The sequence below is a fragment of the Rhea pennata genome, chromosome 2 (assembly GCF_028389875.1).
Source record: "Rhea pennata isolate bPtePen1 chromosome 2, bPtePen1.pri, whole genome shotgun sequence".
Taxonomy (NCBI): Eukaryota; Metazoa; Chordata; class Aves; order Rheiformes; family Rheidae; genus Rhea; species Rhea pennata.
In genome coordinates, this window is record NC_084664.1 from 69,325,032 (window position 1) to 69,469,210 (window position 144,179).

The following is a 144,179-nucleotide window of genomic DNA, read 5'->3' on the forward strand; positions in this document are numbered from 1 at the left end:
TGTGGAAGGAGTTTGTTCCATGGAAGAAGTGATGAGATGCAACAGTTAGAAAACTGAGCAGCAAGAAAGAAGAGATGATGAAAATGATAACAGCAGGGGCTAGCAGAATAACAGAAAAAAAGGATTAGTAAGTGGAAAGCAGACTGGGAGCGAGAAGGCTATAGTTTCACAGAAACTTTGTGTTTCTCTGAAAGATGATCAGTATTAAGAGACTGGTCATCAGAATGGATCTAGAAAACAGCCTGATGTGAAGTCCATCCCAGGGTAATGATGATAGCGGTATACACAGGTGTGAAAAACATTTCAAAGAGGGTGAGGAAGAATCTTTCAACATTCATCCTGTCATTTAATTGTGATAGCATTACCGGACTCCTGCTAGGGTGGATCAAAGAGGATTGTGCCAGATGGGGGAAGATGTTCAAAGATCTTTTCTGGAATTCTTCTGTTTCCTAGACTTAGAAGGTAAATGTTTAAGAAGATGAGTATCATCAGGATTGGTGCTGTATGCAAAATGCGGGGATGTTTGTTCCTGCTATCTGAGGAGGTAGTCTTCTTGGACTGGGGTTAACCTGACTGATAAGAGAATGGACAGAAAAGGGGGAGTAAATACTATGAGAATAATATTGAAGTGAAAATAGGAATGTTTAATCTGGATAGCAAGATGCAACTGGAAACTGTCTTAATAATTCACAAGAGTCTGCACAACAAAGTGGAGGAAGTCAAACAAAAGGTTGGATGTGCAGTAAGATTACAAGAAAATCAAAACCAAACTGGAATAGCTGTTATGGCTAGAAAAGAGATATTGGAGGAGCTTAACTGTTCAAGAAACCTGGCCTGGTATATTCTGCCACGTATTGGCCTCTAAAGAAGTAAGAGGAGAGAGAGTGGATGAGCTGGAATCTGAATGAAAATTTCTTTGGGGAAGGCAGTGAAATACCTTTTGCTGTGAACATACAGGAAACCTCACACTGACCTCCACTGCCTTACAGTAATGAAAACCTCTTTTGTTCTGTAGTCAATAAGGAATTTCAAAGATTTTTTTACTTTCTCCAGTGTAGCCTGAAGTAAAAGTGTTGCTAAGAATCATGACATCCAAATGCACAGCAAACCTCTTCAATAATTTAGCACCAAACAAGCAAAAGATAATATTTAGGTTTAATTTTTGACAGAATATTGTTGAGTAAGATTCCACTCTCTTTCCTGCTTTCCTCCACCACCATCCTCTCTCATTCTTGCTCTTCATCTCATTAACATACTCCAGGACCAAGGCACTAACGATAGCTCACTGCCAGTTGCTGTCACCTGCTGTTGCCAGAAGCAACTTCTGACCTGTTCTTTCTACCCTGAGTATGGAGGAGGTGGTATTTATAAAGGTATTTAAGGAGAATTTTAGGAACAAGGTAAGACTGATCCGCATATTTTTGTGGAAAATTCACAGGAGCCAACTGGTAATTACCAGTATAATGTGTTAATATACTCCTAAACCTGAGACCTACAGGTCAGCTTTCTGAAGCTTGTTGACATGACAAATACACCTGGCACAAAGTGAAGGGAAAAACAGGTACTTTTGGAAGTCTCACATGCGATATTTTACAAAATACTTAGCTGTCTCTTTTGGTTTTAATTTACGTGTTCTCCAAAGTGATTATTGCAAAAAGTATCAATGTTGAAAAAGCAAAATAAGACACAGAAATATCAAAGGAAAGAACAATGCATGCTTTGAATATAGAAATGTGAGTTAATAAACATGCTGCTTTTTTTTGCCCCACATCCACACAATAAAAGCTGTCTACATTACTATACTTGATTGCCTGGTTATTCTGTAAAGGCAACTCCATGAATAAATCAGACTGAAAATGTGAAACAGCTCAGAGTAGTGATGTGCCCTTAGCAGGGCATAACAACAACTTTATTGAATCAATATACCTGTGAACAATTCCTCATTCAATTGTGCCAGCAGATGGCACTCTTTATATTAAGTAAATTGCATGAGAAAGTTGTATTTGTGTATTTATTTGTTTATTAAATACTGGGAGGTACCATGTTGTGCTTGTAATGCTTCTCCCTAAAAAGATAAATCAATGTACACAAAGTTTGAACAACTGTATTTATGGTGGTGGACATAAACTGATATTTCTAATCCACCTTTTTCTCAATATATGGGAAAAATGAGGAAAAGAAATACAGCATGGCTGGACAGTGAGTGCTTCTGAGCCTTGGGAAGTGAAGGTGAAAGGAGCAGGTGTCTAGGAATGTTCTACAACTCTTCCATTTTTCTAGTGGTTAGGCATTTTCAAGCTGAACGTTAGATGCTTAAAGGTATTTAGTCAATGGGCAGAAATTGAACCACATGAAGTTCCGTCTGAATGTGAGGGGGAATTTGTTCACTGTGAGAGTGATGGAGCACTGGAACGAGTTGCCCAGAGAGGTTGTGGAGTCTCCTTCTCTGGAGATCTTCAAGGCCCGCCTGGATGCAACCCTGTCTACCATGCTCTAGGTGACCCTGCTGAGCAGGAAGGTTGGCCTAGATGATCTCCGGAAGTCCCTTCCAACCTTACTGATTCTATGATTCTATGAAATAATTCTCATTGGCTTTTGAAGGCTGGCAGCAAATGCCCCCTCCAGTTCCAGTGAAGAGAACTGCAGAAAGGTGTACATCTGGAGGAAATGGTATTTGTGGAATAAGGGAACAGGGAACATTGGGGAGAAGTGAGAGGTAATGCAAATCATGGCAGCCTGATCATACAGGAGGTGTTCAGGACTAACAAAAGGAGCTGCCTGCCGGCAGAAAGCTGCATTTCTTTCACCTCCTGGGAAAAGGAAACCTTTTCATGAAGGTGCTGTGCAGAGGAGGTGATAGAGTGCATCCCCATGTCCAAGTCACAGGAAGCACTGGTGGAGCCAGAATACTGCCAGAAGCTCAGCATCCCTTGACCAGTGCAGAGCAAAGCAGCTCTGATACCACTGGTGCCTCCACGTTCCTGGCAGTACTTGTAGCCCCACTAACAGCCAGATGACACTAACAAACTTTTCACTGGTAATCTCCCATCCCAAAAGTAAAGTATATTCACTCTGTGAGCCAGAGCTTAAAATCCTGTTTTGCAAATGAAGGGGAAGAAGAGAAACAGATTCCCATAACCAGTAAAAACTTCTGTAGCTAGTAATATGCTAAGTTACTGATGGACATGAGAGACAGCCCCTGGGGGAAAACAGAAAGCTTTCAATTTTTCCATCTACAGTAGAGATCTCTGCTGAAGTGGAGCCTCTTTCTCTGAGAAAGCAAGAATAGCTTCTGCTGAGCTGGAAAGATACACTCGATTACTTGCTGTGCTCTTAGATAATCAAGGACACAGTGGAAATACCACATAGCATGTGACCAGCTTTGATTTATCCCAGGAAACCTCTCTCAGCCTTCGAATGCACTGTAAACAGCTGCTTCACAAACTTCAGACAGAGAAAAACCTCTCCATTTTTTTTCTCTCTCTGGTTAAAAAATAAAAAAGATTTACTGGATGTTGCACACCTGCATTATTTCTGATTCTTGCATGAAATTAGAACATGAAACAAGGCTGACTTCAAATAAAATTGTTTCTTGAGTGCAGTCTTATGCAAAGTTTTAATTACTAACTCAAACCTGTTTAAAATACTTGCCCCATTAATCAAATTATGTGATATGTTATTTAGATTTCTGGCTATTTCACTACTCTTGCATGGAATTTTACACCTCTCTGCTTTCCAGAAACTCTTGAAAGTGTTTTTCTTTACAATTATTTTATTGTGTTTTTTCCTCACCATGTAAATATTTATAGCTACTACATCAATCCAGTGATTTTCATATTCTCAATTGTCCTCAGCTTTCCAACTTTGACAACTCTCAATAACAATAACAAACTTTCAGTGAAGGTAATTTCTGGCTACCTCTGTAACATCTTTTCTCAATAAAAATATAAAAACTTTAAAATAAAAGATTTCTGTAGTTAATGCCCTCTTCTAAATATATTCACCCTTTATTCTCCATGTTAATTTTTCTATTGGCAATTCTGGACTATTTTGTTCTGTTCTGTTGTATATTCACTCCTATGAGTCTCTGTAACCTGGAAAGCTAAAATCTACAAGTGCAATGTTTGGATATTCACTCTACTTGTCCCTTCACCTGACTTTATCCTTTTTTTTCCCTCCTACTTATTTTCTTTCCTGCTTAACATCTTTGAATCTCCTGGATGCCCTTTGTTATGCAACTCTTGTTCAGGTGTTTAGAATTTCTTAACTTGCTTATTAGAAACTTTCTATCAACACTAGCCTTATTCCCTTAAATGTGCTGAAAATGCTGTCACATCAAAATAAGCTATTTCACTTACACTTCTGTCTCTGCACAGTCAGCTCCAAACCCTTGTATTGACACATTTCCTCTTTACCAGATACAATTGGCCTCTGGCTTGTGGCTTATTTCTCTCCCTTCATTTCTTTTGGCTGACCTCCCTGTCACTTTATCGAGAATGAAGCCTTGCAACTAACTTCAACTTCTGTTTTTCATCTGTTGCTCATTCCTGGACTCCTTCCGGCTTCTCCATCTTCTACGGCTGTGTTCACAGCCTGCAGTCTAGGTTAGATTCTGCAAAGCCGTATGCTATAGCAGTTTGAATGGAAGGCACTATAACCCATCCACCCTGGGTTGCTTTCCTTGCTCACTCTTGTGAAAATGTAATTTTTCTAGAAATTGAATGTAAAAATATACTTTAGTATTCACATTAAAACTGCAAAAGTGAGATCTCTTATTTTGTTAAGACACAACAATGTGTACAATTAATTTGCACAAAGAAAAAGGTATAATGAGAATTTCTGTGTGTCCCTACCTTCTATGAGTAGGTAACAGTATAAATGTTCATCCCTGAAGTGTTTTTGCTGTCATCATGAAAGCTCTTTGGGTTTAGCCACCACTCAGATATACAGAAAAAAGGAAACAGAAGATATCATGAATATATTAAAAATGTTCTTACTCTCCCCATAAAAGTGATGTCAGCATTACACCATCCAGACTCTTACATTTATTGTAGGTGAATGTAGTGTTTTTGAAGGCCTAAAAAGCTGAGTATTTGCATTAGTTCTCAGATAAATACCAGCTACTAAAGCAAGATAGGCCTGGCCCACGAATTGCACATTCTGACTTCCTGGCTATCTTCTGTCCAGATTTAATCTTGAAGTTAGTTCTCACTGTGTGGTTTTTAGCATGCTGCTCCTTCTCTCTCATATAGCATCTGTCCCATTTCTGGGCACAACTGCTATTTCTTCTTATTAAACCCTACCAGTATTTTGTTTTGTTAAATGTTTTTCTTATTAGATCTGGATGCAAGTCATACAGGTCTTTCTGCTGAATTGGGGGAATAGCAGCTGGAAAGGGAACAAAAATTTTCTTAGTATTTTGTAGTGGAGACAAAATCCTCAAATATATACACACTTTTTTTCTCATGGCATTTTCGTATTGCAGAGACATAACTGCAAATCTTTTACAATGTATTCGAACAAGTTCAGGATAGCTTATGCAAATACCAGTAGCATTAAAGCAGTACAGTATGGACTCCAGCACCATGGTGAAAGCCATAATATTCATCCAGCTTCTAATCTGGTGTGTGGATATGTGTGTATAAAGTGTTGGTGACGCTTAATGTCTGGGTCAACCCAAACATCTATTTAGCCTCTACTGGGCAGTGGAAACAACTGAAGCTCATATTATGCAGCAGGAAAATATATAGTGATGTTTCCCTTGAAAAACTATCAGCTTCTAACTGGTTTAGGGTTGGTTAAATTTATGACCCAGGTGTCACGTCAGCACATCCAGTATCTGCTGTAGATCTTGTGTTTAATCCATCTTCCATTAACTTTTCAAATCATTTATTAATTTGTGTATACTTTGGCCTTTAAATTAGCCCATGGCAATGAGCTCCAGGATATAGTTAGGCGTTGTACTAAAAAAAAAGATTTTATTCGCTTCGGACTTATTACATGATCTTTTTCTTGAGTTCCTTTAGTTCTTTTGTCAGGAATAAAATTGAATCATAGTTCCCCAGTTATCTTGTCTATGACAGTCATGATTTTGAAGATCTTCATTACACACTTCTTCAGCTGCTTCCTTTGGAAGTCAAAAATCCTACTCTAGTAGGATTATTTTTTATAATTATTTTTCTTCCTGTCCCTTTTCCTCCCTCCCCCCCACCATGTTAGGGATAAGGTAGAGATAAGCAGAGCCAAATGAGTCTTCAGGCTTTGAACTCACAAAATATTAATGGAGGTATAATGATATTTCTTTGTTTTACTGTCTATTTTTTCTGAATACCTCCTAATAGTGCATTTGCTTTTTTGCATGCCTCAGAACCCTGAACTGATGTTCCAAGAGCAACAGAGATCTCTTTACAAGTGAAAATAGAAAATGTAGTGTCCAAAATTGTGTTGAGTATTTTTCTTTTAAATATTCCTTTTATTTGTTGGCACTGTGTTTCTGATGACACTTTGTCATGCTGTTAGCCAGTGTCATGTAGATTCTTTTGCAATGCATTATAGATAGTTTAGTTTTGATTATCTTAAGTAACTTTTTACCTCAACAAACTTTGCTGCCTCTGTACTTTCCTTCTTTTCAATATTATTTATGAATATAGTGAAAGACATATAGATGCTAATGTAGATTCTCATGGCAAATCCTGGTAATCTTCCTTCTGCCCATCAGCATGAAAACAGAACCATTCATTCACACTTATTTTCTATCTTTCTATATCCCCTTAAGTATCTTAACATAAAAGACATAGTATCTTGTGTTCTCTAGCAGCCATTGGCAAGGGACTCAGGGTAAAACCCCTAGAATTCACTTCTAAGTATGACATTTTTTCTATATAAAATCCTTCCAACAGCTATTCTAAATTCTAATTTCTATAAACTTGTGATTTTTTTTCCAAATACATCTGAGCTTTACTGTTTCCAGAACAGATCTCATCTCTTTCAGTTCTGGCAATGACTTGTTGGAAGAGGAAACATTGATCATTCATGGATAGCTGGTAGATTAATGGTCAGTAGGTTCCTTAAGTATTTATATGAATGTAACAGAATGCTAGGAATTACCATGCTTGACATCAAATTTCATTATAATTCATACAAGTTGTAAACTCCTGATGTTTCTTTTGAAAGATGGGCAGTGAATGGCTGTTGCCACTTGAGATGTCAGGTTTCTCTTCCTAGATCTACCTAAATTAATATCATATAAAGTCCTAGTTATAGGAAAAAATGATAAATCATGTTGTCACCTGTACTATATCATCTCATATGAAAGATGAAATAACACATTACCAGAGAGAAACACAGCTTATCTGGGAGAGTTACTGGAGGGGATTAAGATGTTACCACCAGTTCAGCTCTGGTAAGATGGTGTAAAGATCAATGCTATCTCTTATATGTTGGGAGACATCCCATATCTTCCAGAATAATATTAATTTCTTACTAGCCTAATGCTGTGATTCCAGCCAGAAGATCATGCACATTGTTAGTGAATAGTCAAGGATTGTACAGTTGGTGGTTGGTTCATAGGCTTTTCTTGCGTTCTTCTGGGCTGCCCTAGATGCAGTTGAACTTTCAACAGGTTTCTACTAGCTGTTGCTTAGGATTCAATAGAGCAAAATAGGCAATACAGCCACAGTTGTTCTCTTCCTCACCTCAAAATGGGATAATAGGAAATTACTGGGATAGGGAAAATCAGGCAAAGAACATAGTGGCTCAAAACACTTCTCCCTTTGAACTGGGTTATTGCTGCTCCATCACAGTTGTGCTCCAGGGCCACTGCACAGACTATCTTCTGCCCATGTATTACAAACTGCTATTTACGAACCTTTCGGTTCCTTTTCCGGGTTGGCTATAAAGGCGGCCCGTCCACCTGAGTCAAGTCCGGTGAAGCGTCATTTGGTGACAAGAGCAACGTCTGTGCTCGGATGGAATTTGGAACCGGGGCGTGGTGCAGCCGATGGTATTTGGGCTGCCCGATATTAAGCCCCACAGACGTGCCTCATCCCAACAGGGTCCCTCCAGCAACACAGTCAAGCAGGCATAGACGGGGTATCAGCGGTTCCAGAAAATGAGCAGACTCGCTGTCCATGTGAAGAATTTTGCTCTGCCTTTGAAGCTAAAGGGCTAAGCGGCATGCCTGAACTACTGAGCTAGGTCAGGTGGTAGGCTGCACTACCACTTGGTCCCTGCTGTCTCACGCGAGGCCAGGGGACCTCACAGGGCCCCAAGCCCTGCTACAACGCCCGGGAGAGCACAGACACTGGCTCAGGAGGGGAACCACTGGATAGGTCTCCCCCAGCCATCACTCGCTCGACTAGCCGACGGGGCAGGCAAGCAAAGCCAATCCTGCTCCAAGTAGGGGCATGCCGTGCCATGTCCGGTAAGGTCTGGATGACCCGTTCCCCAAGCGGGTCAGAGCCAGGTCGGTGACGGTCGTCGGGACCGCCACCATGCCCAAATTTTGAAGAATCGCCACTGGGCCAATGGCTTGGAGGGGGGACCGTGAAACCCGATAAGGCCAATTAGGCCCCCCCTTTACTGCCGAGGATCAACCGATTCTGCGGCAGGGCAGAGGCAACTACGAGTCACCACCATCACAAACCTGGGATGGCTGTGCACTCGGTTCCCCCAGTAGGGGTATCCGGCGGGACCACAGGGAGATGGCACAGCTGATTCAAGCCCAGTTAGTAACTAAGAGAGTCATAGTTACTCCCGCCATTTATATCACTCTTGCACACTAAGGTGTTAATGCTTCTTTATATAGAGACAAATTCAAACTAGGCAATACATCATTTACTTACCCATAGATCCATACAAGAAAAATTCAGAGAGCTATGTGGAGCTTTATTTATATGTGGCAATCTATATCATACATACTCACAGATATGCAAACTGCAGCTTTACATCAGAAATTCATAGGAAAGCCTCAGGCTGATGTTAATTCTGTCATTTAAATAAAGAATTTCCCATTGTTACAGGGGCCTTGGAGTGCTTCTGTGCTCTTTCTATTTACATAGTGATTTTCTCAGTTGAACCAAATGTATAGCGATACAGGCTAGTGATACTCTTACCAGTTATGTACTGAATTATTCATCATTACAGGAGATTTTAGCCAACACTGATTAATCATTTCAATTCTAAAAACCATTTCTGTTATAAAGCTTCCACTAATTCTGTTCTTTTGCCATTATATATGATTACTATCTATTATCTGGGTTGGTTTTCAGTCTGGTATTTAAAAAGTAGCAGAACTGTCTAACGGCTATTCAGTGAAGCAGACTTTGGAAAGATATACTGTCAAGGGCAGAGTATTGAACAAGGCAGCAAGAAAGAACAGAAAAAGCCAGACAATATAATGATTCAGTTACAGCAATTATACTTGTAGTAAGCATCACTTTCCTGGAGAAATGGATGGATGGCCACTTTCAGAATAAAAATAGTTCCTATTCCATATCCCCCACAATCTTATCTCAGTGTCTTTTATGTTAAGGCATCTGATCTCTTTTTTTTTTTCCCCTTATTCTTTAAAGAATATTTTGTGAAAGCACTATCAAGGCTCTTTTATTTGTGCTTGTTGGTTATAAGTCCAAAATTATGACAAAGATGTCTATACGATCCTGTGACCCAGGTCAGGGAGTGACTTCTGACTTCCAGGCCATTTGGAACGGGATGCTGTTCAAGACATCATTGTCCAGGCAGGCACTGTCTAAAGAGAGGCTGCTCATGTCCTAATGGCATGTCAGTCAGGGAGGAGCCTGGCTCAGTATTTTGAATTTTAAGTTATCTTCCTTTTGTTGAGAGGAGTACAGTGATAAAGCATCTGTGGTTCTTGACTGTTTGAAATGGCTCTGTGAGTTAGTGTGACCATTTTGTATTCTGAGACAACCAGCAGTGGATCCAGAAGTTGGGGATGGAGAGGGTGACATTGGAGGCCCTCTCCCGTTACCACCACCAATTGGAGCTTGAAAATCCACTTCTACCAATAGGTGGGCAGCCAGTTCGTGTAAGGAAGCCTATCATGTCATGATCACATAGAGGTTTCTAAAGCCTTTGTGATGATTGTATAGCTACATGTGACCTACATGGACAACATCTCACAGGTTGTGAGGACCATCAGTGGGTGTGGATTGTGCAAGTGCAGGGGAAGGAAGATGACTGGTGAGATTTGCATTAGTTTGGTGCTTTCACACTTCACTATGGATCTTGTGTTTGTAACTGCTGCAAGGGCAACCACTCCATCATTCTGAGACTTTTGCAGGACAAGATTCATAGGTGCAATAACTAGCTATGCTGCCTATTTGCATGACTCTGATTTTCCGCCAGGATCAGGCTCTTTTCCTGAAGAAATACACTGCATTTGAGTCAATTGATATAATGACTGACACTGCACTTCCAAACTTTAGCTCTGCTGTAAGGAACAGATCCCATAGCGAACTATCCTCTGAGCTCTACAGAGTTTCTTCTCTGCAGGAGCTGGCCGTCTCACTCCTGCCTGGAATCTGGGAAGAGATGAGCGCTTATGACATGAAGGTGATCTGGCTTCTGTGGTGCAACATGGAATTTGACAAGACAGACATAGACGCATCCCAAGATTTGGGAAATCCCTTGACCAGACCATTTAGCCACATTTCTAATTATTGCTTCCATCTACTTTCATAAAGACGTAGATCCAGCTGTATCTAGTTGTGATTCTAATTTCAGTCTCTAAGCTCATTCTTCAGGAGCATTTACCTCCTTAGATGACTAGAGGATTAAAATTTTATTAAAAAGCTAGGTCAGAATTTTACTAGGATTCTGAGATACTTTGTTTCTTTGTTAGAGGTCTGATTTCTGAAGTGGCTGTTAAAACTCAGTTCTTATACATCTATCAAAAATACTCCTCTACATTTTTTTTTCCTGATATACCTCCTGTTTATTTATCCCTATATACATGTAAAATTGTGTTAAGTCAAAGCTGCAGTCAAAAGATGTGAGCGTACTCAGTGTGAGGCAATATGCGATGACCAAACCTGACTAGACCAAACTCTTCATTGCCACTTGGAGTTAGAAATTCATTTAATGCAATGTTATCAAAAGTGAAGAAAATGGAACTTTATCAAATGTTTTTCTTCTAAAACTACAAAAACCTAATCAATGGCATTAAAAATTATTTCTGGCTGCAAATGTTCTCCAGAACACTATATAATAAATAGTTAAGAAAAAATAATGTAATGTAGCACAGGAAGCTTGAAAATTAAGAACCCCATCCCCCCCCAACAAACTTTATCTGATTTTTGGAAGCTTCGTTTTAAAGCACTCAGTTTGAAGCATCTTAAGTTAGACCAACTTTCTGAAAAAGTGGGTACTGAATGGCAGATCAAAAACTAATATACAAAACTAAATCTGAACATAAATTTAAGGAGGACCAGTCAGATTGAATGTGGTCCTAAGTACTAGATTTGTGGTACTTTTTTGTTTCATTATTATAGATATCCGTTGATGCAGGCAAGCAAAAAAATTTGAATTAAAGGGGGTGCTGTGTTTTATGTGTTTATAGAGCACAAGATCTTTAGTTTATGTAAGAAGTACTTTTTATTTCAGAATAAATATTCTCTTTTCACAGAGGATTCATTTTATAGAGTAGATCTAGAACACATCACACATTCCTTTCTGATTTTGGCCAATAAAGTTATCATGTAATTATCATCAACGAGTATTTAATAATTAATTCCTACCTCTAGGGCTGTCTGTGGGCAAAGTATGATATCTCATCTGAAAGAAGTGGCTGAATTTGTCAGTGAGGTGTGGGGACAGATAATCAGTGTTATCATGATTAATACAGTTTTCATAATTTTCACTGCATTGAGAAACCATTTCCTTCTTGTAACATGGCCAAAGGGCCTGCAGCTCAGGAGGTGATGATACTTTTTTCATAGTCTTTGAAACTCTGAGTAAAAATCTAGCTTTACATGGCTTCTTTAAAACACCTGTAGCCTAGCTATTGGCAGCTTAGGCAAAATTGACCTGGCACTCTATCAAATGAGACCAACTGTTTCTGCATTTGCAATCTGAGGGGTCAGCTTGGGACTGCCCATTTCCTTTTCTTTAACTTTGCATACAGACGTATCTGGTTTTTGAACCCAAAGAATATTATAGTCCTTAAAGGAACTCTTTCAATGAATTTAGTATTCTACACATTGCAGTGCGACATAAAAACCTTGCACCTGGAGCAGAATCCAGAATCCATCATTAGGCATTGAAGCTCCATATGCAATAAGAGAGAAGAAATAAGATTTTGTGGCTAACACTCCAACAGGGTAAATAGAGGGGTCTCATACACCCTGTGGAAAAACACAGTGAATTAGACACTTATTACTGCCTTATGTGGGACAGCTTCCAGATTTGGGGAATGTAGAAAAATGATTTATTTGGGGAGAGGTGGCAAGGTTTTTTTTCTGCCAGCCTCATGGTAGAAGATGGATTCACCAGAACTGATTGTCTCTACCAAGACAGCAAGTAAGTTAGAATCAGAGATATGGGCAAGCTTCTCCTGCAGTGCACAATGCAGCTTGCATTGGCAAGGCTCAAGGTCAAAGCAATCTCACAATCCTGGTACACTGAAACTCTCTTGGATGTTCCCAGGCCACGGCACAGTGCACAGCAACTGCACAGCAGATGAGAGTAATACAATTTTCAAAGTCTTTCTCACTTTCCACATGAACATCTCCAGCAGTGAGTGAGTCTAACCTAGGCTTCTCTCACAGTGGTGTAGTTTGACTTTGGGGCACTTTGCCTTCAGGAGGCTGAGCACAGATGGAAGGTATGGTGTGAAGCTAGATGTTGTCAAGGTCTGGCTGTGTTCACCCACTGCCATCACAGGCACTTCAGAAGAGAATTTTGTTCTATCTGTACTACTTTCTGGTAATCTGTTACAATGGGTTTTTAGGTAATGCATGCTCAAGGGAAATACACTACACATGGGAACGTGACCTCTACTGACTGATATGGCAAAGTGGTCTTTATTTTATTTTATGAATATTGGCTCCTTGTAACTCAAGATTGACCTTTACTTCATTTTATGACTGGAGAATATTTATAAATATAAGCTTATATATATTTTATAATAGACCTATATCCAGTCCTATGTTTGATCATTAAATGGTGTGATGCTATAGGTGTTTGTATGGCCCTTTTCATCTTTTTCCCTCCTTTGAGCTAGACCTGTAGATGGGTGAGCAGGCTGCTCAAAGGGATGCCAGAAGAATGCAAGGTGTATCAGGGACTCCATTCTGAAGGAAAGATGAATATAGGTGGAGAGCAGAAGAGCAAGAAGTGTCACACACATATCCAGGGAAATTTACTGTCAAGATTAAGAGGGACTTTCTAGTGTGTATGTCTGATTTTTTAACTTCACCCTCCGCAAATAAACCTCCTGGTCCTGTGGGAACATTGCAGATGCAGGAGAGGGACAAGGCTTCTGAGGAAAAGGGGAGGCTAGAGAAATAGTGGTGATGCTGTGGAAGAAATGATGAGCATGTTCATATCTCATGAAAACGGGAGATGGACATAGGGAGAAACTGGGCTTTTGCCTTTTGTGAGAATGGACTTTCCCTGCGAGTGCCTGGGCCTGCTTTGGTGGGACAGTTCAATGTATGCTCATGTCAGCCCACAACATGTATACCAGGCTGTGCTGGTGCAGGACCTGTGTGCAAGTGGCATCAAATACCTGCCCACTGTCTTAGGTTTCTGGGTGCTGTAACAGTGAAAATGGATGGCCAATGTGCAGTCATTCTCCTTATGCAGAGAGAGCAAGGTGCAACAGACTTCATTGACCCTCCCTTCCAGGGTCTAATCTGCCTCAGATGTCCTCCCTGTGAGGGTTCAGCCATCTTAATGAACCTTTTGCTTTGACCCTGTGGGAGCTTTGGGCATAGTTACAGAGCAGCTATGGTCCTTGATTGTTTGAAACGGCTCTGTGATTCAGGGTAGTAGATAGTGTTTGGTATGCTCTATGGTGTGAACTGGAATCCTGACTCTTTGTAGGCAATACAAAATATTGTACCCTTGAGGATACAATAGTATCCTGAAGGAAGGAAATTATCATCTGTCCCCTTTAGCAGACCCTAAGATGCAGACAATGTGTGTGCCATAAAATCAGTAGTGGCTCTGGTCATAGTGTTCTTCGCTCTCTTGACATAGTCACCTTTCCTTGGCTATGGTTATAAGATTGATATAAGGGGCAGGTGAATCCTGTCAGCTGTGTTCCCACAGCTGGAAAATTCATTTTGAGTCACACCCACATGACATTGGAGGATACAGTCAATAGCTGTGCAGAAGCAAAGACCTCTGCTGCTTCTCAACTGCTTCTAGTAGACCTACCTGGTATACTATTGGTATGATAGACTGTATGGTCTTGTCCAAGTTAAGTGCCAGGATTCTAAGAGAAGTGGCAACTTTCAGATGAGTGTGGGAGTAGGAATTATTACTTTGGTGATGAAGGGAAGGTATTAACACTCTTAAATTGTAAAACTCAAGCTCCACTGCTGGTCATCCAATGTCCATAGGGCAGAGCGGTCCCTTCAGTGGGTTTTAGCCGTCCTTGCTCAAAACCTCTTCCTGACTTGGAATATGGTCATGGCTCAAGCCACCATCAGAGGGTCAAAGTGTTGATAAAAGTCCTGATAAACATCTATACTGTTTCCTGTCAGTTTAGGACAATTTACAGACCAGTGCACACCATGTGTCCTAGCACACTCCATCATGAAGACAAGAATCAGCTTATCCGTCATGACACTATGCTCCTTATTTCCATGTGTGGCGGAAGTGAGCTTTATGGGAAAGTAAGATTTGTAAGTCTAGTCCTTGCGTGATCGCTCTTCTGCCAACAGTGATTATTTCCACTTTTGGATGTGGAAGTGATTACTTTCCACTACATTTACGGGAAAATATTTTAAAGCTCTGTTGTTTAGATATTTTATAGATTGAAAATAATATGAAACTCTTTAATCATTAATATTCATTTCCAGTCAGGGTCTGTGTCTCCCTTTGTATCTGAAGAGTAACCGTCACATGGCAAATTCCAGTAATAGCTATAAACTTAATTAAAGCCATAACAATAACAATGACAAAGGAGGGAAATTGAGGAATAGCATAAATCACAAATAACTTGCTAATTTTCACAGATATGTGTGGTTTGGATTTATATTTTGATTCCTTCCTATCTGTTTCTCTGTTTAATCAAAATAATTATTTCATATGAGCTACATTTAGACTTAGTTTCCCTTTAAGAATATTTAATAATGCACATTAATGACCTAATAGGCAATGAAGGTTCCTCTGGAGCCACGAAGGTGCACTTTCCCAGATGTTTTAATTTATGGTCATTTATTACAGCAGTGGAGTCTTTAGACATTAAATTACAGATTTTTTTGTTTGTTTTTCATTATATTTGATTAAAGAAAGGCCCATTGCTCTTTGCAGAAAAAAAAAAAAAAAAAGAATCTTAAAGCTTCACCAGACTTCAGGTAAAGAAGGTCAGGACTTGTAAATAATGTGTGGAGCTTTTCTTAACCTTGTTTGAAACTACTTCTGCAGAAAATGTCTGTGGGAAAATATATATACTACAAAACCCATATCCATTTCTTCAAACTCTTTTTGCAGCTTAGGGAGCTATTCTTCCAAGAAATATGTCCTTTATCAGCCCATTTACTGGGCTACTCCTCAGGCCTACATGGGCACATTACATACATGCATACTCTGACTATAGCTGTCCATAAAATTATTCTCAAAAGTAAAATGAAATACTTGTGAATTGACCTCATTCTTTTAAGAAAAACAGAGACAGAGTGTGAACCCCCCTATATATATAAAAACAGTCGAAAATTAACAATAACTAAAGAAATTCTCAAAGGTATTAATTAAGTTTTAATCTGTACCATATTTTATAAATGTATATGATATAAGGGATAGAGAGAACCATTAGATGATATAGTTTTATTTCCTGAGCTCAATGACTATGTTTGACAAAAGCATATCTCCCAGGCAGACTTCCAGTCTGTGCTTTGAATATAGTAAGTAGTGGAGAATTCACCACTTCCCTTGGCAGTTAGTGTTACTGTAAAAATGTATACCTTATTACTAATATGAATTTGCCTGTTTTTAGATTCCAGCCATTGACTGTCCTTATGCTTTCCATGTTAGATGAGAAAGAATTCTAGTATATAGTATTCTTTTCTCTGTAAGTGTACCTATCCAATCATAATCAAATCACCTTGATCTTTTTTCCTTTTTTTTTTTTTTTTTTAATTTTCTGATTTGCTAAACAGTTTAAGTTCCGTTCATCTCTTACCTAATGGCAATTTCTATAGCAATGGACCATTGCTATGGTTCCTTTCCATATCTTCTTCAGTTTTTCAACATCCTTTTAAAAGGAGGCACACTGAAAATTTACAGTGATTCGACATCACTTTGGTGAAGCTCTTTGCAGAAGTAGATCAGCCTCCAGACTCCCTTATTATCCACCCCGCTCCATTTACATGTATTTTACCATTGTATTTTGGTTGTAGTTCATGTCCAGTTGCTTCTCAGCTATGATTGCAAGATACTTCTCAGTCAGTTCTCTACAGTGCCTCTTTCTAGTGATTTGACCTCCATGCATTATTCCTAGAGGTACATATAACTTCATGTTGTGCAATTTTAAAGGACAATTGGTGCTCTAAATAGGTCTATTTTAACAAACAATCTAGATTATTTTGTATGACTAGTCTGACCCCCCTGTTACTTATCTCTCTTCTAATCTTTTTATCACACACAAATTTGATGGATTTAATGATCCATGTGTTTACTGAAATAATTTGATGGAATGGGGCCTGAGTGCTGGCTAGTGAAGAACCTCCCCCTAAACCCCTCATGCAGAAGCAGTTCCTCATTAAAATTTCTCTCTGGAGAGATATCACTTATGTTGTCATTTTTGTACTATTTTTTATTTGCTGTGTGTGTAGCATTAGGACAATGCTTATTATTTTACATCTATGCTGTTATCACACTTTATTTTAAAAAGCTTTCTCTCTTTTTACAAGATGATACTTGTTGCCTGTGTGGAAGGGAAAGGGAGGCAGTGGGACGTTAAAGCTTGCAAGAATATCATGAAAGTAGAGCATATCATCATCTGTTTTACAAAATGACTTCCCTTAAAGCAAAAGATTGCCTACTTTGCTGAATATCCTGAAGTAAATATTTTCTTTTAATCAATTCGTTGAACACTTGAGGTACAGAGGTCTTCTTTCTGAGGTATATTTAGGGCTAAACTTACTCTAGTTTCTAAAAGCTCAAATTTCTGTTAACAGTGAAGGTTTTTCAAGAGCAAGATCAAAAAGAGAAATACTTAGACTGTTAAGGATATGTTGTTACTTGTGTTAAATATTAAATTAGTTTCTCAAAGACAAAAATCCCTGTACCCCTCCCACCAAATGAAAAATGGTAGAAACAATCCTGATTGAAACTTAGAAATTGGTCTGGAAAAAACAATGTGTGTATTGAAGAGGAAAATCTTGGCTTAGTAAGTATGTGGACTCTATAATTTAGGATTTACATTTTTAGGGTGCAATGTTCTTTACTTTTCCAACAAGGTAGATTAGTAATAAACCCAGTGAGGTCAGTAGATTACCTCTAGGTATGTGTATTTATAGTGGAGAGTGGAATTTTGGTTCAGTCTTGGCTGGATTAAAGTAAATATTATTCTCTTGGCAGATTTGCCAGCATGATAAAATCACAAAATTAATAAATAATAAAACTTAGGCGATATTCTGTTTAAGATAAAAATGGGAAGAAGGAGTGAAACAGTGTGTGAAAGCAACTGGCTCATTCATCTTGGGTTGATCTATAAACCATGGCATTTACTGATCTCTGCCACACCGTGCATTCCAAAGACAAAAGTAGATAGTCGAATACATTCTAACTCATTTTTTTTTTCTTCTCAGATTTGCTTTTCCTGTTCAGAGAATCAGGAAGGTAGAAACATTTTGTCTGCATTATGATATGGATGTCTTTCATAGGACAAGAAAAGGAAATTTTCCTGATCATCCATTTTCTGATTTCTGAGCCATTTCCCATCCTACTAAATTGCTTAATACTCCCAGTAGCTGGACCTGTGACCTGGAATCTTTATGCAAGATTAATGGGAAAGTAAATGGGAATTAGTATCTGGGCGGGTTGCTGCACAGCTCTTGCTTTTATCTGGCACTCCACCTGTTTTTTTTTTTTACAATTATACTTTCATTAGTTTCTGAAGCCAGCGATCCTAAAAGACCTTCCCATTTCTTCTCTGCATCTTCCCTCCTCCTCTCTTCAATTCTCTCTGTCTGCTATCCCAAAATTATCAAACTCACTCTGCTTGTAACTGACATGCTGACAGGAAATTATTACACGTCATTACACTTCTTAAGACACAATTTACCCAGCCTTCGCAAATTATTCTTCAGCAAGTGTGAGGGGGTAATGGAAACTGTCTATTCCACTTACAGTTGTCACTCATGCTTTCTTCTGTACAATGAACAATTTATGTTTTCTCTCTCTCCAAAAAGGGCTGTGCTTGAAATGTGTAAAAGCAACTAATCATGGAAGAGAAAATAAAACTCCTGCTCAAGTTCACTTGTTCCATGTTGTTATGAAGTGGATCCATTTTCCACTGCAGCCTGCACCCGGGCAGAGTGCAGGCTGATGTTTTTTTAGTGAGAGCAGACCTCCTCGTGACTTCTGGCCTGCCAATTGCACTTGACACTCTTGTAAAAGAAAAGCCATCTTGTGTGACTGTAGTACCCCAAACTGATAATTCACAGTCATAATCAGCCTGTTCCTTGCCTGACACTTTTATTCTTCTTCAGAACTAGCTTCTGTGAATGTATAGCTGCAGTATCCTCTTTTCCCCCTGTTGCTGCATCTTGTTTTGTTTGACTTTGGAATCCACTTCTCTAGCTTTTCATTCTGTCTTATATACATTCAAACTATGAAATTTGAAATGAGTGGGTTTGTTTATTTACAAGACTAAGAAACTTTTTTTTTAAAAAAAAAAAAAGTGAAGAGCTCTCACTCTCAACTTGATCATATTGATTAGCTTTCAGGCATTCTCCTGTCAGATTCATTCTGCCTCAGTGGGAGAAGGATGATGAATTGTCTGCCTCCGAGAGGTGGGGAGAAAGAAATGCTAAGCCTGGGTCTGGGAATTGGTTAAGTACTTCTGCGTAGCCTCAACCTCTCAATTGCTCTCAGCGACTTGGTCTCCTTGATTTATAAACTGGAGTGGTGATTAATGGTCTTTTAAGTGGACAAGGCAGGCCAAATCTTCACAAATTGGACCACTCAAACATGACTACTGCTTGTAGGAGAAGAATAACAGCCTTTACAAAGTGGTAATTGAGACTGCTTTGGAGGATCTGGTAGTCTGCTTTAGAAAAAATAAATCAGCCACATGGGCCTATTTTTGAAATCAGTCTGTCTCCTCGCATCCTCTCAAGTCTGCACATGGAGATGGATATGGATGTGCTAGCAGGCGCACTTTGGGCCAGAAAAAGGTGGCAGCCTCTGTGCTCAGAAAGGAAAGAGCAGTACACGAGTCTCCTGCTGCAGTTTCTTGGCGGAAAAGCTAAGCGAGACCTCACCTTTGTCCACGTGTTAAGCTTCAGACAAATGGGGCCTGCCCTACAGGTTAGGCACTTAATTCCTCTCCCTTTCAGACTTATCTCACAGCCATCTCGCTGCAACGTCCACCCGCTCTGCCCACGACTAACTGCCTGTCAGCGTGCGTTTCATTTGATCGCTTGTGGTCGGGTTCACCGCACTTCAAGGCTGAATCAGGCTCCCTACTTCCTCGATTGTGTTGAGCTCAAAATGCTTTCATGAAGGCTCAGAAACTGGAAGCCTCAGCAACTCCTGGATGCATAATGGTGAATAATTTAAGTGTACAGAAACACTGTCCATAAGTGTACACAGCATGTTGTGTGATCCACTCATTTTCTCCAAAATTTGACTCCTCACATGAGTACTCAGTTTGCCCATCCTTAAGGACAGCCCTGCAGGCAAGCGATTTCCCTTAAATGGATTAGTGAATTTTAAAGTGACTACAGTGATTTTCTGCAGTCTAAGACAAAAATTTTTTCTTATTGTGCTTTTAAGACTGAGGGTAGAAGTCATGGGGCTCAATAACTATGTAATGAATATAATTGGGCTCCACAATACTGACAACCAGTAAATAAAGGGGGATGGATAGAGCCGTTTAGTGACATGCAGTAAAAGGATCGATAGTGTAAACCTAACTCCTGGTAAGAGCTACTGTCTTTCCCTGGGGGGGATTTCCAAAGAAGTTTCAATCTGGTGTCCCCTCCAGGGAAAACTCCAGTGAAAATCACAAACCTATTTTCTGAAACTCAGTTATAACAAACAGAGCTGTTTGCCGAAAGATTGGTAATATCTTTTCCTGTAGCCTTCCCAAAGCAGAAGACTTGCAACTAAAGTAATGAATTATCCTTAGACTCATAGATGTTATCTATGGATAACATCATTAGTCTGTTTCCATGAGTTCTGCGGCTGTGGGCTTTTATAAAACCTAATCCCAGATTGCGGTTTCTCACAAGAGGACTGGAGAGAAGGTTAAAAAACAACAACACTACAAAGTTCTCTCTAGAGGAACTATCCTGTCTATCTTGCCATTACTAAAATGTTGCTTTTAATAGAAGAGGTGTAGGAATCAAAGGACTCACAGCTCTGCACCCTATTACCTCTTTGAAGGTGACTTCCCTGCTTTGCTTCATTTTGTTTTATTCCTGTATACACTGTATATAACAGCACAAGATTCACAGAAGTATTCTGAAAACGGGTTTTAGCTGTCTGGAAACCTTTACGTGTAAGAGGAAAGGACTATATCCATCCATCCATCCATCCATCTACATATGTATGTACATGTATCTATAACTACAGATATAGATACAGATACACACATATAGATACAGATATACACATATAAACCTATTCTCAGATGCTCATGATATCTCCTCTGAAGTACTTGTACCCACCTTTAAGGCTAGTGGCATAGGTCACTTTTTCCTCTTCTTCTTATTTTAAGACAACAAAAGAAGAGTGGGATGCAAAAGATAATTCAGTGCAGAGATCCTGTGCACTGGAAATCCTTGTGTCTCACTCATCCTTTCTGTGATGCCTGTTTTACGATGAATGGAAGTTGTAGTTTCTGATGGAGAGAACAAAATTATTAGAAATGCATGTACTGCTGTTTCGAATCAGTCAATTTCACATCAAGATGATCTGTTTTAGGCATCAACATCTTTTTAAATGTTGATACAGACAAACTATTGAAGATTCCTGCTAATATTTTATACACCATGACATGCCCAGCTCTGTGGACCAACTAGATAGCTTTACTTAATGTTGTGGATTGCACTTATTTATGTATTCAGACTTTTTTCACTCTTGAAGTGATCCTACTCTCACATAATTAGCCAGTTTCAAATGGTATTTGTTAATAATCAATATACAATCCTATTAATTGCTAGAAAAGCTTTTGGGAAAATCCTAATACAGATATCCTGTTCCAGTGCATTGAGCTAGATCTTAAAATAAAACCAGAACATTCATTCATGTGTGCTTGTGTATATATAGGTGTGGAGTTTGAAGGCAGTTGTTAATGAACCTTTGAATACAGCTAGTCACTCCATTTGGGGGTCATATCCACTGGAAGAAAAGAATCTTAAATAATAAATTGCAGGACTTGATCTGAGCTTATCTGTGGCTTAATCTGTCTGAATTTTTACAGGTTCTAAACAATATTTTTCTTCACTAAACGAGTTGCAGCCAGCTGAAGGTAACTTTGTTTTGAAATTCTTTATGATAACATAATCATTGAACTCAAGAAAGATGGCTGCTTGAGTGTGAATGACCTGTCTAGTTTCAGAATGGATGAGTGGGACATCACTCCAAACAATAGTATGTGGGGGTCAAAATAAAACAAACAAACAAACAGATAAGCAAACAGAAAAAAACAGAAAAAAACAACTCAAAAGAAAACAAAAAACCAAAGAGTTTCCTAGAGCTGATAAAATAATCGATTTTATTTAGATACATCTAGGTTATAGTTACAAGATGAAAATAAGAGAAAGATTGACATAAAGGGCTGTTAAAATACTATTGTCAGTCAAGAAACAAGACGTATTTTGTTTAAATCTGCCCAGATTTGGTTGCAATCAGCTCAACAAATTGATAAAAAGGTCAGATAGCAAACAATGTAGATCAGGCATTATGAAGAGAAGAAGACTAATAAAGGAAGCCCGATACTGCTGTGAAACAACCACAAGCAATGGCTCTATACTGAAATGGTGCAAATAGAATATGACACCTATCTTTTACCATTGACAAAAAGTGTCAAATAAATTGTGGACAACCTCCCTCTGTCTACCTTAAAAGAAGTTATGTGTTAATCAAATCAATCTGTTAGGTTAAATACAGGGAAAATATGCAACAGCCTCTTATACAAAGGAATGAGTATTATTCTGTGTGTTCACTGGTGATCTGAGCTAAGACCAAATGATCTAATGTTAGCCATTTAGTTTGGAAATTTATGTCTTCCTATGACCCATTGGAAGGCTTCTGGGAGATGATCTCAGTCGTTAATTGTCATGGTATTTTCTGCTGACTTCTACTGTCAAAGTTGGTATAGGCTTGATTTCCTGCCATAGCATTCTTCTTGTCCTCATAAATTTTATCTGAGAGTGGTTTAAATTCAGTCAAATGTCTGTAATGAAGCATCCCTTCTATTTTTTTTTACATTCTAGTCCATCCCTAACCTCTTTTCTACTGTAAATATTCCACCTTTCACCTGGGAGTTCAAACGAATGCAAGTCTGTAAATGTCGACATGTTCATTCAGATTCTTGAGTTTAAAGCCAAAATCTAACTTCCTTTGTTGCAGTCTAACTCTAAAAATGGTATAAGCAGAATGCAGCACAGCGCTGATATTTTTCATATGACCAATTCCCACTATTAACCATTTGCAAGCTGACCTGACTCCTTTCTCTTTCTTTCTCAGTATTTTCAGACTTTATAAATACAGAGCCACGTACTATGTCTTGAAAAGCAAGTCAGCACATACAAGAACAATAACGGTATTTTATGGCACAAAATCCAACTGTTTAGTGCAACTGGCTTCTAGTTTTTTATGACCATTTATTAAGATTCCACATCTGCCACAGACAGAATATGCTCAGAAAAATTGTTATACTGTCGTAGCAAAAGTTTATTTTGCTATGGGTTGTTTCATCTCCAACCAGTTGCAGTATTGATTTCTCTCAGTGGATTAATTATCAATGGAAGTTTCAGTCTTCCTTGCAATGGGCGGAAGGAAAAACGATGTTTTTATTTCAAGGAGGTCTATTGACAATTGTGCCTGGGCTTCCCTTGGGTCCTAAAGTCAATGAAGTTAGAAGACCAATGTCATGAAAGTACTATGCATGAAATTATTTATTTTATCTACGGAGGTACGATCATGTGCATGCAATGATGGCTCTTCAGTTTGCAAAAACTGGCTTCATATGCTTTTCCTATGATATTGTAATTGTAAATGCAACAATGAAATGAGAAAAACACCAAATGATAGGACAGTATACAAAATATAGCATAACTTATCCCTAGTAGTAACAAACCTATCAAAATGTTTAATTTGAATAGAGGACACATTTTTTTAACAGAACTGTCCCAGTTAAAAGCACTACGCATAGCATAGAAGGAAAATCCGAGCTTGTGTTGTTGCCAACAACCTCTGTGAATGTGTTTATAAAACATTGGGATAACAAAAGCATAATGGATTGAATGCCTCTCCCCCCTTCTTTCTGCCAAAGAAAGATCATATAAATATATAATACCTATAAATATACATATCTATTCATAAAAATATATTTTATAGGTCAGATATTTATATATGTATTATGTTCTACATATACCTGTTCTAATATTGACAGTATTATCACAATATATAGACAGTTAAGGGTTATGCATTCCTTATTACTTTGAAAAGAATGTCTTAAATGATTTATTGAAGTTCTGTTTCAGACTTCTACTTGGTTAGCACATAAACAAGATGTGAAAAGTGTGACAAAGAATATTATTTTTGTTTTTATTGCATTGTTTTGTCTTTAAATATGGTTTTAGCTGCTCTACAGATTTCCACTGCAGGATACAAGACTGATGATGCAAATTTCCAGAAAATAATGTAAGATGATATGGTTAGGATAGACTATCCAGAATGTTGTATAGCAGATTATTTAGCCTGGATTCAATATCTGATTCTTCTAAACTGGAGACCAGTTATCTTACTGAGATTATTTTCTGGCTATGTAGGATAATTGGTTTGCATATCTGGAACACACTCCATAATTTTTGTTACTTTCAGGACATAGGCTGATTTTGTAGAAGTGCGATTGAGAAAGATATATTTACTCATTGAAGAGCTAATTTGATAAGGAATCAAGCATGAATACAAAACTCGGTGAAAACATTCACAGTAACACTGTTGAATTTACTCTGTAAATTTGAAAAGCTTACAAAATGTTTCCCTCAGCTGTTTGGTTCCTCAGCCTTCTGCAGAGGTAAACAAAGAAGGAAAACATAATTTTAATATTTTATCTCCAGTACTTTACAAGATGATTATTTCTCTAATCACCGTAGCACAAGGTACCACAAAAGCCCAAGAAGACATCTCCTAAGCCTGACAAATAAAACATCTTTTAAATAGAACAGGATATGGACTGGTGAGCAGCTAGTGACAGCAGCTTCTGTAGATTTTTAGAAAAGTGACCTTATTCAGCATCCTCCCGATCTGTTTCCAGTCAGAGATTCTGAACTGATCAGCCAATACTTAGTTGTACTATAGTTCCCATTTTTGGAGTTTGGGATTGCCCCAATTGCAATGGGATTGCAAGTCCCATTTTTGTTGAAGAGTGGTCACTAATTCTCCGCAGCTGCATAAGTAGTCATACAGTTTTACTTATGTTCAGCACAAACATAATGAGGCAATTTGTTGAGAATTGGGCTATAGTGGAAGTTTCAAGCAGATTTTTTTTTTTTAAGTAGATATATTCTTACACTTTAGAGGAATCTATTTCTTGTTCTCTAGCCAGATGCCCTAAACATTTGGAGAAGTTGTAGGAGCTGAGGAGGGAGCTTTACTCTTTAAAGCGTTTTGTATAAGAGAGCCAATAACATCATTTACTCATCAGAATTGTAATTCCAATGGAAAAATTTTGTTGTTGAAGATTTGTCCCAATAGAAAGTGTCTGCAGTTTTTATTCTTCCTCTTGGACAGATACATGATTTTTGAAAACATGCTTAGAGGATTATGAGTAAAATTTTAATTGATATAAACATTGTAATATTTGGACAGTTGAAAGTACTAATTGACCAGTTTCCATATGCCTATGTCTTTTTACAATAAATACAAGGACTAATACTATTAATTTAATAAACATAATTATTGCAAAAATGTATGCAAAAGCCACATAAGAAAATTAACATTAGTATGTTGTAGCAAACAAAAGAAAAAAAACAAAGAAACCACAGTAAAGTTAAAAAAAATGAGTGAAGCAGATGTGCTTTTTCATTCTTGACCATGGCAGTGCTGGGATTGGCTTAAGCCACTAGAGATGAAGCACATCAGGAATTCCTCAAAAACCTGTATGTGCATGTTCGTTTAGATATTGCCATTCAGCATCCTGTTCTTTCCTTTGCAATTAAAATATCTGATTTAGAAATTAATTACATGTATTTACCACAAAAGTAGCTCACAGAGGCTTCTTTGGAGTTCTAAACACGATCCACATGGCCACATGTGCTGCCTTTCTGTGCTGGCTGGAGAACAGAGTTCCAGCATTGTCACTTTTCTCTCTCTATTATAGGCATATCCTTTATCCTTGAAAGCCAGGCTATAGATGCCTTTGATATCTTTCATTTTTTTATTTATAAACTTATTTTCAGATAAGGCTAGATAATTATTTTCAAATCAGGTTCCCAGAAGTTTCCATTCACTATTCAGTTCTGAGGAAGCTGCGTCGATTTGTCTTAGACTTTTATACTATAATTACTCATTTTCATATGTAGTGGCACATATATGAGTGCAATATATAAAAATATAGTCCCTATTTTCAAAGCATGTTCATGAAAAAGATGAAAGAAAGCAGAGTACACCTTTTCCCTGTGCAGAAACATATCGTAGTGTTGTAGAGTACAACCAAAAATTGACAACTGTCAACTTAGATTTATCTAGATATAAAAGTTTACTTACAAAAAGAAACTGAAGTGTGACAGAGCAGTGGAAAGAAACTGAAAAGTGTACATGCTGAAAGGCAAACTCAATCCTATAGTTAAGCATTTGATCTAAGAATTTTTGAGAAATGCTTTTATCAAAACCCATAAAATAATGATAATTTTAATCTGAGTACCCAAGAGTAAAAAAAGAGAGAAAGAGAGATTTTTCCAGTTATGTTCATGAAGGGAAGCTATCTGTATAAGTAATCAGAACAGTATGTGGGCTACACAGTAATTACACTACAATTATGCTGTAGTTATGCAGCTGCATTATAAACGTCAGTATTTCAACACAAACTCCTACAAGAGGCAGTACAAAAAGTGTAATCTTCTCTGTTGGTTTAAAATCCTGGAGAGAGAGGTATGTGCACCCGCATGCTATATATGAATACAAAACCGTATTTCTAAAGCTGCAATAATTTAAAGACAATTCATTTAGAATTTTCTCAGTATTCTAGCAAGGATAGATGCAACAAAGGACATCTGTATTACATTTTTGAAATATTTACAGTCACTTTACAGATAACATTGAGGGGCAGATGCACTGAAATTGTGTGTACCCATCTCAGATGGGAGTCGGAGCACATGGATCTGCTGATGGAGATCTTTTCCCCCTTCCTCTTCCCCTTCCCTCACATTTGCTGAATTTAGCCCTTGAGCTGGAAGCGTTGCTGCAAAGGGCCAAATGATGCATCCTGACCCCGAGTTGGCAGGAAGAATTTCACTCTCCTAACCTGCACTCCTGTAGTTCCTGTACATAAAGACCAATTATGCAGATGAGAAGAAATTCATCCAGAATAAATTGCATGTTCCATCTGATTATGGGTAATAGATTATTCCAGACCCATACTGTCCTCAGGTGGAATTGAAGGGTGGCTTTAAAACATCAAGGAGTATATTCATAACTATTATCCTCTTAACCCTTTGATGTGAAAAGATTGCTATAAAATTTACTAAATTCATCTAAAATGGCTTTTCAATCTCCAACCACTTTGTTCTCTGCATTAATAATACTAGGACTAATCCTGCATGACTTGTGAGATTTAAGATGAGTAGCTAATAGCTTTTGAATCAAGGGTGCCTTTCAAGGGTACCTCTAAGCAGTATCTAAAACTGTATATGTGCAATTTGTCTTATCCAAATAGGTGCATATTCAGAAAGCTATATAACCTATATACAAAGTGCATTTTCATGCAAGATGTATATAGATCATGACCTTCCTAACTCATATATGCAAATATAGTCTGAAGATTAATAGTGGATTTTTTCACAAAGAATAGAAAAGAATTACAAATGAATTTTTATAGCTCCTTTTGAAAAGCTAGCTCTATTTATCCAACTAGTAACTATGGGGGTGTGATTGGTCTTGGATCCTTGGTATTTTTTGCTGATTCCAAGATTTCAACAGCATCACACTATTTTAAGGCTAACACCTTGGGACTGACATTTTTTCCCTTCTGTTCTCCACTCCTCATCCGTTGTCCTTTAGTACAAAACAAAGAGTTAGAGACATTGGTCAGTGAGTACAGCTGCAGATACAGTGAATGCGTGGGTCTTTCTGGATTCACAGACTATCGCAATCTCTTCATCATGCTGGCGCTCTACTTTACCTGATGTTCTTCCTTCAGAGTCTCTGCATCCAAATTTCATTCTTACCCAATTAATTTGCTCTTACTCTTCTCTGTTTTAACCCGCTCAGTATTATCTTCCTTTTTTTCTCTTCATGTAACCTGCAGTAACCTAGCTCTTTCTTTGACCTTCTTCCCTCCCTCTCACTCTCCCTCTTTCACTACTTCCAAAAAAGATATAATGATATATCTGCCACTTCTTTCCAGTCCATTTAGAGGATAAACTTTTCAGACAAAAGACTCAGTGCAACTCTCTCTGCATGCAATGCCTAGCACAAGAAATCCCAATTGAGAATGCATCAACAGCTCTCATGTATGCAGTCTTGAAAGGGTTTTTCAGAATCGCACAACTTGAATATTTTCATATTCTATTACAAATGAAATAATCCTATTTTCCTGAACAGAAGCAAAACAAATTTTCAGAGTCTTTTTCATCTATCCCAAGTGATCACAACCTATTCAAGATATCATATGGTCCATCTATGATCTTGGAAAGCATTATAGGACATTAGTCCTATTTGTGCTAGTGTAATTTGGGCATTTAAATGATGCCTGTCAGATATTTTTATGTAACATGGCAACTTCAGGTGTAAGTTAGATCAGTATCACTTATGGCCTATGAGATCAAAAGCCGGCCATTTAAAAAAATGGAATCGGCACCAGTCTGATGCATCCTCTTTGCTAATGCAATGAATTGTCCAGTTCCGAGCAAAACAAAATGCCTTTACTGTCTCCACCAGGATACGATGAAAAGAGAAAATAAGAACATTCCAATTTCACAGTTATAAAATCAAGTATTGCTGTGGCTGTGGACAGACCCTCCTCCACCCAAGAGAATATGTTTCCCTATGATCTAAAGGGGGAAGAAAGATTTCTCATGTATGCTGCTGCTTGAGTATTCAGAACTAATTACAAGAGCTGTAGGATTTGATGACACAGCAGCATCCTCTTGCATTTTATTCTTGCTTGAGCTCAGTTTGTGTCAGCAGCCCATGGTCCCGCTTTGAGCAGGAGGTTGGACAAGAGGACCTCTAGAGGCTCCTTCCAACCTAAATTTTTCTATGATCCTTTCTTCAGGGTCAGATCTTGAGATATACTGTTACATAGCTAACTATGTCTTACCTGCAAAATCCAGGTGCACCCCAAAGCAATGTCCCATCTCCATTTTGAAATGGGTGCTGGGGACACTCCACTTCCTTCCCCTCTTTTTTCCCTTTCTCCCTCCTGTGTCTACTTCCCCTGTAGCCCATGAGGAGAACCCTTGTGTGAACAGTTGGAAAGGGTGCATGCTCTGCACAGATCTCTGGAGTGGATGATAAGGAGACCCGTGCCTGACCTGGATGATCAGGAGACAGCAGAGAGCACCACACCTGCAGCTTGGCTGCAGCTTCTTTGTGCGTAGTGGTCCCCAGCCCATGAGAGAGGAGAGCTAAGCTCCTTCAGATCTTCAGATCTTCAGATCAGAAAATATGTAGCATCTCACAAAGAGTCCAAGAGATCTTCAGGGTATACTGAGGAGCAGAGAAGGCAGTAATAACTGTGGGACTCAGCTTGTGAGGACTGATAAGGAAGAAACCGTTTTCTGAGCCCTTTCTTATTTGAAACCAACTGTGAACAGAAAAAAAAGAATGCAACATAAAGCAAAGCAACAATCAGTAAGCTATATCCTTAGAAAATCTTGAAGAGTAGAATTTATGAGCAGTGAAAAAATAGATTATAAAACTACATTTTACTCAAAACATAGAAGATGTTCAAAACTGGGAAATTACAATATGGGAAAATATATATATAAAATACACACGCATACACAATCATAAAAGAGCACACAATATTTTAAGATCAGTAGGAGAGATAATACATACTGGTTTTATTGATTGACTTTGGCAAAATTCCCAATATCTTCAGGCTTAAAGAAAGGCACCTTTGCATGCTGTCAGTCTTAAGCAGGGGCTAATTTCCTAGTGAGACCAGCATGGCTAGGGCCCCAGTGTCAGCATTGTTTCATGCACTGCATCTTCTAAGACACTTGGTGGAACAGCTGCACATGCCCATTCATCCTCGCTGTCTGCAAAGCTCCTGCCAAGAAGAGCCTAGCAGTTTTATTATTTATGTAAGGGAAATACGGGCTCATGATACCATTAAAACTGTATTTTGTACATACTACCAGACACTTTGCTATTAAGTGAGATACTGCTGTATTCAAGTAAATAAAACTAGAATGCTTTTAACCATCTGAGGATATGACACAGAAATAGCATTTAACAGCATTTATTAAGTTAGCTTTGCTAGTAAAGTTGTATTACCCAGAAATAACTTGTTAAAACTACATGCTTTCCAATAGACTAATGGCTGTCAATTACCCTTCGCTTTAGAGAATGTCCTGATACTTTTTTTTCCACAGAAAAAGTTCTCTTTAAAGTTACCTGCATATATCTCTTTATAACTGTAAAGAGGTCCCACAGTCTCCTTACAACTTCAAAGCACCAAATACATTTTTTTTGTTAATTTATTATGTTTTCACTCCCCCAAATAGATCTTTCACTAATATAATTCTTTTTTCTTCACAACAAAATAAAAATAAAATGCTAAATAATGCTGTTGGCAAAACTAAATTTGGCTGAATTCTTCCAGGCTATTTTTTCTATCAAATAATGATTTGTTACAGAAATATTTTCTCTTCTATATCTTTGCTTTGTCATTGATTTATACTTTTCTTCATTTTCTGACTGTATGTGTTATGATAGGAGTATTTTGTATTAGGGTTTTGCAATTGTTTGTTTGTGTTGGTTTCCAAATTCCCCCAGCCTATGATTTCCTGAAAGGAAGCAACTAATGTTACATTTTAATTAATGTCAATTTCATAACACTTTAATTCTGCCTGATGGATACAAGTTAAAAATCAATCACTGTCTCTTAATTCTCAAATCAATCTAAGAATATATGAAATGAAACATCACAAAAGGCACTTACGTGGAAGATATAAAATGATGAGAAGCTGTTTGATTTATTATACAACAGATAAGATCTGCATGATACAGCTTCCTGATGGTTTATGAGCTTATGAAATCTTTCTAATGAAGGTTATTCTTGAACTCATAAAATTTCATGTTCCAGTCTGTACTCTATCATCAGCCTGTAAAGACTTGGATTGATAAACATATTAATTATAAAAAGAATTCTTCTGTTGTGCTAATGCTCTTTGAATAGAAGATATAAAAATAGAGCTATCTTTTGCCACGACATATTTACAAAGGAACAGCAAAACTGACTACTTGTTTCCTATTGTCTTTTAACTTAAAACGTGAGAGGAAGACAAGAATTCACAGATCCTTTTACACACCATTATTTCAGATCAGTGGCATCAATCTTTCCTCAAAAATATTGTCTTGGTTTGTGGATAAGTGTGGATTTTGAGTTTGCTGTCCATCTGATTCCCTAAGAAATCAGTGGGTAAAACAGTGAATGTCAATAAATTAGGTATGCCAAGTGTACAAGTCGATACTGCAATTATTTGCTTCTCTGGATAGTGAGTTCTATACACACACACACACAAACATAGATTTAAATTTCTGACCTAACTGGGGATTAATTTAGTCCATAAGCCTCTGTTGTTTTCATAATAAGTTAGGTTTGACCAAACACTGGCAATTCGTGGTAGGAGGCAAGATACATGGACACATCAGACAGCACTGCGTTAATAAAAATTACTCTGGAAGAGACCAGAACTGTTCACATGCTCACTTTCCTTTTCAGCTGAGAAATCCTAACAGCTTTCTGAGAGCCAGTGGATTCTCTAACCACTTCTCAGCTGTAATGAATGAGTTCATTGATTCAGTGGAAACTTCTGGTAATGTCAGAGGACATTTGCACTTCTACGTCTGTTCTAGCCATGATCATGCCTTACAAACATTGATTTGTGCTGTATAGTTACTTTCATCATTTTTAATATTTTCATTTTCAAGATCAAATAAGACTAATAGAACTAGGTGTGTATTTCCACATTAGGTCTCATGTAAAGAAAGCATTTCAGCATATGTTTAAATTCAACCCTATTGAAAACAAGACATATGCATATTTTTAACTTTAACATAGAAATGTTGCAATAGGGATGATTTCCTGAGTGATAGCTTTAATCTCTACTGAGTATTTAGCAGAGCTCAAAACAGGATGAACATGTGTCACTTTTATTTTGCATCGATATTTTGCATAATAAAGGATAACTGACAAAAGAAATTATTTAAAATAAAAATGGGTTAGCAGAATAATTGAAATTTCTCCTTAATGTGCAGACGAGAGAAAGTATACATGAAGGACCTTTTCAGATCTCTGTAAAAATAAGGACCACAAGAATCAGCTGATGTTTTGGTTATTATATGCTCCTTATTTCCAGGAATGCATTCATATGTGCTCATAAGCTTTATTGTCCTTCTATACAGCAATCAGAAGACTTCCACAGTGGAAAAGAAATGATTTTATCAATTAAGTATCATTTTCCTTTTCCTTATTTATGATTCTGAGGCTACTAAGCATCAACAATTTCTGCTTTACTACAGTGTCACCAGGAAGATTGATTGTTCATGTCACCTGGATATGAAGATATTTAAATGGAAAACATATGCTTCTCACTCCACCAAAATTCACTTTTGTGAAAATAAGCAACTCAATTATATTTTAAAAATTACAAATTTTAAGATGTCTAACATCTTTTTTCAGCTGAAAGCTCTTTGTTTTCCTTCAGCATTTTTACTGACATTGTAATACTTATATCTATAACTACACACACAGCAAGAACTATGCTAAAAATATGTTGATAAAAGTCAAGCATTTAAAGGATGGGAAACACTAAGATCTAGGCTGCACAGATAACACTAAATCTGTGTGTGTAAATGGTGATATAGTTAATTGATACTCAGTATAAGGTTACCTGAATGCAACGGACCCTTGGTTCAATCAATGGATAGAGTAGATGGTGCTTGGTTAAGGAGGAACTGTTCAGAAATTGCTATTCAGAATTTTTCAAAGTCTCTTCCAAAAGCAGCAGTCCCCATTCTCATGAGAAATATACTTTTTATATCTCTATCTATTTCTTATATATTTATGTATAACATTTTAGGCACTCAGTTGCCACTAGTTTCTGGAGATGCTGTAGCCATCTCAGTGCTTTATTTTCACTGACATGCAGAACAGGTTAAACTTTGGTATTGATGAGACACATATTTAAGCCTGAAACAGGGTTCTTGGACTGCTCTAGGCAATGCTTGTTTCACAAGTGAGGTGCCATCTTTTGGGTATGCTCAATGCACATTAATAATAATAATAAAAAAGCTGCCAGTCAATTAGGAGGTAATCCTTATGCACCCTCTGTTGTGGGCAGGTGCCACTTGTAATGGGCAGGACTAAAAGCTGGTGCCTGGTCCAGGAAAGGTGTGAGCCTCAATCTCCTAGACATTGTACTAAGGAATCTGTCTGTTTTTCTTCTAGCCCAGTAAATACTTGTTTTATGCAGGGATGAAACTGAAGAAGCCGTAGCTTAAGGATACTTCAAAGAGTCAGGTTCCCCAGACCCTATGACTGAGGTTTACCTACAGCAAGAGGAGGAAGGCTAAAGAAAGATCACCAAAAACTCAGGTCCAGCCTCAGCACTGGATGAGGCTTTTAGTGAAATGGTGACTACAGGAGCAGCAAGACAGAAAGTCACTGCTGTTCCCTCTGGAGTTCAGTTACAGCCTAGAGAAAGGAACTCCTTGTCTCAACCTCTTCTCATGTCACAATAATATCAGAAAGAAAAGGAGGACAGCCACTGGTATTTACATTATTCTGGTTTGACTGACACACCACGAAGTGTCCTAGACACTTATAGACAGGAAATGGTTCAAGACTTTTGGGATGAGGAACAAATTTTGGAGAAAACTATGTGTAGAATGATATTAATTCACAAACACAGATTCATTGCCAGTGGATGCTTTGTTTTCTTGCAGAATAAACTTGGTCACTGTATTCTGTTCTGTACAATAGTACTATATAGTACTATTCTATGGTACATTATTTTGTGTAAGTCATGTTAATCCTCACCCTGGAGATACAATACCACATTACTCATGTAGAGATGTTTGCCATTGACAGATTATATTCTTTATCTTCTTAGAAAAATACTTTAACCTAAACAAAGCCCTCTACCTGTTTCATCATCTTTCCCTCTCCTCCTTTTTCTTTCAATCCCTTTCTCCTCTTTCTGCCCCAAATATATATAAAGGTCATACACTTTTTTATTGCAAAATGAATGAATCTTGGTACAATGTAATCCTGACTCTAGAATCTTGACCCTGTTGTTTTATGACATCTGAGGCCTCCTTTCAGGTCTGGTTTTCCACTGACTTCTTTGATACGCTTCACTAGACCTAATAGCTCCCTATTACCAGTTACAATTTAGCATCTGAGCCAGGAGCTGGAGGAAAAAGGGAAAAAGGAGTGTAAATTATACGGAGTTGCAGTGAACAAAGGTTTTATTTCTCCTGAGCACAACCCTTTGATAGGAAAACGGGGGAGACAAATGTGTTGCTAATTTAATTAAGTAGTATGAGATGGCAAGGTCCACAGATGCCATTTAGGACTGGATTAATCAAGAGCAGGTGATGAAAATGAATAGTCACACATAATGTTAGCATTTTTTAACAATCCGACACAGTCTAATGGAATCAAGTGCTATTTAACAATATGGCTCAGTTTTGCTTGCTAATCCAAATTTATCTGCACTTTGTTCACCCTGCATATTCATGTGAATCAAGAACCCTGTTCTCTCTACTTCTCATTAATTTTTCTGGGGCATTTTTAGTTATTTAATATTTTGCACAACATGATTATTTTCCCTTGTGCCACATAGATAAAGAAGCATAGTGAGAGCTGTGAAAGCACCGGATTCTTGCTGCTGAATAAGTTTTACACAGAGAGGTTAAACACCTCTCAGAAATGGAGAAATCACACTTATAGATCTGAAACATTTCTTTTCTTTCTTACATTCCTCAGTAAAGGTACAGAAAGAATCTTGATCAGTTGCTTTCCTATCAAATCAAAGCATGAAAATATGTTTGCTAATAACTTTTGCAATCATTTACAGCTATTTAATGCAATTTTTCCAATGTGGCTTTACCTTTCCAGACAATAGCTCAAGAATAGAAGTTAGTAAAATCTTGAGTCTGCTCACCAGTGAAAGAGTTGTTAGATGAAGATCAAAATCTATTGCAGTTGGAGCAAATTTCAGTGCACATGAATCCTTGCTTTTCCAATTAACAGTTTTCAGCTAGAATAATTTTTCTGCCCATAATTTGACTGACTACAAAGGCCTTCAATGTAACCTTGCAAGTCTGAACTGTGTCCAGTTGAATTCTCACACCTGCAAACAGATTGTGGACTCTGCAAATATGCTAGCTTTGTAGAGTCATCTAGCTCATTTATCTATACTTCTAACAGCCTTTGACACAGAGGAGAGTGTGCGGGAAAGTAGTACGATATCTGCTTTTCATCCAGTTGTGCAGAGGTGTATAAAGACTGTCACCTGTGTGAGGGCTCTGAAAGCTTTATAACCTGTTATTTCTTTATGTGGTGCCATAAAAGCAAACCAAGTCCTATCCAATGTAAGCCTGACAGAGCATTCTGCAATATTCCCAGTTTTCAAAGTTCCCTTATCCTTTTAATGGATTTATTGCACTTCAGAGTGCAATTTCCCATTAGTTGTTATGAGGACTGAGGGGAGCTTTGTCAAAAAAGTACCATCACAGGGAGAGTATTTACTCCATCTAAACTACTTCATTAGGTGCTGGACTCTTTGTTGCATTTGTTGAGCCTTGCCAAGCTTGCGTTCTAAACCTTGTGAAAACCAATTACAAAGAGACAATAACTAATACATATAAGGCACATTGCAGTTAATGCCTTTCAATGTGGCTGTTCTCCAATCTCTGGAGTCTGTTTAGAACAGCAGAACTACTCCTATTTGCAGTCAAAATATCTGTGGTATTTGGTAACTCTGAGGCCACAGTTCAGCAAATCCAGCATGGGGGAAAAAAAAAAAAAAACAAAGAAACATATGCATTTCCTTTTAGTGAGTATCCTCAGGATGATCTACCTAATCTTGCATAATGTTTTTTGGCTCCTTATTTTTTTCAAGTGAACAGCTAGCTACCTAGTCAAAGTACCACTGAGAGAGAATGTGATGCAACTTGTGGAAAGACACTCCAGCTTCACCACACCTCAGAGAAAAAGAACTCTAAAGCCCAAAGCTGATGTGTTTTTAATACCAATGTGGTTTTATACCTCCCTCCCCCCCCCCAAAAAAAAAAAAAAAAAAAAAAAAAAAAGTCATCACAAAGAATTTCTGGATGTTTTGCTAGTTGTTTCTGAAAACAACATTGTGAGATTAAAAGCCCTAGGAAACATGCTGCAAAACATTCAGCAGTAGTGGATCAGGGATGTGAGAGGATTCTCCTAAAGTGGGGACTGCAGGGTGAGAAATACACTGTGGCTCTCAGATGGTTGAGGCTCACAGCTTTGAATAATCACTTAAGCTATCACTGATCCCAGTGCCTTCTTACTTCTTTTGCCCCTTGCTACAAGAGTAGCAACTTTTCAAGTTGCTCCAGCTATACCTGTCAGAGCTTGTCTGCAATATCCATGAACTATAGCACATTTATAAAGCCACTGACACAGCTGATGAAGTTACCATATCTCCCTGATCACCATTGACCCCAGCTGAGACATCACAACTCACAGAGCAAGTTCTCAGAGACTTTTCAAGACTGCTCTAACCAGCTGCAACTCCAGGATTTTACAAAAGATGCTTTGAGTTTGGGGAGGTGGAAGGGATTGTAGCAGTATTTGATGCCTCTTGCTGTATTTTTTTTCCCCAGTGCTGATGCTTTCTCAAATATATTCATTTTGGAGATATGATCTTGTATAGTTTATCCCTGTTGGAAGACAGTGTCACGTTTTTGAGGTATATGTGGGACTTTAAATTAAAAATGTCAAGGGAAATATTTAGAATACTTTCAAATTATGGAATATTTTTGTTTTGTAAATGGAAAAGTGTAAGCAATAGTCTAATTATATTTTATATTAAAACTAGTGTTACATTGTAATAAAGTAAAAAAAAGTTAAAAGCTGCAGTCTGAATTTATGTATATGTGTTGAAGACTAATGCTGTCAGTTGTTTAACGTCTTTAGTAATGATTTGAAGGAGGTGATGGATTGCACTCTTCAAGTTTGCTGGTCACACCAAATTGTAGGGACTATTTCATATAGTCAAGGATAGGACTGCTGTTCAGAGGGACCCAGAAAGGCAGTGTGACTTCTTAAGAGTTACTATTCATCTAGTGCTATCACTTGTTTTGGCGATGTTACATCTGGATTAGTATATGACTGACTAACTGTGGTAGTGCTTGTCTCTTGCTGAGCTGCCTGGGTCCGCTTGTGTTAATTGGGTGAACTGTAAATATATTTCTTGAGTAGGTATCTAGCCAAGAATTTCACTAACTTTTTCTCCTGCCTAGTGAAAACATTCTGCTGCTGCAAACATTGCAGTGGATGACTTCCCATCCAAGAAGTGAGTCAGGGGACTTTATGGACGTTCCAGTAAAAAGAAATAAAATACTTCTAACAATAGATTACAGGAATGAAGGAAATACAGAATGGAACTTATCCCTCTAGGTTCAGTACCTCGTTTTAGGAAGCCTAATGGCAATGAACTCTACAGTCAGATACTTCACCTCACCGCTGGATATTGCAAACACCAAACAGCTGAGTGCTTAATGTGTGGCAAATCTGAAATGAGTGGCAGGAACGGGTGTTATCTTCTTAGAAGATGGGGCACTGATACAGCTCGCAAGTTTTCAATATCCTTTAAAGCACATAGTCACTAGAACTATACACTGTGCTCCAGTATCATTTTCATTAACGTTGAGGTAAAAATTTCATCTTTATCCTTATTTGTTTACATATACAAATGCTATACTTGTTCTAGTGCATTAAAGGTCTGTCCATGGCAAAGATGTTGTTGGACTGTGTGCATGCCACTAAAGTGCTCTGTATCATATCAGGCTTTATTTTATTCTGTGCCTGTGTATTTCTAAATCAGTGGAGATTTGCTGTAACAGTAGCAAAACACTCCTTAATTGCCCATGCTGAAAGGACGTGCCTTCTTCCTTGCAGAGACCTTGCAGAACAAACCTTGAAGCAGTATGGATGACAGCTTCCAAGGAGTATCCTTTCTCTCCTTTTGCAGCTAATAGGCTGGCTGTTCTACATATAGGTCTAAGTATACTTAAAGTTTTTTTAAAAAAAATGAAATAAAATTTGATTTAAAGTGCAAACTAGACCACCTGCATAGACACACAAACTATTCTGTAGGTGCATAGGTAAAATCTATCTTTAGACTCCTGTATGGCTTCATGGTACATCTTTTCTTATAGTTAATTAAGAAGTGTATATAAATGTATTTGAGGCCTGTTAGGAATCAGTGGAGACACAGAAAATTCCATTGAGAACTTTTCTCTCATAGCTTTAGCAGTTGCATAATTATGCAATTGTTATGTTTCTTTGCTTAGTATGTTCACTGTGGCCTCATTAATCTGCATCCTGATTTCCACCAGTGTGATAAGACATTTTAGCTATGACATTCATACAGATAAATTGGTTATTTTACAAACTCTCAATGGGTGAAAGCTTGGGATTTTTATTTTAAAGGTTGTCACATGATCTCGCCGCATGACATCGCAAATCTCCCATCTCTGCTTTGTCGGTCTATATGCATGAATAATTTTCCCAGTGCTTGTTTGTAACAGAGCAGGAGAAAGAGAGAATTACCACCACACAATCTCTTGTTGTCTTCTATCAGCATTCCGCTGGTCTGAGCTGGCTTACAACAGTGTAAAGACATCAGTGGCATGTGTTATAATATATTGAGCATTGTACTCCTGAAGAACGCACGAAAGAAAGAACATTGTTCTACTAGGGAGCAATTCATTGGGTTTTTCCCAGAGACTCTTGGGTCAAGTTTTTATAGGCCTATTTGATTTTCAAATTCTTTTCCCCTCTTTTTCCTCTCAGTGAGCCATAGTGTCCAAACTTGTCTACATTTACTTCCCATGTTTTGTGCATGGTAGATGTCCTTTAAAAAGAGTATCTCAAATAAGTCTTTATTCTTGTTTTGTTGGCTCTTATTCTGTGTTTTCATGAACTCTGGCCCTGACCATGGCAACTGCAAGAAAAATGTTAACATTGATTGACAGGATTAAGAAAGCCTCCATGCCTATCCGCATTTCAAACACTTTGGGAACAATGGTGTTTGGTGTGATTGAATTAATGAGATATCGTGAACTGTCAAAAGAGCACACATACTTTACATAAACCTGATTATCTTTGCATGGCAGAAATAAAAAAAAAAAAAAAAAAAAGGAGGGAATAGAGGTTTGGCTTTCACTTGTACCTCCAAAGGAGCCATCAAAGTGTGTGCCCTGGCTCAGAGAGTGATGTGCCTGCTCAACTGGCCTGCCCTCCCTTTCTTTCCACATACTGCCTGGCGCTGCTTAGCATACATCAGCCATGGGCTTTAACAAGTCTATTCAGGCAACCGGACCCAAAACAACACTCTTTTCACAACTCAGCACCTCTGTGCTGATTTTTTTTTCCTAGGGACCTATTGTTTAAATTGAACTAAGCATACATTTCAACAATTAAACCTGAACTGGCTCCTATTGCCCTAGCTTAACCCCGAAGAGTGACATCAGTTGTGATATAACACATATTTTAAGAGGTGAACAACAGCTGGTGTTCACTTTTAACAGTAGAATTACTGGAGATAGAAGAAAGTTTCATAGAAAACCTCTTCTCACTTAGGCCCTTAAATGATATTTTGATCCTCTGGGAAATGTTCCAGCATGCACAATAATATAATAAATAATTCATTGAAATAGTTTGTATTTTAGCATAGGCTTCCCCCCCCCCATAGGAGCACATCATAGATTAAGAAATGTAATCCAAAAGCTGAAAGGATTGTACCTACATACGTACCTGCCTGTCTATCTGTCTACTTACCTGTCCTACTACCTCTCTAATCTTTTGCACTGTCCTTATACCACAAATGAACATTGCTTCCTCAAATGTATGCAATGCTGGCTTACTGAAAATGACGAATTTAAGGGAGGTGGCAGTTGATAACTTACGGTTCGTATCGGGGATTGCAAACGTTTTCCAAGCAGATTGTCACTTTTTTATTGAATTAAAGTCCTTAAAGTTCAGAATCTACCTGAATGTTTTTACTTCAAACATCGCTTATATGTAAATTCTCCCTCGGAAGTTATTTTATTTCTCTTGTGTTCAGAATTCAGCTGAAAAAATGCAGAAATATTTATTAGTCCAATAAACTCTAATTAGGAAGTCATATATGGCAATATATATAGCTTGACTGAAGTAAAGATAAACTGAGAAACCCTGAAAAAACTGTTTTCATGAGAATTTCCAGTCTGCTTCTGTGTACATATGGAACATGGATATTCTGAATGAAGTTTAAGTAAGAGACCAAACTTTGCAAGTTTAATTGCATCTATCTAAATCTCTAGGTCTCCCAGACTCCTCCTATTACTTTACCCCACACTCTCAAGGAAAATTGCAGCTGTTTTGTAAACATGAAAGATAATTAGTGCTTCTTTTTAAAGGATGCTTAACTCATCACCTGTGGGTTTTTGCTTTAAATCGTAGTTTAGGTCTTAATAAGTAAATGAGGTATTCTCTTTCTTTGTACAATTTCAGGGAAAATGATGCTGACTTGAAAATTATCAGACTTGAGAGACAGATAGAGAGTTTCAACCCTTGCCATTTTAAGGATTACTACGTTAAAATCCTACAGTGCTCCCTCAACCTTTGGTGATTCTATGTTGTAATAAATGATTAGTTTTTACTAAGGATTTTGAAGAATGCTGTAAACATACAGAAGTTTAAAAGCACCTGGTGGCTTGTGTTGAGGGTTATTTAGTAAATCTTTAAACAATTTATGGCAAAACTCATTTTGACAAGTGTGCATATTTTCTGAGGCCAGAGATTTCTGATAGGCTTATCATAAGAGATCAATGAGTCACATCAAAGAAAAGGGGTAGAGCACAGCATTAGGAAGTTACAAAACAAAATATTTTCCCCCAAAGCTCAACCAGTAGATGTCTCTGTTTCACAAAACCTGTTAGGAAGTCAGCGGTCACATCCTCCCAGTTAGATCTATTACACCCTCCTCGTCAGCATAAATGAATATTTGTGTAAGAACTGCAAGAGCATATGAGGCAGGTGCCATTTTGAAGCCTGTATAGAGCTGTCTGAATACTCAAGATGTTTGAAAATCAGAAGTGCAGATACAATAAGCACTATGGATAGAGACAGTTAGCGAGTCAGAGACTCATCCTGAGGCTGTGTACTACATGACAGGTTCTTGGTGTTACCATCCATTGACCCTTTTCACAAACAAGAGCACAACCAAGATTTATGGGACATGGAACACTAGGTAGGGAGGCCACCATAGGTCTCCCTAGCTTATGCTTCCTTTTTTTCCTCCATTTTTTTTTTATCTATTGTTTGTATGCTTTCCCCTCCATGTCTTATGCAATCATCTACTCTTTCGGGACGCTTTCTCCTTCAGTGCCATGACACAGGCTTGAGCCAGTGGAGCTCACCTGGGGAAAAGCAGCTTTCCTTCTTTAGTCTCAAGAACCTGTGTGGCCATAAAAAAAAGTCTATGCAAAAAGAAGCTGGAAAAAGAGGTTCAGCTTGGGAGAGAGACAAGAAGGAAGGAAGCCTAAGCATAATGATAGGACCCTGCAATCTCTGTTGTCCTTGAACTGCTGCCAATCTACTCTGTCTTGTGCACAATACCCTGTGCCGTGCATCCTGAAGAAGCTCACTGTCAAATTTACCTTCCACAAAGTGCCATGGATCTCCTTTCTCTCCTAGAGAAGAGCAAGAAATGGTAGCATCACCTGTTTCTCCTACTGAGAGCTCTGCCAATGAGTTAAAAATTTTTTTTCAAGCTATCTTTTATATTCACAGGGGCATTTACAAGTCTATGAGAACAGCAACATAAAAGAAGTGAGCAGGAAAGATGGTGATAGTAATTTCTGTTTTTGCTAGTACAGGTGTTATTGATATTTATGCAGACTTTAAAATGTCTTCTATATTCACTTAAGAGTAAACATTCATCCTACCCTTTAATTTTCTTTCAACTTTCTAAATGAATGTTACTTGTTTTTCCTCTTAGAGAACTTGCAGTAATATGATGGTTTTCATTTATTAAAACTATTAAAAGCTGAAATGTTAACTGCTTTATTCTTGGTATAAACAAAACATAGAGGCATTTTCCTCATTAAATAACCAATTTCAATTTGGATAAAACCTGAGGCTGAGGATTCACAATAGTTTTAAGCTAACCACAGTATGGTCTGCTGTTAAAGAAGGTGATTCCAGTTGTCTTTCTGCCCTGTCTCACCACACTTTGCTGCTGCCTCCTTTGTATCAGTACTAGCACACATACATGCCTAGGGTGAGTTAGGTTCCTTCCCCCACCTGCTTCACCCTGTGGCTAATGTTAGCTCAGAAGAGGCAAGGGGAACACCTGCCTGGGAGTCGATGAAGGTGGATTTCCACATTTTAATTGCATATTTTAGTTAGATAATCTTAATGCAACAGCAAAACCTCAGCCTCAGACAGCCTTTGAATGTTGCAAAGACATTAATTTAAAGAGACATAATTTAGCAGCTGTAATAGGCATCATTTCATCCATGCAGAAACACTTTTCCCTTTTCTGCTTTTTTCTATCTTTTTTAGTAAGAGAAAGAGTAATTTCCGTTTTGTGCCTTGAATAACAGAAAGAATGGTCTCTGTAGTACAGATGGTTTTATCATACATACTTTTTCCAAAACATGGGCCAAATTCAGAAGCATCATCAACTGGAAAGGAAGCTACACAGTCTTTGTATTGGCTGAATATTCTTGTTATTATTATATAATAAATTTGTGTAATCAACCACAGGAAAAGCATTGACAAGTAGCTAGGAAAGCAAGTAGCAGAAACATGCATAAAATGTGAGAGAAATGAAGAAGATGTTAATGTGCCCTTATGGCCAAAAAAGTCAATGGTCTCCAGGGGTGCATTGGGAAGAGTGTTGCCAGCAGGTGGAGGGAGGTGATCCTGCCCCTCTCCTCAGCCCTGAGGAGGCCTCATCTCGAGTACTGTGTCCAGTTCCGGGCTGCCCAGTACAAGAGAGATATGGAGCTACTGGAGAAAGTCCAGCATAGGGCTACAAAGATGATCAGAGGGCTGGAGCACCTGCCCTCTGAGGAATGAACAGCTAGGAGCAGGGCCAGTTTAGCATGGGGAAGAGAAGACTGAGGGGGGCGGGGATCTTATCAATGTGTATAAGTACCTGAAGGGAGGGTGTCAAGGGGACTGGGACAAACTCTTTTCAGTTGTCCCATGTGACAGGACAAGAGGCGATGGGCAGAAACTGAAGCACAGGAAGTTCCGCCTGAACGTGAGGAGGAATTTCTTGACTGTGAGAGTGACGGAGCACTGGAAGAGGTTGCCCAGAGAGGTTGTGGAGTCTCCTTCTCTGGAGATCTTCAAGGCCTGCCTGGATGTAACCCTGTCTACCATGCTCTAGGTGACCCTGCTGAGCAGGGAGGTTGGCCTAGATGATTTCCGGAGGTCCCTTCCAACCTTACTGATTCTATGATTCTATGAAGATAAACACCTTATTTCAAATTTGTGCTGTCTGCTTTTCTTTCATCTTCATCCCACTTTAGATCTTGCATGGCAAGTTAATTCTTTTATCTTGATTCAATATCACATACATGCAACAACTTACCAATGAGATGCATATGGCCACCGTGGGCTCCCGGTCTCCTTCTAGGGTAATTAGCCAAATCCTTTCAGACTGTACATTATTCTAAGTGCATTCAGAGCAATGACTTCCACAGCAGACCATTCAGTCTTTTTCCCTGTGTAGTGCTGGTACAATACTGCTGATATTTATGTTCCCTCTGCCCTCTTTCATGACCAGGCAACCATACTTGCACTTATCCTGACAAATATTTGTAAAACGTTCTTCCACATATGACTTTAGTTAAGGCCTGACTAGAGGAAGGAGTCAAGTTCAAGGTAAGCTTACATTTACTGTGTGATCCTGTTATCTTCACTCTTAAGTAGGAGTGTCAATATCTTGCACTAATACTTAGGTGGCTAAGTAAAGACTACTGCCAGTGAGTTTCAACAGCCACCAGTAAACATGGTAAGGAACTTAAAAACCTTACCAGCAGGTGCTGAATAATGCTTTAAAACGTATCATCTAAAATGTGGTGACTAAGATATTTTAAAGTATCACTTGTCCTCATAATCTTTGTAGATCCTTTAAGCCTCATTTTCAACAATATCCTGACCCAACTGAAGTTCAGCAACAAAAATTCCATTTACCTCAGGGCACTCACAATTTCATTAGTTTGTCCAGGAAAAAGCAGAGAGCACTTCTAACAGCAAGGTCTCCATACCACTTCTCCATTTTTCTTATTACAAAATCAGCTATATCAGAGTTAAGCACTATGGATGAATAGCATTTGTTAGATTTTGCATATTTTTGCGTAGTATTATAGATATTCCAGTTCAAAGGGCCTAAGTTCTGTATTGCGAAAGATGCTTAGTGCCTTCCTTCTTATGAAAATAAATGTGATCTAAATCATAGAAGGGAAATTTAAAAGACTGAAAATGAAATTGGAAAACATACAAGTTTTCTTTAAATAATAACCACACATCTGCATGTTGCAGGTGGTGCTTATTTATAGTTACATCATCCTAATGATGTCTCAGGTTTTCAATTTCTGAGCAAACGTTGCAGTAAGATTTTAAAAGAAAGGCATTTTGTGATAAACCTTATTGTTTTTACAAGACTCTACACTAAAAGTATTTTTCTCTAATCATGATGTATGTAAAACTACTTACTAAATATATTATACATTTGTTGATTTAGATTAGGACTTCCAGACTGTATTTCCCTCTAGCTTGAATGTAACCATCTTCATTTTAAATCTGGCAGCATTTAGAGGTTAGGACTTTTTCCTGATAGTGGTGGTTGCACTTTCCTTTTCAACTTCATTTTAAAAAGTACATTCTTTGCACTACAGATTCAGTATCCCTAAGTAACCGGAAATCATTAATAAATATAATTATCACTAGCAGCACTGGAACAGGGAAGGCTTTGAGATTAGTACAATGCCCTGGCAAAACATGTTTGACTGGATGAAAAAATTTACGGAGATTAACACCCACAGAGCTGGCCCACTGGTAGGTTGTTGCAGGTTAATGGAAATGTGTGGCAACAGGCAGTAACATTAGCAGGGTCTTTATCTTTAGGTCGCATAAATATTCGTCTTAACCCCTGCTACCATCCATGTTTCAGGCTTTTCCAGAAAGAATTAGGACAGCTAACTCCATGCTTATTGTAAGGTTTAGGCACATTCAGTTCAGGGTTTTCTCCTCCTCATTATCGGTTAAGAATTGCCTGGCTTTCTGGACGCTTATTTTTAGTCTGTATCAAAAGTTGTTATGTGATTGCTGCCTCTTGTTGCTTTATTAAAGCAAGAGAAATTAATAGCAAATACCTAGGTTGCAGAGAGTTGACCTTAGAAGATTTTATATGAAATGTGATGCTCTGTTAAATAAAGCTATGAAATGTTGAACTGAAGGTTCATGCCTTACTGTGCTGAAAAGCTAGTCTGGTCATTAAGCTAAATTTGAGAGGAGCATGAGCTTCTTGTATTCATATATAAGTTTATTGCTCTTTTCAGGTCTTTGTCAGTTTCTTTGTATGTTAAACCACAGAGACTTTATTCTTTAGTAGATGGAAAATGGATCTGGGAAGGGGTTAAGGATCTTCGTTGACTGCAATTTCTCAATCAGCCTCAGGAAGCCTCAGGTCAACTTTGCTCATAAAACTCTGCACAAATATTTCTTCTTCTATCACAGGAATTCTAATTCCATACACAGAGCAGTGCCACTCAGATTATTACACATTATTAAAAATTAATTTTAAGAAATGGTTTGGTCTCTGTAATCTCCTATAGAACTGTGAGAACTCAAGCTTTGGAAAAAATCACTCACATAATAATAAAATAAATACAAAATCTAGTCTTTTTTTCTTGCTGTTCTTACTATTTCTGTTATCCCTCAGTTCTGAAATCTTTGCTCTTTTACATCCTTGTATTGTACAAATGAAGATTTTACCTTTAGCTACAATACTATCCTTATGAAAAAGAAATCATATAGAACTTAACAGGGATAAAAAGTAGTATGGAGATTAATAGCTTTCCATAGAAATTACTCTAAAAACCATATAATTTAATAGAAACTTCAATAGAAAATGTGAAAAATCACTCCCTCCTGTGGTAAAATCTGTAAGAGGGTGGACTCAGAAGAAATATACATCTATCACAAGGAGACTGTTTTGGCTGAAGGATTTGTCTGTCCCCCCATGGAATAGGCCTGTAATCAAAATTATTTGGATCATTTTGACAGCTGGCAGGGAAGCCTCCTCATGCCCTTCTGCTCCTAGGCAGCAGGAGCCATGCCACAAAGAGACTGGTCCTTCCCTTGCACCCAGATACCAGTCTTTATTCAGGAGTCCTCAGGAAAACATTGACTCTGTTTGCAAAGTGCTATGTGCCCAGCTATGTGATGAACAGGAGGAGGGTTTTTCAAAAGTAAAATTGAAATTCTCTGCTGAAATCCACAGAAATCATGTATGTATGAAAAGGAGTTAGTGTCTGACTTAGTACATTGGCTACCAGGTAGAAAAAAGTCCCTTAGCTCTCTGAAGGGCTGTTTACTTCCTTATTAGTATGTCTTAATAAGCTTCTTAAATTGGGATATGGACACCATTTGTTATAAATGATGCCTGACAGTTCTCCTAATAAAGGTAACAGTAACTGACAACTTTATCAAATGTTAACTTTTTAGACAAAAATTTTCTCTGGTAGTGACATATCCATAGGAATAAAATGGGGGCTTATTTATGTTAAAAAATTCTGACAGCAATTTCTTTTGAAAGCTAGGTGTGTTCCCAGCAGTCTTAGCCCTTAGAGAAAGCTTTTCCTACAGTGGAATATGATAAAAACATTGAGATGACAGATTTCTCATGGAACTTCATATTAAATGCTGATGGAAGGATCATTGTGCTAATTTGAATGCTCGTCAGGGCAACTTGTGCTGCAGACCAAGAGAACCAAAAGGATTAGACAGAACAAAGCCATCAAGTGTGCAAAAGGGGAAGGAGATATTTGTTCTGGAAGAAGTCTGGGAAAGCATCAGAGATACATAACGTACCAGCAGAACCACTGGAAAGAAGTTGCAAAGATAATATTGGAAACTATGCAACAATTTCAGAACAAAAATCTAGCTGGATCACTACACGATGGTAAATTATCCATTCCAATTACAGAAAATGAGCATAACAGAAAGCTACAACAAATCCATATGATGAAGTTTTGTTTAAAGAAAAATACAGTTTACATGAGGCAAGCAATAAAAATGGAATCATCACCAAAACAAGGTGGCTTCAGAAAGGAACAAGCCACATAAATCAAATCGTACATCTGCCACATTTAAAAATGTAAAAATGGGATGATCTGTAGATCATCTGTATAACCAGTCATTTACAATAGTTGATACCTTTCAAAATGTTGATGTTTGAAGGATGCTGGAAGAAAGTCCTAATTCAAAAGCATCTCATGAAGTTTCTACGTCAACAGCTGACCACACGGTAATCAGTAGCTTGTGACAGTGAATAGATTTTCACTTGTCAAGGTGCATCCTTATCTGCTGGACTTTTCAACATGTACACAGGATGTAGTGTGAAACAAATCCTGTGAGGATTCAAAAAGTGGAAGGAAGAGGAGGATGCACCTTAGGTAATGTCAGATATGCTGACAGCTCAGCTCTGTTTTTTACTGCAGTTTCTGATGCAATAGACTGAACAGCACTGTGATAAATGAAGTGAGGAAGAGACATCATTCCTAAATGAAGCAAATCTAAAATGCATACATACATAGGATGTCTCAAGTAACAGACAGAATAATGCCACTATAAATGGTCATGTTGCTGAAGCAGCAGATGAATTCAAATCAAATATGTTCAACAATTGGGGTATTTCAAAGAGATTGCAATAATATTAGGAATGACTAACTCTACTTTGATCATATTAGATGTAGAGATAGAAATGATCTTGAAATAATGCACGTGAAAGGAATCATAAGAGACCACCCTTGCAGAGGATGACTGGCAAGAAGATGATGTTGGCAGATGACGGGGAGTCCGTTGCTTATAACTCAAATATGAAATGGATTGAGGAGGCTTCCAAATATTCCAGTGAGGTGTTACCAATATTTTACACGGATTTTACCTTGCTTAAGGGAAGATGAATGTCTCTCATATATCATGTAGCTCATTTTTGGTGTTATTTTGAATTTCTGATTGGTTGAAATTCTTGTTGCACACAGAACCTTTCCAGGCAAGTGGGAATAAAGGTCAATTCTCTCTATACACATAAGTGTAAGCTTGGAATATTATATGTAAAATAACTTGATCTGATATTCCCATGTATTTTAAACTCTCAAACTTGAAATGATAATCACTGACTCAAAGAAGACGACAAATATTCAAGAAGATATAAAAGAAAGCCATACTTTAAATCAATGATTGGAAGAGCTAGATGGAAATACATATGGTCTCAGAGCTATCATTTCTTGTAACTTTTTTCAGAGAACACTTTGTCATTCTGGATAATTAATTGTTAAGACTGAACATTTATTATTACTAGTAATAACAGCTACAGAGAAAGGAAGCATCATGGCAACCTTTTCCCCTTCCTGTCCTCTGCAGGTAGAAGGGTCAGGCAGTAGATATAGTGTAGCTTATTGTGTGGATATAGCAAACTTTCATTGCTTTCCATGATGTTTTCTGAAGTTTATATGAACTAGATATGTTATTTACATTTAAAATTGCCTAGAACTGGCTTGTGGTAAATTAATAATCAAACAGCCAAACAAGAAATCTTCGGGTTCATTTTTTCAGAGAGCATTACGTAAGCTTATTTTGTGTGGAAAAAAAAGGAAGCACAGATCTGTAGCTGCAGACAGAGATATTTAGGAAAATGAGTGCTTTTTATCAGTATTAAATATATTTATGCATTTAAAAATATATGGTTCTTGTTTCATAAGTGATTGCCTAGCCACTGTATTTGTGCACAAAAATATAGATGACACATGCTACAACAAATAGCTGAATATATATTTTACTCAGCTAGCAATGTATTTCTTGTATTTTATTCCTTGCTTTATTATTCAGGGAGAGGGCACAGTATTTTAAAAAGTGAAACTACAGAGCTAAATTTAATGCTCAAAGTCAGTTATTCTTCTCTTAGAGGATAAGAAAACTTGCTAAAATTTTATATGTAATTTTCTCTCCTCTTTTCCTCACTCTAAATTCTTTTGCACTCATCTCCTGAAAAAAATCATGATTTTGTTGACTTATTCAGGCTATCATCCTTTCTATAAAGGCCATCTAGTGAAGTTTGATTTTTTAATTAGCAGACCCTAGGCAGATCTTTAGCTCAAGAAAATTTTCCCAGTTTAATTAGCTTCCATAGTGCTCTGGAAATTTTTCCCATCGGAAGATATTCATCTTCCAAGTATTCAGTTCTGAACGTCAAACAATCACTGGGTGTCCATTGTGTTTTTTGTTCTATAGGTCACTGGACAATAATGAATGAAAAATATCTTAAACTTAAAAATCTTAAATCTTTAAGATGTTAAATCTTAAAATCTTATACATAAAATTGCAATAGAAAAACTAAGTGGGAAACAAACAAATATTTCCACTAAGTATACATATCAAAAGTACAATTGCTCTGGTAATTAAAATGCTTTCTTTTTTCAGTGAACACTTTGGAAGAAAATGTTCAAATCTGAATTACACTTCTCCACCCAAGAGGATACAGAACCATGGAAAATTAGTTATCATTAGTAAAAAAGAAAATCTCAAATGAGGATCCAAATTTTAATTAGTGAAAGGAAGCCAGCTAGTATAAAATATGGCTGTACCTGAACTTATGTCTAAAATAAAAACAGAATTTTTGAAAGATTTCTAATATAGTTCACTATTAAATTAATTATAGTATGGAGGATTTTTTATGAAGAAGCTCTAAATTTTGCTTATTTCAAAGAGACATTAAGGAGAAGTTTCCTGAAATTCTTGATTACTCACATGGAATCCCACAGCAATAGAATCCAGCTTAAGCTCTCTTCTGAACTGAGCTTCCTAAAAAAATGAATTAGTAGTTTTCATGGGAAATACCAAAAAGACCAATACAGATCTAATTCTGTCTTAGTGTAGAAAAAGTAGGAAAATTGATGCTTCTTGTGAAAGAGAAAACAAAAAAAAAAAAAAAATGTGAAAAATATTTTAAAAAATCCAAACATTTTGTTACTGACATTCCTCAAATGGCTGCCTCTCCCAGACTTCTTGGCTCCCACTTTCCTCTTTCTCTGATGAGAATGAAGAGAAGGGAGACAATTCAGGGTCTTCAGAGCCCTCTCTCCTTGAACTGAGCGCTGGAAATCATTGCTTTCTCACATCTCACAAGAATTCTGGGCCTTCCAGACACCCTCCGGACTTGAACCAGACAAGGATGGCTCCAAACAGCAGATCTCACAAGACTTGTGGCTTGCCAAAACTCCCAAAGGAAATTTGCAACAAACAAGGATGACAGTAATGTTTTTCAATGTACTTCTAATGTTGTGGCTCTTAACATGAGACCAGGAATTAGTAATACTTATTACTATTTATTATCACCGCTTAAGAATAATATTACTGGAGACAATGTGCTGCTTATCCTTGAGAAGGGTAAGAAGAGATATGAGCAACAGGAGACTTGTTAATCAGAATACAGTACTATACAGACTTTTTGAACATAATTTGAAAATAAAAATAGTGAAAGACAGGAACTTTGTGAATTGACATCTCTTTCCAGTAATCAAAGGAAAATCCTCTTGCTCCTTGGGATTTCCCATTTGATATATTCACTAACTCTTTTCCATCCCCCCATAATCCCCAAATCCTCTTCCTAAAGCTGTTCCAATGCTCCTGACTGCAGATATATGGCTGCTCTGCTCTGCAAGGTCACCTGAGAGCACTCTGCTTTTAGATTCACAGGAACGTCTGCACTTTTGCTGCTCTTTCTCTCCAGATTTCCCAGAAAGGTATGTTTCTGGGGTTCCAGGGCCTGCCGGTCTCACTGGGAAATGCTGGAATGTCTCCTTCAGGAGCTGCTATGCCTTACTGAACATCAGGTTTATGTATTACATGTCAATGCAATGCCCTGATAGGAAAAAAAATGGAGAAGAGAGAAAAATATTAGCCATTAAGGTGTCTTCCCAATGCCAGTTCTACTGTGCCCCCTTATTTTTAACCTAATTTTCTTACTCTTGACTCAGAAATCCTTGTTGCCCCAGTCACAGTCACTACTTCTTTCAGTTATCAGGCCTGAAATACACAAAAACTTGTTGGAAAAAAATTGTTTAAATTTCCTGTAGGTCTTTTCCATCGTTTTCCTCCTTTTACCAAAAAAAAAAAAAAAAAAAAAAGGAGGGGGGCATTTAAGTGGGCCATTCCTCTTGTCCTTGTACTTTACTCCACAAATAAGGCCTCTTCTCACGTACAATGTCACTGCGTATTGAGCATGGGTGGCTGCTGTTCCTGGAGAGGACACCATTCTCTGCAACTTAGGTGTTCCATTGCCACTCACCTCACCAAAAGTCAGATGATGAATTCATCCGACTTGAAGGTAGCTGTCTACATCTGAGCTTACAGCCATGGATTAGGAACAGTTACTTTTGTACCACGGTTCTTCTGTTATAATTTTCTATATGGTAATATGGAATGAGCCCTAAAGGCATCTATAGGCACTGCCTATAATTGCAAGCCGACTATGCCTAGGTTTGAGAAGGTCAGATGTTTCTCACCCAGTGAGTCTGACAGGCCTGCAAGACCTGAGAGATACATCCCTGTTTGGAATATTATTGCAAAAAGTTGCTGCTATGACCTCCCCTAGAGTACAATGCAAATTTTTGTAATTTATTTAGACAAAAAATGAATTCAAAACAGTGTGTGTGCATAGGAGATATTCTGGAATGATCAGGGAAATGAAGATTTGTCTTACAAGGAGAGAATAAAAGATAAGAGGAAACAAAATTGCTCTTCATAAATACCTTACTGGAGTGAACATTGGAGAGGGAGAAAAAGTGAAGGTTAAACCTCTCTAAGACATTCAAGCTAGGAGTAGGTCTAGCAGAAGACCCACTAGATAATGGGTCTATCAGCTATCAGAAGACTGAAGTTTCAGAACAGACTTACAGTCAGAAACAAAGGGGGCAAAAGACCAAACTGCTTTTAAGTTGGATTAAGGTATATTTAAAAATAGAATTATAAAAATGTAGTTTACCCGTAAGGGTAGGAGCCTATGGTTGTTTATGCTATTTCTGTGTTCTCAGGAGAGTTAGCCAACAACAGGTTGCAGAATAAACATGCTGTGAGATTCTAGTCTTTCATTTCTGATCCTGGAGACAGACTAAAATGCAGAAAAACTAAAATATTTCCTAAAATAGAAACGTATTTTTTTCTGTTTATTTTCTACTCTCCATGAGTATCACATCTGCAGAATCTTGGACAGTAGATTTTATCATGAGGAAGGGTTTCCTGCTGGATCTTGTCCTTACCAACAGAGAGGGACTGGTTAGAGATGTGAAGGTTGAGGGCAGCCTTGACTGCAGTGACCACAAGATGGTGGAGTTCAGGATCCTGAGGGAAAGAAGTAAGGCAACAAGCAGGACTGCAACCCTGGACTTCAGAAGAGCGGACTTTGGGCTCTTCAGAGACCTACTTGGAGGAATCTCATGGGTTAAGGCCTTAGAAGGAAGGGAGGGGTCCACGAGAGCTGGCTAGTATTCAAGCAACTGTTCCTCCAAGCAAGAGTAGTGCGTCCCTATGAGTAAGAAGTGCAGCAAGAGAGGCAGGAGACCTGCATGGGTGAGCAAGGAGCTTCTGGAACAACTCAGACAGAAGAAGAAAGTCCACAGAATGTGGAAGAGGGGACAGGCTACTTGGGAGAATTATAGGAATGCAGCCAGAGTATGTAGAGATGCTGCAAGGAAGGCTAAGGCCCTGTTGGAATTGAGTCTGGCAAGGGACATTAAGGACAACAGGAAGGGCTTCTTCAAATACATCATCAGCAAGAGGAAGACTAGAGAAAATGTGGGCCCACTACTGAAAGGGGGAGGGGGGAGCTGGTGTCAAGGAATACAGAGAAGGCAGAATTGCTGAATTGCCTGGACGTGAGGGAGAAAGTCTGGAGAAGGGAAGATTTTCCTTTGGTTGAGGAGAATAGGATTAGAGACCTTCTGGGCAAGCTTGACATCCACAAATCCATGGGCCCTGATGGGATGCACCCACAGGTACTGAGGGAGCTGAGAGATGTTGTTGCCAGGTTACTCTCCATCATGTTTGAAAAGTCATGAAGAACTGGAGAGATGCCTGAGGATGGGAAGAAAGCCAATGTCACTCCAGTCTTCAAAAAGGGCAAGAAGGAGGACCCAGGCAACTACAGGCCAGTCAGCCTCACCTCCATCCCTGGAAAGGTGATGGAACAGCTCATTCTGGATGTCATCTCCAGACATATGGAGGGAAAGAATGTGATCAGGAGTAGCCAGTATGGATTCACCAAGGAGAAATCCTGCTTAACCAATCTGATAGCCTTCTCTGATGGAATGATTGGCTGGGTATATGAGGCGAGAGCAGTGAATATTGTGTACCTTGACTTCAGCAAGGCTTTTGACACTGTCTCCCATAACATCCTCCTAGATAAGCTTGGAAAGTGCGGGCTAGATGAGTAGACTGTGAGGTGGATTGAGAACTGGCTGAATGGCAGAACTCAGAGGGTTGTCATCAATGGCGTGGAGTCGAGTTGGAGGCCTGTGGCTAGTGGAGTTCCCCAGGGCTCAGCACTGGGTCCCATCCTGTTCAACTTCTTCATCAATGACCTGGATGAGGGGACAGAGTGCTTCCTCAGCAAATTTGCTGATGATACCAAACTGGGAGGAGTGGCTGATACTCTGGAGGACTGTGCTGCCATTCAGAGAAACCTGGACAGGCTGGAGAGCTGGGTGGTGAGGAACCTCATGAGGTTCAACAAGGGCAAGTAGAGGGTCCTGCACCTAGGGAAAAATAACGCTAGGCACCAGTACAAGCTGGGGGCTGAGCTTCTGGAGAGCAGCTCTGCAGAGAAGGACCCAGGAGTGCTGGTGGATGACCAGTTGACCATGAGCCAGCAATGTGCCCCTGCGGCCAAGAAAGCCAATGGTCTCCTGGGGTACATTGGGAAGAGTGTTGCCAGCAGGTGGAGGGAGGTGATCCTGTCCCTCTCCTCAGCCCTGAGGAGGCCTCATCTCGAGTACTGTGTCCAGTTCCGGGCTGCCCAGTACAAGAGAGATATGGAACTACTGGAGAAAGTCCAGTGTAGGGCTACAAAGATGATCAGAGGGCTGGAGCACCTGCCCTCTGAGGAATGAACAGCTAGGAGCAGGGCCAGTTTAGCGTGGGGAAGAGAAGACTGGGGCGGGGGGGATCTTATCAATGTGTATAAGTACCTGAAGGGAGGGTGTCAAGGGGATGGGGCTAAACTCTTTTCAGTTGTCCCATGTGACAGGACAAGAGGCAATGGGCAGAAACTGAAGCACAGGAAGTTCTGCCTGAACGTGAGGAGGAATTTCTTTCCTGTGGGAATGACAGAGCACTGGACCAGGTTGCCCAGAGAGGTTGTGGAGTCTCCTTCTCTGGAGATCTTCAAGGCCCGCCTGGATGCAACCCTGTCTACCATGCTCTAGGTGACCCTGCTGAGCAGGGAGGTTGGCCTAGATGATCTCCAGAGGTCCCTTTCAACCTTACTGATTCTATGATTCTATCATAGATTCTAAATATCTATCTATATTATCTGATTTGTAACCATTCCTTGGGTGGATTCCCTTCACCGGATGAATGATAGGGTTACTCTTATGCTCTACTTTTATCTATTAACCCTTCCTGGGGTGTTAGGAAACAAAGTTAATCTTTTCCCACCCACTCCAATTTTGAATGTATCTATTTAGTTTTTCCACACTCCTTTTAATCTCAATCCAATCCTTTCTATATACTGTGCCTATTTCTTTTCTCTTCTTTTATTATTGATATGAGTGAAGTGTCTTCTGTTGTTTGTTCTAATTTCCTAATTCAAGTCCAATACAATTCAGCTGCAGACCTTAGACCTTAAGCCTAAAAGTCAGTTTGATTTTCATTAATTCTCATTTTCTCCTTCTCCACATCCAAATTAAATCTGGGTGCTCTTATGAGAGACTTTGCATAAAGTTAACGCCTACTTTACAATTCATTTCCAAAGTGATTCTCCCTCATACCCAGTGAAATCCTCAAATCCACTTGCTGATATCAGTGATGGTGATGATGAAGCAGCTGTATATTTCAAAGGAAAGTTTATATGCAGAAATATAGAAGAAACACAAAAAAATTGCTTCAGCTTTTGGCACTGGTGTCAGAGCAATTACTGACAAGTGAGTGGCCTTTGATATCTAGGTGGTACTTCCTCAATCCATGGTGTATGACACCTTTGACTGCCTTGAGAAATATACATTTCCTTTCAAATTAAAGAAAGAAATGGAAAAGATAACTGTCATATGGAATTGGAAGGATAGAAACAACTATAAAAATACATTCATTGAAAATGTAGTTTAAAAAATAGTACTGTAAAGTTTGGAACTACTAAGCCTTTATACTGTTATACTTAAAAAGAAGTAGATATATTTTTGTCTGTAATACTTGTCATTCAGTTTCCCATTATAGGATAGGAAATTCAGGGTAATGTCACTGAAGTGAGTGAAATTGCTCTCAATTTATTGAAAGAATTCAGAAAAGCTTGCGTCATTTTGAAAAATACGACCATGTTTGAGATCAATTTGGAGCTCCTCTATGGGATTCTTGTGGAGTTTCTTCTTATGGATGTCAGATAACACTTTTGGCTCTAATCCTGAGAGTATATAGAAACCTAAAGTAAGTCCACTTGCAACAACTTTCTATATTGCATTTACATGTTTCACTCCTTTGTGCCTAACTATCCCTGTATTTAGAAAGTAAATACTTTCTTCACATATATACATACACATACATATACATACATGCATATATATACATATAGATATACAAATATATATACAGTTCTTAGCAAAATGGATCTCCCAGGGTCGATTAAATCATCTAGCTGTACATAATAATAATAATAATAACTAATAACACAGCATTAATGAACTAACCAGTCTTCTTTCTTTTTTGTGGCAAGGATCAAGGATAAAGAATATAGCGAAATTTAATCTAATACTACTGAAATTGTATTTTGAAGTATATTGCATGGTCTCAATAATAATAATAAAGAGTGCAGGGCAAATAGTGTCGAGGATTCTTTATGCATAATTTCTCGTTTCTCACTTTTTATGTAGGGCCTATGTTACTAATGTTGATAATACAGAACAACAATTTAAAATTGTTTTCTATACAAGAAAGTAGCAATGGAGGCAGAAAAGGGATGAAATTAGAGTTGAAATAAATGTAAAAATAAAATGTTTCCTTTTGAAGATTACTTGTTTAAAGAAAAAAAACCTCATACTTTCAGTTAAAGCAGTTCTTTGTACCCAGGGAGCCTTTCTTTCACTCAAAGAATGCTTCTTAGTAACAATTTCTTGTTGGTAAAAGTTAAATGTCTTTTCTTTATGATCTGAAAAGTTTAATTCTTCTATATTAATCCTACTCTTAATCAGAGAGATTTAGCAAGACTTAAGAAGGACACATGTATGCACATAGCAGGGAACAGAGAAGAAAGGAAAAAGGAAAAAAAAATGTATGACGACTCCGATTTATGGTTAAGCTTTGGAAAGATATAATTAATTCAGAACACAAATTATTCAGGATTCAAGGAATGGTATCTTTCTTTTCCTATCAGTGCAGATTTTAGCTGTATACCCTTGGAAGGTAATCTTTTTCTTTTCCATTTTTAATGGAATTGGAACCTTCTTTCTCTTCTTCAAAGGCTCCCATACCAATTAAAAGCGAGTTGCATGTCATTCTGGCACCTCATGAAGGATGCTGTTTGTTGCGTTGGCATAGTAGGTGCTGCAAGCCAACAAAACTACAAGTCCATGCAGTTCCACATTAAGAAGCATAAGAAATATGAGTGGCAAAGAGAGAAAACAAATGGGTGTGTGTGGGCAAATGCAATGGTACAACTTTCTCTCAGGTAAGGTGGCTTTACATCAGACAGAGGTTCTATCAGACAGTCATTTGTTGATTTGAATGGTGAAAGCACTGAAAGAGCACTCTTTTCAATTTACTTTTTGGCAAATTGGTTGGTTACTTGATGTAATGCTTCATTTTATGGTTCAGTTCACTCCTGGGCTATGACCAACCTCTACTAACATTTGCCAGTCTCAGAAGCTAGGAGAAATGTGTAAAATTGTGAAAGGAGTTCTCTTACATGAAATTTGCTCAGTCAGCTATTGAAGCCACATGGACTTCCAACACGTATAACATCGTAAGTCTAAGAAAAACACTGCTGGGTGAAAAAATACATCCTTTTGTTTACTTTCAACTTACTAATCACATTTAAGGCAGTGTAATTTTTGTATTGAAAGAGAGTGAAAAATATTCAATTTTTATCTTCTGTGAGACACTCGTGATTTTATCGACATCTATTATTCCCTTATTCCACCTCTGGCACGTCCTTTCCAGGCTGACTAGTCCTTTCTTTCAGTTGCTCCTCAAGGAGAAGTCATTTGCTACCTTTGATCATCTATGATGTCTTTCTCTCTGGGTTTCCTAGTGCCTGCTTCTGAATAACTTTTGAGAGGGTGTGAGACCAGTATTTAAGGTGCAGCACACCATTTATTAAAAAGCATAATTATGTTTTGCTTCACTTATTGCTATTGCCAATTTTCATTTTGCTTTCTCATGACCATAATAGAAATTCAGCCTGTTTTTTTCTATTCCAACATGATTCATATGTTTTTTTAACCAATTCCTTTCTTTTTTTTTTTTTTTTAAAGAAGTTTTTATTGTCTCACAATCTTGTTTCTTGTTTATGTCAGAACACAAAACAAAAATGTAACATAGGAACAAAAAATGTTTAGGTCAGCAAAACACAGGAAAATTCTGTGGTATACTATGGGAGAATGATTCCTCTCAGCAAAACTTTGACAAAGTGTCCTTTTATGTTCATAATGACTAAGGCACTGCTCTTGTAAATACAAACATAATCAAAACATGAAGGTAATAAAAATTTTTTAGAGTAGCTTCAAAAGGACAACATAAATTAGGAATATATTCCATTCTTCTTACAGACAGAATTGGAAAATTAGTTTATAACAAATAAATTACAGTATTTCTCCACTTTATATTACTTCCTTGAAGAAAAATTTCTCTCATATATTGTTTTTTTATTAGATATAGATACAGTTGAAAAGTTTCCCCCTTCTCCAATTTTATTTTCCATTTAAAAATATCAATTTTCCAAAATCAACAAATTTTGTGGCAACTATAAATTACAACTTTTTTTTTTTTTTTTTTTTTTTTTTTTTTTTTTTTTTAACATTCACATCAGGCCAAAAATGAGAAGGTTTTGAATGTTTTCTTTCAGAACAACACTGGATTTAAATTCATATATTCCCTGGAATTTTCATTGTCTCATGGGCTGCATGGACATGGTCCATTCTGACATCACATTGCCTCTGAATTTTCCACACCTACTTCATGCTCTCTGTTTGTACTTAGCGTGATCATGCTTACTTTTGTGTATTTTATTTGACCTGCTGTGGGGTTTTAATGTGTAGAGTTTTTTAGCAGTATGGTTTATGGCAGGTTATGGATTTTTTTTCTTCCCAGTGACTTTTATATTGGTTCCTTTGATGATGGTCTAACATCTTGAGCACATTTCTGCTGTGAGGTGACTTGTTTGCTCCACGGCTCATATTTCTACTGACTGTTCCGAAGAGAAATTAAATTTGGATTTAATCTCTGCGCTTCTACTGAGGTATGACGACAGGATTATTTTATATTAGTTAGATGGTAACATAATTTCATTTTTTTTCCTGCAATTTAATTAACAGGGGAAATGAAGCTTCTTTTGTTTTCCTCTGCTTTATACTACATGTTTTAACATAGATTGAATTTCTTCTCCTGTACTTTGCTTTGAGGATGGGAGAGGCAATTCTGAAACATTAAATACCCTCTCATCAGTCTGTGGAAAGTTACCTGACACAGCTTTGTGATGCTGATTTGAACCAAGGACTCTCAAAGTAGTTCATGTAGGGCAGAAAGTCTTTGTCTTTATACACTCACCCTTTTTTAACGTATGCCATTTCTACAAGGAGTAGTCACATATAGCAACTCTTCTCTCAATGCTTGTAGTTAAATTTTTTTAACCAAGTACTGAAACAAACTCCTATCTCTTTATTTCTACAGAGATATTTACCTCAGTATTGGCAGTGGCACTTCAAGGGTTAATTCCCAGTGGACATACAAAAAGCAAACAGTCTGGGTGCTAGTTTGTAAAACGAATTTTCAATGTGTAGCCCACAGACTATCATTGATTGTGGTAAATAAATAAAACCACTCCTGACTTTTATTGTTGTAGGGAGTAATTATAATTCACAGGGCCAGACCCTTTGTGCCACAGAATGCTTCATTTGTGGTTTGCATGAGCAGATACATTAACTTCTGTGAGCTCTTTTCATTAGAACGCTATTACTCATTGAGGGCTGATCAATATATCATCTATACAACATCTTGAATGTGGATGTCTGGACCCATTGTGGGCTTGCTGATAATGACTTCTTTATTCAAGCCAGCTTGTAGGAACAAGGAGATAAAGAAAAGGGAAGAGAATTATAGCATATGCTCATGAAAGTATTCTAAAGGTTATAAACAGAATGCAGGAGCAAAGCTACAGGGTAGGGAAAGCTATCATAGGAAAAAAAAAAGAGTGGAAAGGAACTGAAAGTTGAAAAGGAAAAAAGGTTAGAGTTTCACTGTATTTCTTTTCTTGACATTATGCAAAGCAAGCTAAGTTTTAATAAACCTTCTTTTGAAACTAGTCCTCCCCTTTGGGATTATATTGCCCTTTAGGTTTTCATATCCTAATGCTTTGCTCATCTTGTGAGGCATTTAAGTATTCCCAATGAAAGCAGAACACTGTTTTCCTTCCCCCTCACAATCTTTTATTTATCTTTTGTTCTCCTCCTTTCTCACCTCCCTTTTTCCTCCCCATATAAGCTCTCTGGGGCTCAGAGGTTTTATTTCTTCTTAAGTTTTTATTTCTTATTATATTTATCCTTTTTTTCTGTTTCAAGCCTTCCTTATGCTCTTTATCAAATTTTGTGTAATTTCATTAGAATTTTAATATACAGTGTGACAGAATATAGCTTGATTCAGAATCACTGCCCTCTCCATTGGTACATTTTGGAAAATAGGTGTGAATGGAAAATGGTATATCCACAAAACACACTATTCATTAATATGAGCGTTATCCGTACTGCTATAGTTTGGCTTCCGTTTTGCTGACAGCAAAAGAAATGAAGAGTTGTAGTCTGTTCTGCAGACTGGAATAGAGATGCTGTGCAGTTGAAGAAAATACATAAATGGTTAGAAGCATTTACAAAGATTGAGAAAAAGAATTTATAAAAGAAGTAATAACAAAAGAGCCATCCCAAGCCACAGTATCAACGTGGGAAGATTTTTTTTTTTCTGAAAGAAAATAAAATCGGATTCCTGAGGAAGCAAGTCTTCACCTAATAAGTATTTGCACCAAAAAGAGGGGGCAGAAGGAGTATGATCACATCTTTAGTAGGCCTACTTATTGGATAAAGTACCTGTGTAATGTGTACATGAAAATGAAAAACTGTGGACTTTATTCCAATTGACTGAACAGTTGAGGAGAGTCTTGCAGAGTGACAGGAGGCCAGCCTCTGGAAGTCAGTAAGGTGTTCAGGTAATGAAGGTGTGCACTTCAGGTTTTGGGAGGTGAATGAAAACATACAAACAGGGATCTTTAGTCACATTTCTAGAAAGAACTCAGAACAGTAAGCAAGCTGTTTTGACATTGACCCAGCAGTCTCAAGGTGCTAAATAACTCCATTCTCAGAAACTGGAGTCTAGATGTTCCCTTCCCAGAAAAACAAAGATGTGCAGCACTGCAGACTGCTAGCAGAATGATCGAAATACTGTTTGGTATAGATTCATAAGGGTAGCAGGAACAGAGATGATCAGCAAATTTTTTTTTTTTTTTTTTTTTTTTTTTTTTTTTTTTTTGTACTTGGGAAATATATATGGAAGATTTCTAATAAGCTGAGGAAAATATTTTGCCTCCAGAAACTTTGCTTTTGATTTGATCTTAAAAATAACCAGATACTTCCACCTGAGACCTAAAAGCTTCCACTGGAATGGAAACATTCCCTTTTGGGTTGTGTTGGCTGCATTTGTCAAGACAGATCAAGTATTATTCTGTGGGGCAGGTACTGATAACTATATGTCTTCTTTAGCTGCCTCAGCTCTTCGTGGAAGTTGTAGTTCAGGGGATCTCACTAGTGTCCTTGTGATGACCTGTCAGGCAGCAGCAAAAAAGTCACAGGAGAGACTTAATCTGCCACCGTGCATGCAGGAGGAAGAGGATCAATTGCTCCCAAACTTCCGCTTCCCTGGGACACAAGAAAATGCAGTTCAGTACTGAGCTGTGTTTAAATGAAACATTTCAATTTGGAGATCCATTCATTTGTTTTAACAGATGAAGCAGTATTTGGTGAGGCACTGCTGCCTGAATTGCCTGGTGTGCATTCCCTAAGTATGTGGCAGTCCTAAGGAAGTTTCAGATATGCTTTTGCCCTGAACAGGACAGAAACCCTGCCTGCATGCTGGGGAGCTTCTTTAAAGGCTGAGCGTTAAGTCAGGACAGCAAACACAGAACTTCCAACCAGAGTGATTCTTTATTTACAGACTGGACTCATATTGTAGTGCATACATGTCTTTTCTATAAGAAAACTATTTAAAGATGCTGTTTTGAAGAAATTTCAGACCAGACCTCAATTCTGTATTGTTGGGAACAGTTCTCTGCCTCTGCTGCCCTCTGAACACTGTGTAGAATAAGAGCAAAATACAGATGCTCTTCATCTGTCCCAAGAAAAGTCTGTGAGCACTAAGGATTTGAAACCTGGCAAACTTCCTTGGCTGTGCGTTCGCTTCTGGGCTGCAAGATCTTTCCTACTGACTTCAGACAACAATTCTGCATATTTATAATGTGGAAGGATGTTCAGCTGAGTTTTAATAAACCAGTTTGTTCTCTTACTTTTGCCAGACCTTTCAAGCCTCTTATCTCTTCCTGGTATGCCTAGTATTGCTACTGCAGACTTTTATTGTCCTTGTATGAAGGAGCTTTTCTCTTGCATGCTGAGCTAGGCTGTTCTAGCAGTATTATGTAAAGTAGTGCTGGGCTTGAGTGGGAGAGTCCATTAGAGATGCTACACTGAGCTCAGAAATGTTTGGACTTGACGGTAATGTATAGCAGATACATAAATTTCCATGGAGCTATTGCAACCAGAATATCTCATGTTAGCCGTGGAAAGGGTAGCAGCCCTGCAGAGTAGTCAGTCCCTTTGATTTGGCCAGGTCCAACTTGTGGCCCTGCTACAGCCACAAGTGAGAAGCCCTACAGCCCAAATACCTGCCCTCTGGCACTTACCCACTGGTGAGCATTCTTGGGTAATACATTTCTCAGCACTATAAAGCTTGCTTAGCTTTGATCGGTCAAATATCACTGAATAGACCCCATAATCTGAGAGCTACAGTTAGCTTCCTTCCTTGTATATCCTGTGCTCTACCTAATACAAAATGGAAATTAAAACTTCTTCTCCCTGTCTTCTTTTGTCCCCTCTGCTCCTTTCAGTACCTCTCTGTTCTGTATTTCTTATCACAAAACTACCAAGGTGAATGTGTGTACTCCTTTCTATAGTGCTTACCTTTTGGATCAGCTGAAACTTCTCTGCCTCACTTCTCCTTTCTACCTAAAAGCTGACAAAAAGATAAAGTGTTCTCTGTCCTTTTGCTATTTCTCAGATGATTCAGTACTCTCACTTATTCTTTAAACATTATCTTTATACTCTCTTTTTCTGCTAAGTGCAATTTGGGTTCTGCTTTGCATGGAGTTTTTGGATGAAGTCTATATTAAAGGTACTATGTAAAATAAACTGCATTACAATGTGCTATAAAAAAGCATTATACTTAGATATTTCACTATGAGAAAAAGTGTAAAATAGTCATGAAACTGTATTGAAGAGCAGTTACTGATGGTTTAGTCTCAGAACTGAGATTCTCCAGAGATCTGTGCTGAGTCCAGTTTTATTCAGTATTTTAATTAATAGTTTGATTTTCACAACACAGAATAAGGTCATTAAATATGCAGCTGAGGGCTGTGAATATGTTTAAAGATAATAAAAAATTCAGAAAAATCTGGGCATTGAAAAATACACTATGACAACACTCTAGCTTTCAGACAGGAAGGTTGTATATGTATTTTGCAAGCAGGATACTTCCATATCCACCCCTAGAATATATCTTTTGCCTCACATGAAGTTCCTTAAAAAGAGATAAGACAGAAATAACTACAGTAGATATTGCCATGGAGTAGGCAGTTGGCCTAGATTCCTGCTTAAGATTCTTTCACCCTGTTCAGGTTTTTCTGGAATCTCCAACAATGCATCCATAAGACAGTAGGAGAGAGTAATTTGTACTTGTACTAAGAGTACAGATGCACAGCAATCCAGAGAAGAGGCCAAAGCTCACATTAGTGAAGCCAAGCTACATTCATATTTCACGTGCAATTCAGTTGTCAAATATTTATGCAGAATCCTGAGTGGAATCGGGCAGCTTGTGCTTAAATCCAGGCTGCCTTGAGAAATGTGTTGTTCATTTTCCAAGTTTCTATACAGCAGCTGTAAGCATATCCTTGAATTTCAGTGTTGTGACATATCTATTGTAGAGTTTTGGGATCAACATATTGTAATCAGTATTGTCTTGACTGGCTGGCTGTCTAGAGCCTATTCTGCTTTGCTGTGAATTTGAATAGAAGCAATTTACCTCCCTGTGAAATATTTGTGAATTAGATCAGGCAGAAATTTCACATGAAACATTATTCCTCTGTATAATTGGGGGTGAAAAAATCCCATATTCTTAACTTCTTTGTGAATGTCCTAAGAGTACCAAAGTCATGATTTTTAGAAGAATTATATTATTCAAAATGATAAATCAGTATGCCTATTTAACTATATGAGCGAATCTTCAGTAGCCCCATGTCCTGAGGGCTTGATGATGTAGACAGAGTGGTGCAACCTCTTCCAGTTAGTACCATATCCTGGTAAGTAGCTCTCTATATGTCAAGTTTTATTTCCCAATCAATAGTTTGATTTCCCAATCAGAGTATATGAAATGTGCATTCATGCATTTAGTACAGACCCTTATGACTACATGTGAACATATCCTAAAAGATCTTATAGAATGTGAAAGGAAGGCAAATGATATACCTATATCAGTCCTACCAAACATGTAATTTGAAATTTCTGGGATGTCATTCTTTTTCTTTGTTAAGCTTCAGTTTTTGCAGGATGTGATTTATGCAGTATGTATAGTGTATGGATATATTTCAGCATTAAACTTGGAAGCATTTTTGCTCACACGTAACTTTCCTCACTTTACACAAAAAATTCTTTGATGGCTGCTCAGGTGGATAAACTTAAACATGTGTCTAAGTGTTTGAGTTAGTAGACCCTCAGTTATTATCATTCTTTGGAAAATGAAGCAAGGCCACAAAGTGGTCATATATAAATTAAAAATGAAGCAAAAAGAAAAAATAAATAAGTTAGGAAAAATAATTAGCTCACATAGGTTACTTTTTTAAAAATACTTGTTTGTGGAACATTGTGAAACAAAGTATAATTAAGTCCTTAGTGAACATATGGTATGCAAATAGTAATGCAGGTCATTAGTATGTATTCATCAGAATATTTGGGAAGTTCATCCACACACACATAAGAGAAAAACACGAAAACTAGAGTCTTAGAATGAGAACAGTATAGCGTTAATAAATGTTCATTCTGTTGATATTTTTGGTTTTGGAGGAACCCAGAAAAATTAGAACAACCAAAAAAGACACAAATCAATTTCATTTTTTAATGAGGGTGTGGGTCTAAGATGAGGCTGAAAATAGTTATGTTAAGCTAATTAAACCCACTCTCTTTTTTGCAATTTTCTAACACTGAGCACTGAATTAGCTATAACTACTTGTAACAGTTCTAGTTTCAGTTTTCAGTACTCTCAATCATGCTGGAACTGTTCCTTTTCCTGTTTCTGCCTTTTATGAGAGATTTCTTTTGGAAATTTCATTCCAAGGCCTGACCAGCTGCTTTAAGGGAGAGATTTTGAAGTGCTCTAAAAACTGCACATGGAATTTATTTAACATTTTGGTCAAATTAGCATTAACTAAAGCAAGAGAAATGGGAAAAAAGAAAAAACATAACTTATAAGGCTAATGTAATTATACTGTATTTTTTAAATAGTGAGACATATGGTCAAAAAGTCAGACAGTCTTTGTGCTATCTGATCAAGACTTCCTAACATGAACCTCTTGTAACATTTTCATATTGTGCAAAACTAGTGAGATAGGATGAATGAAGGAGAGAACACAGAACCACAAAAGTGAATTTGGAGTTGCACAGTACAGTGCTAATTGGAGGATGAGAGCAAGGCCTCTGACTTCATGACAAACTTTATTCCTCACAACTGTGCTGTCTCTGTGACCACTCAGAGTGCATAGATTTAGGCACATAAAACATTTGTACAAGATCTCAGATCACAGGCAAGGGCTCAATTCCACCATTTTTTTGCAGCAGAAAGCTCAACAAATAGGATCCAAACCTGATAAGATCATAAGGGTCTATAAAAGCAAATTAATAGCAAATCTTATCTTGACCAAAATGTTTTACACCCATACAAAGAAGAAAGCCCACTGCACCTGTACTATTTAAGAATAATATCTATATGGTAGGCCAGCTGTCGTAATGCATTTCTCTTGACCAAAATACAGCTACAGCAACGTATACAACCTGAAGCCCTAGACTGATGCATTTCTATATGAAAAAAAAGATGTTGTTACATTTATGGATTGCAAATGTGTAAATGATTTTGCTATGTTACGTTCTATGTTCCTTCCATGACCTTCACTATGAAATATTGTACACTGAGGGAAGAGATTGATTTTTTAAGAGATGGAGCTAGAGACTATTTTTTTAAAGTGAGTCATAAGAGGTCTCTTGCTGAAAGAGTCTGTAATGTGTGATGCATTAAGCAGCTAGGTTGAAGAACAAAGATTAAAGCAGCAGAATAACTGCTGAATATTGTTACAAGATGGGTTGAACTAGTGACAGAGAGTACGAGATGGTTTCTTAATAGTTTTAGACTATAAAATATTTTTCTACATTGGTGAAAATAAAAAGTGTCTGCTTTATTGCTGCAATTCTGGCACCTACCACATTGACAAAGTTTAGCCGCTAACACTAGCAGAACACCAGAAAATAGAAGGGTATTTTAAGACATGGAAGATTAAACCTTGTTTTTGCCTCGGCTGATATGAAATCTACCGATGGTCAGTGCAGTAGAGATTGTTCTGAGAAAAATCCAATGCAAGCCAGTGGAGAATTACATCTGATCTACCAGTAGCATAAGATCCTTTTCCTTTTACTCGTGAATCTTCATCTTGGGAACAACAGTATATGGACATCCTTGTAATTTGCAAATAAGAAGAAAATACATTTATTTAACTGCTTTATAATATGTCTCTGCTACTTTGAAAGTAGCAGTTATTCACAAGACTCTTAAGTCTGACTTAGGTGAATTCCTGACACAGGACAATTTCATAGCTTTCCAGTCCCTTAATTTCTTCAGCACACTAAAGCTGTCTGGCCCAACATCTTTGATTGGATACAGTGTAGTCCATCCTTCTATACGAAAACAATTAGTATTTACTGTAAGATTAAAGATTGGTTTTAAAAACTACAGTATAATTTGGGTAACTTTAGTTTTAAGAAAACAATCATTAATCATGTAATAACATGACAAACAAAATGAAATAGTTAGAATAGTTAGAATGGGTAAGGTTTGAAGGGACCTCTAGAGATCATCTAGTCCAACCTCCCTCCTCAAGCAGGGTGACCTAGAGCATGTCAGATGGGATTGCATCCAGGCGGGCCTTGAATATCTCCAGAGAAGGAGACTCCACAACCCCTCTGGGCAACCTGTTCCAGTGCTCTGTCACTCTCACAGGAATTCCGCCTCATGTTCAGGTGGAACTTCCTGTGATTCAGTTTGTGCCTGTAGCCTCTTGTCCTGTCACATGGGACAACCGAAAAGAGTTCGTCCCCATCCCCTTGACACCCTCCCTTCAGGTACTTATACACATTGGTAAGATCCCCCCTCAGTCTTCTCTTCCCCAGGCTCAAGAGGCCCAACTCTTGCAGCTGTTCTTCATAGGGCAGATACTCTTTACTAAAACTGAGGCAACTCCACAAGTTATGATTTTATTAACTTTTTTTCATATGTTTAACTGAAAATAACTTTTCTCTTATTAATATGCATTCAATTCATGTCATCCTCTCAAGGAGATTTTTGTTAAATAGATAATACACACCATACAAATATAAAATTCAGTAAAGAATTGAATATTCTTTACCGATCATTAATTTTAGGCTGAACACTACATCACAAAATATATTAAGTGCAATAACATGAGCCTCATCTTTTTTCATCAGTCTTCCACACATTCTGAAGTTGATAATCAAGCTTGAAATGAGATTGTTCCATTTTGTAGAACTTCATGTTAAATATATATATTTTTCAGTGCAATAGATGTTTCTCAGATGTCACACTGCTGATATCCTAATTGTGGCTGACACATTTAATCTGGATTAAATAATGGAGATTTTGGATACATATCATGTGCTTAGAAAATATTTTTTTAATTGACATCCTTTGAAAGAAAACACATAAGAACACTCAAGGTGCTATTGACACAATTTTCTTTCAATTTGGGCTTCATTTGGCAGAACCAAATGAAAGCTTTTGGTTTCAGTTTCAGGTGCTGACTAGGGTTCTTTTTATCTTGTGGGTCTTCAAAACTCATTTTCCTTTATTTTAAATAAAAGATTTTCCTATTCTACCACTTTGCATGTGTTTAAAAGAGAAAAAGACGTCAAAATAAAATATGATATTCAGAATTCTGTCATTCAACAACACTAGCTGACACTTTTAAAACAAAGTAGAATGCTAAGTTAGTATTTCTTTATGGTATTTTGGAACCATTTCCTTACTATATAAATGTCATTATAAGCCCTCATATTTTTCTGTAGGTATAGTGATCTAAGGAGAGAGAGATTTGTAAGTAGAAGCTGTATCTTTTGATAGACTATTTGTTAAAATTAGGAAAAATTGGATTAGGTTTGTCTTCAAGGATAGAAGAAGAGCTGCTATGCCCAAAAGCCTGTATAGATTTTCCAGCTATATTAGGCAAATAAAAAATATTATACTATTCAATAAACCTGTACTGTTTACAGTGAACAGTGAACTTTTAAAATCAGTCTTTAATCTAGCGGTAGAAGAGTGATTGTTTTCATATAGAAAGAACAGAAGTTTTAGACACTGTGCACAATGTGATATGAGAAAACCTGTGCTTATCTATGTCACATTTGGCTCTGACATTGTCGTTTTACCATTCAGCTCTGAATTCTATTTTGCTATTATTACTAGTCATTATTTATAGTGTTCCTTTTCTAAAGAAAAGCAGAAAGGATGAGAGGCAGTATGTTTTGTTAAACCACTTGATATAACTGGAAAAAAGAAAAGAAAGAGATTTCAGATAATTTGATCCTTCTTCAGTGGCAGAGAGAAACATCCTCATATGGTGCCCTTGACTGGCTTGCAGTTAAATGGCAGACATGAAACAAAGGCAGAAAATGCCTTCTAGTTTACATATGTCCCACAATGCATCCAAAGTAGCTTACGCCTATTCACACCAACTATGATTCCAGAAAGCTTTGATGTGTTCCGTGGTGGTCTGGAGGGATTACGTCAGAGCTGAGTGGGAGACAGACAATGTTAGAGCTGAATATGGCGTGCAAATAATGGAGAGGATATGTATTTCATGCTTCTCAACCAGAGTGCAAACATGTACAAAGTTCAGATGCTACAGGCTGAAAAGCACTTAAAGAGAGCACTAATCCAACAGTTCTGCTATGTAAGTGCTATATTTGATTTCCACTAGATGACAAGCTGTAAGGAATTTGATTCCTTAGAGTAAGCTGGTTTCATATATGACCTTTATATAAAATCCTTATAGTTTTGTACAAACATTAAAGGCAGTGGATTAAAGCCGGACTCTAAAGGGTCAATATTAAAAATGTATGGGAATGTTTTCATGCATGAGGGATGTTCTGAAGAACTGCATCTAGAAAATATCCAAGAGAAGCAAAGCTTAGCAGTTTGCAAGAAATAAATTTTCTCCAGCCAAAATACAAATGTTCCTGGAGAAGCCAGCAGGAAAATTCCATGTCTGGGTAGGACCAAAGCCACTGAAGTGGGCATGGGAAAAAGGTACATTGCTCAGATATGATGCTCTTCTACCAGTTGTTTTCAGCATAAGGCACATAGAGCCTCTAGCATCTGCAGTGGACTCTGGCATGTAGCAAGCTGATGCCCTTCATGATGAGGGGATTAAGCCCTGCTTTTAGAGGTATCTCTATAGGCTGTCCTGTACACAAAACTTGCTGATTATATATTCTTTGCAATGAGAAAGAATGGTTCACAGAGATCTTGAAACGTCTCAGACTTGTTACTTGATGCACTTCTCAAGGTTCAAATAAAACTATTCCTTGAAGTTTTGCATCTACATTAGTCAAATTACTTGGACACAAGAACAGTGAACCTAGCTCTCATAAAAAAATTTCTTTTGTTTTTCTTTATTAAATAGCATACAACTCAAAAGCAATAGGCTTCCCATACTTGCTATGTTTTTGGCCTAATTGGTCAAGAAGGGTAGAGACAAGTGGCAACTCTGAGATGTTACACCACGATTTATCAGTTGGAAACTGGCCTGATTATCAACAAACTCATGTAAAATGGACAATTAATACTTGTCATTTGACATCTTCATGGGCCAAATATTAATTTCCCAGATTCAAATCCCATTATTCATTCCCTGAGAAGTCCAGTCCTCAAACTTCTCTTTGCACAGAAAAGACTGAAGAAAATCTATATGCCTGTGTATTTATTTGACAGGGTTTAAAAAGAAAAAAAAGTGTCTATTTTATTCTGTAACATTCTTCCATATTATTTACCTGTCTCCAAGGGCAGGACACATCCTTTAATAAGGCCATGAACTTTATATCACAACTAAGACTAGTAATAAACTCTAATATGGATGTTATAAAAGCCTTTTAAAGCAAGATTAATAACATCACAATAGTAAACACTCCAGTCAGCATAAATTGAAATGAAGCCTACAGTACTTTGAATGCATGGGTGCTGTGAAAAAGGATACCAAGGAAAGACCTTTTGTTCGTGAGCTTCTAGACATAAAAAATTCAGTTTTCTGCTTCTGTCTCAGCTGAAGGTCATCTGTACATAAGTGAAAGAAGGAAAAACAAGTAGCATACTTGGCTGCAAAATGCTGGGGTTATACAGCCTGTATTTAAAATATTACAAATACAATGCTTTAATTGAAGAACAATATTATTTCTGAAATTAGAGGAGTTCCACAAACAATCAGATATGTATTTATTTTTACTTATATTTCTTAATTTCCCTGTTTTCCTATTGAAAATAATTTGTAGAAAGTGACGGAAATAATATTTTTCTAATTCAGCCCTAGGACAGTACTAAAATAATCATGTAAAAATCTCAGCTGACAAATTTCTGAAGAAGCACTTTCAGTAGATGGTCATCACTGGGTCCTTGATTTGAAAAGAAGAAACAGAAAGATATCCATATTCAGGGTGAAATGTATATCTTTGTGTGGCCTAACAGTGCTTTCTGAAATTGTTGCCTCAGCCTCCAATCTTTTTCTCCAGTCACAAGGAATTTTCCAGAGTGAGTGAATGCAGAACATTTAAATCTTTTCTTTTTTTTTCTTTTCTTTTCTTTTCTTTCTTTTTTTTTTTTTTTTTTTTTAAGACACCTCTCTCCCCTTTCCAGAAAAATCCCTTCAGTTGTTCCCAGGAAAAAATTCCCGTTTCTTCCATTCATCAAAAGTATAAAGAATATTTTGATTTTTTTGACCCCATGCCCCTCATCAGATAGTGGTCATCATTTGCCTGTCTTATTTCTAAAAGTGCCTAGAAGCAGGGTGATTCTGATGAAAACTCATGAAATCTCCTAATGAAAATTTGTGGAATACAATTCAAAGTGTTTCCTTAACCTTCTAATATGAGTATTGTTCTACATCTTTGTTTTTTTAATTTTCTCCATTTATTTGACTCTAAAAGCTTTGCTGATCACTAATCTCCTTCCCCCACAGAAAACCTTGGGAGCTTCATGATGTTATCGTACGAACATGCAAAACCTGATTTAGTAGGAAGGATTTCCATTTAAGGTAGTTTAAACCTTCATATTATGAATGTTTACAAGATGATCGGAAGAAAACAAGTTACATTACAGATCATACCATAAGCCTTTCTTCTAAAAGTTAAGAAAGTTCTTAAAGTAGTTCCTTGGATGTTTCAAGAAAATTTCCCTTTTGATTTCAGATCATCTTAAAAAAATTAATATTGCTCTTAAAATCTTTTATGTGTAATCATTTTATTTTATAAAGTCTGTTGTTATTCAAAATATCTCTCTGGACATGAGAATTCAATTAATACTAAAGAATAAGCAGCAATACACCACTTATTACTCATCATTCTTGAAACTCATTACCTGTAGAAATGTGACTTGCTTATTTAAAAAAAAAAAAACCTCTTTTCTAACAGATTTTCCACTAGAAATTAATTATCTTCCTGTAGGTCATTAATGTAGGTCATTACAAGATATAAAAAAACTTCTTACCCTCTTGTATGATTCCTATGTAATGGATTCCTTTTTTTTCTTCAGTCTAGTTTTCATTTACTTATATCTGCATATTCAGCTTTTAACTAAAAGGACTAATGTAACCCCCAGAGGTATAAAGAAGAAAATACTAAATATAAGTTGAAAAGTTGTTTTATCTCTGCATGTAGCACCAGTGGTACTATCTTTGGAAACCGTCCCCATTTGTCCAGAGTCCAAAGCAGCTGTTGATAACATTGCAAATGATCACAGAGAAGCCCCAAGCACAACGAAAAAATATTTTATTCTGTCAGAAAGATTTTCTAAAGTTGTCGGGTTAACATGTATTTTAAGGGGTGTTTTAAGGGAAATATTGGTAATGGGTTCTTCAGTTAGCTCACAGTGGTGTAATATAATTTAATGAATGAAAATGGAAAATAGAACATCACAAGCTGTGTTGTTTCCATTAAGGTGGGGATTAATTTTGTGGACAACTCTTAAATTCCTGCTGCGCAGAGAATCCACTTACAAAGACAAGCTCTTGTTTTCTTTTGTTTTGGGGGTTTCTTTTCTTTCTTTCTTTTTTTTTTTTCTTTTTTTTTTTTTTTTTTTTTTTTTTTTTTATGGTTTACCTAAAATCTGTCTCTTGGTTCAAATAGTTATTGAATTCAATACAGTCCTACAGCTTGTCTTACTCAAGCTATTCCTTTCAGAATCTTTCCTTGTATATTAGCCCTCCAAAGTGATGCCTATTTTTGTTGCTTTTCTGTGGTCTCACTCCAGTTTGTCAATGAGATGTCCTGAACATGATATTCTGCTTGTATGGATTTCCCCACTCTGAGGTCTGTCAGCATCTGCAGAGGCAGATCAAGATCACTGTGAACATTTTTGCTGCCAGTTCACATTTCACCAAGGATCTTTCAATAACATTGCAGCCTGCATTTCCTTCTGCTACCAGCTATGTGTTTTGCTTTTCATTTTTTTGCAAGTGAGCTTTGCTAATTTCGATTTGTAGTCTTCTACCTATAACTTAACATCTGCAAATATCTATAGCTATTTTGTTTTTTTTTCACTGGAAGTCACAACTTTTCCCACTGTGAGAATAGAGGTAGTACTTGCAGAATGTGCTGCAGAAAGCTTTGGATCTTCCCATGCTGCCCAGGTAGCAGTCTTTGTGCTTCTGCAGTGCAAAAATACTAGTCTGTGATACCAATCCTTGTAGTGGAAACCCCAGAGAAGTCAAGTGAATGTCATGGCAAAGCCCGTTGTGGACTATCTGCTGGAGGATCAGAGATCCAGCACTGTACCACCTTGGAGAGTGTGACATTCAAAAGTATGTGTGAGGCACTGAACACTTTCTATTAAATTCAACATTTCAACAACAGTTTAAACATGCAATAACTTTCACTAACAAACATTGTCATCCCATTCAGAAGGCATGAAGCATAGGGCATACATCCCCCAAGAAAATAGTGATCCTTCCCATGACCTAGCTCAGTGCTGTGCAAATTTACTAGCTGAGGTCCTACACGCAATGCTGTCGCAGAGGACTTATTAGCTTAGTACAGGATTGCTCAAACCTGGTTAAAATTCAAATGAACCCATGCTTGGTTTTGTTATACACTAGATTTTTAATTTTTTGGAAAATATATAAAAGACCTGCTAACTATTAACTAACTACACTATATAGCCTAGGGAATGGATATCGGATAACAAATTGGCCTCAGGAGCAGCTCTGGAGACAGACCGTAACATGCCATTAAAAGGAAAATGATTTTGTTCTGTAGGCTCTGGCTCCAGTCAATGCTCCTCCTTCAGGATGGATCACTCTCCTCTCCAGCATCACTCAGTAAGGAAAGTCCACAGTTCCACTTCCCACACTCTCCTGTGGTGGGAAGACATATATTTGCTGGGCTGTAACTTCAAACATGTACCAGGACATAAAATAATCCAGAAAAAGCCCAAATTAGTGACATATTATATAAAGGCATCTCGTCTTTTCCAGAAGCTATGATGGGAAGTAGTCCAAAATGTAACCATGAGACATTGAAATTAGTTGGAGACTTCCATTCTGTATCTTTTTTGTTCTGTCATCTAAATCAGGGGTCCATTCCTAATGCCTCATAAAAGCAACTTTAGGACATTAAGTCTCAGTCTGGGGCAGATGTCTCTCATCTGCACCAAGACTGTTTCACATGCCAGGTATATTGTATACACCATTAATGAGTCCAGGAAAGTTGTGTGGCATGCAGAAACTTTAGCCCTCACTCCAAAAAAATAAAACTCCTAAAGGAAGGTCTGTAGTTAGAGCTCAGGTATAGCAGTGCAGAGAAATGAATGCACGACTCATTTTAGTTTAGATAAAGTTTCTCCACATGTACCATGAAATGCATTTTTAACATATAAAAGATGAATGTTAAAAAAAAAAAAAAGAATTTGTAGAGTGACTCTTTAATAATGTTTGGAACAAAGCGATCATTTCCCTGATATATTAAAAAATTGAAATGACAGCAGGAAAAAGGTCTGAACAGGGGATTAAAGAGAAACTCTCATTCTGCTGTTTGCTTTAACAATCTAAAATAAAAAGTTGTATTCACATACATAACCTCCAGCTCTTCAACTCCTGGAGAGCTCTTCTACCCACAATGCACTAAGTGGATGATTAAAAAGAAATGGGGGCTTAACTGAGGGGTAAGCGTGGGGTCTCTGGAGCTTTGCAAAGCACTGAACCATGCAGCTACAGCTGTCCTCCAAACAAGCCCAACATTCTTTATTTATTTGTTATGAAATATTTATGGATGTTATGAAAGGTTTAAAATAATGTGTCTTTCTCTCTCTCTCCTTTCTTATTTTTTGCCCTGGCACAGTGTTTTCTAATGCATAAATAATTCTGGCCTGTGGACAGTGGGACAGCACATTAGGTGGGATGTATCCGCTGTATCACATTCTTTCTGCCTGAGAGAAAATATCATTCCTAGTAATTTTCTACACTTATACAATCTGCGTTGACAGTAAATAATTGATGTATGAATTTAGGACTAAACTCCAACACAATATGACTTTATGTCAAGGGTTACTCCCAGCAGATTTTCAGCTAAATCATCTTGCAAAATGGGTTCTTTCAGTGGAAAAGGGAAAAAAAAGCTTTTTGAAATTATTTTAATGGAAAGATGGGACCTCTGCGTAGTGCTTCTTTTGATGAGCTCTTGCTTTGCATGGCTGGTAATAAAACCAAGCGATCTACCCATTATTAGTTTGCAAATGTTTCATTTGTGATCACAAATGGATTTTTTTAGACTGACACAAGCTGTTTTCTTCTCTTCTCTTCTCTTCTCTTCTCTTCTCTTCTCTTCTCTTCTCTTCTCTTCTCTTCTCTTCTCTTCTCTCTTCTCTTCTTTTCTCTTTTCTTTTCTTTTCTTTTCTTTTCTTTTCTTTTCTTTTCTTTTCTTTTCTTTTCTTTTCTTTTCTTTTCTTTTCTTTTCTTTTCTTTTCTCTTCTTTTCTTTTCTCTTCTTTTCTTTTCTTTTCTTTTCTTTTCTTTTCTCTTCTCTTCTTTTCTTTTCTTTTCTTTTCTTTTCTTTTCTTTTCTTTTCTTTTCTTTTCTTTTCTTTTCTTTTCTTTTTTCTTTTCTTTTCTTTTTTCTTTTTTTCTTTTATCTCTCCTCTCCTCTCCTCTCCTCTGTTCTCCTCTCTTCTGTTCTCTCTTCTCTTCTCTTCTCTTCTCTTCTCTTCTCTTCTCTTCTTCTCTCTTTTTTTTGTTGTCTTGTCTTTTTTCTTTTTTCCTTTTTCTTTTATTCTTTTATTCATTTTTTCCTTTTCCTTTTCCTTTTCCTTTTCCTTTTCCTTTTCCTTTTCCTTTTCCTTTTTCATTGCAATAGAAGAGTTAGCATGTGATAGGGTGCCCTCTGCTTTTCATCTCTGTATTTTCCATACAAGGTACAATTATGTTTTAAATTACAAGCTGGCTATATCTGCAATTTAAAGATACATAGTGGGAAGAAAGCTTCACATAAAGGATTACAAATTTACTCCTAGTCTCTCAATTAAAATCCTTTTCATCATGAGAAAGTGGTTACCATCAGACAAAAAGGAAATAAGGAAAGAAATGAAATGGCTTTTATGATAGAGATGGGATTGAAATACTCAATACCTTTATGTATCTTATTAAAGGCTAGATAGAAAGATCAAAGAAAAATCATTATAGAAATAGCCCATCGTGCAATGCTCTTATTTAGAGGAAAAGAATTAAAAGAGTGGGGGGGTTATTTGTTTGTTTTTCATTCTTTTTATTTAATGATTTAATGCACAGCACAAAAAATAAATTAATGTTATGTATTTCCCCTTATACTAAATATTTGCTTTGCTACTGATGCAGCAGTATAGAGTTTATTTTAAATTAAAACATCATCACAGTCTTTGAACAAGTATCAATATCATTATCTCTGTCAGTGATTCTGTCTCTGCTTAAAATTGTAATGTCACTTATTTACTTATGTTAAACCTCTTCTTCCAGAAAACTGCTAAATTTGTTGTGACACATAAACTGAATAGGAAAAGTGTTTTTCGTTAAAGGGACAAATCTGTCTCTTGGGACAACAGAGAATGTTTCTCAACATTCAAGTAAATATCTACTAGTGACTGTTCTATAGATGGCACTCATGCCTCTAAGCAAGAAGCACAGATCCAAGTTTGGGTGAAGAATATTAAAAAGAAATACTTTGAATAAGAAGAAATACTTTGATCCAAAGGAAATTTCCTAAAACAGAACAACTGGCTGAGAAATAAGAAATAATTTTTTCTTCTCATTTATAGATTTGGGATATAGGACTGTAAAATAGCAAAAAAAATATGTCTCCAGTAGAGAAGAAATGGTGGTAAAATATTTTTTGTGCCTTTGCTAAAGACAATTGCATGTACGGTAAGGTCTGCTGTAATTTTCTGGAATAATGAGAGGGAAGGTGTGAAGAAGGGTTGCAAGCAGTCATATTTTTAGTCAGTGAAGCTGCAGTAGAGCCAGATAATATAATGGAGTCTCTCATTATTTGTGCTGGTTAGTCAAATTGTTCTTAGATTTGCTGTCTTGTAGTGGTACTATTCTGTTTGATACAAACTTAACTGCAGTTTCTCGCATTTTCCTAGAGTTCATGTAACTTCTGCAAGAGAGAAGTTTAAACCAAAATACTAAGTGTGCATCTAATATTTTAGCAAGAACTGAAAGCTGGTTTTCAATGAAGGCAGATAGGAGAAATTTTCTCATCTGAAAACTGTCTTAATAGGATATCTGAATAGAAAAGTGTCCAGCAGGTATCTGTCATCTTTAATAATAATAATATTTTTGGCTGAGTTTTGACTGAATTGATTGTTATATAAGTAAAATAATAACAATGTGCAACATCTAGATTTGAGAGGAAGCCATGCAATTTTCCTAGTAGGCTGCTCTGCAAATCTAAAAGATCAGGAGTGCTCTTCAGGAGATTCCAACTTAAAAACAAAAGTCTTAACTACTACATCTCAGTATAAATGGGGTCATATATCACAGATCTCAAATATCTCAGCACAATTCTCATAGAAATAAACCTATCTTAGGTCTTTACCGAAGTGATGAAGCTGAGAAGGCCTCTGCAAAGACAAAACCCTTGGGTCTTGGAACACCTGGTGTTAATTCTCTGTTTCAAACTGTGTCATGAGGAGTGAAGATCCTCCCTAATAAAAGCATTACCAGAAGACTGTATATGTTGTAAGATGTATTTAGGAATCTGAACTGTTCATACCACTTCATGTGGTGTAACTTAGGTCTGAGAAAGAGAGTTGCTATCTGCAAGATAAAGGGGAAAAAATGAGTCTATTATTCCCATTGACTTCAAAAGAAACCAGGTTTCATTCACAAACTCTGAATTGGATCCATAAATATAAAAATGAAATATACTAAAGCAGGACAAAGTGAAGCAAAAAGACTAAAGGATTAACATTCACAGTTAGAAAACTCACAAAGACAGCAGAAGCCACTCACATTGTTCTGTTTCTAGCAGTAGCAGTAGTAGATGTTGCAGAAAGGAATAAGAAACCAAAGTAAGTACAGCTTACTCTTTCCTTCAAAATAACCTTTTTACATCTAAGGATCAGTGAGTCAAGGTCTTCCTGAGACAGAAGTTATAACTATGATGTATCTTCTTGTTTTTTAAGTCATACATGCAGTTAGTGTCCACAACAAGCTGTGGCAAGTGAATTCTGTGCATTATTGTACATGCTTTTTATATGCAAAGTAATTAGGCAGTCTTTGAAAAAGAATGTATGGGTTTTTTTTTTTTTTTTTTTTTGCTTTTGAGACTTCTCCTTGTTTGTTGCATTAGGAACCTCCTATTTCTTCTGTGTTATTACAAACAGTTAACAACCTTCCTCTGATCGTGTTATTGACACCTCTCAATATACGTACTCACCTTCCGTCTTCTTTTTTTCCTCCAGACTGTAGAATCTAAGTATATTTAAACCCACCCCATATGGCAGTAATTCTGGATCTCTGAGCATCCTTGTCTCCTTTATTCTGTTACATAATTTTTCTGACTGAGTGGTCAATATTATGCTCAATACTAAAGTTGTGTGTTCTTTGTTGTTTTATATAGTAGCATGAGGCTACTTGATGTTTTGTTCTTTATTCCTTTCCAAATAATTCCTTATGTTCTTTTTGCCTGCTGTTGAGAACTTAGTTGGTGTTTTCAGAAAATGACCCACAAAGACTCGAAGATTACTTTTCTGCATTGAAATAGCTAATTGAAGGCCAGCTCTATATATTTATGAGTAGAGCCTCATGTGCATTACTTTGCATTCATCAACACTGAATTTCATCTGCCATTTTAATTCTCAGTTATTTAATATCGTGAGTACTGTCTCCAGATCCTCAGCCAGCTATAGTTTTGAGTGTCCTGAATAGTATTGTGTGACCAATAACCTTTTTCATTTCATTTACAAGGATATTGAAGAGATTTCTATAAGCATAATACAGTATAGAAAGAAACTGATGCTGAAAGATAGGGTAGGTAGTCACATGTTGAAAATACTATCAGAAGGTCATGGCCAAAGCCTCCTACAAATCTAACAATTTTATCATTTGCAAGTGTGCCCCATTGTCTATTCACGTGATATTGCCCCATTTTCGGCCTTTCTCAGGTTTTGCCAGCAAAGAGAGATGAGTCTGTTGGACTGGTGAAATGACCATAATCTCTTTGAGTTTCAGATGGAAAAATGTTTCATAGGCACCTCCAAACAAATTCTGGTTAGGGTGTCTGCCCTTCTCTGGGATTGAAACTGAGCTATGGCTAGTACCAATGCTATGCGATTCATAGGTATATGCACTGAGGAGATCATAATATACACTGCAAAAATGGCTGTACCTTGCACCATTCACTAGTGCTTCTAGAACTGTATTGGGAAGCACAACTTAATAACCCTCAGAGAATGGAGCAAGGTGCAAGGAAGAAAGGAAGCATGTTGCTTTACTCTGAAAAATAAGTGAATACTTACTGGAGCAGTCTCCATTCAGAATTTGAAAAGCAAGATCCTTATATAAAATCTAGTGAAAAGATATGTACTATGGTTAAGAGACTGAAGCAGAAAGAAGGATGTCTTAGAGCATCTGAGGCAGAAGTTTTATAGAAAAACTGATAGAGATAGTATCATGAAAAATATTGTTTGTCATTCTAATATATTCCTGGTTTTGTACTTCTACTGTAAGATTTATTATCAGCTTTTTGAGGATTTTGCATAGATTGCTGACATCACATAGTCAGAAACTGAGTGTGACACCTGAAAATGTGAAAGTACTTCAGGTGCTGTGAACTGTCTGTTTCCCTTCCTTTGCTCACCCTCTGGATGTTTTGAACCTATGTGATTATTTTAGACTCAAAATTTAGCCCTATATATAGATACAAAGACCAGCCTCATAGACCTCTGCATGTTGGAAGACTTTGGTTATTCTTTTTTGTTTCTGGAGTGATAGAAATTCAGATTGCTACACAGAAAATTAGACTTTATTTACACATTTCTCCTGCTTTTATTTCCTTGTGCTCCTTAGCTTCTACAGTCCAGTGACTCCACATCATTTCTGTTAATGATACCTGCCAAGGGCTATGCAGCTGTGAACATGAAGGGTAATGGTCAATAAAACCTTCCAGAGTCATGGCAAGGGGAGGACAAAGAGATGATACAAAAGTTTTTGTACATAGGCATATTCAGTAGGGAGAAGAGGTATGCCAGGTTGTATTGAAGTAGTGGTGGTTGCAGAGTGCTTGGGTGTGGCTGCTCAGATATAATTGCAGCCTGGATACCAGTGACCAGCATATGAGGCCTCATTGTTAGTATTAGGAGTGTCAAGGCTGCTTGTCTTGGTTTACAGCAATATGGGAAGCAAGCATCATCTTTGCATTTCCTAGTCTGTATCAGTGCTCTTTTTTGCTTAGGTCTTAGTTGGCAATCTTTCAGGGTGGGATAGCTGAAGCTGGGTTTTACATCAATTTATCTATAAGCAGTACATGAAACTCCAGCTCCTGCAAGCTGATCCAAATGACTGAGACTCTCGCCTAGGCTACGAGCAGACATGAAAGGGCTGCACTTATGTCAGCTTTGCGTTAGACTTGTAATACCCAGTAATTTTAAATGTCTTTGTTTCCTAACTCTTCTCTCTCCTTTCTGCCTGCACAGACTCATTCCTCACTCTTCAGAAGGCTTTTCAGGTGCCTTTTTTCCCTCACAGTATGACTGAGGGACTCCCTGGGAGCTCCAAGAGCATTCTGGATTTGGCCTTGCATAAACCAGTGGTGCAATGTTGTGTGTGGCACTCTTTCTTCTACTTGCAAAAGTTAAAAGAATGAGTCAAGAGCTCCTTTCCCAATCCTTTTCCTTCCCAACCATTCTTGTGTAGCAATAGCCTGAAGTCTTTTCTTAAAACAAGAGAGGAAAAGAGAGCAAAAAGAGAGGAAAAAACCCTAGTCTGGAAATTCCATCCATATTAAAATGCAACCTGAAGGAAAAAATATCAAAGAACAGAATTGGGAGTTAGCAATGCTGTTGCAATGTTTGCTTCCTCATAAAAGCCTTTATACGTGCAAGCAAATTTTGTAAGCATTTAAAACACTCCTTTCTGGAAAGAAATGCACATCAAGTTTTTTCAGCAAAAATAATATGTCCTCATATAAGTTAAATTTAAGTGGGATATTCTGTGATGATGATGATATGAAGTTGTAGACAGTCACGTTCTTCTTCAGATTTTTCTAAAGTAAAATGAGCAGCTTTATTATTACTTATGAAAATGATATTATCTTCTAGAGATATCAGCTTCTGTTTTTCTTGCTCTCTTAGCTTCCTCCTAAAGCTTTTCATCAACATATTTTACACGCCTGTATTTCTTGATCAGTCCCTTTTATATATTTAAATCTAAAGGACAGAAATTCTTTAATCTGGAGTTCCAGGCTTTGTGAAACAAAATTTCTTTTTCGTCACAGAAGACAGATTCCTCAGGTTTACTCTTACTATGTCAGCAGTGTTTCTCGTCAGTATACAGCCAGACAGCTTTTCCCTATTTTTCTCAAGGCAAGCTTTCTGAATTTTTGTTCTTTCTATATAAAAACTATATTTTTGGGGATCCCATTAAAAAATTCTGTTTCCATTGCTGCATGAGTGTTAAAATTTGAATTTCTGTAGTATCCATGCTCTGCAATTGGCCATTTCTTATCTGAAATTTGTTTTTTATGATGTATCTGGTGAGGCTGATACATCATGGTTCATCTGTGAACCCCAATATATAGAGAGGAATGCAGGCTTAGGGAACATATCTGTTCGGTTTCCTCTATATTAGCCAAAGTATTTTCTTTTTCAGATATTTTCTTTCTTTTCCAGAGAAAGAAAAAGGCAAATGCTTTCAAAGCAAAAGAAGAAAGTCAGAAAAAATCAAATTTCAACTCCAGCCCTGCGTATATGGTTAAACAGAAAACCAAAAGAGAGAACCTTTAAAAATCAGTTGCATGACTTTCAAGCAAATCATGTTTTTCCTGGAAGACCAAGCCATTTTTTTCAACATTTTGTTGTACTCTGAATCGAGATGATCTTTTCTATGTGTACAGTAATGAGCACTATTGACAGAGAGAGTATTTTGTCAAAAGCTTGCCTCAAATACTTTCTAACAGAGCTATACTACATTTTTTTCATTTTAAGATAGCAACATAAAATACAGATAAGAATCACAGTTGGTCTAGCTCTCCCTACTACAATTTTAGTATTTTATCTTCTAATATGAAAACAAAATACACTCTTTTAATGTATTTTTCTTTAAAATATAAATGATATTTGTGTCCAGTCTCAAAAATGAAAGCCAGTTGTGCTTCAAGCTTCTGTAGATTTCCTCTTGGCCTGAGTTCCCCATTTTTTTCTCATCAAGCAACAACATGTCCATAAAGCATATAGCTTTTATACATAAAGGGATGTGGAAAATGGTCTGAAAGACAGTTTACATAAAAGAATTCATGGTAGCCTTCAGACAAGTGGAAATTATTAAAAAGGACTGAGGAGCTGCACTGTGAGTTTTTGTTTTCAGATAGTTTTCAATCAAGTGAAGAAGTTATAGATGAATTAAGTTTGTCCCTCCTCTTTCTACCTGAAATCTGGAGCAGAGAATCAGAGTAATTAGATGAAATATTGTTAAAAAGTGACACTCCATCATAAATCATCCTTTTACTCTCTGGTATAACTTTGGAAGGTTCTCCTGTTCTCAGTGCTAGTGCAGAAAAGAGAAAAATCTTTAAGGCTGGTCTTTGCAGAACTTCGATCTGACATTAGATATAACTTTGGGCTCAGAAAGCTGTTTTGACTAGTGTCAAAAAAGTTTGTTTTGAAGATTTTACTCCTGCATGTGTAAGATTAGGGGAGGAGGGCATGTTCAAATGCAACAAATAACACGGAAAAGAAGAATTTGATACTATAAAAATTTAAATCAGTATAACTAATATTTAGAGGAATATTTACATGTTAGGGAAAAAAATTAGCAATAACTCAAAAGGAATCTTTTTAAATCACTGTCCTTTCAAGAGGTTAGATCAATGTATCCTGACAAGAGGCTTGCATTGTGTTTTTAGTAGTACTCTTAGCATGATTAACAAATGCATTACTGGCACAAGTGAGCTTGGAACAATTGCCAGTCAGAACACTCAGAGTGAAGCCACCAGGGAACACTGGATAGCAATAAAAAGCCATGGCTGCTTATTTTTAATTCTTTGGAGGGCCAATTCAAACAGCAAATGTAATTACAATTCTGTAAATAGAACACCCGAAAGCACTCCTTCTGGCATTAGTATGCATATCTTTGATATTTGTTTAACAAATGATCAAGTAGCCCTTTTTCTGTGTTGCTTCTTAAGGATTTTGCAAATTTGAAAAGCAATGCTGAAAATACAATAGAGGTGTTTAGGCTTTCTTTTTTAAATGTATTGGAAAATAGATGATTTGGCTAGTGGTAGAGCCTGAATATGATTTTCTACTTCCAGTACAATAAGCAAAAGAGGTAAGTTGGGGTCCGTATTACATTTTAAGACCAACTTTTTCCTGATTATGTTGAAACATGATAAAGTCAAAATTATTTTAAAGGGAGATGATAGCATTTGAGCAGCAATTATCACTGCTCTTGCACTCCTTTTGCTTAGCACAAGCACAAGTCAAAAAGAAAGAAGAAAACTTTTGCTGTCCTTCAAATGTGATGTACTTTCCCATTACCTGACATACAGAGTGTCTCAGCAGGATGTTATCCTACTTTGTAGTATTTTGTGCGGGAGGTAGACTTGCTGTGGTAGGTTAATTTAGAGAAAGACTGAAAGTGGCTAAAGCACAGCAAGATGTGATCATAAGTTAATAATGTTCAATGGACTGTGACTGTGAGAGCTGCTATTGGTGTTTTGGGTCTAGATTTGGCTTTCTTTCAAAAATGGCAGACGTATTTCTGGTGCAAGTGGAAGAACATAGAAGTCTTGCAGAGGAGTGGAAGCTCTTGGAGAGATGAAGGCAGGAAAGAGAAAAAGGGGGAAAGAATCCCATAATAGGGAGAAACTGGGGTAAATTGTCCTCCATCTGCACATGATTAAGTAATAGCACAATAACATTAATAATATAATTAATTCCTTTATTAGAGATGAACTTTATGAATTTTTCAAATTTTTACTGAGGCATTTTTGCTTTTGCTCCAACTTTGAGACTTAACTGACAACTTTTTTCTACCAGCTGAATAGGTACTTGAAAAATGGGACAAGTTCTCATTAAGATGAAAAATAGATACATGTTGAAAAACTCTTTTTATCCTCCAATCTCTACAGGGAGGGAAGGGAATGTCCCTTCTTCTGAGGGAAGCTCTGTAATTTGTCTGCTTCCAGTTTTTCTTTTACTTGCTCATTTAAAGTGGCCTAGTGGGGCAGTAGAAAGGCTGGCTGCTTGTTTATCCTGTCGTAGCTGGTTTGCTTTACATCTGCTTGAGCCTTCCTAGAAGGGTGAAGAACTGCTCTTCCATGACAAGAACCAGCCTACTCAGTCAGGGGTGCTTTGGAAATGCGGTATAGGACAAGGTAAGATAATAGCATCACAGGATTTCCCCTTTTGCTACACTGGGAAGCTGGCAGTAGGATTTACTTCCTTCGCCTTTGCTCTGCGGTCATTCTGCACATGGCAGCTCTGATCAATTGTTTTTGTGTTGCAAATTAGCACACTGAACTTGATGTGAATCAAAAATAACCTTAAAAAAGGGTTATTTGTAACTTAGACTATTTCAGAGAACAGATTTACAGCATGGCCTCAGAAACAGTTGTCTGGGTAGTGCTGAATGGGCAGTGAACTAGCATGTGGGAACAACTGTTTGGGAGAAAAAGCCTTTTAATTTGACTTTACTGCCAAAGTCGATGTAGCTTGTACTCCTGCCCTGAGACAGACAGCAAGAAGGGTGCTCAAACGTGAGAACTGGCAGGGGCACCTCTGAGAGGAGCAGGAATCCTGGGTGTAGTGGAGAGCAAACCCAAAGGCTCAAAGGGGATGGATGGAAAGAGTTTTTTTTCCAGGACCCTCAAGGGCTGTGTACGACTGCTGTAACTGGAGAAGCCAGGGAAAAGACTGGAGAGAAAGATCAATTTTGTAGAAAGACAGTGAACTGACTTAATTTTTCAAACCTTTACCTCACCTGTTTGGCTTTTTCCCAGCAGACATGAATGTTCCCTGCTGGAGATATCACCTTGTTCTGGTTTTGTCCGTTAATAGCCTCAGGGCCGGCAGGCCTGTGGTATACTCATAGGAGGTGCAGTATGGGGCCAGGTCACACCACTCAATTTTGATTGGCATGAGATCTCCTCATAGGGGGCTGCAAAAGTTTGTGAAAGCTGAATGTTAATGCAACATAAAGCAAAAACTAATACTAAGCAGAAGTATGTCTTCCTCTCAGGAGGTAGGTGGTTGTAGGGACAAACTAGATCTTGATGGTGGAGAGACCGTTGAGCTCACTGCAGAATGGGAAGTAACATAGCTGTAGAAGGGCAGCACTGAATCTATCAAGTAATGTTATTTTAGCTGCAAAGCAAGCACAGCAAGACCCCTGGCTTAAGGCTGACATCAGAGACATGCCCCCTAGTGTCTACCTTCCAGGGCCAGGGATCTTGAAGTTAGGGGAAGTGATATGAAGAACATCTAACTCATCATCTAATTTTTGGATTTTATCTTTAAGCTCTACTGAAACCCACACTATATTTTCCCTGACTTACCTTGCTTATTGTTGTAGCTGAAGCTGCTATGTGATATTGTGGTGTCTTCTGACTTTGGACCCAAGTCCCCAGTGTATGTCACAGCTGGAAAAAAGGTGATGGTCAGAGACTGTCAGTCAGTATATCAATGGTGAAAGCTGTTGCTTAGCATGTGAAAGACCAGGAGTTGATTCTGCCTTGAAAGCATTTGAGTCTACTTGTTCCAGCTCTCATATAAATGATTTAAACACCCTACAGGAGATGCTCTAGAGATTTTGAGATGTTTGTTTCAATATTTCCCATCTGTTTCATTTTGCATAAAGTAATAAATCCTTATTAGGTGTTATTCTACAGAGCAGTGGTTACAGCAGATAATGTGGTTCCGCTTCCTGCTTTAATGACCGACACACGATATTTTCACTGACAAGTGGGATGTGTAACAGCTAAGCACCTGCACTCTACTCATTCACTCAAGTATTACCCTTTATGTCAGAATCCCACATCAACCAGAGATTCCTTCAGATCTCACCATAGCTCCTGCTTAAAGTAAGCACACACCAATAGATTTTTCTGAGATCTAGAACTAGGATTTGTGAGAATACAAGGTAAAGCAATGAACATTTTGGAAACAGAGACATACAGAAATGCAGACTGAATGGGTGAAAAAGAACAAGAAAGTATTAGGGATTCAAAAAGGAATCTCTTTCTCTGTCTACTGTATCTTGCCAGGGCATCTCCTCTCCTTTCTCTTTGGTCTGATTGCAGCAGCATTTTCAATGGAGACCTGAATTTCAACTAGTTTTGTTCAGTTTCCTCTAGTTCCTCGCAAAAGTCTTCCCCCATAGTCTGGCTATGTGTCTGATGCTTGAGCTCCCTCTGTATATGTTGCTTAACCTCTCAAAAATTCTTTTTCCTTACTTATACTTTTGGAAGTTTTCTCTCACCCAGGATGCTGCAAATAGGCAGCCTTACCATTTTCTGCCCAATTATGGCCTTTAAAAGTTGCTAAGGGAAAATATAGAGAGCAACAAACATATATCAATTCCCCTGTCTATTGCTACTTTTGATTTTTTTTGCTATCAGTAAGTATTTCTTCAGAAGATGAAACTACTTTTTCCCCAGGCAGGTGATCTGACTACAGATCTATTTACTACGCTTTTTCAGCCTAACCTGATTTTCTGGATAACATATCTGGTTCTCTGTATCTCTTTTTCTGTTTACCATAGTCACCACAGAAAAAAAAAGGGGGGGGGGGGGGGGGAAGGGAAAAGCATAAGTGCCCTGTCCTGTTTCTCCTTTTCTAGAAGCACCAGGAAAATTAGTTGCCCCTAGAGTTTCTGCTTCTTCTTCCAGTGGCCCAGATACATGCTCTGGAGTTCAGCACAAATTGGAAAAGTCATCTGAGAAACATCTGGTTCTAAAGTTAATATTATCAACTTCTGAGTCACATAGTTCACAGCTAGATTGCTTGGATACATTCAGAAGCTTAGTCATAATCAGATCTTTGATGTGATTCTGTGCTTTAATTTTATAAATTTAATATTTTCAGCTTATTTTCTAAAGTTTTAATTAGGACTTTTATTTTTCCTTTGTAATGTTACAGAATGGTTAAGGTTGAAAGATACCTCTGGAGATCATCTGGTCCAACCCTCTTGCTCAGGTAGCGTCACCTAGAGCACATTGCTCAGGATTGTATCCAGACGGGTTTTGAATATCTCCAAAGGTGGAGACTCCACAACCTTTCTGGGCAGCCTATTCCAATGCTCAGACCTTCCTGCGTTTCAGTTTGTGCCTGTTACTTACCATCCTATTGCTGGACACCACTGAGAAAATTTGGCCTAATACCGCCTAATGCAGCCCAGGATACAATTGGCCTCTTAGCCACAAGGGCACATTGGTGACTCATGGTCAGCTTGTTCCAGTTCCTTCTCCTGATGCATATTCCTCCTCAGGTGCAGGACTCCACTCTTTGCTTTACTGAACTTCATAAGGTTCTTCTTTGCCCATCTCTCTAGCTTGCTGAGATCCCTCTGAATGGCAGCACAGCCCTCTAGCATATCAGCCACTCCTCCCAGTTTGGGATCATCAGCAAACTTGCTAAGGGTACACTCTGTCCCTTCATTGAGGTCACTGATGAATAAGTTGAACCAGATTGGGCCCAGTAGCTGATGGACACCACTATCTATAGGCTTCCAACTAGACTTTGGGCCGCTGATGACAATCCTTTGAGCTCTGCCATCCAGCCATTTCCCAATCCACCTCACTGTGCACTCATCTAGCCCACACTTCCTGAGCACATTATGCTCCTGAGAACATTATGGACTTACTGAAGTCAAGGTAGACAACATCCACTGTTCTCCCCTCATTTACCCAGCCAGTCACTCAATCAGAGAAGGCTACCAGCCTGGTTAAGTATGATTTCCCCTTTGTGAATCCATGCTGACTACTCCTGATTACCTTCTTGTCCTTCATGTGGTTGGAAAAGGTATCCAGCATTATCTGCACCATTATTTTCCCGGGGATCCTGGTGAGGCTGACTAGCCTGTAGTTCCTTAGGTTTTCCTTCTTGCCCTTTTCTGACAACTAGAGAGACATTTGCTTTTTCCAGTCTTTCCAGGCATCTCTCCTGATTGCCATGACCCTTCAAAGAGAGAGAGGCCTTGCAATGACATCAGCCAGCTCCCTCAGCACTTGTAGGTGTTCCCCATTAGGGCCCATGGGCTTCTTGTGGGGACATAGCGGGCACACTTTAAAAGTTTAAAAGTTTTATCAATCTTGCAAGAGAGAAAATTTTCAGAATTCCAAGCAGGGACTTCTCTTGAACTCATTTCTTAAGAACAAGACAGAACTTTTTGGCTCTCAGGTTCACTTTTAACATTTTCACCCATGATGACTGAATGTGAAAAGTTATGAGTTTCATTATTTCTGTTAAAATAAGGTATGAAATAACCATATGTTGCAAAGGTTAAAAAGCCTCAGTAAATATTCAGATAAGCAGTCTGCTTAATATGAAAGATGTGTTATCTGAGAAAAAATATATAATGTTCAGATATTGATTGTGCATATAATTTATCAAAATATGAGTAGGAGGAAATATAAAAACAAGTAGGTTAAGAAACAAGTTTGCTCAGTTTCAGTATATAGCCACTATTTTCTGTTATATATAAAAGCACAGTTACGTTGTCAGATGTTTATGAACAATCCCATAGATTCACAACACAGTATTTTATGCTGACCTTTTACATTTTTTTCCTCTGAGGAGGAATGTGACAAGTATGTGATGTCAGATAACAAACCTGTTTTTACAGAACAGTAGTCTAATATGCAGATGTGACACTTGACACTTGCTCAGAATGAACTGTAAGCTTTTCTTTACAGGGGCTTTATAAAGGATTTCTTACATTCTTTCAGAAATTATTCTATCCATTTAGAACTTGAGTTGCTGGGATGACACAACTGGAATTAAAATAAATTCAAATACAGTTCTTTAGGTCCTTCAGGAAACACAGGAAGACTTTAGAGCAAGTCTGCACACCATCCTTTTGGAATTAGATCAGAAAATGAAGTCTTCTGTACTGTGTTTTTGACCATTGCAATTTGAAAATAGACAGACAATATATAGCAGAAAAATGTAGAACAGAAAAAACCTGATTTGTCAAGACTGTGTTGCTAACTTCATTGTGGACACTTTCATCATATAAGGAAGAACTTCTTTACTGTGAGAGTGGCAGAGCACTGGAACAGGTAGCCCAGAGAAGCAGTGGAGTCTCCTTCTCTGGAGATGTTCAAACCCTCCTGGATGCAATCCTGCACAATGTACTCTAGGTGATCCTTCTCGAGCAGAGGAGGTTGGACCAGATGATCTCCAGAGGCCTCTTCCGACCTCAACCATTCTGTGATTCTGTGATCCGTGAGGTTTTATTTGTATACGTGTTCTATCAAATACTTTTTCCCCTGAAAAACATTGAAAAATTTAACTGTGTGCAGACATTAAAGTTATCTAAGCATCTTTGGCTTTCTGAGTCCAGTTAAAGAGAATTTATATTTTTTTCTTATTTATTCATTTATTTATTCACTTATTTTCTTATTTACTTCCTCATTTCAAAAGTTTGGAGTTGTATATAAACACTCCCAGAAGTGTTTCATTGCTAGCTTTCACAGAGATGACATTCTATGCAAATTGCAGGAGTGCAGATGACTGAGGAATTAGCAGTGTCTGGGGTTTGTAAGGAAGCGTAGGGAGTCACATCTCTATCCCTGCTGTGTTGAATGGCTCTGTAGAGCTCATCCAAACTCCCACAGAGGAAGAGATACTGATGATTCCATCAAAGTATTGATGGTCATTCCCCACTAGTTTCACAGAAGCCATGGGTGTGCACTGAAAGGCACATGTAAATAGAAAGCTGGTAACTACCAAGGACAATCCTCTTCTCTTTCTCTCAGGAATCACTGGATATTCCCCCATTAAGACAGTTACAATCTATACTGCTATTGTAGGGGATTATAAAAACTGTGAAAGTTTATACAGCTAATTTAATAAGACATCTACAGCCTCTGTGGAAACATGGGCTGAGTTTTCTTTTTTAATGACTCCTCACATGTTTTTGTATCCTTAATATGCACCAAAATCAATGATCTAATTTGCAAAGTGCTCAATTATCATTCTGAGTGTTTTAAAAATAGTGATTTTCAATGCTTTTTTTTTACATTTCATTTTTCAATTTTCTGTGAATTTAGGTTTTTGTGCTTTTTAAAGCTTTCCTTCTGATCAGAATGTTCTTGTCATCCTATAGCTAGAAGCTGAGATGCTAAGTATCATGGGATACAATGTAAAATCAAAAGAAATGGCAAAACTGAAGCTTTCTTTGTCCTCAGGACTATGTTGATCCTGCATAGGCTCACTCTTATGAACTATGATTTTTCAGAGAAATTGGGAAGACAGAAAAATTCATATAAACAAATACTTTCTTTTTTTCTTCTACATTTCTTTTCTTGTTTCCCTAGGCAGTCTTCACAGGTATCTGACAAGAAAAAGATCTCCTTTCCTACATGGAAATAAAGCATTTAAGCGCAGTCTCTGAGAAAGATGAAAGAAAACAATTGATACTTGAAGCATCTGACTATATTGTACTTGAAAGCACAAAATTGCGGATAACACTGTGAAGCGAAGAAATGCAGGGTATGGAGTCAGTATGCCCAGTGGTGGTTACCTCTTGAACCCCATGAAGCAGGTGAAGAGGAAACTGTTCACTGTCTCTTATTCAAGACCTGGAGAGCATCAAATGAAGCAAGCAGATATCTGGTTCAGAATAGACAAGAGGAGGTATTTCTTTTGCAGTGCATAGTTAATAGCAGGACTGATTGCTATAGAACACTGCAGATGCTAAATTCACACATGGATTCAAGAAGCAGGTAGACATACTCACAGTAGAAAAACATCTATCAAGAATCAAGGTTCTTCCCATGGCTTAGGAAATCCCTGACCCCCAGATCTCAAGACCATGGGAAGCCAATGGCTCCCAGATCTCTTTTTTTTTATGCTGGTTCTATAGTCTTATGTAGGCATCCACTGGATGACCTTGCTGGGGATGACTGGGATAGATGGGTCTTTCGTATGACCTAGTATGGTCATTCTTATATTCTTAATAGTATTTTTATCAAACTTTTCATTATCTAACCTGTGCCAAAGACCCCTGACTGATTATTCTGTCTGCTCTTTCAGGGCCAGATTTTCCTGTCATACCATTTTCTTCTAACTCAGCTTTTCAAAATAGAAGGCTTACTGTGCTAGCCATCTTGAAATTGCCTCTCTCGTAGACTAGCAGGGGACTTCTGGTTTGTGCAGAGACAAAGTTGCCCCTAAATCTCATCATTTCTCACACATCCAGCATATAGCAACTCTCCTGTTCTGCTGTTGTTGCCAGATAACATGTAGGTGATATGAAAGGAGAAAATCAGAGAGACACACATAGAAATGGACTACTTGAGGGCATAAGATATCTGGCTCATTCTTCCCCTCACATAAGAACATGAAAAGAAGAGGATGTAAGGGAGAGAGGTTGGTACTTGGAAAGAATATTGTGAAATCTCTAGCTATGTTTTCCCATACCTTTGTGTGCATTGTTATTGAAAAGAAGCAAGAAAACCTCTATTCAAGATGCAAAAATACAGTTCCATTTAAGATGCTACTATTTTGGGTGACACAATGGAAGGCATAGGGAGAAAAACAGAAAAAAAATATGGGACTACATGGTATAATTATATGGAGCGTATTTTTGTCTACTAATCTGCAGGAACATGACATGCTGATCTCCTAAGGGCATAACTTCGCAGTTACTCTGCTGCTTGGTTCCAAGACCAGCTAGCAGAAATGAAAGAAAATCTGAAACATAGATCAGTCTCACAGCCACAGTACTTGGATAAGCACAAGGAAAATGAAGGGATGGAAGTGTTTTTTCTTGTATGTGCTGGTTAAATTGATTTATATCTGTCTGCCACTGAAACTCTGTTTTAAAACTAATGATTGTGGCTTCACGTAGAATAGTTGATATTCTGACCCACATCCTAAGGGCCTCCTTCAGTCCTTAGCAAATAAAAATGACCCCAGGAGCTAGCAGCTTCCACTGAGGTGCTGAATCAATGACATCTTCTTTCTCTAATTCTCTTAAAAAAAATAATAATAAAGCATTTGAGCCCTTCCCCCTCCTTTTTTTTTTTTTTTTTTTTTTTTTTTTTTTTTTTTTTTTAATAATGCTTGAGGGCAAACTGTTCTACCACTTTCCCCTTTGAATGTTGCTGATGTACCAGGTTCTTTCCAAGCTCCAATAACAGGCCACTACAATATAACTGTCTGGGCTCGGCTGCCAATCTATAATGTTCTTGGCCATGATTAATCTGATAAATAATAAATATATCAATCTAGTCTTTTAGACAAGGACAAATTCTTACCAGCGGGGAGGCACGAGGCCTCTTTTACAGCTGCCTGTAGTGCTGGAATTAATTATTTAATGCTTAATTCTTCAGGAAATGAGAAAGTTTTGATTAATGTTGTCTAGTGTCATTTCTTGCTTGTTTGATATGTGTCAGATAATTTTTCCTCGGCAGTTGCTCTGAAGAAGCCAGAGGCTACTGTCAGTAGGATCAGACAGTGAGTTTCTAGAGATTAATTGAAGTGAAAATTTAGAGAAATGCACCATAAGTGCTTGCCCAAGATAACCTTTCACAGGTTAAATTTAGCTTCCTTTGGTAATGTTAGCCTTCTATTGCCCTGGTGTGAAACATTTATTTTTAATACTGTGAGAAACCTATTTTGTTTCCTAGATTTTTCTCCCTTTTTTTTTCTTAACACCAGTTATGTCAGCATGATTAAAATATTTAGGACTTGAATCTTGTCCTTTTTACACCACTATAATTTTGCAGCTGCCATGGAGTCCACTATAATGTTTATTGGTTTAAGACAGAAGGGAATGGACAACTAGAGTTGAGCTGTAAAATTAAAATCAGCATTATCTCCAGACTGTATTTGTTCTGGCTCTGTAACAGAGGAAGCCTAAATGCTAGGTGCTTGTTTCTCATGTTATTCAAGGTAATTCAGCTAGCCTTGTCAGAGTCCCTGATTACTTGTATGAGTATGAATTAGATATCACACACATATTCACTAGATATTTTGTGCAAGGTTGGATTTTCATTCAAATATCTAGATGCTTGGGGAAAGTCTTCTAGTGCCGGTAGACAGTTACACTTTTCTTTTTAATTATGACTTTTAGTTTATCAGAAGAATAATTCTTTGTATACTTCAGAAAGCCCATTTCTCTTCCTTCCTGTAAATCTGTCAGTGTAATGTAGTTAGTCTTGAAGAAAGACTCTCATCAAGCCAGAGGGTCTTATAAGGTTGTGATGATTGCAAGCATTAAAATAAAAAGAGATACATATTGTTTTATATGTCACACTCAGCATATGGACTGGACATTCACATGGTTATTTTCTCTGTATGACAGCATCCACCAAAACTATATATTTTTTTACATTGATCTTTCCTATTCTTTAATTTGCTTCCATTACCATCTTCCTCTGCTGGTAAATAAGGGAAGAATTGTACCTAGCTGTCTGTCTTACTTCTTTTTATAATTTTGTAGAGTTTACTGCGTGTGAAATTCTTCTCTGAAGATTAAATTGCTTAAATGCTAACATATCTTATCAGATTTTCCTCTCACAAAAATATAGGTATGTGTAGACATTCTTATGGGCATGTTTTTCGAAAATGTAACAATTCTGGGCTAGTAGTATGTGACTATACATTTACCAGGCAGTCATATACCACTGCTAATACTGTGGCTTATCAAAGACTGCTAATGGTAAAAGCATTGCTATAATCTAACTTCTTGATTCATTATTCATTACAGAAACAGATTTTTGGTATGATTTAAGAGTTTTCATTAGAAATGTTGGGACAATTCCATGAATTCTTACTTACTGTTTGGATCTAAAAGTAGGGTGGAGGAATAAAACTATTACATTTAAAATAGACCTATAAATAATCTGCAAGACCTTTCCCAGATTTATAAAAGTACCGAACTGAAATGTACTGACCTATGCCCTTTCACAGCTTTTGCCCAAATGTGAAGAGCTCTTATATCTGACCTGGCAAGGAAAGTAAATGACAAAAATTTTAAGGTTTGTTTACCTGCCTAGAAAAAAAGGTTGTTGCTGGCCTTCTTCCTCCAGAAAAGGTAACAGTTGCAAGGAATTTTAGTTTAAAAGTAAAATTTTAAAAAATCTTGTCAGATTTGTTGCTTTATATTTTTATTTTTCCAACACCACCTGTTTGAAGCTGCGCAGGAGTCTGGAATCCTAGAATTCTAGGAGGGCTGATCACTAAGCACGTGACATAATTGTAAGTATATGACTAGTTTCATAAGATTCTTAAAAATCTACTTTCCAGTTCTTCAGTTTGTCACATCAGACTTGTGTGTGTGTGCATATATACACAGGAACTTGCCCATATTGAATATAAATAACTAATATGAGAATGGGTAAATTATACATATATTTTGAATTTGTGAAGAGATATTAATCTTCACTTTATGCGAATTCCTTTTGTACCTAAATACAGTCGGAGCCTTTGAAACACAGATGGTGTCAGGAAATAAATCATCACAAAAACTTCCTTGCATTTTTCTGATTAGTTCTTTGAATCTTGGGGGCATCTGATCTTTTTATTTCATTTGTTTTCAAAACCAAGTGAAACAAAAATTACTTAAACTAATGAAAAATACAAAAATGCAAAAACTTGGGCTAAATCTTGGATTATGAAAAAATAGCTTACCTAACCTAAGTTAAATACGAGGCACAAGAGAAAGGTTTTCCAATGTACAAATGCAGCTTCAAAAGTTGAATTTGTTTAGGGAATTTGTATTTTCTGCTTCTTTCTTCAGGAACCTATTTGCATTTTGAATAATTAAAACATTAAAACTGAAAAATTTATAAATGAGAGCTGCAAAGAGAATCCTGCTTGGCAGACAATAGAAAAGAAATTATTACCCTGCTAGGTTTGCTTTAATGTCATATCTGTCACTCTCCCTAAGGTAGGTTCATTACCATACCAAGTGCACCTCCTGCCAGCCCCCCCCCCCCGCCCTACACACACACATACTCTTTTTCTTCCACTCCCTGCCACTTAAGGACTTGGGATCTCCAGGGGACTTTGATCTCATTGTACACACTAACCCAAACAGAACCTCTGCTGTTCTCTGCTGTTCTCAATAATTTTTTCTTTCTTTTTTTTTCCTTAAAAAAAAAAAAAAAAAAGGAGTGTACGGTGGGGAGGGGAGTGAATTTGTGTGAAGAATGACAGAACGCTTTGTCCAGCGCAGCTTTGGCTGGTTGTAACAAGCGTCAGGACATTAGACGCAACAAAAGCTGGATTGACAGTATCATCAATCACAGGTCTGACAGTCGACTTCAGTTTGTTTGTTCCACTCTGCATAATAAGTGATTGGATCAGGTTTAATTAGATATTGGGTAATCAATCATTGCCAACAAGGCAACCCAGCTTGGGATCTAGATGTTGCAAAGAGGCGAAAAAAAGAAAATTCATCCAGGGTGCATAAATACTCAAACATATAAGCATATAGGATGAAGTTTCAGAAGAAAGGTATAAAGATGTCTGCAAGATGGCACATAATAGAATCGTTCACATCTGTGCTACTTCTTACCAGACATCTGCAGTTTGACATTTTACTTTCACTGCATAATTACTTTTCAATATAATATAATATACTGACCTGAGGGAGAAAGACAAAGCAATTAAATTATGCATAAGGTCCTTTACTCCACAATCCTTACCAAAAAGACCAAAAAAAAAAAAAAAAAAAAAAAAAAAGAAAGAAAACAAGAAAAAAAGGAAAAAAGAGAGAGAATACAAAAATAAGGATTAACATTCTTATGGCTATTTAAAGAAGAGGTCTTTCTGACCTCTGCTATGATGGTGAGTTCCACTACCTATCTTGTCAAATCAGCTACTCTGAGATTACCATAAATGATACTTTCTATCTTATTTTGCAATGTGTACCTATAGATTAAATACCACACAATGAAATGGGAGGAGTGATAGATGGATCAAATTAATCTCATTAACATTAATTAATCCCATAAATTGAAACAAGAATTTTAAGAATTCTTTTAGAAAACCCAAAGGGAAGTGTGCTTGCATTTTTTATAAATAGATAATGCTGGAATAAATTTACATGGGGTATGGTGTATCCCTCATTTGCAAGGACCTCATTATCAAAGCCCATTTTAATATGCCAGGTCTGATATACCAAAGGTAGACAGGAGTAATGCTATGTCTAACTCTAATGCTTTCTGCTGACTTAGAGTGCACAATTCTAAGAGTAGAATGTTTCTGTACAATATTTTGGGTGATAAATATAAGAATAAAGATAAACTGGCAAACTGAGAGAAGAGTCATCCATGCTCAGCAGCAGGAAATGTTGGGACTTCAAACCTCTGAAAATTCAATGGAACTAGGACATCCAAGAAAGAGTTCTACCTACTGGTATCTAGCGCTGTTTTCATTCATTCTTTCTTTTGATGAATATTTGATTATCTTGTGTGAATTGAAAGAACTGCAGCTGAATATTTTGCTATTTACCCTGAACTTTTCTAAAATTCCCATCACAGTGCTGTGAGAAGAGACATTTATTTGGGTTAAAATCTATTTGAGATAAAATCTCTGCTCCAAATTAGGATCAGGGAAGATTTTAGCCTGTATCTCCCATACCCAAAGCGAATGCTTCAGCTGAGGGTTCTGACAGCTTAGCATCCCACACACAGTTATGGCCTCAGGCCTTGAGACTCTATCTGGTAGATTCTGTCAAAGAATCTAAGAACTAAAAAAGAACTAAAAGAACTGAAAGAACTGAAAGAACTAAACCATTGACAGGATGTGACAACAAATATTTCCTTTAAATCAGAGCTGGAGGAGAAGTCTACCATGGTGACTAAGGCCTCATATAGCAAAAGAGCCAGTTTCCATCCCCTTTTCCACAGCTCTCATTTCCAAAGTTTTGGGCTTGGAGGAAGCAAGGTAAAAGGCATGGCCAGAGACTCTATCTCTCTATTAAAGCTGTGTCAATTTGGAGGCAAGTATTCAAGGCTTGTTGATCCTGAAGACAATCAAAAGCAGGCAATCTATTTGATTTGATTTGAAGATTTACGGTCTGGTCTGGAATTTGCAGATGTTGTCTGGTCAGGGTGGAAAAAATATCTGATATATTATGGAACTGGTTATGAAATGGAAGGAAAATGAAGGCTGCAATAAACTCTTTCCTCTACTCAGCCATGATGTGCTGCATTGGACGATGTTTCATATTTGACACACACTTTAATCTGACACCACTGTAGTGATAGTCTGAGCTTTTTTGTCCACCAGAGAAAGTGTTTACCTTGATTTATTGTGTTATATACTGTACATTTCATAATGTATCTGGATCAGCTGCCATGACTCCTAGACCTGGGAGTAGCCATCAAATTATCAGGACCAGCCATCATGTCATGCTAAAGAGTCCCCAGACTCCTGTTCAGCCTCCTCAGTTGTAAATCTGGGATAACCCAAGCTTTTTTCCGTACACAGTGAATGCCAAATTTATTCTCTTGCTGGTCAGACTAGTGAGACTGAACTCTTCTGTGATATTTAGAATGTAACTTTCAAATATCTGAGGCCCCATTAATCTGCTTCTGTTGACTCTCTACAAACTCTCGGAGTCTGAAGCCAGAGCCACTAGATTTGCTAGTCTGATCAGCTTTTATCACAGGGCATGATATCTCACAGAGCTGACCCATTCTGAGTCTATAGCTTCCAGAAAAATAGTCAGACAGCTTTGATTCGAAGATATGAAGAAAAAGAAAGTTAATCATTCTACTAATCCAATGGTTGTTCGCTGTCAGTGTTTACAAAAACCTATGCCTGCTTGTGTTTGTATCATCTGCCTTCATACTTCCTTACAAAAGAGGCAACAAAAATATTCAGAATATTCCCTGATCCCTTCTTGGAACTATAGATGTACAAAGGCCTGTATTTTTTTCTTAACATTAATGTTTATTGGCATATAGGATACAGAAGAGACTTCTCAGGTTGCCAAATCTGATTCCCTGCTCCAGCAAGCCATCAGGTCACAGAATTGCACTCAGGTATAGAGTTTGTCTGACCACTGGCACAACCAAAACCATGTGGAGAGACTTTGTCCAGCATCTCTGCCTACCAAACAAGGAACATGTTTTGTTTGTTCCTGGTATATTAGCTAACTCAGCACATGCTCTATGAGCATATGAAACTTTTAACTGTTGTTTGTCTAAATGCCTGACGATTTTCCTGAAGTCACTTAATTTATGACCAAAAATAGCTAAAAGGTCTTGACTTTGTTTAGTACTGATCTTTCTATTCCAGACTGATTCTCCAATCACATTTAAATGTATCTATTCATTAATTGTTCTCACCACCCTAATTTTGTCAAAAAGATCACAGCAGAACCTTTTGGTAGTTTTGAAACAAAGATTTTCTTCAAAATCTCTTTTAGCTAGTTTTATATTATACACATATTAATGGACCTTCACCAGTGTTTATGTGCAAAGTTAGATTTTAAATTCCTGGAATTGATTTGCAAAGTGTTTTATATGATTTGGAAAGCTACTAGGAGCTAAGAATAGGAGCCAGTGTGTTGGGAGCTGCAATGCAATCTACTTGGCAGTCCTGGAGTATCATGACATGAAACTGCTTGCCAAACTGTGTAGGAGCTGAAGATGCTCGGAATTTCAGCTGTCAGTCCCCACTGGACTGCCACTCAGGCTTCTGGGGAGTCAGATGAATGAGCTGGCATGAGACCTGACTGAACTGTGTTGCAACCTCATCTAATTTAAAATGTGAAATGCTTATATTGTAATGAGTCTGAGAGATCTGGCAGTCAAAGGGAAACACCATATTTTGAAGAGCTTTTCAAAAGCTTGTTTTATTAGCACCAGTCTTACTACTTGTGCAGCAAGTACTATGCCATTTGTATCCCAGGGCTCAAAAAAAGACCAGTACCTCATTTTGCTAGGCCGTAGGCGTACCTGGTAGCACACAGATTTCCTCTTTCACTCTCTTACAATAACTTTGTGGAGTTCATATATAGTACCATAGATAAATGGGTCTCTAATCCATCTGTTAACTTTTCAAATGACTTCACTTTATTTAGGATTCTGTGACAAAATAGTCTGTTACCTCCTTGTAGACTCCCTTTATTTCCTGGCACTATATAGAGAAGGGTTCTTTTTCTCTTGCTGCTGCCCCACTGCAGGTAATCACACAGCATGTGAAAGGAGCTCTGCCTACACTTTCCTCTGGTTCTTGTTCCTTTTCCCTGAAAAGGACTTCCACAGGTGCAAACTCTGAAATGGCACTTTCATCAACACTTCTCTGGCAATATCTACTTCCAAAGTTTGGGGAAAAAAAGCATTCATGCAAGATCTCCTTGAAGCTAATGCAATTGTTTTAGCGAGAAAGAGAATAGATGAAAAGGTCTTTGCACAAAGCAGTGACTGCTTGTTAAATGGAAAACAAAAATAGAGTGCAAAAAAAAGATATATTTTGGAAATATGTTTACTAATTTGGAGTTACTTGAAATTGAATTATAGCATGTTCTTAGTTTTTAAGTTGGTAGTTTCTCATAAGATGATTTTACAATAAAATCATGATGATTTCACAGGACTTGAATAACCAGTTAGGTGGTTGTCAAGTTTTTGGTTGTCAAGTTCCTGTTTTCTTTAGAAAAGATCTCTTCTGACTACTGTATTTCAGGTTTATTTTCAGGTTTATTTTACAGTGAAGTATGTGTGATCCCAGACATACTAATTATCATTTTTGATGCCCTTAACTACATTCTTTTTTCCTATTTGCATTTATATGTGTCTTACCTGTGTACAAATCCTGAAAAAATAACCTGAGTCGGCAGTGTGTACACTTCCAAAAGATTCCCACTTTAAATATCTTCCCTCTGGGATGTATGGTTTAAAGATATCTCTGACTGTACTCAGAGCTCTTTTTCTTTCATCCTGGATTAGCCTTGTTGCCCTCCTTTACCTTTCCAAGTCCTGCAAAGTTTTCTGCCTCCTTCCCCCCACCCCCCCAGCTTCTGATGCAGTAAGGAGAAAAGAGCATAATACTCAAAATGATTTAAATTTTGACCAGAGCAATTCATAACCTAAGCATATCCTCCCTGGATTTGTAAACTTTCCAAGCATTTCATTGGCCTATGCAGAAGAACACTTTTTCTACAGCATCTTGAGATTCCTAGAGAGCAGATGACAATTCTGTCAAGGTCTTTATGATGTCTCCAGCAATCTTGTCTTCTCTTGAACATTCTTGCATACAGACTTGACTTTATGTCCAGTGACCACAATATCATGAAAATAACTGCAGTAAATTTCTTAAGACAGGCATTTACTAATTGTAGTACCTGTTCATCACTACTGAGTAGTGATGTAGGTATAATAACCAGAAGTCATCTGGGTGTTTGCAAAGATGACAACTAGACAACTAGTCTCTTATAGTAGTGTTTTGGGTCAAGAAAAACACACATTTATTTAGTAAAGAGTATTCAAATTGAGAAGCTGTATTATATAATACTTTGTGAATAACAGATATATTAAGTAGAAGTTCCAGGGTTTTATACTCCTTTTTTAATCTAGAATAGTAACAAAAGGATTAAAGACTACTTCTATTACTTATCACATCGACTTGAAAAATACCATTAAAAAAGCATTCACCTTCTCTCTTCAAGTGCAGAATTGCTGAACGACACCCAAAAATATCTGGCAAAACAGAAATCACACCTTTTCAACCCCCCCCCAAAGTAACCTTTAGTAAGTCCACAGTGACAATGGTGGCTTAAGCAATTCTTATCTAATAGAAGATCGCAAACACCTTTCAAAATTCTGCATATGAGTGCTATTCTTAGCACTGAATACTCTCTTATAAACAAATATTATATTTTTACAAAATATTAAAAAACAGAGCAAAAATAACAGCATTTAAACCAAACAAACAGCTCAGTAAAAACAAACAAACTTATATGTAGCATATAGAACATACCTTCATGTTTACTGTTACCTGTGTGTATGAAATTACAGTTAGTGTTTATACATATTTTAATATTTTAATGTCTTGAGACATTTATCCTATGTTTAGTAGAGATTATTTCATGAGGTGTTTTGGTCTCCTTATTAACTCTTTTCCCTACCTAATTAATGGAAGGATTTCCTGATGCAAAACAGGAAAGCAGGGCCCTGAAGTGGACGTAAGGGAGCCACAAAGAGATGTGAAGAAGATGAAGCTAGGTGAGAATTTGTGCTCTGGCCACCAAGCCAGCAGCCGTTGCAGATGAGACAGTGTTACAAGTTTACAACAGCTGCCAACTAATGTTTGATCAGGGATAAAATATGCCGAGGTGACAACATCTTGCTCCCCTGCATTTCAGGGACTGTCATTAAAAATGTAGCAAGGCTCGTACAGGCCCAGAAGGTCCTATGTTCTCTCAAGGTACAAGGGAGAGAGACAAGTTCACAAGATGTCAAGAACAATATCCATTTGTGTTTACTATGCAAACCCGCTGAGTAACCTTTCTATGCATGTTTGTACTAAGGACCACTGAGAATTTAGGGGGAAGAAAAAAAAGCTACTTAGGATGTGGAGGGAGAGGCAGCAGGGGAGATATAAACATATTTGGGAAATGGAAAGATGCCACTTCATGGGCAACTGGCTTATCTGATAAAAAAAGAAACGCAAGATTGAGATATATACATACATACATTATACACACACACACACACACACACACACACACACACAAATATATATATATATATATATATATATATTCACACACACACACACACACAGAACCAGAAAAGCTGCGGTACTGTAACCAGTTTGCATCTGTGTCCTCTTCCCTCCTCCCCTTTTAATAATATATTGATGTAAGCAGCTTGCGCATGCCAAACAAATTTTCTGCACAAAAAGTCAACTGTCGGAACGAGGATCATCAATCTGGCAAAGCGCACTCAGGTAGAAATGCCTCTCAGGGAGCCAGCCCCAGCAGCCGTGCCACTCGGCAAAAAGGGACTGCTCCGTCTCACGGGCTCATAAATGTTTATTGAAGAGCCTTTCTGCCAATTTACAGAAAAAGCAGCTGTTCGGCAGGAACGCTAGTAGTTCATTTCCCAGTGATATTGTGGAAGGCTTTTGTGGATAATTGAACTGTGGGAAGTTTTGTTGTTGAAATGGCACAGACCACTAGCCAAATTCACTCAATCAGCGCCTCTTTACTAGTAAAGCAACCACAGCAAATCCAGAGGTGTTCAGCTTGGATTTCTTTGCTGTAGTTCTCTGTGAGGCATGTTGTGCATTGCTTTCCCACATTTCTTATGTTGCCTCATCATTTCTTCTTCTCTAATATGGAGGAAGAGAAAATATATATTTTTTTCTGCTGTAGAAATGACTTTCCCATGGAGAACAAAGATGCACATTTTTATGGGTCCTATGCAACGTTCGAGCAACCACAAAAGGCATCCCTAATTTTGGTCGCATTAGAAAACATATTTTGTAGCTTTAAATATGATTCAGAGCAGAAGTCACATGCCTCATTTATTGTGCATTCAGCCTCCTTTCTTCTGAGGCTACCAGTGAAGGCCCTATATATTTCCTGTACAGAAGATAACAGGATAAATTAACTAAATAGTCTTTATACAGCATGTATGTATATATATATATATATATATGTAATTATATAGAAATTGAGATCTATGCTTTTGTTTTAACTTTGTAAAGGTTGTAGTAGTGATTTATTGTAAAATACCCCTTCTTTTACACATTCTCAGATATCAGTGGCAACATTTTGTTTTATAAAATTGTGTGTGCTGCAAGGAACAACCTCTTAGATTAAGAATCCTTGTTAAAATAGTGTAATGAGATCTTATTTACTTTTTTAGATTAACTGCTTAAAATTAACTTAAACATTTTCATAGATTAAAACACAATGGCTTGCTTAGTAATCTAGTTAGATAAAGATTGTAAGTCTGCATGAATATTCTACTATCCAAATTTTAGGGAATGAAGCAAATGTATTTACATGTGACTTCTAAAAATGACTATTATAAATTAAAAATACTTCTGCTTTAAGATGTTAATTGTAAGAAAATATGGCTATTCAGAAAAAGGGCTAATATAACAATCATTAAGGAAAAAAAATCTAAATTTCAGCAGATTTGCACTGATTCATGCTAGGGCTGAAGACGGCCAAAGGTCCTAGATTTGCCAAAATAAAGGTCAGCCATTTTGCTATATCACAGTGAATTTCTGCTCTGAAATCAGAAAACAGATCCCTTTGGCATCTTACTTTACTGGTAAAAAGAGTGATTGGGTAAAATGGAATTTTCTAAGACTGTTTCCACAACATACGATTTTCTATTTAGATGGTTGACTACTGAAAAAAAATGATATAAATGTTTTACTTCTACTTAAATATTTGTTCCAATTTTGATATATTTATCTAGAAAGTGACTTGAGAAAAAATGTTTTATTTAAAACAAGTAAGACAATGCAATCTTTTGTGCTGGTTTAACTGAGTCACCTTGTAAACCAACAAAATTTCTACCTGTCAACAAAAAATAAATGAAATATCATAGAATCATAGAATCAGTAAGATTGGAAGGGACCTCTGGGGATCATCTAGGCCAACCTCCCTGCTCAGCAGGGTCACCTGGCGCATGGTAGACAGGGTTGCATCCAGGCAGGCCTTGAAGATCTCCAGAGAAGGAGACTCCACAACCTCTCTGGGCAACCTCTTCCAGTGCTCCGTCACTCTCACAGTCAGGAAATTCCCCCCTCACATTCAGGCGGAACTTCCTGTGCTTCAACTTTTGCCCACAAGGGCTTAATAAATTTAAAAGCCATTTTAAAATCATTTTTTTTGATAACCTAGAGGCATTATTACACTCAGAAAATAAAGAAATCATGGAAGATCTAAGGCAACAGTAGTACATTAAGGAAATGCCCTGGGTATTGTGATGTCACAAACACCTTCCATTATGATCCCATGTTTTACAGAGAAAATTACCTTGACAGTGGTATTAATAAAAACACTCGTTGAAAATTTCCAGCAAATTGTGTTAGTCCTAGGGATAATGCATGGCATGCTTCCTGAGGACTTGGTTTGCCTCTTGTTTTCCCCTCCTATTTTCCTCATACAGAAAGAGTAAAACTTTTCTATTTTACCTTATGAAAAAAAAATGACTTAGGTTAAGGCTACAGTCAACAAATTTCTCTCACAATGAAATTTTAAGGCAATGGTCCCATTCTCTTCATTATTTAGAATAAAGGAATCAGCTTTTGACACTGTCTCCCATAACATCCTCCTACCTAAGCTCAGGAAGTGTGGGTTAGACAAGTGGACAGTGAGGTGGATTGAGAACTGGCTGAAAGGAAGAGCTCAGAGGGTTGTCATCAATGGCGTGGAGTCTAGTTGGAGGCCTGTGGCTAGTGGAGTTCCCCAGGGATCCGTACTGGGTCCCATCCTGTTCAACTTCTTCATCAATGGCCTGGATGAGGGGACAGAGTGCTTCCTCAGCAAGTTTGCTGATGATATCAAGCTGGGAGGAGTCGCTGACACACCTGAGGGCTGTGCTGCCATACAGAGAGACCAGGACAGGCTGGAGAGTTGGGCAGAGAGGAACCTCATGAGATTCAACAAGGGCAAGTGCAGGGTCCTGCACCTAGGGAAAATACAAGCTGGGGGTTGACCTTCTGGAGAGCAGCTCAGCAGAAAAAGACCTGAGAGTGCTGGTGGACAACAAGTTGACCATGAGCCAGCAATATGCCCTTGTGGCCAAGAAGGCCAATGGTCTCCTGGGGTGCATTAGAAAGAGTGTTGCCAGCAGGTGGACGGAGGTGATCCTGACCCTCTCCTCAGCCCTGGGGAGGCCTCATCTTGAGTACTGTGTCCAGTTCCGGGCTGCGCAGTACAAGAGAGATGTGGAGTTACTGGAGAGAGTCCAGCCTAGGGCCACAAAGATGATCAGAGGACTGGAGCATCTGCCCTCTGAGGAACGGCTGCGAGAGCTGGGCCTGTTTAGGCTGGGGAAGAGAAGACTGAGGGGGGATCTTATCAATGTGTATAAGTACTTGAAGGGAGGGTGTCAAGGGGATGGAGACAAACTTTTTTTCAGTTGTCCTGTGTGACAGGACAAGAGGCAATGGGCAGAAACTGAAGCACAGGAAGTTCCGCCTGAACGTGAGGGGGAATTTCTTGACTGTGAGAGTGACGGAGCACTGGAAGAGGTTGCCCAGAGAGGTTGTGGAGTCTCCTTCTCTGGAGATCTTCAAGGCCTGCCTGGATGCAACCCTGTCTACCATGCTCCAGGTGACCCTGCTGAGCAGGGAGGTTGGCCTAGATGATCCCCAGAGGTCCCTTCCAATCTTACTGATTCTATGATTCTATGATTCTATGATACTGCCATTTAAAGTAACCACCAGCAGGGCAGCTTGGACTGATGTAGGACTATCTGCTTTCTTCCACTTCCCTCTGCCTGTGGAGAAGGAGACAGAGATTAATCAGGTAGTCCAGATTTAAAGTCCTTGTAGCCATTGCAGGCAACTGAATAATAGGAAATGCAAGGTAGAATGACTTAGGTGGAGTATGGGCCTGCATAAATGGCCTGATAAGCTGGGTTTACCAGTTCTCTAACATCAGTAAAATGATACCAACAGTAGGAATCAACTTTTTCATGAGGGATTAACTCTATGTAGTAAGCACAAGGCTGACCTAAACTAACTCTCTCTCTTCCCCCCCCCCCTTTTTCTTCTGTTCATTTGGGATATAAGTTTCACTTACTTTCCTCTTATTGACCGTTTTCTTTTATAACTGTTGATCTGTGGAATATAACCTTTATGAAAATACTACTTATTGATTTCAATCCAGACTAGACATTTTGAGGCAGCAAATTGCTGATGCCTATGTAATGAATACCAAGATGGGACAAACATTTATCCAGACTGATTTGGGTTTGTTACAATGGTGTCGGATTCAGTAGCTAAACCTTTGAAACTACTTTCACAATGTGACAGAAACAAATTGACTTGATTAGTAAAATTGATGGGAATGAAATGACATCATTTTACCGTTACATGGATATTTAAAACCAGCTATAGTCAGATTTTTTAAAGCTGCTGAGTACCAAAACAAAAGAAAAAACTTCCCAGCTGTCTTGCATTCCTTTACTATACCCACATCTCTCATGTAAAAAAGTATTAACCTACAATTAAAATACATATACTCTGAAAAAATGACTTCACTTATAGTGCTATGCTAATTAGAAAGACAGTGTGCTACTTTGAAGAGAAAGCCTACATTTTTTATGCTAGAGTGCCACAAGCATTCTTACAGGAATCAGAGAAAAGTCAAGTAAACTTGCAAAATATTTAGCTTTATAAATTAAAAAGGTACTGAGAATTTTTGCTAGGGCCTCACTTTAATTTTTCTTCAAAATACCAGATGCAATCTATACATTGTATGAAGGTACAGCTTAACTTCCAACAAAAGGAGATAAAATAGATAAAAAATGAAATTTAGAAAATTATCATAACAACTTTTCCAAAGAGTTAAGATTTGAAAAGAGCAACTTCAGCAGTGGAAAGTAGTATGTATAATTTCAACAAACTTTAGTTAATTTTTAAAGTTCCCTTGCATCCTTTTATCAAGTTTACAGATTAAGAAATTGTGTGTTACAAGTAGTTACGTGGAGTTTTTTGGCTGAAAATATTCTTCCAATTATTTGAATGATTTTATAGTCCAAGATTTGCAGTATGACAGTTACCTCTATGATGAATTTTAATGATGCTTACAATAGTGTGACATCATTGAAAGTAATTAACATGAGTAGTAAGTAATTATAAGACACAAGTGTATATTTCCACAAAAATACCCCAGTAACTAACAAAACTTAAATGCACTGCACATTAAGTTTGATGCATACCTGTATGTGGAGATATAAGCGTTAATTACATCATTGTGTGAATGTGAAAATAATTGTTCTTCTCTCACTTCTGACCATCTGTCCGAAGTTGTTTTTTTACTTCTTTACCTCTTATGCACTTTGTTTGAGAATTAGCATCATCCTCATAATTCAGCTATCCTGACTTTTACTAAGCTCTCTCTCTTTCTCCTCCTATCATCTGACATGCAGTTTTCTGTTGACTTCATTTTCACAATCTCCATTTGAAGTTATTTTATTCCAGAAGGAAACCATGGTAGATATAATAAGAAATAAATTAGATAAAATAAATTACATATGTTATTATACTTCTGTTGTGTGATGTGATGCGATGTTGTTTTATATTATATTATAGTATATTGTATTATATTATATTGTATTGTATTATATTATATTATTATTTAATAGTTGATCACTTCTGGACAATATCTTAGATTTACGGCAAGCACAATCTCAGATCTGATATATTTTTTTAGATTAGATGGTGGAGTTACACCATGAACATTGCTCTTGTACTGGTGAAACTGAGAACATTAGAAACCATTAAAGCATTAACAATGTCTAAGGATTGTGAAATATAACAAGTGAGGTGAAAATTAAAATCCAGCTCCGGGGCTATCAATTTTTGCAAAATTTTTCACAAGTGTTTACTAAATACTCTGCCTTCTGGAGCCTGTTGATAGTATCGGAATCTCAGCATTAATTCATAAAAATCAAAACAACATTAAAAGATTCATTCTCATGGAGGAAAAGAAAATCCAACCTTGACCATGTAATTTGAAGTTTTACAGAGACTTCAAATGAAGACAGAAAAGCAAACTGAAGACTGCTATAAGATTTTTTTTTAAATCTTCATATATTCATCACCCTCAGGATTTAGGATACCTTAAGTCATAGTCTCTCTGTGTTTGGTGCAGTGGCAACAGTGATATTACTTTGATCATAGTCACAACACTGTCCACTGTCAGTTTTCTCAGGACGCTATTCACTCTTGCTGCTTCTTGCTTCCTGTCCGTATTGTTCATATGCACAACAATTACTACTCTATTTTGCCTTATTTTAGCACCACTGTGACTTTCTCTTGCACCAATGATTTTTAACTTTCCAGCATTGTTTAGAGAGTTTTCTGTGAGTCATGTAATATGGGATCAGCATTTTACATGTCAGTATAAATGTCTGGATGTCTACACTTCAACATGCAGCACTGTTTAAAACTTAGCATTAACTTTCCTCACGTATGAACACCACATCCAGTTGGTGTCAGTGGGATGTACGTGGTTACGGCATCCACATGCACAAGGTGAAGAAGATTCTAGAAGAAGGTTTGGCCTGCAGGTTCGTAACACTGTTGTGCTGTTTTTAGAGGGTGAACGTACTCCTGATTTCCGGCCACCTTTATTGTACAAACCCATAAGCATTCAGGAAGGGTTTGGTCCTGCCATAAGCTAAGTTAGGCACCAAAAGTCATCCTACTGAGATTGACAGGAGCAGAAGTAAGCCCCAGTTGGTTTTCTGAGACCTTTTTCAACACGTCAGAGATAGCTGGACTGGCCTCAGGGCCCTGACAGAATTCAGATGATTTTCTGAATATGATGTTTTCATTTTATTTCTATTATTTGTTGCTGTTTTATTTTTGTCTCCAACTTTCAAGCGAGCTGTGTTTTTTAATTAGCCTGTACTAGAATGGTATGACAAACTTGGAGAAATTAGAGTTTTTTAAAGGGGACTTTCTTCATTATGTGGGGTGTTCAATGCTCACTTGTCTCTACTAATTAGAAGTGCTTATAAATTAATTATAAGCCTGCTTTACAAACCAGTAGAAGAAAAACTATGTGCTCTACTGGATATGATTAAGATATAAGAGCAAAGAATTTGAGAATAAGCAAAGAAAGAATTTTTATTGACTGGCCTGTCTTCTAGGCTTTTTCTTATGAAAAATCATTTTCTTTTATAAGAAGGCCTCCTGTTCTCTGTTGAAAAAGATATAAGCTTCATCTTTAAATGCAGCTATAATTATTTTTGAAAAGTATTACAATGAAAGCCTAAAATAAATATAGGAATAGGAGAAAATATAACATGCAAATGCACACATCCTTTTCTTTAAACCTAGAGAAAAAGCAAACAAAATTAGAAACACTCACTATATAGTCTCAGGAGGAAGTATATCTCTCCCTGGAAACTATTCCTTTTTACTCTAGTGAGGTAGAAGGAGTGCTCTATGTTATATAGGATTTGACAACTATCCGTTTCCATCCCAGTCCTATCTCTTTGCTCATTTACTATAGAGCCTAAACTGTAACACCAAACAGTTTGTCTTAACCCTTCATTTACCTACATGAGGAGTGAGTTTTACAGTAAACACCTGAAATCATTCTTTCTATCCCTGGTTACAGTAACAGGTGCCTGGCAGTCTTATCTCAGTTGTGAATAAAACTGTAGAAAAGGTGAGAATGGAGGACAAAAGGTTGGAATAGTCAAAAGAAAAGAGAAAGAAAAAGGTCCATTTATGTGTGTAATCTTACTGTTGCATTGAAATTTTCTGTACTGAAACAGGGAATGTGAAAACAAAAACCTGCAAATAAAAGATAGCATATTATGGTAAGACAAGAGCAGGATGGATAACTGTGTTCCATTGTCTCTTTCAGTTTAGTTTTATCTTTAAGAATAGAAGAAAGTGAACAACCAAAGAACTTGCAGCAAAAGGCAAAAATCAGTGGGTTTCTGCTTTGCTATGCCACTCTACCTCTCATTTATGAGACTGGTGGGTCACTGTGTTATTAGTGCATTATCATTGTCTCTAAACCAGCTTGAACACACAAAATTCCTTTCTGCATACCTTTCCTTTCCATATTATCTTTTTGATAGCATCTCCATCTGATTCTCAGCTTTTCTCCTAATCTAGAGACCGGCTGTACCAAGTGCCACTGGCTCAGTGACACTGCTTAAATCTGTGATGCCTGAGCCAGGCCAGATAACGACCTAGCCCAGTGAAGTGAGCCAGAGCGCAGCACAAGAGCTGTATCACTGACCTGCTCTGTGGAAAACATCTGCCTCTGACTGTCCAGCTACATTGTATGCTGAGAATGTCAACAAAAAAAAAACACATATTCCCCATCTCTATGATCCTTTTCCTCTTTTGGGACTTTGTGTATTTTTTTTCACATTTAGAACTGAATGACAGAAATAACCTTTTCCTCCCACCAAGAATGATAGCTTGACACAGAAAATTGACCTGAAATCTTCTGTCTGAAGAAAGGACTTTTTGATGAAAAAGGGATAATTTCAAAATACTTTGTGCCATTTTAATCTTTCTGTTCTGTTTCTTAGTCCATGCACTTCCAAACTTTGGCATGAATTTTTCAAACAGATTTGACATATTACTGATGAGCTGAGGTTTCTAAATTGAAAACTTGAAATGTGTTTAACTGTTTGTTGTTGTACACTGACAGGTCACATCATACACCTCCAACTCTCTGGTTCTCAAACTCATTGAAATGAAAGAAAAACAAAAAATCTATTTATGCTCGCCAATAAGATGTGAGAGAGTCATACTATGATGCACACTGCTGCCAGAATCCTTCCTCCTCCACAAATATACTGCAATCTGAAAAGGACTGGAAATCAAGGCTGTAAGAGATGATGAACATTTTCAAGAGTAACCCTCTGCTGCGGACTAAAATCACGGGCCATTGTTGGCAATATTTCACACGAAACTTGGGATCAGAGTGCTTTCTCAGGACACTGTTTGAATATGGAAAATTTCTTTTTAAATTAACATTTTTTTGGCAGGAGTTTGGTATTGGTGGAAATGTCCATCTATTCGTATAAGTGCTCTTCACTGATTCTTGCTCAGTGACCCCTGAGGATTGATGGCAATTGCTATTACTTTAACCTTTTTTATCCACACTGTCTTCAATCCCAATTCAGGAGCTCATGTCTTTGTCAAATGTATGTTTTGGGACAATCAAAGACTATGATATTTATTGATATTTTTTTAAATTAAGATCTTGAGACCTTCTGAATTCTTATCTTTTTTTTTTCTTTTTTTTTTCTGGTTTTCACACATTTTTCCAGCTGCTATGTAAAGTCTCGAAATGCTTTCATGATGTCATTTTGTATTTAGGAAGAAAATTTTTGCTCCTTGGAGAGATGATGTGGCCACACAGTGGTCATTGCTTACTTATTTTTGTCCTAAGTGGACTAAACTTTGTGCATATCACACAATAGCTGGCATTATTCATATGTTGTATACCTTTGTATTTTGACTGAATATGGTTTTGAGTTTTTCCAAACATAGAGTGCCTGACAGTTTGAGTGAAGAACACACTGTAATGAAGGTTTCAAATGTCAATTTTAACTGAGCTGCTATCAAGTGCTTGTAAAAATTTTCATTAGTTTTCATATGATTTTTTCTATATTTTCCTGAGGGGGTATTGTGTCCTATTTGTTAATAAAGTTGTTCTATTCAGCTTTGGTTTTATTTATATACCTTTTAAAAAAATTTCTTCACATTCTACTAATAATTTCTGTGTTTAGATACTGTATATTTGCTTCCAAGTCCTTTTCAAAGACTGAATGAGATTTACTGTCTAGTTTTTCTCAAAGAGTTTCCTTATCTTATATGCTGTAATCATGCTATTTTCATTTCTTTCTAGAGATGATAGTGATGTTTTGTCTTAATTCCTCCATGACTGTGTTAAATTGTTGCTGCATATTCCCTATTTCCTCTTCTTTTTCCCTTTTTTTTTTTTCGTTTCAGCAATGAACTTGAGCTGGCTTAATCTGTTTTGTAGGGAAAGAATCTTCTCTGAATTTTTTTCGCCTTCAAACACTCCTGTTGGTTTCAGGGGTGATTGGAAAAGAAAATGACGTCTTCTACTCTTAGCATTTTACAGACCTTCTGTGTACCAGCTGTTAGTGCTTACTGGTTTTGATATTACTTATTGTTACTTCTACATTTCATTGTATTTGCTTACAGGTTTGCATATAAATTAGATACTGACTGTAGTCTATTATGAACATCCTGAATTTAACATAATCTACATTTTAATTATGGAACATTAATCTACTTCCTCTTAGTTGTCTTTACTGTGATTCTTTGAACAGTTGCTTCCAACACTGCCATTGTTCTTCATCAAGCATTCAAGTAAAGGTATTGTTTTTAATCTTGATAATATTGACCTTTACCTTCTATTTTGTGCAGTTTTGTATCTGGAATTTTTCTTACTATTGCTGTCATCTAAGGCTGAATGTATAGTTTGTTTATCCTGACCAAGTGCTTTGGTTTTAATTTCTTCAGTTTCTGAGTATGCATGTACATACAGGGATGCAATGTCTGAATATGTATATCCAATAGCTAAATATATGCTTTAGACTTTCGATTGGACTTGCAGAAATACAATTGCCAAATATTATCAATTTCTTTCTTGGGAATCTTTCTTTTAAAACATATTTATCATATGTTTAGCTCAGTGGAATCACAAAGATGCAAATGCCAGATGAAAAATTAAAAGATCCCAAACATATGATAGTTTCCATCTCAAAGCTTTACTCAGAGGGAGGGTAGGGTTAGGAGACTTGTTAATTTGGAGTATTTAGCTTTTGTAATATTAATTACAGGTATCAGTTACAATTGTGCCTGATGTTCATGTAAATGCATATCTACAGGTGCATATCCACCCTCATTATGCCTCTTGGCTTGGACATCAGGCACTTTTATTCACTAAATTTAAGTATAATATTCTTTCTGGAGCCCTTTCTAATAATGAGGTTCCACAGAAACCAGCAATCTTGTAATTCTACTCATGATCTATAATTTCAGAAAACCCTAGGTGCAATTCTACATTCCAAATATCCTCATTTAAAAATGGACTACTGTAATTATATGATCATTTCATTCCAAATCTGCAGGGGACAGTAACTCAATATAAAGCACGAAAAAATTAATGAGAAGCTTAATTATAATAATATCATTAAATCCTAATAAGAGAAAAAGTCTACTTTGTTTTATTTTAGTTTGAACAGCTAATATAATTTGATTACAGTACTGTAGCAATAGTTTCTGGAATTTTAAGTGAAACTAATAATGTAGCTGCAAAGGTTGGACAATTTCAATTTTCCTATTCCTTTTTTCCTCTAAATATAATAAAAAAGTAAAAATAAAACCTCCTCACTGTGCATAGGGATGTGGAAAAGCTATAATATCATTTAACTAATATAAAGCATAGATTTCCTACCAACATTTACCACTTCATGGATGTAATGTGCATGCTTTTACAGAATTTTGGCAGCCATTGCAGGACTTTTCACAGACATAAAACTGTTCACAATTCAGAGGCTAAATGCCTTCATTCAGAGGAACCCTAGACAGGATCTTTGAGGTGAATTACTCTCTACTTTAAACAGCAATGTATAAGTGATAGTCAAATTTCACCAAGCAAGACTACAAAATGGAGGATGGCACATTTTTGTTCATGGTACATTAATATTTAGCAAATGTCATAAGTTCTCTATTGTTCTACTGTTGCAATCCAGATACTTTACAGAAGTTATTTATAAAGAACACAACATTCCTGAACACACAGCCCTGCTGGTGACAAATGTTTAAATGTGGAGTGCATTAGTGCGGCATCAGACATTGTCAATAATGCATGCTCACCACCATTTAATTATTTTGAAAACATCTGTTGAAGTAAAATATGTTCCAGAGGGGAATAAGGAAGTCAAGTGTATTAGTGACTGTGTTAACCACATTTCTCTCTGTAACACAGAAAGACCTAAAGGGAAGGCCAGAATTCAAGGACATCAGAAAAATTTTAAAAAGTCATTTTCAGTTTTAGTCTTTGTAGTTAAATAAGGAAATGATTCATCGACATCTTTTGTGTAAGGCTGGTTTCATTTCCTAAAGTTCTTAAAAGAGTGTCAAAATATTGTGTCAGAAAAGGGCATGATTTTTCCATCCTCTTATCTTTTATTTTACCCCTAAGATACCCCAGTGTATGCCATCTGTCCTCAGCAAGATCCTAGATAACTAACAATATAATATGATGTCATTGTATAGGTAAAGATTACTTTTCTCATGCCTCTCAATGAGGTAGACTTGGTAAGATTCAGTTCCTTAGTTCTTCCACTTTACTTTCACAGAGAATTTTGTTGCCCTCTAAAAAGAAACAGTTTATTTCCTTTTCAGCTTTGTTTGTTCCTATTTTGCTCCATCTACTGAAAACAATTTCTCAAAAAAATCCTTCCATGGACATTTTCAGAGTTTGACATAAATAAGTTTGTGTATGAATATTTAAAAAGTATCCAGTTACTAACATTTCATCATACCAATTTTCGTATAGATCATTTAGAGAAGAAATGTAGGATGCTTATTGAGAAGCTATCTGGCATATTGCACTCAAATAATTCTTGTCATGCACCTTTTTGAACTAACGTCGACCATCACTGTCAAGTTAAACTCAGTGTGTCATAATTAGGCAAACAAGCAGCTAATAGACTTCTAGTCAGGGCATTCCAGAATAGATATGCCGCAGGCAATACGAGGCAGCAGCCTGATATGATGGGGCCATGAATTTAGAAGAAGACTGCATGGTCCTCCAGCCGCTGCACAGAGAGAAGGGGCGTGAAATAGTGAAGAAAACAGCACAGAAGATTTCACTTAGCAAGCAAAGTTCCCTATACGTCCTTGAACCTTGTCAACAGAGATAGCTTGGACACCCTGAAAAGCAATGTAGAAAGTCCAAGTAAGGTCTGACCAGAAAGTCACCCAGCAGGCCCCCCACAGCACCCCAGCAGGCAGCAGTGAACGCTGAGCTGAAGCTGCATGTAGGAATGGAAAAGACAGACAGAATAGGACAGCAGTAAAGGGTCATTTTGGGTAAAAAACAGGTCTTGGAGAGACCCTGATAGGGCAAGTATGAAGTCTCATGGAGGAGGCAAATTCAGGCTGAATTATGCAAAAAGAAAGAAACGGAGGGCAGAAAGCTGAGCTGCAGAGGTGCTCCTGAGATGGCAGGAAGAGGCAGGGCCCTGTGTTTAGGTAGTGGACACAAATCCCGATCCTTGGTCCTTCGGTTCAGTGGGAAGAGACAGATTCTTCCAAGAGGGCTTAAGATGCAATTAATTCTCCAAAGGTACTGATGTCTGTCTATTGACTGTAGGGGAAACATGGTTGTTGAGATTCCTATTCAAGGCCCCATGATTAAATGTTCAAAGTTTGGCAAGATAAATCCAGGTTGGGAATATATGGGGTTAATTGACCCATATCTTTATCTCAGCAAGCAGCCAGTACTGGTGTTAATAGTGGGAACTCTCTGAAAGCCGTTAGAGGAATTCTGGGGAGCTCTACAGCTTCATGATCCCTTTCATCAACCTCTTTAGTATGACAAATAGCTTGAGGCTCCCTATCAGCCAGTTATTTTTAAAGGTGTATGAAAGTGGTTAGAAACATCTGTTCAAAGCCACCATTTTGAAATGTCTTTTCAATGTTGCAGAAACAAAAAAACTGTTTTAAGCTGCAAATACATAACAACATTTCTGCCAATACGATTATTTACACTTCTGTTCTTCTGTTGAAAAACTTATTTGTCCATATAAACTAGATCTCCAACCAATAAAAGAACACTGGGATGAAAACTAAACTTTCTGTGTGTGTAGGTCTGGACTTCATAGATGATAATCATTCTTCAGCCTGAGTTACCAATGAAAAATATCTCTAAGTTCTTTTACCATTTTTTAAAAAAATATGAGAAGTAGCTTCTGAATAGATTTTTTTATGTTCTCCCTGTTCTCCTCTGAAGACAAGTGAGGAGAGGACAAATATTTTACTGCAACCTTCTGACCATCATAAATGGTCAAATCAAAAATCATTTATGTTGAGGATAAAAGCTCTACAGAAAGATAGTAGCAGGGTCTCCTGGGATGATGCAATCAAAAATTCAGTGCAGTGAGCAAAGTCTTATTTTATCCTGACAGAACATTTCTAGGAAAAGGCTTTTATAATGTGCAGTCACAAAGTAAAGAAATTATTATGGCATATGTACAGTTGAGGGGATCACATAATAGTGCTAGCAACACTCTAATTCCAGAGATCCTGGGATTGGCACTTTTTTTGTTTTGTTACCTTCCCTCTCTCTCCCCTTCCAATCTCAGGGCATTTTTTTCAGAAACCAAATTTGTTATATATTTTGTCAAACATACTGTAAATGTTGTAGTCACCTATTTATATGAAACAGATGTTTATTTTCAGCTGTTTGTTCATTCTTTTCTTATGTTATTCCAACATGTGATTTTTTCCAGTGTCATTTGGAGTATGATGGGTTAGAAATAGTTACAATAGACAACTGACTGCATATAATGCTTTTTCCTACTACTTCATATGGAAAACATACTGTTTGTTATTTGGTTCCAAACTTTAAGTTCTTTTAAACGAATCAGTCAGAGAGAGAGAGGAAAAAAAAAAAAGTTCCTGCCAGTGAATTCTTTCCATAAACAGTCAGGAAAAAAAAAAAAAGGATGTCTGCATATTTAACATAATTTAACATCTCTACAGCCTGAGCGATTATCCTAATAGCAGGGATCCAAGGCCTACTGGTAAGTTTTATCCTCCCTTTGTCAGGCTTGTTTCTTTGATATTAGTATCTAGATGCATACCACAGGGTGAAACTAGGTTTTATTAAAGGAGGGTCAGCATTCTGTTAATCTAATTTAAAAGCATTAAGGGGAGTAGAGGAGCATTAATTGATTTGTTGGGAGTGTTCTAACTCTAGCCAACCTGATCTTAATGTTTACCACTCTCTCTTTGTTTTGACTATATCAAAGAAATGAAGACTTAAGCAGTAATATAATATACATTGTATTTTCTATCTGTAATGGGAGAAAATATTTTTCTATAATACATTGACACATACATATTACACAGATACATACCTTTACCGGTAAAGTGACTGATGATCTAAAACATTTCAACTTTCAATAAGTAAGTCAGTAATTAATTGGTTTTAACATAGAAGTGAAAATTTTGTCTTTAGCATGAAGAAATTAAATTGTTTCAGTAGCATATAGTAGGCTGCTCCCAGAAAGGAGAATGACGCGGTATAGAACTGGACAATCTTGAAACAAAAGAGATTTATTTCTGTAGTTGCCTGGGTACTTTTTTCTTTGATGATAAAGTAAAAATAAAAACATTAAAATTATTGAAGATTCTACATTTAGCAATGGCATTTTTGCAGTTCTGATTCTGAAATGTATTTGGAGGAGGTGTTCCCTTTTTTCATAATTTATTCTTCTCTATGACTCCTATATTTTCCTATCTTCTTTCAAGGATCTCTTTTATATATAGTGAAAGAAGCTAAAAGAAAAAAGGGAAATTTAGTATAAACCTTGAGGAAAAAGTAAAAAAGTAGTTCTGTGTGCATAAAAAGTATGGACACTTGTTTTTATGGATTCATACCAAAGATTGATGGAGCTGGCATTTAAGAAGGTTCAGTATCTGACGGAAAATGTGATTGAAGTTTTCCCACAGTGGGTGCTTTTATAGGATTCTTTTCTGTGTGGATTCTCTCCACATGAACCTTTTCTTTAGTGGGGACAGTAATAAATATCTAGGCCACTTATTTTTAAAAAACTTATAGGAGTTATTTTATCCAGCAAATCTACTTCCCTGTCATATTTGAGTGAAACTGGCCACTGGATGAAAAATTACTAAAAGAAAGACAGGCATGCGTATTCACATGTGATAATAAGATTTTGGGGGGGAATTATGAATTAGGAAATCAGATTAAAAATCCCAAACATTTCCAAAACCTCCTCCTCTTTTTTTTTTTTTTTTTTTTTTTTTTTTTAAGGATTTAGAAATTTTGTAAAGAAGATTTATCCTGGTGATTTAAATGTATGTTCAGATCCTTCAGACCAAGATCAGAATAATGATTTTTCAAAAACTTCCATGTAAAAGCTTTTAAAAACACGAATCTGTTTAGAATATACAAATATTCAGACCAAGATCAGAATAATGATTTTTCAAAAACTTCCATGTAAAAGCTTTTAAAAACACGAATCTGTTTAGAATATACAAATGGTAACAATATACCTCTGCAATCTATTCTATATTTCAGAGTAATAACATGCTCTTGATTCAACTGATATCAGCTGACTGTAATCAATCACAGGTGTGAATTCACAGATTTCTTACACATAATGTATTTTGTGCAATGGCAGTAATTCTGACATCCAAAGAATATCCCTTAGATTTAGCACTGCATAACATATGGGTTGAAAACGTATTCCTGTTTCTCACAGAGATGCTAAGGGAAGAAAATAATCATGAGAACTAGATTCCCTCCCAGAAGGCTCTAGGTTTATTAACATAAGGAACAGTTGTCAGTGTCAAAGCTAAAGAAATAGCTTTCAGCACACCATAATATTTCCTCATTTATAGAAATGTTGCAACTAGTCACCAAATTCCTTGGATATCTAAAGTTCCATGTAGCTATAGTGGAGGAACCCACATTCACAAAGAATGAGAAGAAAAAACCTTTCTATGTTGCATGGTATTAGTGACAAGTATTTCCCTGATGCCTTAAGTTGACTTTGTGGAGTTATCTAGTCTGTGGATTCCTATCGAAAGCAATGTGTTGTGCAGAAAATTAGGCACTTATAGGATGCGACCGCAATTCACTTGTCCTTTGTCTTGGCCATAGCAACAGCATCCTTCTGTTGAAGCATCTTTCTCAGCAGTCAGAGAGTTTTGAAAAACAAATTTTAGGCATGGATTCTGATCACTTAACACCTTTCTTTTTGCAGCTGGGTCAATGTGAAGTGGGAGGAAGAAACAGGATTTGATCTTGTGATTAGCCCATGTAGCAGGTAGTTGGGAGACTGGAGGCTCTGTTGCCTAACTTTTAGGCAACCTGAGGAAGAATGGAGAAGGGTCTGGAAAAATGTCCATCTGAAAACTGCAAACAGTCTGGAGGAAAGGTCAGATCTCAGAACCTTTCCTGCTCAGAAGCAACTGGGCTGCTTTTTTTTTTTTGGCTACCCGCTATCGTAGTGGCCCATCTTCGGTGAGCGGCAGCAGAGCATTTTATGGAGAAGGCACTAAGCTCTACTCCATGGAGTATCCTCTAGCTACCCCACTGCTTTTCATTGACTTAACATTTTCATAATTTTTCTTTGTGTAAAAGAGTTCTGGTCTTTTCTAGTTTTTCACCTCATCTCTGCATAATTGGGGAAAGATTTTAAATATAGGTGCATTAATACTAAAACATATTATTTGCAAATACTTGTTTCAATTCTGACAACTTTCCAATTTTAACCAGGTCGGTTTTTATTTAAATGCTGAATCTTTTTTAAGTCTGCCTTAATATATGGTAACATTTGCTTTTCATGTTTATGTAATGAGACATCACTGCCAAGTAAACCAGTACAAAAATCATACTTTTGATTTTGCAACCTTGAGATAGTTTTCATTTCTGTTTACTTAAACTGTTTTCATATGTAAAAAAGACAAAAAGAAGGCAAAACTCATAGCTGAAAAACTATTTTTCTGCTATAAAAGAGAGATTTTGCTGCACTAAATGCATTACAAATCATTTGAATGCTCGTGTGCAGGCACTGAACTTAGAATGCAGGGTATCCTGGTTATCAAGTGCACCATAAATTCTTTTGTGTGTCTGCTACTACATTACTCTAAATAAAATCCACAGAAACCAGAAAAGAGCTTTTTAAAAAACAAAGTACAATACCTGAAAAAAAAAACCAGTGTATTTTGAAGGTCCTTCCACACTTTTTTTTCTAAGAGCCACATCTTCAATAATTCAGGAGGAGCAAGAACCAGCAGATCTTACAGCATATTTGATGTGCCAACAAACAGACTGGAGATTGTTTTATTTCAATTAGCCCCTTTGTTGCCAACAAAAGACTGACAAACACACTGAGAGAGGAACAGGCATATGGCACTTTTGCTTTTATTTGATGATAGTTCTCTTATCGCAGTCTCTCACCAATCCCCCCTCCTTGTTCCCACTTTCTCCTTTGCCACACTTTATCTACTATTGTTCTCCTTGTATCATCTTACCTGGGATCAAGTGATTCTCTCCAGCACAAAAATAAGAAGACGTATTCTTTTTCTACCTCTTCTGATCTCCCAGGCTAATTGGCTCAGGTGTAAACCAAGCCAGCAGGGCTGCGACTTTGATGTGACACTTTAGAGCAGCACACCTGGTAGCATCCCTGTTTGTGTGTCAAATACCAGCCGGCCTTGCCTGCTGCTCAAACCTAGCTAATAAAAACGCTAGTAATCACGTTGTATTACAAGGCTCAAATTCATGCTGTTACTTTATTGCAAGGTTGTCATTAATTTTGCAGGGTGAACCTGGAATCTGATCTGACCTGTTTCTAATAAGTGTGGGTCTGTGTGTGAGCGTGTGAGTGACAGAAAGGTGACTGCCAACTGTTTCTTTTTTACATATGGTGTTACCCTTCGCTTTGATCAATAATGCTGTTTCACTTAAAAAGAAACTCATTTTGTAAGGATGCAGAGGAGGGGCTTTCCTACGTCTCTGGTCTCTGTGGTTTATTTGTAAAGCATACACAATTAGGGAAAGGTCAGTCAACAGTAAGTTATGCCTTACTGCTTTCCTAGAGATTGTTCCTCTCTTTTGCACCATAGAGCTGCACCAGTCATTGCCCAGTGATCTTATTCCTATTGCTTGTGGTGGTATTTGGTATAATTACAAGCCTACATAAAGCCTAGGAATGTTATCCCCCCCCCAAAAATAGGCAAAATATAGTCACATCTAAAAAGAGAAATTCTTAATTCTTCTGGGTCACAAACACTCTTTTTAACTCCAGTCCAGTGAATTAATTATATTAGCATATAAAAATTGAAAGTATTCATACTATATATATGTATATGAATTTTTGAGTTTTAAAATATTGAAATTATCATTTTTTATTGCAGAGAAATTGTTTAAATATTCCAACATTCTATGTCACTATGATCATACTTTCAATATTTTACAAAAAATGTTATTGACAATGAACTTATTGTCTGATCAGCCAGGATCAGCTAGAATTTGCTTGGTGATTTGGCAACGTAGGATAACAATAAGAGCTTATTTTTAGATATAGTATTTTCATCTTATGACTTTTGAACATTTTTCTTACTTGTTTTGATCACAATGAAGAAATGTTTTTTGAATCTTGAGATGTAGAAATGCATGATACAGAAGCTGAATGCACACAAACTTGAAATAAAGTGAGTAATTATTAAAACAGATGAATAGCCTTTTTCAAATATAATGAATGCAAATACTAATTTCTGGAAATACTGGAAAAAATATTCTAAAACCCCTGAGTATAAAAATAAGCGGCAAAAAGGAAAAAAAAGCAGAGAAAATATGCATCAATATTTCTTTTTTTTCCCTCTTTTTTTTTTTTTTATTTCTTTTATTTTAAGATATATGTCGAAGATATGTTTTCAGCTTTTACACTTACTGCATGTCCAGGAATCTTTAGAAGACTGGAAATGAACAGCACTGGCTAAACTCCTCAGCATCACAAAGTGAGTCATTTAGTGCTCTGGCTGTGCTGCAGACACTCTCTTGTCTGTAATGACTAATAAATGTCAGCCAGATCTTCCTATAATGAAGGTGCTTTGTACTACCAGAAATACATTACAATTCACTATGCTTATAGGGAAGAGATATAAATTCACAATGCCCCAAACAAGGGCTATTTAAATATGAAAGTAATGCTGATTTGTGTAATGAATTTTTCTTTTAAAGGTGTGCAAATATACTTGTGTTGGGCTCAACCTTATTTAATGGTATCTTGAATTATCTGTGGAAACAGGTTAAGCAGCATACTGATGAAACAGAGAATAAAACTGAAAATAATTTCAGATACTATCAGTAAAAACAGAAAGATGATGATGTAAAAAGAGAGTGTGAGAGTAAAGTAATTCACTTGGATAGAAAATAGTTTAGACAAATTTTATACAAAGTTTAGACAGCTAATGGAAAGTAAAAACCTCAAAAATATACAATAAGGACACAGAAAGAGTTTAGCAGTTTTGAATTGTATATTTAGAGACCTGCACATTGCAGGTAACTTAATTTGTAATGTTATGTCCCTTCCTGATCAGTTTGTTATTAGCAATAGATTGAGAAAACAAAACAAAACACCCCCCCCCCAAAAAATAATGATGGATTTGAAATGACTGATTTGTAGGGCAAGTTTAAATGGCAAAAAATTCATGTCCTTCTTACAATAGAAAGATTTTTAGAGATTTGAGTTGTTTTCCGCTTATTGACTTCAGTGAGAACATGGATAGGCTAACAGAAAAAAAAAAATGTGAATTGCTGGCAGGCAAAGATCAAAAAACAAAGTCACAATCTAGGGATATTTTGAGGATGTGAGAGCAAGACATCAACTATCAGTACAGAAAATGAGATAAAATTAATAAAAAAGGGGGAAGCCGTGTCTCGGGAAAATATTTTCCTGTAGTTTTCACCTTTCAAAACTAGTGGAAATGTTTTCATCTGCATTTTTAAAAATACACAGAAAAACCCAAAATATCCCAGTGATGAAGAAGGAAAAGAGGACACATTTTCTGTGTCCCTTTCCTGGCTCTGTGAAAGCTGGGGACCTAATAGCTTAGTCTTATTCCTTCATTTCCTCTTAGAAAAAATTCTGTGCCCTTTTAATTTAATCCTTGCATGACAACTATTTGAGAAATCTTGTCTTATCCACCTCCCAATGACAGAAATGGCATGCATTCTCACTTGCATAAGTACGTTTTTGGTATACTCTTGAAATACCAAGAGGTATTGGGAATAGAAAGCAGAGAAGAGTTACCTAGTTTTAGCAGATTTAAAAAGCAGTTAGAAATTACATTACTATTCTCTTCTGCAACATGTCATAGTATATGTTTTGTTGTCTTATTGTTGCTGGTGAGTAGAAATGTACAGCCAAATCTATATTGTAGCCCTACTCTATACCTCTGGGCACAAGACTGTAATGGGCTAGTTTATTCTTTTTGTGACTTATCGCTGCCAACACTTTCAATATGGCAAAGGAACAATGTGTCACACAGCTACTACCATTCTCTTCTTGCTTCTTATAAGACAAGCACGGGAGGGGATAAGGAATTTATAGAATCTTTCTTTGCTATGTATCCCAGACGTGACAGCAGCATGGTCACATCAGATGATGTATGGTTGTGCCTCTCCACTCTTCTGCTCCAAAGTGTGAACCTTGTGGCAAAGCAGTGAAAGCAGATCTGTAAGACTATGTGTGCTTATGGCAGGTTGTGGGATGGACGTTTGCTCTTATGGGAGGCGGACTCAAATTTATAAAAAAACATTGCAGATTAGCTAACCAATGATTAGATAGTAAAAGAAATGTTATTTAATAATGAGGAAAAAATCATTTTAATATCTCACTTTTAATTTTGAAATTGATAGTGGAGTCAAGTTATAGGTAGAAATCATGTGGCTGAACTGAGATGGTTTTGCTCATCTGAGTAATTTCTATTACTATTTGAAGAAAAAAAAATCTAAAATATGATAGCTCTGCCTCTATTTTTTGCCTTGTTGTTGCCTTGCTGTTTTTTATTCTTGCATTTTTTAAAGGCATAGATACTTAAAAGGTCTATTTTTTGCTTGGATTTGCAAGCAATCATTGTGGGTATTTGAATAAAAAACTAATTTAGATTCTTATTGACATGGGCCTGAGCCTACATTTTTCCCAGTGTTCTTTGAAGAATTACCCTTGTGCACTCTTGACATTTCCAGAAAGGCAATGGCATTGTGTCTCTTGGAAGAGTTTCAAAACCTAGCTTTTGGATTTTAATTATTACTGAGGGTAGAAAGGCCTAGGGAGAAAGAAACTTTTTTAACTGTCCACCCTTATCCCTGAAAACAGTACTAATTAACAAAATGAAATGAAATGAAATCAGTGTTTGTCTGGTACAAAAGGAACAGGCTTGAAGAACATGTGAGACATTATAATATATGCAAGTTTTATTAAAATAATTATGGGCCACATTCTACTCATTACTTAGCCATTTTATTCTGTAATGAGCCTCACTAATTCAAGTGAGGGCAAGATATTTGTTTTAGAAAAGTTAGTAGAATCTGGCACTATGCAATTCATACTTCTGGGCAGCTCTCCTTCTTTTGCCTCTTTTCTGTAGTCTTAACTGAGGAGTTCGTTTCTTTAGCAATGTTTCTGCCAAAGTAGGGGATATTTGCCTAGCTGAGCAATGTATAATCTGGCTAAGTAATAACGAGGATGGCAGTTTATTATCATGCACTGAGTAAACTTCCTTAAGTGGAATATTTACATGAATGTTAAAGATTATTGTAACAAGCACCACAGTAGCTATTATTCTAGTTACTAACATCCAGAAGAGGTGGAAATTAAAGCACTTGCCTCAAACTTGCCCAGTACCATCAGCAGAAAATGGTTTGGACTGTAGTAGTAGATTGCTGGTATGAGTATGAGAAATATTTTATAAAAGCTTGTTTTATGTAGGATTCAAAGAACGATTTCCTTCTCATCTTTCTTTTCCTTACTCTGGCTCAATTTCTTTGAAAATCTGGATAGAATATTTCTAGAGGAACAACCAACATAGATTCTGTCTGAGTTTAGACAAGTATAATTCAATTAGCTGTTTTTTTCTTGGGGAGGCCACGAAATCTGATCAAGAAATTTGCAACAATTGTAATGGTTTAGAGTAATTTTTTAAATTAAAAAATTAATAGCATTATTTTTTTTTATTCTGCATTTATTTCTTACCCAACCCATAACCGAGAAAACAATGTCCTCATACAATTTTCACTTTTAATCTATACCTTTGGATAAGGTTTCACACTTGAATTCACAACATTTGTCAGAGGAGCTCTGGGATATATGTCACTGTCAAGGGAATCCCAAAACATACCGCTACAGAAGATTGCATAATATGTGTTTGGTCATGCTAGACTTCTTATCTTTCTAAATGAAGTTTGTGAGAAGAGTGTGGCAAGCATTTAGGATGCTGGTTAATATACATATAAGTCTCTATTGAAATAAAGAAAAGTTTGGGGAGTTAATTTATTTAATGACAGCTATTGTGCACCTCTGAAAATGTCCAGGCCTACCCATTCTTTAAAAGCATGTGTTATTGTATTATTTGCATTAATTCACTCTTTGTTTATTTTATATGAAAATCTTGCCTTACTGCTTTTGCTGGGGTAAGCAGCAAAAGCAAAAGAAGTCTAGTTTTTCTGTTTTTCTTAAATCTTTCTGGGAAATTTCATTCACTAGATCAGAAACTCCTTATATGAGTCAGAAATGTAAGTTTTTCATAGTCCATTTGTTTGCGTACATTTTCTGTTCTGTTTGGGTTATCTTCCTTGGTTTCTCTTTGCTTTCTAAAGCTGAGAAGTTTTATTCTGAAATCTACCTCCCACCATTGCCCTGATAGCACATCATAGTAGTTTCTTATCTGTTTGATTTCCATCACTTTCTCCTAACCAGTTCATGAAATAATGCACAACTCTCCTCCACAGCAGTGGTTTATCCAGTCTCCACAAATATTGTTCATTTTTGATTTCCTGGCTCTGATTGCCAGCCAAACCACTAAGTAGATATACAAGTGATCATGTCTATGGATGTTGAAGTAACTTGCTTTACTACCATTCTGGAGATAAAGAGCAGTCTTTCTGATGATTTTATTTCCTGGCTCTGTTAAGCTCCTTTAAATGACTAGGTCAAGTGCAACCTTGAAAGGGAGAGAGAGAGAGAGAGGGAGGGAGAGACTGCCTATCTGCTTGGAAAGCAAATGAGCATTTTGGGGCAGAAAAATTTTGGAGTGTGTGATGGAAATAGCACAAATCTTGGAGTGTGCAGAGAGATTGAGACACCACAGGAAAGAGCAAGTATGAAACAGGCAGGCTTCAGAGGAAATGGAAATAATGCACTAGGGCCCAGAGGGGACAAAGGCAAAGTTTGCTGCAACTCAGAAAGCTTCTGAATTGCCCACCTAGAAGAAAGGCTCAGTGGGCAGGAAGACAATGTTTAGAGAAACCATATTTATTCTGTCATCCCTGGTTCCTTTGAGTTTACCCAAAGAATTCTGCTTTGTCTTACAATTATTATTATCATTATTAATACTAATATTAATAATAATAGTTCTGAAAGCTTTCTGGTTTCTTTTGAGAGCTCTCTGTAAGAGTTGATGTAGGCCAATCCACCTCAAGATTTTGGTCAATAAGAAGTCTTGTCCCAGGAACATATCAGACTTATGTATGGATGGTACAGAATAACAAATATACTGCTTAGGCTTAACATTCAGATGTTTTTTCTAACACCTTCTTAGATGCCTTGTCTTGCAGAGCTCTTGAACAACCAGACAAACTGTGAATTGCATACCCTCCCCAAATCTGTGAAAAACCCTAACAAATCAAGAAAAGGTGAGAAGTGACCTTGCCTGGGGAAAAATAACTAACTATTGTTAGTTTTCTCAATAAATTACTTCTGCCTTGAGTGTAACTACTATGTACTCTGTATCTAGCAATACATCTTTTTAGACAAAGCAAGTAATGCTAGTGAATTTATTAGCTGTTCCTTTCTTGTTCATATTTTTTGAAGAGCAAGATGGTAGATGTGGCTACGCTTGGTACTTTTCTTAAGTCCACACCGGGTTTTTTGTAACAGAACCGTTCTATCTTTCTGTGTGCCACCAGTTTTCTTCTTTTCCTATCTTTTAACCTTTTAGTGTTTGTGACAAAGTTTTGTGTTGGCTCATCCATTCCATCACATATTATTCTATTATTCCATTTGTTTTCAGGACACAATTTCACTTTTGACACTATGAATCTCATGATTTTTATAATTTTTTAATAATAATCAGCTGTAATAATAAGTGCATTGAATAAAGATAATTTTTTTTATAATATAAAATGAAATTAAAACCTAGGTTTCTTTTTGGTATTTTTACTATTACTGTTGTTTTTGTATAGCCTCCCTTGCATTGTAACCGTCATGCCTGAGCATTTGTTGTCCGACCAATCAGAGTTTATTTCCCCTCTCTTTTTTCTCTCGCCTTCATGACTATTTAGTCTCATTTGTTATTCACCCTGACTCTGAAACGTTCCTTAATTTACTGCTTTCCATAATATGTGGAAATTCACTCCATTCCTTTGATAAAGAGAGACTGTTTAGCTGCCACTAATTCAAATAGTAATCTGAGTGAAGCTGTGACACAGTATTGTATTTGTCAGAGATCTTGGAAATTTTCCAAACCCACTGTTTTTCTGTCCTTTGATATCTTCTTTCTTTTGGATCTTTTGATTTCTTATTTTATGTTCTGCCACTGTCTCTCAGTGACTCAACTTGTACTTTGGATTGGTTTTCCATGTGTCTACTTTTTTTGGAGGATTTTTGTCTTTCTTTACTTCTTCTTTACATTTAAGAAGTCAGTTTGTGTTTCCTGCTTTAAGATAGTCTTTGATATTATTCATTTCCTTCTTTACCTTAAAGAAAACTATGACAAATCTTGGAACATTTGTCCCTTCTGCTTTCCAGAGAAGTTTCTTATTTCTGATTCTATTAGTAGTAGGATTTAAAAGCTTATAGAAATATTAACTTGTTTCCCCTCTCTTTAGCTTCTTTGTTTCCCCTCTCTTTATCTTCTAGAGCATTTTCCTTTGTTTTTCATAATCATACCCTCCATTTTCTCTGAATTCACCATTTCTTTCTTTCCACTGCCCCATCTTTAAATTAAAATACAAATCTATTCCTACTTGCAGGATTTTAGTTGTATTTTTCTCTGTGCTAAGTTCCTCTAAATAGACTTCAATTTTACCAAATCTTATCCTTTAGAAATTAATTCAGCAAAGTTTCTCATCTTCTCTGTACTACATGCTGTTTCTCACTCTGACAGTTGGCTGTAGATGACTCTACATCCATTACAATATTCAAGTGTATTAATTCATCTCATACTTACTAAGATTTGATTTTTCTTTAATGAAAGCTGAAATTTTGCATTACAAGATATTTTTGTTAAAAAAAAAAATATTTTCTGTCAGTCAGCCCATGGTGGTTCATGCTGTCCCTTCCTGGGAATGGAGTGCTTTACTGGCATTTTCATTCTATATCTGCTTTTGTTTTCAGCACAGGTTTCTTTTTCCTTTCCACATTTCCTGCAGATTAAATAGTACTATTTCTGTCTTGGAAATTAAGGCCTTGAAGTTTACTGGTCACAGTGGCCTTTTTTTCTTCCAATTCAGGCATATTATATCTGATGATATAGTATGAAGCTTTTTAACCCTCTAATTCTGACATTTCTTTGCTTTGATATATGTTAAGATTGAACATACTGCTGTGGGTGAAGGCTGTTTCTTTTTATAGTATAGCAAAGCACAGTAAATTTTCAACATTTTCCCATTCCATTTACACATTTTTTGAGCTACTTGACTATTAGTGAACTCTGAGCAAGGACTTTCATGAGATAGTCAAAATAAAATACACCTTTTCCTTTCCTGATAGAATTAAGAACGCATTGATATATGAATAGTTACTTTTTTCTGTCATGTATATTATATTGCACTCATTAATGCTGATTTTCATTTTTTATTTCATTGTTCCTGATCACTTTACTAGATTAACTCATTCCAAATATCCAAGTTAGAGATCATTGCGAGGACATATCTAAAATAGCTTTGTAGTATCATAGTTTCCTCCATTTCCAGATCATTCGAGTACAAATAGGCAGCATTGATTCTCAGGCAGGACATTGAGGCATCTTGATTTTTCCCATTATGAAATTAACCATTTATTCCACCTCCTCTCAGTGATGCTGTTTGTTGTAACAGTACTTACTGTCCTTAGTAGCAGGACATTCCTCAAAGAGTTTCTAACAGTTTTAATACAGTGCCAGGTCACTCTCCTATACTACTCTATCAGTGCTTCCAAGTAATTTTAATGCATTTTTGTATCCCTACTTGTACATATTTGCATATACACATATACTCATATACACATGTTCCATAATAAGTCAAGCCTTACTTCTCTTTGCTCCTTCCTAACTCTGGTTTCAGACAATTACCTTCATAAGCAGACCACTTCAACTCTCTTTATGCAGTGCTCCTCTTTTGTTTTCACCTGGCCTTCCCTAACTTGATCTCAGCAAGGTCAAGAGCTGTTCTGAAATCCCATTAATCCTAACCAAGATTACACTACATCTGGCCATCTGTACTGGAATAGCTGCTGTCGTCAAATGCTGAATGATGGCTGTTTCTGTGAAGCAACATAGAAAATCCTGTACATTAAGGAGTTTGGAAAAGCTATAGAGCTCATGGGCTAAGATATAAGCATTTGCAAAGGTTCATGAATCAAACTTTTTCTTCTACAGTTGACTTCTTAATTATCTTTTTTCCCACACAAATGCATTGAAATCATGTAGATAGTATACCTCAAAATAAAATGTTAGAGCAATTAATATGTTTTTAATGAATTACAAAACCAATTATGAATTCCCCAGGCTTAAAATATTTGAAGATAGGCTTAAATAGAATTGCAAAAACACCTTCAAGAATATGAATATGCAGTTTGGACACTCAGAGAACTGTACCTCTGTCTTTAAGTTAGATCATAAAATTGTAAAATAATTATAATTTTGAATTAGTGGTAATTTTAAAGGTATGCTAAGATATTTTTCTTATTTTTATCTTTTTTTCATGGTCTTGTCACTGGAAAAAAAATTAGGACAGTCAGTCTGAAAAATTCTTATTATTTCCAGTGGGAGATAAGTCACTTTGCCTTGTAATATCAGAAATAGAAAGACCACACTGAATACGTTTCTAAGAAGAGAGGGGAAAAGGACATTATGTTTCATCATATTTCAATATCAGTAAAAATGCATTAAATTTACTGTCAAGTCATTATTTACTGCTATGTTTTTTTAAGAGACTGCAGCATAAGAACAGTTAATTTATCAATGGTTTATTGGGCTCTCTAGTCCTCATCCAATAGAATCCAGAGCAGAACTTAAGAACAGAGTGAAAGAGGGCAAGTGGGTCATGATAGTTACCCATTTATCCTCCTAACTTCCAGAGGGAAGCCGTGTTGTTGGGTTTAATAGACCTTAACCAACTCCTTTTACTGTGAAGTTGTCTGATCATATTTTAACTCACTTAGACTTTTGAAATGGAAAACATTCTGTGGCAGTGAGCTTCAGGTTTGTAGAGGGGAGGTGATATCTTTTTATAAGCTATATATACTTGGAAGAAATAGTTGAGTATACTTAGAGGAAATGGAAAAATTACACTTCTGAATGGAATATATTAAAAGGCTTTCACTTACACAGAAAAAGGCAAAGACAAACTTATCCTGAAAAGTAGAGGAGAAACTCTTTAAGAAGCCATAGGCTTGAGAGGATAAGATAGCTGTCACCAGGTAGGCCTTTATTTGGAAGTTGAGAGGAGCTGCACAAAGAAATACATCTTGATTCCTTTTTTCTCCCCTTATGTTTCTTCACCAGATAAAATTATGACAAAATGAAAAGTCTCTTTACACTGTGTTTGCATGCCATTTATTGCTGCTTCGATTCAGAGAATACATTTTTTTTCTAGATTTATATAACTGTATGTGGGGAGAAAACAATCATCAGCTTAATTCTAGCTTGGCCTGTTGATCATTATGAAAGTGTGATGTTCCATAATAAACAACTCCCTGAGTGGCCTGTTCATAATTTCCCTATCATTTGGCCCAGCTCTGTTTTTCGCATGGAAGCCTTTGGTTCAGCAGGTGTGGCGATCAGAGGAGTTACTTGTGTAGGTCCTAAAAGATCACCTCCCCTAAAATGTAGCACCCAATGAATGGAAGAAGTTATAATCTTGTTGAAATGGCTACCTACCTTTGTTGCTGAAACAGATCTATACAAACACTTGGTATTAGCCAGTTTGGAGCATCAATAGATTGTTTCCTATCTGTTCATTGACCTTTGATTTGCTGGCCATGCATAAACCATCAAATGGAATCTCCCATATTGAATCTCCCACTGAACTACTTTACTTTACTTTTAATAAAACACAAAAGAGTTTGCATTGTGCAACAGGAAGGAATGGCAGGCCTAGATTAAAAAAAAATGTCATAACCCATGCATTGTTTTGAAAAACAATTATTTAAATAAATGAGAAGTTTGTTGACAATGAGAAGCTAACAACTTCATCAGTTTCTCTATTTCTTTTAAGGAGGAGAAAAAAAAAAGAACAAGTGTCCTTCCTCATTCACGAGGGAAGAAGGAAGAGGTAGACAGATCAAGCAGAACACAATTACAGCAGAAAATGCCTACGGCTAGCACATGCCAACATGTGTTACTTGAAAGTGGAGCCAGTGACATCCTCTGATGGGGGCAAGGGGCGTTGGACCACGTGTGACAACACAGCGATGGTATTAACAGCTTGTATAGATGTCTAATGTCTAAGCATTGGCACTGTCATACTTCACAGAGGATGAAAATGGGCCAGATGGACCATGAAATATGTCTCCAAAGTTTGGCCACAGGCAGACCCATCAGCTGAGAAACTTCTCATCAGCTTGACATAGGAAAACTCCCATCTCCTATTGACCATTCTTATGTAGTAATTGCTGCCTATGATCCTTCACCAAGGGCTCCAGCTTTTCTTTGTTGCTTTCCAGAGCTCCAGTAAAAAGCACCTTTGCTCACTTATTACCTGTAGGTAGGTACAGGTAGATTGTTTTCGACTCCTCAGACAGGTAGAAAAGAAACAAACAACGAGGAGTTAGAAACAAGAGTGTCAGAGGCAGGAGTGAATCCTGAATTATTCTCTGATACCTATTGGATCAGCTGTATGGCTCTGTCATGATGTGCTGAAGAGTCTCTATTACAGCACAGCAGGTAAGAAGACATAGTTTGCTGGTTTGCCACTACAAAGAGATGTTGTCAGGTTATAAATCATCAATAGTACTTTAGAGAATGTCAAGGGATCCATCTGCCTCTTTCTTATTCCCCTAACTATAGACTAAATAGCATGCCTAAGGTTGGCATGAGCAACTATTAGCATAAGCAACCTCTGACTGAGTTAAAAATAATGAAGTGTACCATTGTATCATTTAAGACTTACTGAGATACAGGATGGAGATAAGGAAAGCTCAGTGGTGTATCCTTAGAAAGATAAAGAAGAACATGTTGCAAGTAAGGTAGGAAAAGCAGCTGCCTAATGAAACAGAGGTATTGCTAGACTTGAATAAGGAACTGGAAAAAATACAACAGGTGACAAGAACAAAGCTTGTAAAGACTTCAGATTTATGAATATATTTAACATCAAGAAGCTGAATCCACCAGAACTTCTGCAGTAGGTCACCTCCTAGACTGGAGTTCCCAAGATTCCTTGAGCACTAGGCTGCCAAGATCTTGTTATGGGAGCTGTGTGGGTCTCCAATAAGGTTTTAGAAGACAGATCATTGTGGTTGCGTCCTGCTCAGCTATCTGAGCAACTACTTTATCATTTAGCAACATATTTGGTGTCTCTGAGTGGTCAGCAGAAGTCAAGCAAACTGAGAAAGGCTGCAGCTTTTCAGACCAGATGGATAGGTGTGCTGTGTCTTTGTCGTGCAACAGGATCATTTTATTTCCAACCCTATCCCTTTTGTTTTCTCAGAAACTGTTGACAGAAAGATAGAGCAATCAAAAAAATGCATTTCTCCAATTTGTCAGGTAGGACTTTGAAGCAGCTTGAGGCTTACCAAGAAGCATGCTAGCAGTGAGAAGACTGACCAGAGGAAGGAAAAAGATCTAAACTTACTGACAAGGTTAAAACAAAAGTACCTCTTCAATGTTGGTTGTTTTGTTTTGATATATGTTGAAATTTATAGGAAAGTACATTCCAATATTTCAGTATTTTTGTCTAGTAAAACTTTTAATTTAATTTGAATATATTTTAAACAGATAGTATGTTGAAAATCTGAAAAGAGACTGCTCTGAACAAAAATATGAGACAGTTTGGGGATTTCTGAATTTAAGAATAATTGCAATTTTCTCCTGCTTAAGGGAAACTCTGCAAAGATATAAACCAAAGAGAAATCCTACTTTTCAGAGAGCTGTAGTCTTCTACTGGTTCTCCTTGTCAGAACCTGTTGCTAATGTCACTGTGTGATGAGCACTCATTCCCATTTTGGCTGTAAAAACAAGCACTCTGGCATCTAGTGGCTGTGGATACTATGCAGTACTGCACGATGTGGAGATGTTGAAGCTACGACCAAGTAACTGTACCAGAACTTGTGTAGCTGTATCAGAAAGGCTGGGCAGCAGGTCTAGTCTGAGTCTAGCACCACGTTAACACTGTTCAGGACAGGTGCCTACAAAGCTACTGCTTACTGTTTGTCTATACTACTCTCTCAGCAAGCTCAGTCTTCCCTGTAAAGATGCTATATTTGTTTAGTAGTCTTCTGCTCTTAGCGAATACTTTTATGTACATCTCATGGAAACATCTGCTGGTGTTAAAAATAGCTTGTTCATGAACTTTGGTAATATGGTAGGTTGGTTTGTCCTATACTTGCTAGGAGGAATTGTCATAATCAGCTGGGATTGTTGTAGTGGCATCTGCATCACAGAAATTATTTGGACAGGTGCAATGTGCCAATTAAAGCATAAACAAACACAAAACGCTTAGATCCACTCCAGCAGTTTGATTTTTTTCCCTCAATTCTAAAGTCAATCTGCAATTAATTTAATACTAAAGCAGAAATGACAGATGATCTAATTGTTAATATGGTACAAGTTTAGAAAGACATTAGAGTACCATTCTGGAGAACTGTTGCACATAATTGCTCAGGTGTTCAGAACACATTTCATCCCCCCTGCTGTGCAAGGACTTCTGCTCCTGGATTTTCTTTCTATGGTTCCCCCAGAAGTGGGATTAAAAGTAGAAACTTAACGATAATGAATTGAATTGTTCACATCTAAAGGGGGCTGATTGGCAGGATGCCGGAGACAAAGAGATCCCTGACGATGGTTTAAAAAAACAGAAGTAATTGGATTACACAAAGAAAATATGATAAACATTCATTAAAATTACAGTAACAGACTGTGATTAATGAGCATATACAAGTGCAAGCAGTGCATATTCTTTATGCCCTGCAAGGCCTACCTCCAGTGGTATAATTAATATTTTTTAATTGTTTTCTAAGTAATTGTTATGCACTTTCCAGTTCAAAAGACATGAACTTGTTTTCCCTAACTAGATTTTGTCTGTGACTACTATGGTGTCATCAAAGGTATTGTAATTGGTAATGAAGTTCAACTTGGCCTTTTTTGGCTGTAAATTTGATTTTAAGTTGTTCTGCTTGGGAAAATCTTTAGAACTTGAAGAACTCTGTTCACTGTGGAGGAAAGTTCCATGTATCAGTCAGTGTTTAAAACTGCTGAAAGGAGCTATTTTTAGTCATTAAGTGGAAACTTTAGCTTTGTTGGCTACTGAAAACTTTGCTTGCTACTGAGAAGCTTTCTCAGCAAGAGTATAGTAGTTGAGTCAAAAGACTCTGTTACCTAATGTTGGAAATAAAATCGGCCAAAAGTGTAGGTTTGAGTTTTTCCTAAGGACTAAGTACATTTGTTGGATTTCTTGAAGGTTATCACGATACTTTAATTGCTATGGTAGCAGTAAATCCAGGCCTGTTACAAGTAACATGCAAGAATCAAGCTGACAAACCTATATCTGTTATCTGGTGATGATAATAGGGAAGAATAGTGAGTTTGGGGAGAATGGCAACAAAAAGATGCTTGTAAATTTAGAGTTTCACAGCAGAAACTCTAGAGAGGAGTGTAACCACTGCCGGGACTCCTTCAGAGGCTTGCCAGATGTGTTAGGTCACATGAACCATTGACAGTTCTCCATAGCATCTCTCAGCAGTCATACCAAATGATTGTTGAGTCTTCCAGCTGCTGAAAGCACTAGCTATGTTTAGGTTGCTGCTCTGTAGTATATGCGTTAAAGTAGAGGGTACTTTACAAGTTCTCTTCCTAAACAGTGTGTCACTGGCTGACTAAAATCAATGATAAGGCTCAGTGTCAAGAGTGACATCATTCAGTATCATCAATGTCATCATTTCCTAAGGTTGCCTTCCAAGGGATTTTCATCTCTAATGCCAGTGCAGAACCACTATGCTGACACTATTACCCAGTGGCTTGGCTGTGTGTCTGTTGGGGATTTTGGAAGCCTTTTTAAGAAAGTCTTCTGTTTCCTTAAGTTCACAGCAATGTCAGAAGAAGATAACCAGTGATGTCATAGGATGGTGATGAGTGCTGGGGCAGGGAGGTGAGAAAGGGCTATATCATGCTGAAATGCAAATGCACAGTACTGGCATACTTACTTGTGTACTGATGGCAATTGTTACAGCCTTGCCAAAAACTGCCATGACAGTTCCCCATGAAACAGCTGTTTTAATAGCCGGTGCTTCTGCCATAACAGAAGAGGAAAATCTCTTGTCTAACTCTTTGCCTTAAAAGATTGTTAGCTCTGATAAGTATCATTGGCATCTGCTCAGAGCAGCATTTTTTTTAGTGTTCCCAAACTTCAGTGCTTACTTATAAGATCACCACTGACTGAATAGGCAAATACTGTGTTACATTTTTTTTTCGAAACCTGACAAGCTATGGAAATTCCACAAAAACTTGCCATTTGAAAATGACCTATATCACTTCCACAGACATATTTTGCTATCTCTGAAAACATTGTTTTTGTTCATAAGGTGTGTAGTGAAGAGACTGATGCCTTTCTGCTTTCTCTCCTCTGAACTCTTTTGAGTTCAAAATGGCACATATCAAGCATGGATATTTTGGTCTTTTCACATTAGAGCAAGAAACTGCATGAAGCTGGGAGAAGAGACATAGAACTTGAGGGTTTTGAGAGAAAAGAAGCATCTTCTAGGGAACTGAGATTAAAGGATTATCTGAGGTTTCAGAGTAAAACAAAAGAACCCATATACAGCAAGGTTGTGGAGGCTTCTCAGTAGAATTTTCCCTAGTGTCCTAAATTTGGAAAGTTGCATATGCATTCTTTTTATGAGGTATTTACATCTTTATTTGTATGATATATTATGTAAAACTCACCTTTCTGTCCCATGTAACAGAGTATGTGTGGAGAACATAAAGTATCTGTTGTCTTAAAAGACTTTTATTTCAGGCTTTCTCTTTTCAAAAACCATAAACCTGGCACAGTTCCTCTCCAGAGGCTCTGCCCTGTGATGCTCTCATAGGAACAGGCACTCTTGCAATCCGTCCCTAATGCTCTGAGGAACACTGGGAAAGGAACATGGCTGAGGTGTCTGTAATCCAGAAATTCCCAACATTTGTGATAGGCTAGAACATCTTTTAGCAAGTGCTATAAACATCCACTGCCATCTGCCAGAAGGCTGGGCATATAGAACAGCCCCAGATCTGAGGAAACACAAATGTTATTGCTGAGAGTTTCCTCTGATTTGATGTCATGTTCCTCAGCTATAGCTCATGACTCTTAATGTCTTCCATGTTTCCATGTCAATGTTTTTCTTCCCAACCATAATGCTGTTTACATACTCCTTGATAAGGAGTCCTATTGTAAGCCTTGGTTATTGCACGGGGATACTAAGAACAAGCAGCTAATATTAGCACACAAGTGGTTTTCCCAATAAGACTTTTTAAAAACAGTTAAGTGGATCAAAGTCTCTTCTTGAAAATGTAGACGATATTTGTGTGTCATAAGTAAAAGTAATATAGTTCTAATCAAGCTGTTTTAGGAAGAAATTTAGTTAAAAAAATCAAAAAGTTGTTCCAAGCCACATCCACAAAACATATCAGATCACAATGGGGTTGTCTTAAACTAGAAAATCAAATGGCAAATCCATCAAAAGACTTACCCAAAAGACCCAAAAGAAAAACTTTTATTTTTGAGATGACCAGGTTTGAAGATCCAACTGATTTCCACTATGGCTATGTAAAGAATACCTGTGTTTGGTAGTGCTCTCCCTGAGCCTAACATGCCTTACTTGTCTATCAGCTGTGGTTTGAAACTTTATTGTGCTGAGTTAACCTTTAATAATTAAATGGAATGAGAGATCTTATGGGTTTTTGAGGCAATACTGCCTGGGAAACTTTGTAGTCCCACACAGATAAATCAAACTCAGGCTAACAGTACATGGTACATACTGTCACTCTACACATGTGCAGTAAATCCCATGCATTGTGTAAATTAACTGAGTAGTGCTGAATGTAGTGGACATGGGCATGATTTATCTAAGAATTTATCTAACTAATTTTCCAGATACCCAAGGAGTTGAGTGTTTGGAAAAGCAGCTGGTTGCCTTGAAAACTGTGTTACTGCTTGATTGACGGGCTTCTGGGGCCCATTAAACTGGGGACTTAAGCCCTGAGCTATATCCCTATCCCAAAATGGCTTGAGGATTTTCAGGGTAAATTAGCTGCAATGAGGTACTGTGAAAATTGAGCACAATACACTTTGGTTCTGACACAACTCTATGCAATTTTTTGCTTTGCTGAGGGAAATGGCCAATACAAGGAGACTCCAAACCATCACCCAATAATTATTTTACATCAGTAGGATCCTTGGGTCTCCTTTGGGGGTAATTCCCCAGTTAGTGTGCACTGTCCCACTAGTGTAAAACAATCAGAATGGGACCTGGATGTCACTCAGGTCTGCAGCTGAGCAGTTTTGTTAAACACTGAGCTGTTGATGTACGAAGCAGGTTTTCTAGTACCAAAAGGAACAGTAAGTCTCTCTTATGCTGTTAAGACTCAGGGGAAAGTGGTGGCCATGAAATTTGTGAATGAAAATTGCTGAGGTCTGCTCTTGGCCTAAACTGAGCAACTGCTGTAGTCACACCTTACCTTTTGGATATCTTAAATTTTCTTCTGTTCTACTGACATCAGTTTTAAAACAATTGAAAACAATAGATTAAAAAACAACTAAAACTTCTATAAGGTAATTTTTCACTTAAATGATGCATCTTATTTGAATTTATTGAATTAAATACTCTTCAGGTATAAATCAGAATTAGTGTACATAAGCTCATCTGACAATACTGACTTACACCCAGTAGGGCTGGACCCAGAGGTTTTCATTTCCAGTAATTTTCAACTTATCTGCTTATTTGCTTGTTTGAAAAGTAGATCTAAATTACTTACTATCAGTGTAGGTGAGTTAAAAATGTTGATATCCAGGCATTCTATGCCTAATTTGTATGTAATTAAATGCAAGGAGTAAGTGAGGTACAAAGCAGGGGAAATATAAAGGTCTCTTCTCTGGAACTCACTACAGTAATTAGATTTATTTAAGGAACTTTTTAAAGAAATATATTGAATACTATTTTCATGTGTAAAACAAAGGTAAAATTTTGCTTTCACTAATCTTTCTGGCTTCATCTCAAACAGATGAGCCACTCCCTCTGCTGGGGATATTTCTACAAACTGCTCTGTAAATGAAAAGGATGTTTTTCAGGGAAATAGTAGATAGAAACATTTCTAAAATCACACAAAGTCTAAGCAATGTTATCAAGTGCAAACATTTCTGAAGAGTATGTAAGTGTCTTTATGCTTTGCTTTATGCTGATGCTTTTAAGATATACACTTCATTTGGAGAAAGAAGAAACAAAAAATAAAAACTAAAGATTTCTAACCCATCTGGTTTTAACTATTTTACTTTTAACTGATTGATAATCTTGAAGAAGAGAGTTTTCCATTTAGCTACCCATTAAGTTTAGCCTGGGCAAGATCAGTAGGACATGAGCAACAGTTTTTTTACCCTCTTCTGTTAACATTACAAAAAATACCTTTAGGGTAACTATGCTCAGAAAAAAGCAGTTTAGTTCATTCCCAGCTTTTGCTCAGTTACTGGTCTTTTGCGTGAAAGTGCAAACAGTGGATTCCAAAGAATGTCTCTGATGGGATGCCAGGAACTGTTCCAGCATACATATGTATGTACATATAGGTTTCTCAGACAAGCTGGAAAAGTGTGAAACTTTTGTGTTTTAAAAATGTGTATTTAAAAAAGTGCAGAAACAAGGCATGTATGATTGGATTATCTCTCCACTACATTTCTGTTCCTACTTAATACCGCAATAGTTCATTTGCCCATATCAAGCAAATTTGAAAGGATAGATGTTTCAGAGACAAAGAAGCTCCTACAAGTTTCATGAAAACTAATATATGTATGGAGGGAGGAGACTCAAATTAGGGTAGCAACTGAAGGCAAGGGAGCAGACCTCAGCCATCATACATTATATATCAGCCATCATACATGATATTTGACAGCCAGGATTCCTATCAGGCTGCATGTGTGAACAGATCACACTGCACATATATGACTGCAGACTGGCCACAGCACTGATGTTCTCTTTCTGGGTAAGCGTACTATTACAAAAAAATGGCAAGTTGGTTTTGGAGGGTAGAAGGAACAAAATATACAATTCTGTGGAGAATCATGACACTTCGGCTCTTGTTTTTGTGGAGAAGCTTCCTTGATTTTTGAATTTTCATCAATGTCAAAATAAATGAAGCTTAGAGAAAAAAGTTGAAAGAATTTGTTTCGAAAAGAAAAAAGTGAAATTGCTGCTTTCTCCTGTTTTTTTCCGCAAGTTTTTTCACAGAATTTTACCTTAATTCAGTATAGTCTGGGTGTAGTCAAACTCCTAGGTTGATTTTGTTTTGATTTTTGCCCAGTAGTTAATGTTTTTGCAGTGTTTTTGTTGTTTTAGTGGCAACTTGTTCAACAGGATAGAATAAAACCACTACATAAAGACTGAATTCTAACAGCCTTATATTGAAAAGTACTAATTTCAATAAGATTATTTGAATATAGGGTAGTCTTTGAACTTACCTGAAGTGGGCAAAAACTGGAGTCGTAATTGCAGTGGGAATAGATTAAATGGCACTTACCTACTTTTAAATTTCTACAGGCCCATTTAACTTCTCACATGCAGTGGTAACAAAGGGAATCCTTGTGGCCACTGGTGTCAGTGAAGAAGATCAGATGTTATGATTCACTCTAGTAATACTCAGCTACAAATTTTGTCCTATGCTCTGGGCCTCACTTTACCAATCTTTTGTACAATGTATGCAAATAAAAAAAATGCAGTAGGAGTGTTGTACACCCAAGAAATAGACCAGCTCTTTGGAGAATGCAGCATAACTTAGAAATAAGTGAGTAGTTTCTAAGGAAAAGGGAGAAAAGACAGGTACAGTGATTTCATACCCATACTTGTGACTAGTTACAAATGAGTAATAAATATGCATGTTGACATCCAACTTGAAATTGCTTCATTAACAGTGATTTATGGGTTTTCATTTCTTTTTCTTTTTTAAGGTGAAATTGTGAGACCATGTAATGGTCAAGCGATTTAATAAATAATCCGTTAGATTTTTGGAAAGTTTGTATAGATAGAATCTATGAAAAAGTTGTGTAAGATCTGAGGGACTCCATAGCAGCCAAGTAAATAGCTTCGGCTTCACAAAAGACCTTGTGTATCTAAGACTTCATTAAAATTGAAATTGATAATTAAGGAAAATAATTGGTAAATTGGTAAACTGGTAAATTGGAAATTGGTAAATAGGAAAATTGAAGCAAAAATATGTCATGACTTTTGAGATCTGTTACAATTAACCTCTCTAAATTATCTATAGATCTATAGATAATGCATTTATCAACAGATGCATCTATTTATATGCATCAGTGTATTAACTCTCCTACTATAGAATTCGATAGAGCAGAAGCAATATTTGGCTATAGGAATGTTGTGTAGTGTACACAACACATAGGAACACGGCACACAGATTCATGAAAGTCCAATTTTTTGCTATTGTTAGCCTCTTATATTTAAGCATTTTAGTGGAATTCTTGCAGAAAGCTTTACACTCTTGCTATTAAGAATTATTCTAGGAATCTTTGTACCTCTAGTTCAAACCTCATTATAAGTATTTTGGTATCTAACATGTTTTTTTTAAGATACTTGATGCAATAGGCTGTGTTATTTTTCCATGTCCCCAAATAAAATTGAAGGTTTAAAGAAACAAAATATAGAGATAAGACAAAGTGTGGACCCAGTAAAGCAGTTAGGTCCTCTCTGAAGTCAGATAAACACTAAAGAACTATTACAAATGTGATTTTATAGTAATCTACCCTGAAAAAAGGAAGCAAACTGGAACATGCTGGTAGCTGTATGATGAGCCAAGTTAGAGAGTTTAATAAATTCAGAAAACACAGAACTGAGAGGTGCTGAAGGTAGGTCAATGTGTTCTGCCTGCTGAACGTACAGCTGCTACTTCAGTAAATGTGGCGGTCACTCTTGCTTCTCTCCTGTGGCTCTTCCAGGTGTTTCAGTGAATGCAACATCTGGAGGATCATGCACAGTTTTACTCAGGTCATCTATTGTTCTGTGGATAACAAATGAAGTTCTGTCATTTTAACTGTGTGTTTGCTGGAAAATCAACATTAAAAATTATGGAAACAAAGGTGCTGAATAATTCTCTAGCTAAAACAAACTGTCATATTAAATTCAAACATATAACAATCTTCTTCCTTTCAGAATATTTCCATCTTCTGTAAGCGTGCGTGTGTGCGTGTGTGTGTATTTCATATTCTGTTCCTTTGAAAACTTTGATTCTGGTTGCTCCAAGTTTTTAAAATGATTTTCAGTTTGAAAAACAAATGTGGAAACAGCAATCTAGGTTACATATGTGGGGAAAAGACATATCAGAATGAGAATACTTAGGTGGCTTACATCTCAGTTTCACAGATATTTAAACCTAGATTGTTCCCTTTCCTTCTGCAAAGAGAAAAGACTCATCTCTATCAGTCCTCAGGTTATGTAGCATAAAAAACTAAACTTTCTGTTCTTCTCTTTCCTTCTTAACCATTCTGTCCCAAAGGATGTGTTTTTAGGAAACTGAATGAATATCTTCACGTGCAGTTTCCCTTTCTCTCTGACCCACCTTTGAAAGCTTCCATGATACAGAAGAATGTAGTCCCAATAATTTTCAATTAGTTTATTTTTAAGCACAAAGACAATAACACTGATATTCAAGGCAAATTCTACTACGTTCTTCAGAAGAGGCATTGATAAAATGTTTACTTTTCCTACCCCAAATCTGCTTAGCTCCATAACTTCAGACAGTTTGAGAGAGAATGGAATTCTAGCTCTATAGGCTATTGAGATAGACTGGGGTACATATATCTATGTCTTTGATCTTTGGCACATGACCACACCATTCAAATTATTCTATCATGAAATTACTGACAAACAAAATGGTCTGGGTTTATTTTGCAAGGAAAATGTTTGATTAATTTTCTGAGTTGAAAACAGAAAAAGTGATCATTCAAGATCTGAAAAATGAAACACTATCATTCTGTCATTCAATCCAGGACATACGTAATGCTGGTGCAAAATTACAACCTACATTCAACAGCAGTGTAATGAACATATTTCTATAGCTGAAGAAGGATAAAAGCAAGTGGAGTTCTATTTTTCAGTACCTATCTCCAGCCTGAAGTGTGTGTTTTGCATTGAATATTTAATCTGTGAAATGAATAGAGACCATTGGGAACAGGGGCTATGTTTTAAATCAGTATACATCCTATGTTGCTAAGTCTTCTATCCCAATTAATTTTGCATGCATTTTTGTGAAATTTTTGAAGAGTACCATAGAAAATGCCATGAGAACATTTTGAGCAAGTAGGCATGAATCTTTAGTGCTGGACACAGCCCTTTCTGTGGGCTTAAGCATCTTGCGGGCATACATGTCAGATTAAACCCATTTTCAAGGAACTATCCCAAACAGACTCATGCTGAGCATAGGCCGTCAGCTCAACCAAGACTATCATTACTAGATGTGCACAGCAGTAAAGTGCAAGAGTGCTTAAATAAAGGTGTCTAGTGCCATTTTAGACATTGCAATGTTTCCTGCACGACATCTAGTAGTCACTGGAGAAGTTGCAGGTCAACATTAAGGTCTGTCAGCTCTGACTCTACCAATCCTGCCTACACATCTCAAATATGTTTATGGCTTATTTGTCTAGTTACCTGAGTTACTTCCCAAAAGACTGGTATACTTTCTGATGAATCCTATTTGATTATAGACTTTCATACATTTGTGGTTAGGTGGAGTTTGGGATAATTTTGATCTTGCATTTAAGAACCTAAATTTCACACAAATATGACTTTATGTACTTTAGTACATTTTTTCAGACCTTGTCCTAGATGTCAAGACTTGAGCATGTTATGATTTGCACTGTAACAACTTTTTGAGGTTTTATGCTAAAGTCACATAACAGGACAGACACAGAGATAGAAAGATAACCCGGATGTTCTACATTATAGTGTATGGTTGTAACCACTTTTTATTTACTATTGTTTCAGTGAGTTAACCACAGGCTGAAGCTTCACTCTTGCCTTTACTCAGAGAATGAATTATCAGGTTTTTGTTGTTAAACTGACAACGTATATGATCTAAACAATGTAT